General features: G+C 39.7%; 3 protein-coding genes and 1 long non-coding RNA gene across 5 annotated transcripts; 1 reads left to right on the top strand and 3 right to left on the bottom strand.

Moving 5' to 3' along the window:
* Positions 1–34,324: 34,324 nt before the first annotated feature.
* LOC120438999 lies at positions 34,325–44,881 on the bottom strand. Of its 2 annotated transcripts, none has more exons than XR_005612314.1 (3): positions 44,826–44,881; positions 34,529–35,078; positions 34,325–34,455 (listed from the first exon to the last, which is right to left on the bottom strand). It is a non-coding gene; the product is annotated as an uncharacterized LOC120438999 (long non-coding RNA). The 2 variants fall into 2 exon arrangements; XR_005612315.1 differs by lacking the exon at positions 44,826–44,881 and having other exon boundaries at positions 34,529–34,656; positions 34,800–35,954.
* Positions 44,882–50,482: 5,601 nt separating this feature from the next.
* LOC120435658 lies at positions 50,483–54,621 on the bottom strand. Its single transcript, XM_039605468.1, has 7 exons — positions 54,252–54,621; positions 53,331–54,001; positions 53,193–53,238; positions 52,673–52,765; positions 52,205–52,315; positions 51,798–52,074; positions 50,483–50,928 (listed from the first exon to the last, which is right to left on the bottom strand). Exons 1-6 carry the CDS (start codon positions 54,291–54,293, stop codon positions 52,021–52,023), a joined length of 1,017 nt encoding a protein of 338 aa, XP_039461402.1. The 5' UTR covers positions 54,294–54,621; the 3' UTR covers positions 50,483–50,928; positions 51,798–52,020.
* Positions 54,622–64,236: 9,615 nt separating this feature from the next.
* Positions 64,237–67,746, bottom strand: LOC120437677. The gene is made up of 4 exons (XM_039608198.1): positions 66,849–67,746; positions 66,507–66,698; positions 66,166–66,411; positions 64,237–65,636 (listed from the first exon to the last, which is right to left on the bottom strand). The coding sequence occupies exons 1-4, from the start codon at positions 67,087–67,089 to the stop codon at positions 64,594–64,596; spliced, it is 1,722 nt and encodes a 573-aa protein (XP_039464132.1). The 5' UTR covers positions 67,090–67,746; the 3' UTR covers positions 64,237–64,593.
* A 4,830-nt stretch (positions 67,747–72,576) lies between these two features.
* Positions 72,577–107,626, top strand: rell1 (RELT like 1). The gene is made up of 9 exons (XM_031749345.2): positions 72,577–72,609; positions 72,738–72,828; positions 82,678–82,875; positions 86,568–86,639; positions 93,709–93,763; positions 98,505–98,753; positions 100,587–100,719; positions 103,860–103,903; positions 103,985–107,626. The coding sequence occupies exons 2-8, from the start codon at positions 72,804–72,806 to the stop codon at positions 103,893–103,895; spliced, it is 768 nt and encodes a 255-aa protein (XP_031605205.1). The 5' UTR covers positions 72,577–72,609; positions 72,738–72,803; the 3' UTR covers positions 103,896–103,903; positions 103,985–107,626.
* The last annotated feature ends 486 nt before the right edge of the window (positions 107,627–108,112 follow it).

A 108,112-nucleotide genomic window follows, 5' to 3' on the forward strand; every position in this document is an offset into this window, starting at 1 on the left:
TGTTACTGACGGGAATCTACAGCGTCTTGAGCTGAATTAAGACTTCAGAAGTCATTCGTCATGTCGAATGACCAGCGGATAAACTCTCAGGTTGGTAATAAATGTTTTACATGTATAAGAACAAGCGTCATGTTAACAAATGATAGCCATACAGTAACTTTTATGCTTATTGTAGCTGTTAGCTAAAAACGCTAATTTAGCCTAGTTTGCCCTGGATTCAGCTTTGACAAACAAATATGATCGACTGTTTCTAGTAGAATTCCAAAGTTGTCATCTTGTACCCTGTCAGAGCCCTGTATGCTTGCAGAGACCCCTACAGTACGGAAACATGCAAAACAGTGTCCAAACCTTTGTATTTGAGCTTTATTTATGTCTTACACAGCATCCCAACTCTTTAGCTAACTTAATAACTTTAGCTAAAGTGAATAGTTAGTCTAATTCATTAGGGAATCTCTACGCCTTGCCATTGATCCCTCTTGTGCCTTCATCTAGACCAGAGACATTAACTTAACCACTCTCACATGCTCTGTACCTACATCACCTTCCCTGACAGTCGTAGCTTGGCTCATCTGAGGGTGAAATTATAAGAATGTGTTATTTTGCAAAGTGCTCTCTAGGGTTCCTAAATAAAATATGGCATTGAGGTAATTTCTTTTGAATTAATCCCTTCTTCTGAACTATAAGAACCTCTCCTGGTTTTAATGGCACTTTGGACTTCCTTACTTTCTGTTCCACTCCCAATCCCAAACAGATGCTGACAGCTGACACAGTAACATGGAAGAGGGAAAGAAGTTGGAAAGGACTACTACAAATAAACCTAATGCCTAACAATGAAAAATGTAAAATAAGAACAATAAAAATAATAAAGATAAAAGATGAAGGAACAAGTTTTTAGTTTTTTGTTTATTCCAAATGATCATCCAGATGTCTGTGACATGTGATGACAAACACCATAATGGAAGGCCTTTGTCATCACATGCTTCAACTCATCATATATTTTTGCATATGCTGAACAGGCAGTCAGACATGCTGTAACTGTGGGGTAGAAAACTGCATAAACACCATACGGCAGGGGTCTCAAACTCCAGTCCTCGAGGGCCGCTGTCCTGCAACTTTTCCATGTGTCCCTGTTGCAACACACCTAGTAGGTCATTAGCAAGACTATAGAACTTGACTGCATGCTGAGTTGGCAATTCAGCCATTTGATTCATGTTACAGCAGCTCATGAGTGAATGAACATGGTGCAATAAAAGTATTTTTAGAAGTATATGTTTCCAAATACATACATTTACTTAAATTTACTTGAGTAGGTAGGGTTAGGGGTTGCCACCTCAGCATGCAGTCAAGTTCTATACTCTTGCTAATGACCTACTAATTGTATTCAGGTGTGTTGCACCAGGGACACATGGAAAAGTTGCATGACACCGGCCCTCGAGGACTGGAGTTTGAGACCCCTGTCAAACGGAATATGACAGGTGTGGTTGAACTGCATGAAGACTCTGAAGTTTCTCTTCTCTTCTGGCAGGACAGGAATGTGGCCTTGTCCTGTGAGCCACCGTAAGGATGTACTTGGAGTAGAACTGGACCGTCACCGGCCTCAGGCTCTTCACCTTTTCAAAGACAAAGCAGTCATTTAGATAAAATATTAGATATTGTTTACCTGTAAATGCACAAAGTAAATTTAGAAATGTAATTATTGTCAAGAGTGAACAAGCACTGATAGTGTAATCTACAGCTGTGGCCAAACGTTTACAGAATGAGAAGTGTTGTTTGTTTATTTACAAAGTTTGCTGTTTCAGTGATAGTTGTATATCATATCACTTCAAACAGAGGTGATCCAGTAATGCTGCACTAATGAATTAGACTAACTATTCACTTTAGCTAAAGTTATTAAGTTAGCTAAAGAATTGGGATGCTGTGTAAGACATAAATAAAGCTAAAATACAAAGGTTTGGACACTGTTTTGCATGTTTCCCTACTGTAGGGGTCTCTACAAGCATACAGGGCTCTGACAGGGTACAAGATGACAACTTTGGAATTCTACTAGAAACAGTCGATCATATTTGTTTGTCAAAGCTAAATCCAGGGCAAACTACGCTAAATTAGCGTTTTTAGCTTACAGCTACAATAAGCATAAAAGTTACTGTACGGTAGAGCTGGGCGATAGAACGATAACGATATGTATTGCGAAATAACTTTTTCTCGATAGAAAAATTAAACTATTGCGATAGGCCTCATCTCTCTTGCTCTCTTAAAAAAAAAAAAAAAAAGAAGACCAGCCAATCCAAATTAAGTAGCGCAGAGCCGAACCAATCACAGCCGCAGTGTCACGTCACGTGACTTGTTATGTACAGCACAAGTGCAAAGCCGCACATGTGTATTTGTTTGGGAAGCAGCCAGCCGCCGTGCTGCCCGGGTAATGGAGGAAATGAGTGTGCCAACTAGAGAAAAATCAACCGAGAGCGTGAGCGAAGGTTACCGAAGAGAAAACAGATGATGGTTCCAATGCTGGAGAGCTTGTCGAACGGAATGGCCACAGAAGTTCTGTAGTGTGAAGGTATTTCGGCTATTTCAAGTCTGACAAAAAACAGTAGCGCGCACTGTAAATTGTGCCGAAAGCAAGTCTGGAAATACAATAAAGCGGTGCATGCTCAATCTCTGACTGAAAGCGCTAATTCGTCATTCGGCTTTTGTCTAAAGTCACTGTTAAAACTGTTTGAAAAGCTAAGCTATACAACAAGGAGAGATTGAGAATTTCCTTTTAGTTCTCAGTTTATTTGATATTGACAAAAGTTAGTCAATTTTGTCTGTTCTTCTGTAAAACAAACTAAGATTTATTTTTAGAATTAATATTTTGTTTCTAAGTGGAATTGACAATTTAGTAGTCTTTTGTTTGTTCTATTTTGAAACTTAAATGCTTTAGCGGCTGCCTTTTGTGTAGTTTGCAATATTTGCCTTTATTTATCTGAAAAAGTCTCATGTTCCTTAAGTACATCTACCCTGTTGAACTTATTATGGGAAATAAATATTTAAATCAAAACAAGCTGCTGATTATTTCACATTTTACTTGTGAGCAAAGGCACATTTAAATCTTACAAATATAGTTATTTGGCTTATATCGTGATATATATCGTTATCGCCTGAAATGAAAAAAACATATCGTGATATGAAAAAAATCTTATATCGCCCAGCTCTACTGTATGGCTATCATTTGTTAACATGACGCTTGTTCTTATACATGTAATACATGTATTACTAACCTGAGAGTTTATCCGCTGGTCATTCAACATGACGAATGACTTCTGAAATCTTAATTCAGCTCAAGATGCTGTAGATTCCTGTCAGTAACACTTTCGGTCCACTAGTAAAATGTAGTTCTATTAATCTGCGCTTGATTACTCTTAAACCGGAACCGGATGTAAGTCCCAAAAAACTGAATTTTGGAACTGAAATTGAATTGTAGAACTGAAACTGAATGGTGAGAAATGAATCTGAAATTATTCGAGAGCTAAATTTTTAAAGGATAAAATACGGTTTGAAGACCCCTACAGTGAATGAATTCATTTTCAAAATATAAAATTAAATTTCAATTTAATGATGATCATTTTCAAACCAATAAATTGAATTTCAAATTAGGCTAATTCATATACAGTTTTTAAAAGCATTTATTCAAGTTACAATTCAGATACAATCTGAGCAATTCAAATTCGAATTTAACTTATTCAAATTCAGTTTCTGATGGCACAGATTTCTGCCCATACCTCTGACCAAAATTCACCAAACCAGCCGCAAAAGAAGACCACAAATATGCTTCACGTTTGAAAAACATTATTATAAATGCTGACTTAATTTTGTTGTTTTGTGTCGATAACATATATCTACCATGATATAATTAAATTTCCTGAATACCTGCTAGTGATGTGCGAGTCATGAACGAATCGTTTAATACTTGAGAATCACTTTACTGTCTCGTGAATCATGATTCACAATCCCAACTGACTCATTCACTGACTCATCCCTGTTGCTGTTAGCAAACTAATTTCATTAGTAGAAATATATCTAGCTTATAATTAAAATTGTGGAAAAAAACAACAGCCAGTTTCTTAACAAAAACATTTCTGCTCTGGACTGGAAGAAAAAACCAGTAGAAAGCTCACATCAAGACAATAGCTCATCAGTTCACAGTAGCATCACTCTACTACAGGGGTCTCAAACTCGTGGCCCGCGGGCCATTTGCGGCCCACGTCTCCTCTACTTGCGGCCCGCATATTGATGTGAAGAAATTTTTTTTTTTTTAATTATTATACAAAAAATGATTTAATACGACGGCAGAGTGTTACAGGCATGGCCTTTTAAGACTGTAGCCTCATGGGCGGTGTAGTCCTTGCTGCAGGGAGAACATGTGGGACCGCCCCTCCCGCTGTGTGTCTGAGCGTGAGGGAGGGAGAAAAAAGAGAGTCAAAAAGTACGAGGTGCTACCGAGCAGAATGGGAGATGGAAGCATGTAAATATAATAACCACTGCAGCCAAAAAGAGTGCCTGACGAGCCCAGTTGTAAGTAAGCTATTAAGACTCGACTGTACACTGTGTTCGTGTTTTCCTCCAAAACAATAAAGTTCTGCTGGAGCAGCCTTTCAATGCCTCTCTGTCTCTCGCTAGCAAAGTTGACCCAGACAGTAAAGCTCGTTCCTGGCTACGAGCCCGACACGGAACCCAAAGTATTAGCCAGAGGTCTCCTTACCATTGTTCGGAGCCGCGGACCTGGCCGAGGTAACAAGGGAGTGCAAACATGGTTAGGGCTGTGTTAGTTCAGTGAGAGATTTATTTGGAAAGAAAACTATTTTTACTTGCAGTCGAAAACTAATGTGTACGCTTATGCCTGCATTTTTATTTTGTTAAATACAAACAAAACTGTAGCAAAAGTGCTGGAAAGTATCTGGCCAGAAAGAGCTGTTTATTTGGTAGTTCAATGAAACTACTGTACTATACTGCTGAGTGACTGTCTGCTGCTCGTTAAATACATTTCATTGCAATGTTGACTCTGTGCTAACTTGCATATGACAAATGAAACTGAAGCGGAAAGGCTTCAGATAGTTAAGAGTGAGAAAAAAAATTGCGTTCATGTTTGCAATTTTGTCTTGTTACACAATATTTGGAATTGAATAAAACAAACAAAACACTACATTTTAGGAAATATTAGAGGGTGTTTTCGTGTTTGCTTTTTTGTACTACTTGGACACTAAAGTGGCCCTCCAATGTGATGACGGTGCCAGAAGTGGCCCGCGGCTCATTTGAGTTTGAGACCCCTGCTCTACTAACATGCTGAGAGCACATTTTAGTTACTCACCCCCTCCCTTCCTGAGAGCTAATGTCCGGTGCAGAATCGTAGCATGAACGAATCACTCAGTTTCTCCGCAGCCGCGTTTATTCGGGACTAAGGACTCACTCATCCCCTTCCTCCTGGCTCACACAGCTCAAACGAGTCGAACGAATCAACTCACTCCCTCCCTCCCGGCTCACAGCTTCTTCTTCTTGGCTGGTAAACATCGTTAAGGTGTATTACCACACCCTGGCTCAGAGCTCAGTGGACGCTCGCGCTACATACGACTCACTCACCCCTCCCTCCCCGGCTCTCAGCTGCTGAAACTCAGAGCATGTTACCGTGGAAGAGTCGCTCCTTCACCTGAGATGAAGTCTGATAGTCTGCCTGACGCAATCTAACATTCAGTCTACACTTTCTTTGTTTTGCAAAGATAATCCGGTCTTTAAGTCTGATGTCATTAGCCGTGTCTGGGCCCAAACTCTGCTGCAGGTCCCTAAGTCAAACGATGACTGCAGGATCACTGAGAGTTGAAAAACTGTCTAAATTCTTTCATCTGTAATAAAATGATCAGTGTTGCTGCTCTACCAGGTGTAACAATTAAGTTTTGCATCCAGGCATACATGAAAACAGAATTTATTAAATTTAATGGAGTTAGAAGTTAGCTTGGAGTTAGCTCGCTAGTTTACATCTAAATATAATACAGCATGTTCTGACTGAGAGATTTCTGAAACAAATTAACACGTATAGCTTTGCTATCACTACCGACATAAATGAAGACAGGAAAGTAAACAGCAGTGATGTTTGTACGGTTACTAAAGTTGGGCTAGCTGGTATATAACGATGTGCTACGTGATCGCTAGCTACACAGCTATGATTAGCATAATATAAACACTGAAGCTGGAGGATGAATGCTAATTTTTTTCCACTCGATAAAAGTTAATGTGAGGGTTCCCGATGGTTAGGGACAAATGGAATCACATGGCAGGATGCTGTAAACGGACCAAACTTCAGCCAGGAGAATCCATCCACAATACGAGGTTAGTCATTAATATACTGCTGCATGGGTTGGGCTGTAGTTACATCGCAAGGTTTTAAAAACTGAGCTTTAAAATGAATAGCGGTATTAAAAACCGAGAGAGGCCGATAGTGATCACTGACTGTTTTTAAGGGCTTTTTGAGATTAAATAGAACAAGATACAAAGCATTCGAAAATGTTAAAAACACAAAAGCCTTATTAAATGCAGGGTAGTTTGGGCCCAGAAGCAGGATTCATCACATCATCACTTGAAGACCGGATAAGCAGACTAAAGGAAAAAAAAATCTATGAACTCGGTTCCACCACTATATAGTGCCTGACTTGCATTCTGCTGCTGCAATAATGTTAAGTAAAATAATCAGAAATTCGCTATTTCACTAAATTATTTAAATGAGAAAATATATATTTGACACATTTGACGAAAATACTACTAATAATAAAAAAACAGAAAATTCTTCTTTTTTTTTTTTCACGTGTATGGGGCAAGGGGGCGATATTACGGTGTTGTTTGCGGGCAGTGCGACTGGGCATAGCTGGGCATACACTGTGCGATATTTGGCCCATGTTGAGACAATTTTTCAGTCGTGCGACCGTTTTGGGGATCGGCCCGAGTTTCACCTTAATCGTGTATCGTGCAGTATACATGGGGTAACGAGAAGCGATTAACACCTCACGACCAGCTCCTGATCATCAATCGTATGGTCGCAAGAAAATCAAATCTGTTTGTAATCCTGTCGGCCCTCGTGTGGGTGTCAACGCAGCCTCTCACACTGCGCACGCGCAAACAGAAATGGAAGTAGAAAGACGGAGTAGCACGGCAGTGCAGTGTGTGATCTGGCCACAAGCGATGGACCGCACCAACTGTGAAAAGAGTTGGATGGACGCCTTTTTGTGACAAATTACATGGACTTGATTGGGCGATGGCGAGCGTCAACCTTCTTGCGCAACGTGTATATCCCGCCTTAGAACTTTTGATTTGTTTGATTGACGCGAATGCTGTGTTGTCAACATGATTCTGTTGGATCGTACGATTAAAAGATGGGTTCAATAGTGCAAATCGGCCAGTAAATATCACGGCTGCAACGGCAGACGTGTGGGGTTATGAGTGAGGACCCAAGATGCAGGCACTGCTGATGCGAGTGAGCCTTATTACGAAGAGTGACATACAAACAAAGGTGAGGCGAAACAAAAATAAGAAAACCTAAACTGGGAAAGCTAAGAACCAAATAACAAACCTCAACACGAGGGAACGGAGGTAACATGAAGAATGACGAGCAGGGAGAACAGCATGGCGGCGACTCAGGGAAACAACGCAGACGAACCAGCAACATGCAGGAAAAAACACAGGGCCCAAATACACAAATTAGCAATCAGGTAATGAGAAACAGGAGGGAGACACAGCTGGGTTAAATTGGACATAACGAAACACGGGGAAGCAAAACTAGACACACTAACGTAGGACTGGGACTATCAAAATAAAACAGGAAACGAGACAATTCACAAAGACGCAGACTTGACACCAAACTAAAAGGTACACATGGACAAAACCTAAGAACAAGAAATCACAGAGCAAAAAACTAGAGCACTAGAAATACAGAGAAAGAAACCTAAACACTAATAGTGGTAATAATGATGAAAATCAAACCAGAACACAAGTCATTTACAACAAAGAAATTATAGAACAATAATAATAACAACAAATAAAAACACTGGGTCACCGACCCAGGACCGTGACAGTAAAAGCTGGAGTTACAGCCCTGCATCTGTCTATGAAATAAATGTTATACAGATAAAGTTTGATTGTTTGAAAATAGACTGGACTGAGAATTTCATGAAACATGAAATTACATATGATGTTTTCTACATGTTAGGATACCTGGGTCCCTGTGGTTATGGTTTTGATTTATCTATATTATTTGTTTTAGTGTTTCTATTATTTAGTTTTGGTATTTCGAGCTCGCCTATATATTTAATATTTCTGATGTGTAGTTCTTAGTTTTGTTAAGGTGTCTTCCCTGTGTTCTTATGTCTCCTTGTCTCAGTTATGTTTTCATATCTGTTCTTTCCCCATCTTGTCTGTGTGATTAGCGCCAGCTGTGTTTCCCAAGTGTTTCCTCTTTGCCCTGTTCCCCTCCTGTTCTGTCTCTTCCTCTGCTCACTGTCACATTCTCCCTCATTCCCCACTGTGTTTTCTACCAAAAACATACGTTTTTGTTGTACTGAATCAACAATGACAATGAAACTGACCACATCCCACTGTTCATTCAGTGGTGCTATTTACGATCTGAGACTGACAAAGTCACTTGGATGAATGATGAAACTTTCTCCCATTGAAAACACAACCATACCTGGATGATTGAGCATGCATTGAGTTATTATATGTTATAATTTTATTTATTATATATACACACATTTTGTAAAATCTTCTTCTCAAGTAGCCACTGACCAGTGATGGGAATAACGTCACTAAAGACGTTACTCTTTTCAGTAACGAGCAATCTAACTAATTACTATTCCTATCGTTACAACGCCGTTACCGTTACTAACAAGAAAATGTGGCACGGTCGAGTTACTATTTTTCAACAAACAGACGGTTGAAGCTGTGTTCAGCTTACTGCATCTTATATCAGTTGCACGGAAGTAGCTGTCTACATAAGTAATCTGGGCGCTATAGCTTTAAGCAGCTGCGCGCTCTCCCGCGGACGGCAATCACTTTCTGGCAGACAATCACTTTTTGGCAGGCGATCACCTGGAGCTAAGGGGGCAAAACAATCGCATGAGTGCTGCTGTTTGACTGAGGAAGAATAAAGTAGTCGTAATAAGCCAATCACACGACCACTTTAAGATGACAAAGCAACAAGGTGATATATACCAGTTTTTAAATTGTGTTGAGTCATGATAAACAATATATACGCGGCGTTTTTCCTCCATAGTTTCGTCATGTTTAACGTCTAAGGACAGCGATAGCAAGCACTCTCTGCTTATGACCAAAAACAAAAAACAAAAACAGCCCGTTCGTGTTGGTGGAAAAATGTACCATGTCGACCAATCAAAAATGATATGGCAACAAGACATTTGGTTGTTTAGGAAGAGGGGGAAGTTTTAGGAGTGATGGCGAGGGAGAGAGAGAGAAAGAAAGACAGCAGAAAAAGAGAGAACGTGAGTTTTGAGATGTAAATGGTAAATGGCCTGTATTTGTATAGCGCTTTACTTAGTCCCTACACTGTAAAATGTAATTCTAGCTGTTTGTTATTTCAACATATTATTCTATATCAGTTTGACGATAGATGACTGAAGTTGTTGTTATAACATAGAATTACAAGTTAAAACGTCCCAATTACACCAAAAAAGCTAACTTGAAAACTCATGTCCAGCTAAATCAGAAACTTATGTGAACTTGACAATGCGGGTAAGTTGAGCACAGCAGGATTCAAAACTGCCTCACGTGACTGCTACCGAGGTGCATCATGGGGAATTGGCGGTTAACGACATGCTCACTTTACTTGGACGTTTTCTAATCGTCTTCTTTGGAATATGCTTTCAAGGTGAGTAACATTGGTTATAACTATAAGGAAAGAGAGCTACAAAAGTTGGAACATGTTTTGAATTTATGGCATGATGTGTGTTTTTCTTTTTACCGAAATGTTTGCTTTAGCTAATGTAACTTTAGCCGACAAGGTCCAGCTTGTGTGTCATGACCAAACTTGACCTAATAAACTGACACATGGCCTTTTTTATGGGTTTAATGTGGCGCTGAGCAAATCACAAGTATTGTGCCGCTAGCTTTAAGGTTGTGCACTCACCCTGTTGCGATATTAGCAAGCTAACTCAGCTAATTAATAAAGCTTATTTCATATTGTCTCTGTACTTGTAAATTTCTTTCAAGTTCACAGGCTGTTGTATTTTGGTGGAAGTTCATTTTGGCAATATTTCCAATAACTGGCTGGGTTCAAAAAGAACTTTTTGGCAGGACTCCGATGCTTGTTGTCATCTGTTTACCCCTCTGTAATCACTTAAGTTGTTATTAACTGCTGCATGCTAAGCTGCAAGAGTGCACTGAGGACTGAGACAAAATATGGTCTACAAACCAGCATTATATTAGTTTTTATCAGATAGTCCTCCAGTGTGTTTATTTTTTGCTTTAATTCTATTGTGCAGTTATTTGTTACCCTGAAATGCTTTATGCTTAACAACAGCTCACCATTTTAACTTATTTTTGAACTCTTGTGATCAGTATGACTAGATTGTGTGAGTTTCCATACTAAAAGAGCTGCAGTGATAAAATAATTGGCATCAGAGACACTGATTTTTGGCATGGTATACTGCAGAAGTTTTTTTTTTTTTGCATAATTTACCTTTTAATTAAACTGCATTCTCTGTATTGTAACAAAACTAACATTGTTTATATGTCAGAAAATTAGCAAACATGAATAAATGGCGAAAACAATATAATTATAACATATATTTTTATTTTACTTATTTTAGGTCTGTGAAGCCAAACTTGATGCTGGGGATTTATTTTTGTCAGTGGAGTCAAATGGTAAGTTACAATTTGTGCATTTTGTCATACTGGAAACACCTCAGATTATATTGTAATTTAATAGCTCTGTAGAACAAATGATATAAAGATTGTAGTGTCAGGGTACTTCTTAAGAAGTAATATGGCACTATTGATGATCACATGCAGGTGGCATAAACTAAATATTCAGACGTGTTACCAACAAATGATTCATTAACAAAAGCAATGGAGCAGACTGTTTAGGTTCTTGTGGTTGTAATAACATCCATAACTGCAAGTTTGTCATTAATTTATTTTCACAGGTCTAGATGATCACATCTGTCTTTGTCATTTAAATGAGGTGGACTTGCAAACTTTGCGCTCTTTGGGGTAAATTGCTGTCCACTACATATACACAGAATCTGCACAGTATTTCAGATCTAAAAAGGAGTATGTAATGGACTTGCTGGCTTTAATGTAAAAAGCCTGTTGTGTAACTTTAATGAGGCAGTTGGACTAAAACAGTATTGCTCATCAAGGTAAACATCTGAGGAATAAGGAAATTGTTACTTGTCCTTTTACTCAGTGTTCTTTTTTTAATCGCACGCTTACTAAAGTTTTACATCACATAAGTCATTTTCACAATCATTCTACTTTAAAAGATTTCAAGACAGAGCTTATTGTTCTCTGAACTTCCTTGTTTGCTGAACGGCAGGTAAAGTGCATCTTTTGTTTGTTTGCTTTTGTGTGTTTGTGTTTTCTCTAATGGGCCTCAGATGACTGTTTGCTTAAATTTGGGTCTCAAAGAATCTTTTTTAATTCTGCCTGTACTCTCCACCCTCTTCTTCTATTGCTCAGGTTGAAGCAGAATTTGCCCGTCTTACATCTGTTGACCTGAAAGGGTTCCTTTTGCTGTGCTTGACCATTATGGAGAGGTTCGTGGAGCTGTACAAAATCAAGAGCGGCATAGGAGGGCTAACTAGGCTCATAAGATGCTTCGGAGATGATGTAAGTGTTCAACTGCGAAATCTAATCCTTTGTTTAAGTTTTAGGTTATCCAGTTCAACTGATGAACTCATTGAAAGAAAGCTGATAAGTAAAGTCTGTCATCATATTTCACAACTGGACATTTAGTGTGGTAACTTTTACAGAATCTATGTATATTGGTGGTAGGTTGGATATCATATTCTACTTGAATGTCCTGATAAGCCTGATTCAAAATCTCCAATGATAATCATATATTGATGGAATTATGCATCAAAAAGCTGTGAATTTGGAGCTGTCTACATGCTTCATAAACACTGTTTAAAAAGTGTTTTTGTTTTCTTTTTGACTTCTTTGACCAGAGCCCTACACAAAGGAAGAGGACAGAGGACCTCATTTTCTAAAGGAAGATCCTCACACACTTTCAAGACTGTGAAGGTTAGCATTGTTTCTTTTAGTAAATTTAATAATGACAGCACCACAGTGGATTTTAAATGAAACATGTGGCATCTATGAAACAACAGATGCCACATGATAACATGTGTACTTTTTCCTCACCAAATGTATTATTACAAGATCTTTGACACTGGATTTGGTCTGGGTTTCAGAGAAACTAACTGGCAAGCTAGCATTGATATTATTAGTGTCTTGTGTTTATTCATGTCTTCACCAGGGTCTTTGACATTTCGCTGCTGTACTGTTCACTTCAGCTTTACGCTTGATTTCTCACATTGTATATTGTAATGGCAGAGATATTAGGATATTTAAGGGGCTGCAGTGGCTGCTACAGCTGTGGGGGCAATACTTTGGTGAAATGTCCTGGACCCTGGAAAAGAGACTGTGTAGACTGGGTAAGCAATTAAAGGTTACTGGCCGAGAGTCATTGGGCAGCTGGGTAAAGGTGGATGTTGATATTCAGTGCCAATTATGCAACCTGTTCAGCCATGTCTATATGCTCTTTTTCATGCTGTTAATATAGGGGAAAAAATAAACTTTAATCAATAAACTGATTAAAGAAGCATTGTCTATGGAGCCATAATCTGATCCTGTAGTGTAGCTGCAGTTTGCACATTTCATGTATTCTCAGCCAGATTTGGTTTAGAGCACAGCCAATATTTAGCATAAGTAGATTTAAATTCACACACTGGTGATGGCAAGCTACATTGTAGCCACAGCCGCCCTGGGGCGCACTGACAGAGGCGAGGCTGCCGGACACTGGCACCACCGGGCCCTCTGACCACCACCAGTAGGCAACAGGTGAAGTGTCTTGCCCAAGGACACAACGACTGAAACTGTCGGAGCCAGGGCTCGAACCGCAACCTTCCAATTATAAGACGAACTGTCAACTCTTGAGTCACGATTCAGTCATCCACCCATGTATGTGAATGACTGAATGTGTAAAGCACTTTGGAGTCCTTAGGGGACTAGTAAAGCACTATACAAATACAGGCCATTTACCATTTAAATTGAAAATTTTGTTTGAATTCTGCAATTGAAGACATGCTCAGTTATTTATGAACATGGTCTTTGTTTAAAGCAAGAAATGGATTTGTAACATGGGGGTGCATATCTCATTCTGAAAAAACTTTAACTAATAAGTGTTACCCAAAGCCAATCACCATCATCCAAGGCATCAGTATGGCTCTTCTTTGGAAAGACATGAATTGTTAAGCACACGGGATATTGTGTAATTGTAATTGTGTAATTTTTTTTTTTTTTTGTCTTTGAACCCTTTTATAGCCGACAGGTATTGAAGACACGTTTTCTAAGAGGATGAAAGTTGGCATTGCGATGGTGAAAGAAGAAGACATCATCGATGTGTTGGTTGTCCTTGAGGCGGCAGTAATCCTGTCTAATCTGAGGGATGTCTCAAGTGCCATTTCCATGCTGATGGGCCTTCTTTTGCCCTCAACATAGACTATCCAAAGGAACTTAAGGACATCTTTGAAGTCATTCAGAACATCCTAATGAACATTGGTGGAAGGCAGTGCATCTCACTAGTGCATGGTCTAAGAAACAGACTCTGGCAGAAAGCCATGCAGAACTGTAATTGTATGATCCTTAGTGTTAAGGACAGTTTTTATTTTACTGTTTGTTTTTTATTCTTGCAAGTTCTCATTCTCACTTTTGTATGTCACTAAATGACTACACTTTACATTCCAGATTAGACAATTACTCATTTGTTCATGGTTTAAGAAACTTATGTGAACAACAATATAATGGTGGACTTTGCAGATGCTTATCTCATGCAAGTCAGTAGTTTTTCCTTTGTTTTGCAATTGAGCAGACTCAAACTAATGTTTCTGAAATATCCATATTATCAAATGTTTCAGAAGCATGCAGTCATTTTCAGAGATATTGGTTCTGTGGAATTTGTTGCAATTGTAAACGAAGACAAATACAAGAGTTTGATGTCTTAGTTATTATAAACTGATCTTTACTGTCACTTATCAAAGGTTTTGTACTATTTTAATATTTCAAGTTTTATGCTAACAGGTGTGACTGAGCACAATGAAGTTTAAAAATTTTGTAAATGTAAAGAATAACTTTTCTAAAATAGCAAGTGTCCCGTTGATACATTACATTAATGCAGACTTTATGTTGTTACTTCACAAGAATCACTACTGCTCCTAGAGTATTGGTCAGAATTTCATCTTCACCCAAACTGGGCTCAAGACCAAGTTCAAATTTATTGTTTCACAGGAGCAGCCTTTGAGTTTTGATGGATTGTGAGAAAGATGAGCTACGTCACTGATTTTTCTGTTTCTCAGATGACTAAGATGGCACAATAAATGGTGAATGTTGGGTGCTCATGAGTAATTGTCTTGTCATGTTCTTAAAACAAACTTTCTGTATGAAATGATCAGATAGACTTTAATGGAATCTGTGGGGTTTTATTTTTTTTTCTGTAAACAACAGAAAATTAATTTAAAGGAATGTAGATATTTAAACCTGAGATCTAAGATAAACCTAACAGGTAGTTTTGCTGAAATGGATGTTAGAAAGCCAAAAAAAAACAAACAAAACTTAAGATGTTTAATACACATTTTTCTTTACATCCAGTCAATCAACTCTGATAATTAAAATGAAACTGATTTACAAGTTCACTCAGCTACCTTAAGGAGCTCAGTTAATTAATAAACTTAAATCAACTTAGCTAACAAATTATGTTAGTTAAGCTAAAATAGATTCCTAAGTTAAAAGAACTACTAAAGTATTTGAATTAACTAAAAAACCCAAGTCAACTGAACTAGGACAAGAGTTTAAACAATAGATTATTTTAATTTAGCTGAAAGGGTTTTCCCAAGTAAAGATGACAATTAAAGGAGTTGAACTGACTAATAAATCTCAGTCAACTAAACTAAGATGAAAGTTTAGACAACATGTGATTTTTCATTAAGATAACAATTGGTTGTGTTATAAGAACAAACTCTATTTCTTGACTTAACTTAAAATTTTAAGGCAGCCCTTTACCTCATATTTTTAAGTTGAAACAACAAGTTATATTTTACAGTGTAAGGACCCCAAAGCGCTTTACACATCCAATCATCCACCCATTCACACACACGTGATGGCAAGCTACATTGTAGCCACAGTCACTCTGACCACCACCAGTAGGCTACGGGTGAAGCGTCTTGCCCAAGGACACAACGACTGAGACTGTCCAAGGCGGGGCTCGAACCGGCAACCTTCCGATTACAAGGCAAACTCCCAACTCTTGAGCCACGATCTCCCCTACGTGAGAGATTTGTGACGTTTCGCGTGTTTGGAGTGTGTAGTTAATGTGTTGTCTTGTGTAGTTAGTGTGTAGTGTTGTAGATAGTTTGATGTTGTGTGTCAGAACAATGAGGCGACTGCTGTCTCCAGGTAAAAAACAGGAGGTGTGATACACCTGCTGCTGTCAGACCTGCAGGTATCAGGCTGTGATGTTCTCCTTTATAGTGGACAGAAATTATTTTTTTGGAGTGGCACAAATAATTTGTGGCATCTTATTTAATGCAGAACAGCTGATTGTTATGTAAATAGTTTGAAATTGTCACGGCTCGGGGCAGCGGCCGTGTGAGGTGTGGAAGGAGGACTCAAATGCAGCGCTTATTAAGACGTGAGGGTGATTTATTACGAATACCAAACATAAAGTGGAGATGGTAAAACAGAACCAAGGGTGAACTAAACTGGGAGAAACTAAACCAAAGAGCAGCAAACCTGAACATGGAGGGAAGACAGCAGGGAGAGCAGGCAGGGTGACACAGGGGATGAACACAGACGACGCAACGAGGAACTGAGGGAAACACACACTATAAATACACAGAGGGACACTGGGAAATCACACACAGGTGGGAGACACAGCTGGACCTGATTAACCTGACGAGACAGGGGAACACTAACACCAGGGACCAACAGAGGGAGCACAAACCCAGTATCAAAAAACCCAAAACACAAACCATCCCAAAACAGCCCACAAATAATAATGAAAATAATAACAATAAATACACAAACCCAAAATCACTGAGTCGTGGACTCAGGATCATGACAGAAATGGTTATTTAAAAAAAGGTAAATGGCTGTAAATAACTTTGTTGTTTGCAAAACTTGTGCATAGGATTTTAAAATTGACAATTTATATTTGCATTTAAAGTTATGAAGTATGATTCAATAAACATGTTTGTGGTTGTTACAGTAAAAAATATAACTTTTTCTACTCGGACTTTATGTTTTTTGTCTGATTTTAGATCAATTGTGTTAATACAGTATGTCAAAATAAAAACATAACTGTAAATTCAGACACATGAGGTTGTGCTGATAGAAGAATGATACCAAACAAACCAAAGTAAATAGTTTTTAAAGGTGAAATGTAGAGGTAAAGTCAAAAGTAGTCAAAAATGGCCAATTATACTCTGGACCCCAGAGGGTTAAACATTTTTTTAAAAGTAACGCAATAGTTACTTTTCAAGTAATTAATTACTTTTAGAATCTTGTAACTCAGTTACTAACTCGGTTACTTTTTTGAAGAAGTAACTAGTAACTATAATTAATTGCTTTTTTAAAGTAACTTGCCCAACACTGCCAGTGACACAAAAAAAGTTCCGGGAGATGCTTGACTTTGCTGTTGTCTCAGCATCACCACCACCAACACCAATGCCTAAACTCACCTGCATGCCACGTTATTTTGGCAGCAAAGCTTTCTGAAGCTCTGAAGCTTGTGTTGAAAAACGGTTCATTACTCGAAGCATTTCAACACTGGCCTCTCTGGTGACATCTGGTGGCCAAACATATGAAGAGCAGCTTGAATCTACAAAACAAAATGAACTGCTTCATTATGGTTGCCCACTCTACAGAGTGGAGTTCATAATTCTGTCTGATATTGGGCCGCCATTGTATTGCTTTGAACATGTATTTTTTGGGGTAGTGAAAACATTGCCATGTCTATTTGTTTAATAAAAAATTTGGATCACTAAACTTTCCTTGTTTAAACACGTGCCATGGTCTGATCTTTGTTTGCTTGTGACTTCTTAATGTTTGTAAATACAATAGATGAAAAATACATATAATACACATATAATAATGTACAACACATTATGGAGTATGCTTCTGCTGTGAGGTCCTGCCTCCATGTACTTATGCAATTAACCACTGGACAGCTGGAAAGGTATTTTTATAAATAAAATGATATTAGGCCAATTTTCTTACACATATTTTTGACCTGAGGGTAGAATTGATTGTGAACTGGAAAAGGAAAATGCTTATGAACTTGTAAAGTAAAAATATGATGCATTTAAGGTTATCCTGTTTTTATTTAAGAAGAGAATTTGTTCCACTGTGCGATGGCTGAGTCTGTTTCTTTTGTTGGAGATAATTTCTCCTGCCTTAGAGAAAATCCTCTCACATGGAACAGAAGAGGTGCACAGAAACTGGTAGAGATGCAGGTATACGGTCTTCCTGGGTCCCACAGACTATCAGCTAAAAAGAATAAACAAATTAAATTGCTGCACATTTTGTAGAATAACATTTTACGATTATTATATTTTTATATATATTTTTATTACATTAAATTTAAAGTCATTTAATGATATTTATATTATGAAAAGCAGATTTTCGACATTTTAAGTTAACAAAACAAAAGCAAACAACAAGAACACGAAGCTGGCAAACCCACCCGTTTGATCAAAATCAACTCAAAATACTCCCACACACAACGGAACCTCCTCTCTTCCTCCGTATCTCTGAATAGAATGATCAGTGGTTCGCTGTCTCTCACCATCAAAACACTACACAAATCCCGCAAATGTTTCACTTCCTTATAAACCATTAAATCAGGTACCAAAGCAGTTAGGTTCTAAATGAAGCTGCGGACGTCACTGATCACGTGACTCTGGCCAAACGAATCAAGTCTCAACACAGTGCTTCTTTGTTTTTTTTTGACACGCGCTGGAGCGTCAGCGTCAAGCAGGCCATCACTAACAGCAATGCAGCAGTTTCAAGGCGATATTGCAGGAGGTGCCAGGATGCTGCAATCCTGAGGGTGAAAACCCCAATTTATTGTAGGGCTTGTGATGTCCCTTACATTAAAAAAAACCTTTTAAAATGTGGCATGATGAGCATCAATAAATGAAGGTGTAAATATGTAGTGTAGATTTGGTAGCAATAAATGGTAGTGTAAATAGTGTAAATTTCATTTTCGAACAGGAAGCTCAGAAAACCCCTGGGGGCCTAACAGGTTAAAAGTATCAGTACTGGTATTGGATCAATTGGTATTGATATCGGATCAATACCAAAATTTGCAGTATCGCACGCCCTTATTGTTTAGTGCAGCCGTCACTGGGCTCACCTTATTGTAACCACTTTTAGAGATATAAAAATGAATTACAGCACAATAACTACTTGGGCTAGTAATAAGACCCCTGGCTAGAATCAGAAGAAACCAAATTCATAGGGAGCCAAAGTGTTGAGCAGTAACAATGACTCAGACACAAGAATAGCTGTTAAGTAGCGACTCTTGTATTGTTACAATGCATAAGAAAGACTGTCCAATTTGTACAGAAAGAGTATAAAGCAAAATGATAACCCTAATTGTAAAAAATAAAATGAATAGTGTGCCCGCTTAAATGAAATAAAAGCATCTCTTGCGGCCCTTTAAAAAATTACGAGTTGTTTCGGTTACACCCGACCCAACTGAATGTATGTGTGAGTGTGTACAGCCTCATGTATACATCTTAAATCTTATCAAATCTCAAAGTTTCAGTTTTGCTTTTAGTTGTACAACATTCAGTCGTCAAATGTATCAAAAGTGAGAACTAAACATTCAAGTACTAACATATTTCTCTGTTCATGTAAACAGTAATCAAATAATACTTAATGTCACAAGACCAGGGAACTCTCACCACTGTAAGAAGCAAGTTTATGTCATGGTTCTGAGTCTGATGACTCAGTGTTTTGTTTTAATTAATACAGGGAGTGCAGAATTATTAGGCAAGTTGTATTTTTTTGGAATAATTTTATTATTGAACAACAACCATGTTCTCAATGAACCCAAAAGACACATTAATATCAAAGCTGAATGTTTTTGGAAGTAGTTTTTAGTTTTAGCTATTTTAGGGGGATATCTGTGTGTGCAGGTGACTATTACTGTGCATAATTATTAGGCAACTTAACAAAAAACAAATATATACCCATGTCAATTATTTATTTTACCAGTGAAACCAATATAACATCTCCACATTCACAAATATACATTTCTGACATTCAAAACAAAACAAAAACAAATCAGTGACCAATATAGCCACCTTTCTTTGCAAGGACACTCAAAAGCCTGCCATCCATGGATTCTGTCAGTGTTTTGATCTGTTCACCATCAACATTGCGTGCAGCAGCAACCACAGCCTCCCAGACACTGTTCAGAGAGGTGTACTGTTTTCCCTCCTTGTAAATCTCACATTTGATGATGGACCACAGGTTCTCAATGGGGTTCAGATCAGGTGAACAAGGAGGCCATGTCATTAGTTTTTCTTCTTTTATACCCTTTCTTGCCAGCCACGCTGTGGAGTACTTGGACGCGTGTGATGGAGCATTGTCCTGCATGAAAATCGTGTTTTTCTTGAAGGATGCAGACTTCTTCCTGTACCACTGCTTGAAGAAGGTGTCTTCCAGAAACTGGCAGTAGGACTGGGAGTTGAGCTTGACTCCATCCTCGACCGAAAAAGCCCCACAAGCTCATCTTTGATGATACCAGCCCAAACCAGTACTCCACCTCCACCTTGCTGGTGTCTGAGTCGGACTGGAGCTCTCTGCCCTTTACCAATCCAGCCACGGGCCCATCCATCTGGCCCATCAAGACTCACTCTCATTTCATCAGTCCATAAAACCTTAGAAAAATCAGTCTTGAGATATTTCTTGGCCCAGTCTTGACATTTCAGCTTGTGTGTCTTGTTCAGTGGTGGTCGCCTTTCAGCCTTTCTTACCTCGGCCATGTCTCTGAGTATTGCACACCTTGTGCTTTTGGGCACTCCAGTGATGTTGCAGCTCTGAAATATGGCCAAACTGGTGGCAAGTGGCATCTTGGCAGCTGCACGCTTGACTTTTCTCAGTTCATGGGCAGTTATTTTGCGCCTTGGTTTTTCCACACGCTTCTTGCGACCCTCTTGACTATTTTGAATGAAACGCTTGATTGTTCGATGATCACGCTTCAGAAGCTTTGCAATTTTAAGACTGCTGCATCCCTCTGCAAGATATCTCACTATTTTTGACTTTTCTGAGCCTGTCAAGTCCTTCTTTTGACCCATTTTGCCAAAGGAAAGGAAGTTGCCTAATAATTATGCACACCTGATATAGGGTGTTGATGTCATTAGACCACACCCCTTCTCATTACAGAGATGCACATCACCTAATATGCTTAATTGGTAGTAGGCTTTCGAGCCTATACAGCTTGGAGTAAGACAACATGCATGAAGAGGATGATGTGGACAAAATACTCATTTGCCTAATAATTCTGCACTCCCTGTATTATCTTATGTTTCGGTTTAATTCTGGTTATGTCTTCTGCTAAGATTTCTAGTTCTTAGGTTTTGGTTCCCGTGCTCTGTTCTGTATCTAGTCTGTGTCTCTGTGCATCGCGTTTTATTTTGACAGTTCCAGTTCTGCATTCAGTCTCTGTCCCCATGTTTTCTCTGTGCCTGTCCTGGTCCCACGTCTCCTGTCTAGTCATCCCTGTCTCTATGTTCCCTCTGTTTCCAAGTCTGTCATGTCTCTGTGCGAAACCCGTGTCTTTGAGGCTGTGTCTGTAAATTCAGTTGGTGTGTTTCCCGTTTTACTTTGAAGGTCTGTGTCTTATGTTTTGCTTTCCTTGGCTGTATCCCAATTCAGGGTCTGCAGCCTTGGAGGACGCGTCCTTTGCGGTCTACGTGGGCCGCATCCTCGAAGACCGGAAGTGCGAGGCTTGTGAAATGGGATGGTCTGGCCTTCAAATTTGAGTCACCCAGCTGTACATGCCCTTACCACTTCTCCCGATCAGTGAAATGGATGCGGAAAACATACTCGCTACTCTCGTCTGTCTTCTGCTTGAAGAGCTACAACAAATCAGTCGTCACAGACGAGTGATTTTGTTGTGACTAAGACATAACCACATTCAGGTACAGTGAAAAATACATGTATCCATTTTTCCCCCCTTGATATTTTGAAGTGTGTGTTTGAAAACGGTTTACTAGCTTAAAACTCCAATATTTACCACTGTAGACGTGATTTTCATATAGGAGTATTTACTCCGTCATCCTTTACAGTGAACCAGTACATTTTAGTACATTTCCCTCAAGCACAATAATGAAAATAATGTTTTGACACGTAAACTCATTTTTGTAAACAACAAAAACAGCCACATCCATAACCTGACGGTCAGTGCTACAGGAGCAGGAAATTGGCCCCCTCCTTAATCCTGCAGGCGGTTTGTGTACATCAGGGCTGCTTCATTAATACATATGTGGGCTGGCCTGGGTCAGTGCATGACTCCAGGGTGCTCCGCAACAGCCCACTGTACTGGCAGGCCATCTACCCTCTTCCAGGGCATTTCATCCTTGCAGATGGAGGGTACCCATGTCTCCAACACCCACTCCCCCTCATCACTCCCTACAAGAGGCCAGTCCAAGATGTGGGAGCCCAGCGCTTCAACTCTCATCATTCCAGGGCACGCTCTATTATAGAGTGTGCTTTTGGAATGATGAAGACGAGGTTCCATCTTCCTTCAAGCGCTGGAGGTGCACCACACCTTTGTACCACATGTAAGTCAGTAGAATACATAGCCATTGTTTTTTTTGTGGTTTTTTTTTTGTTTTGTTTTGTTTTGTTTTGGGGTTTTTTTGGTTTTTTGTTGTTTTGTTTTTTGCCTGTCCCGTTTGGCTCTTTTGACATCAGAATTATTGTCTAAAGGCGAAGAAAGATGCCCAACGGATTTACTTTACCAAATGGACCATCCCAGCCTTGCCGTAATGGTCTATTTGATTCACCTTTTATTGTTTATTTTATTTTATTTTCACTTGTTAAATACGGGACAGACTTGACTGGGGAAAAGAAAGGGAAAGAAAAACAGCGGGGAAGAGGGACGGGGATAAAGGGCAAAAAACAAAAACCAACAAAATAAGCAGACAAAAAATACATATATCAATCACCTGGATCACCTGTTGAGAAAGAAAAAAGAGAAAACAAGCAGAAGAAAAAAAAAGAGCAACATAATAAACAACATCACGATGATCTATGGGAATGTAACAGTAAATACTAAATATTAAACATTATTGTGCAGCACGTAAGATCAACAGCGCACAATGTGCTTTGAGGTAGGAGCCAAAAAGGGTGTAGTTAGTGTGTGTGATCACCCGTGTGTACACCTGTGAGCATGAGCGCGCTTGTATTTAAAAGGTTCCTTCATGTAATGATCTGCTAGAGGGTGTGGGGAGCCACAGCCCAGTCCTCCAGGGCATGAAGCAGGTATGGAGGAGATCAAGACTCCAGACATCCAGAGGCCCTCAGAACACAAGAGACCAAGGAAGACCAACAGAGGGGCAGCTGCACCATTATCCCAGAAAGAGCTGAGGAGAGTCCCAGACGAGGGGTCACTCAGCAGCTGCGGAGCAGAAGCCAGGGGGGGTTGCAGTGACGTGCCCGTGAGCTCCGCCGGCAGCCAGCTGTGCCAGAGTGACCGAGCCCCAGGCCGAGAGGCCGAGGGCACCCCACCCCCGAAGTGGCCCGAGCGAGCCCCAGGCTCCAGGCCCCGATAAGCAGCCACCAAGGAGTGAGCCGGTGGGTACCCGGACGCCCATCCCCAGACACAAAGAACCACCAACGCACCGATGTCTGAGGGCGTCTGCCACTGGCAGGGGAAGTGGTGGGGGGAGATAGGCCTCCATACCTTGGAGGGCCTGAGATGTCCCTAGAGAGGTGGCGTCTGATACCCAACCTGACATATAGACACAGACATACAGGCACACACAGATACAGACATCCATTCCCACCCTCATGCTCTCATAAGCAATTATTCCACACTCAACCAACGTGGAGACAGACATAAAGAGACACTGTACACACAATCACACTCCCCAAGCGTACTCTAAGCCCCAGGTCTAGGTACCCTTGCCCCCGGAGGGGGAAACTGTACCCAGACCCAGGTGGTGTTACCCTTTTCCCTGGGGTGGAGAGAAGCAGACTGCCCCGGCTCGGCAGCAGCAGGGAGGCCTAGAGTTGGATGTCTCGAGACCGGTCTTGGTCTCGAGACCGTTCTCGAGACCACTTTTACGTGGTCTTGGTCTCGTCTTGGTCTCGACGGACTTTTGTCTTGGTCTTGTCTTGGTCTCGACTGACTTTGGTCTCGGTCTTGGTCTTGGTCTTGCGTTCTTAAATCGACGTAGTGTTCGGGAGATTTGGAGTCAACCATCAGCGGAGCGGGGAGGGCGGGGGGCATACTGGGCTTAAGCCAGGGTCATTTTTTCAGAAGCATGGGGTCTTTTGGAGTGTAATTTGTTAGTTAGATGCCTGACTGACAACTGTATAAAACAAAAACAACACACGAAGCGCAGAGCGCACCGTCAGAAATTCCCCTAATTTTGGTATGATCCGAGCTCAGGCACTAGGCGACTGAGCGCAGCACACATGTAAGCGAGGGGGGAGAAGCTGCTCCCTGCGAGTTTGCTGCAGACAGAGGAGAGCTTAAGTTTGACCAGGTACCAAAGCAAATCATTTGTACTGTACAAATAATGTAAATATGACTGTGTATCACAAAAGATCGATATAAACTGATCAGTTGGTTATGCTTTTGTTGCTCTTGAGTGAATCAACAAATGGATAAATAAAAAGCCGAACGACAATGCTGATTTTTTAGAGAGTCTTAGCTTACATTTCATATTTTCAGTTCTTACCCTCCACGGCTAAACAAACTCTCTAAATGGGTTTCAATTGTGTACTGATGAACACAACAATGGACATAAGGAGCTTCTTTCAAAGAAAAAACTCAGGTAGATGTTATTTTATATATTATGCTTTGTATGTTGTTCAGTATATTTCTATGCAAAACAAGAGGAATTTCAATACACAGCAGTATATTCACAGATGAAACCAGATGTTTACATACACTTTAGGGAGAAAACATAAAAACTTTTTTTTTTACTGTTAAACATCAATTTAGAGTAAACTTGTTTTGTTTTAGATAAATAAATGTTGAAATATCTTTTGAATTAGTTAAATGTCAGAATAAAAAGAGGGAGCTGTCTATTTTAATGACTTTCATCAAATTTAGGAGTACATATACACTAAGTTTATTGTTACTTAATAAGAAAACTCCAGACAATTCCTTTCTGAGCTTAAGAAGCTTCTGATAGGTTAGTAGAGTCCATGTGAGTAAATTGGTGACACACCTGTGGATGCATATAAGGCAAAACACAGAGTCTGTTTCTTTGAAATGGGGAAATCAAGAAATGTCAACCGAAACACCAGGAAAAGAATCGTGGAGCTCCATAAGTGTGGCTCAGTTTTGAATACAAAATACAAAAGTTAACAAATATGTTTTTTATATTTATCAATCTAAAAAAATAAACATTTAGTCTGATTTGATGTTACAATGTTTGTGTTTTTATCTGAAGAGTATGTAAATATCTGGTTTCAACTGTATATTTGATGATGTTGGTGTTTGGCTTGATTGTCAGCACAAAGAGGGAGAGAGAGGAACAGAGAGGGAGAGAGAGGAACAGAGAGGGAGAGAGAGGGAGATGAAGAAAGAGGACAAAACAGAGATGGAACAAGAGCAGGTGAGACACACGTTAGTCAAATGGTTGTTTGCCAAAACTCATCAGAACATGTATCTAGTACATAGTGTAACTTTTTAGATACCATTTGTTACTTTTCAAATTCTATATTTATTAAGTTATGCAGGCTTATGAAGGCTAAATAATTATATAAACTTTTCTGAATCTAAATAGTTTACTTTGGTAGAATTAAAAAATAAGTGTAGTGCAGGTCTATGATGATTTTTAGTGCTACTATCATCTAGTTCTGATTCTGGTTCTGTTTTGGTTAAGTCCTAAGTAGTCCTGATTTTGAACTGTTGTAGTCCTGTTTTAATTCCGGATCAGTTCTGGGTCTGGTTGAATTGGGGTTTAGTCCCTGTGTCTTGATACAGTTTAAGGTGTCCTGCATATGTGATTTTTTTTTTTTTCCTATATGAAGTCATTTTTTTTTTTTGAACAAAACTCAAAACAGAGCCTTATAATCTTTCAGTCATTTCTACCCTCACTTAATTTCCTTTTGCTGCTCAGCTCTCACACAGTGGCTCAGTTATGCTCCAATCCCTCCATGTTGTGGCCAATCACATGCGACGATATAGGATAATATCATTATGTGAAAAACGGAGAGGGTGAGAGACGCGACAGTCAAGTGGAGCGTGCGTCTCTCCTCTCAGTAAGTGAGTGAGACAGTAGACAGCGGTGAGGAGGGCTGTGTGAAAGCAAAAACACATAAATATGCCTGACACCCGTAAACGAAGCAGCATCTGGCTGCAGTTTAAAGACTTTTTTGTCTCGGTCTTGGTCTTGGTCTCGTCTCGACTCGACTTGGTCTCGGTCTTGGTCTCGTCTACTTGGTTTTGGTCTTGGTCTTGTCTTGGTCTCGATACCCTCTGGTATTCGTCTTGTCTTGGTCTCGGATTAAGCGGTCTTGACTACAAGTCTATGGAGGCCCCACATACCAGACCCCAGTCAGACGGCCAACTCCTCCTCCCAGCCCCCCTGCTCCAACAGGCTGCAGAGCCATTGTTTTTTGAATAATCATACTGACATAATGGGAACTGCAGTGTATGTTCATGTATAAACACGTTATTTACAAAACAGAACATCTGTTTCAGGTCATAACAGCATGTGCTATTCTGCACAACATCTGCCTCGGTGCTGGTGACGTTGTGGCCCAGGAGGATGAGCCCAAGGATGACGTGCAAGATCAGGGGGAGACTGGTTTGGAGACAGGTAGTGGTGCTCCCTGGCGGGACCAGCTTTCTGCTGAGGTGTCTGCCCTGGAGGAGGTACCCCTGGACCACGATTATTGTTAACAGGCAGGTATGCTTTTAGTATTGCATTGTTAGAGTGCTAGAATATTACTTGTCATATCTGTATTAACAGGATTGTGTGCACCACTTTGTTCATGAATCTTTCTCCCACCCCATGCATGGAAATGTTGCTGAACTGCAGAGCTCCTTCAGTGACAGACTGCTGCATCCTAGATGCATGAAGGAGCGTTTCCCAGGTCCTTCCTCCCTGCAGCTGTCAGACTGTACAATCAGAACTGCTCCCAACAAACATAGATGTTTACATCAGCACTGTAACTGCAATAAGTTAATTAACCGATTCGCACTACAACCTGGTTTGCCTCTTATCTGTAGTTATTTTTATTTAATTTAATAACTGTACAGTACTAGGCATTTCAATTCAATTGCGCTTTTCAATTTGTTTTTGCGTTAAGTGATTTGTTTTTGCGCTTTTCAATTTGTTTTTGCGCTTTTCAATTTGTTGTGCGTTTTGTGATTTGTTTTTGTGGTTTGCACTTCAGGGCCACCGTACATGTCCTCTCTGATTAATTCCAGGAATTCATCCTCCCTGTCCCTCTTTCTCTTTTCCAGTCTTGGCTCCAGCTGGGCCTCATCCTCCTGCTGTTCCTCATCCTGAACTTGGGTGCCCACTGCTGAACTGGGCCCTGGAGTGTCCTCCTGGATGAAGGCAATTATGACTGGAGGCCTAGTAGAAGGCCTCTGTCCTAACACCTCATCCATGAGGGCAAACCAGGGCCATGTAGCAGCAGTGGTCTTCCCACTCACCCCCTCACCTGACGCGGGATACTTGCATCCTTAAGGCAGAGGAAATCAAAAGTGGCAGTTCACCAAAACAGCAACAGTACAGGTTTACATGAATAAGTTTCCATAATACATATTTCAATACTACTGTACATACTTTGTATCTTTTTCTAGATTGTCCCATTGTTTTTTCGCCTGCAACAGGGTGAAACTGTAAATTTTTTGTTTTCGCTTACAATTTTTTTTTTCAGTTTCAATCCACTTTTTTCAGTTTCAATCTGCTGGCACTGTTTTGGCGTCCGGGGGTGCGCTGGGGGGATTCCGACCCGCATGTATTTGCATACATTAGGCCACTAGTGCTGACCAAGCTGCCATCTTTCTCTCTTCCCGTCTTTCAATGGCTGCTTCAATTTCAGCTTGATCCTCTAAACCGCAGGTAAGTAATCATTTTTTGTCATCTTTCCTTGCTGTCCCACTGGGCTGGACATTAGTTTAGGTTTTTTAGCTACATCTGGTGAGGTTGTGGTAAAATGCTGGTATTAGCCTATTCATCGTAGCAAACTAGCCTGAAGCTAATATTTGCTAAATTTAGGGATACCCATGTCTCTTTAGGAGTTGGAGGCCGGTGTTTTAGGAGCGGATCTCAGGATCTCATCAACAGGCAGTGTTGGGGAGTAACGTAATATATGTACTGGCGTTACGTATTTAAAATACAAAATATGAGTAAATGTATCCGTCACAGTTAATTCCACGCCGGTGGAAACCCAAACAAAACACACAATAAGAGGCTCTAATGCCTGTCTCTCTATCTCACGGCCCATGTGTGAAGAAATATTTTTAAAAATTATTATACAAAAATTATTTAATATGAAGGCAATAGGCAGAGTGTTACAGGCAATGCCCTAAATCAGGGGTCTCAAACTCAAATAAGCCGCAGGCCACTTCTGGCACCGTCATCTCACTGGAGGGCCACTTTAGTGTCCAAGTAGTACAAAAAAGCAAACACGAAAACACCCACTAATATTTCCTAAAATGTGGAGTTTTGTTTGTTTTATTTAATTCCAAATATTGTGTAACAAGACAAAATTGCAAACATGAACGCAATTTTTTTCTCACTCTCAACTATCTGAGGCCTTTCAGATTCATTTTCGTTTGTCATATGCAAGTTAGCACAGGGTCAACATTGCAATGAAATGTATAGGGCTTTGGAGCGTGATGTCACGGGGGTGGGCATGGAAAGGATTTTGGCCCGATCCGCCATTTTGGGGGTCTAAACAAAGCGCAAGCGAAAAGGGAGCGAAGGCTGTGTGGTCCGCTGCAATGTTCGATCGCACGACCGGCAAGAGAATAAGCTTGAAAAGGGTTTGTCTTTTCATTCTTTCCCAACCTGGAAGCAACATGAGGCAGCTCGTGTATCGGATGTTACCAAACGAAGGCGTCTAGCCTGGATAACAGCTGTGCGACGAGCTGATATCCAGTTCTCTAGCATCCCCAGATATCTGTTGGTGTGTTCCAGACATTTTCATTCGGGTAAGTTCTAAATAAGTACTCTTTATAGCCTATTAGTTTTATTTTCGATGCACTCTGAGGTCATAGCAAATTAGAACAAACATCCTACTGAGTGATTTTGCAGAACTACGTTCTATTTATAGAGTTGCTAATTATTTGGCATTATTGCAGCAAACCAGCCTATGAAATGGATGAAACACATCGTGACTGGGTTCCAGCGCTACACAAGGGACCTGCTTCAAACTTACCACCATGCCAATCAGATTACTTCTTCCATGTGAGGGTGAAGATGTGACCCTTCAGGATAAGATGGTGAAGGTTCGCTGCGTTTGGTGAACAGTGTGGTAGTAAAACCAGGGAAAAATGAAACTTGCTCCTGTTAAATATTCTTAAGTCTTGTGCTGTTTAAATAGTGGCATTTTTTTTTTCAAAAGATACAGTAAATAATGTTAGTAGTGGGTGATATCATGTAAACACTGTCATGATTTTGTGTAAACATTTTGTCATTTGTAAACTATAAATGACATTGATTCTACATTGTAACTGATGTGATGTTCTATAAAGTGGTTTTAATTTTTAAAAAAAAAAAAAAAAAAAAAAGAGGCAAAAATTAGTTTGTTTCTTTATTCAACGTTTGAACAGTGGTACTCAGTCAGTACATATTCAGTAAATGCAAATTATTTACATGGCAGTGCACTACAGGCATAAATCTAGACCCCTAGATAAAACATTATGGGTCATTCCCACAACCCACAGCTTTACTGTGTTCCAGCAAAGTATCAACTCCTCCACAGTAGCAGGTGGGATTTTTCTTTTTTGAGGACGGCTCCTTTTACCTTTCAATACGGATGGTCTGTTTATGTTTTGATCAAGAGCCTTTTTTTGGGCAGCTGTAGAGGAGAAGTCTATCTTATGGCCATCCTCTGGCTGTATCTTGGTCATATTACCAGGCAAAACCCAGTATGCAGGTTCATCTGTAACAGTCCTTGTGCCACAGATCTGCACTGTTGCTTCTACATTAAACAGAAGAGCAGCGACATGGGTGCAGATCTCCATGACTCCGGCCACACAGGTGCAGTGGGCGGCTTCAACCTTCCCTGTGATGCTCACAGTGACCCATGGCTGCAATGCTGGTTCATTCAGTCTTTGAGAGTGCAGTACCTGAAACACACACAGACAAAGATAAATGTGTTTTATCTACTTTATCATAAATGTAACAAAGTGTTTAGAAAGTTAGCACATACATGTAATTTTTCATTTCTTTATGTGTCCATCTATAGAACGCTACAGGTTATATTCCAAATCTCCCTGTTCTCTTTCAGAAACCTGCCTGCAGAGAATGAACCTAAAGTATGTAATGCAAGGATGTAATCACTTTCAAGATGGAGAAAGCATAAAGTGACAATTATGAATCACTTAATATGATAAGGAGATTCTGCAGGTCATTAATCAATGTATAAAATTAAAATGTATTTTTAGTGACACAAGATACAAATATTGAAGCAAGATCTATAATTAGAATTATTTATAATAAATATGAATAAATTATTGCAATTTCTTGAACCATAAAGAATAACTAAATCCTTCAGGACAATATCACATCAATGCACTGAACTCACTATGTTATCCCTCTAACAGCCTCCACATGTTCTCACTGTAATTTCCCCTCATGAATGAATTTATGCTGCACTAATCTGAATGTTTGCAGGGAAATCAAACACATTTCACTCGCAGTACTCGAGCTGACTTACCTTTGTTTGAATGACGACTTGTACGCGCTGATTCCACAGATAAGGTACGAAAATATGTCAGGCTACGTCAGTAGCGGTTGGTCTTCAGGGTTTCAACTCCATGGCTGTACTAATCAGCCACAGGAACGTGTGGTCTTAAGCCATATCATTGTTAAGCATCCATCTAGTATTTATAAAACATGAAAATATCATTTTGACAACTTAGTAATATTAATTTACCAGCTAGTGTCACTTAGTTAAAAGGTAATTAGTTGTGATAATTATGAGTTCCACATGTTTACTCTTGAGTTTTACAGTTATTAATAATATTAACTCAGAAAGTTACAAAAATTAGTCACTGGCAAAATTCTTTCAGCTTATTCTTGCTGTGCTAACTTAATGTGAATTTTTGACAGCAAATGATAAACAAAACGGGCCCAGTGGGTTGATTTAATGGCATATAATCAATTTTAATAGAATTTGGGTTATGTTAGCATTAGCACCATTAAGTGACAAATCAACCAGTTAAAAAAAAATATTAAAAATTTAATTTCATTTTTTTATGCTGTCAAGTCCCATATGTCTGTTCAGTAAGTCCTCTAACACTGTCATATGCCAAAAAACGATACCTACCTACCTTAGTTTAATCAAAAACACTCAAAATATGTTGGATGTTTTTTTCTGACTTCCTGGTTGGCAGAGGGGAAGAAGAACCAACTGTTTACATTTACAGTGCCATCTGGAGGATTTTTTCGGCATTACATACCTTAACCAAGTAATAGAGATGGCTTAATTAGTTGGATTGAGGTTAGGCACTCTTCTTATTGAAATACAGTGACTCAACGGCATCTCTGAAGGTGGTCAGGGTGTCTGCGTTGTACCTGATCAACCAGCACCCAAGTTTAAACTCCACAGCTGCAGTTAGCTGTGGAGCTCCTCAGTGAAGAGTCTGAGAGTTAGCAGAGGTTGCAGGATGGAGTTCATGTATCACGTCCACTTCTGGTTAGTAAATTCTTAAACATGAGCACAAAGAGGATGAAGTCAGATTTTCTCCTCCTTGTATATGTTCCTGTTGCTCTTCAAATCACTGACTTTAACCTGATATTTGGCTCAAAACTGGCAGGAACGATTTATCTGTCACGGCTTCTTTTTCAGGTACAGCTTTTAGGGTTAGATTTTAGGCTCAGGAGCTGAAGTGATGAAGCAGCGGAGTCCTTCTTCTGGAAAAGCCCAAAGCACTTTCTCTTCTTTTTCAGGCACCGTTCCTGCAGATCTTTGTTCTGTACTCTGAGGTTGGTCATCTCACTGAAAAGTTCCTCATGCTGCAGCTCCAGTGTGTGGGACCGTTTCTCCAGTTCTTTGGATTGGAACATTGGAAGGATAGTTTATGCTCATTGGATTGGGGTTTGGCTTTTTTAGTGATGGGTTAAACAATACTGAAGTGTCTGTGTGTATCAAAATCTTTAAGAAGATCATTGACTGATGTTGTACAGTAGTGAGGTACCAAATTATGTATATTGGAAAGGGGAACTTTCAACCCATTTGCATTTGTGCTGAGGGGAAGGGGGAGACTGTCTTTGGTGCTGTTTGTGTGTTTACATTTTTGGCACTGTACAATAGAACCACCAAGAAAAAGGACATTTCCCCCAATCTGTGATCATTTTGATCCCATAATGCCAAATAAGGTCAGGGTTTTCCCTTTCCTGTTTCCATTTTTGCTCAGTTGTCTTTGGACTTAATTATGTTCCAATTCCTTCCTGAAGGAATCTTCATTTAAATTATTTATTATTAGTTTTGTTATTACTTAGTTTATTATTAATTGATTATTCATTTTAGTATTTCACATGAATAAACTTAATTTTAACTCATTCAAACCTCTCATCCTTAATACACATATATAAACGCTGCCCTCACATACATGTACACAAGCACTCCCACTGTCACAAGCACTTAAATTTCACGTTTTTCACTTTTACTTTCTTGCAAAAACGATTTTTGTAACTTCTGCATTTGATACTATATTAGTCAATCATATAATTTATGTTAATTTATGTTAAGAATCATTGGAATATAGACACAATATAGCACTTCGTCACCAGCTGGTAATGTGAAGCACTCATCACTCATTTGGTGTCCAAACATCAGAATGAATGAACTTATTCAGTCTCTCCCCATGCTCTTTATCCAGGTTGCCTGCAATGATTTTTTAAATCCTGCAGATGTCGCTCTTGAGCGACACCAACACAGTGTCGACACAGCATGGGGAATGTGCCACACACTCCAGGCGGCGTCATCTACCCGTCACTAGCTGTTACTGTCATGTGGGGAACAACACATGATGAACTGAGTGCACTGACTCATTGTCACCGATATCCAATTCACATTCTGGACCGGTGTGTCCCAATCTTATACAATAAGGCAAATTTGAGTTTTTGAACTCAAAACAGGCTCCTGACCTGCAACACAGAGGAACACATTCAAAGCACATGGCCTATGAATTGCAGACATACATTGCTAATGTATGTCTGCAAATGCTAACTAATCCTTCCTATGTGTTTCAATATGTAGGCAATGATAAATGTGCTGAGTAGTTAAACGGTAAGGTTAAACTAGCAGGCTTTACTTTTCCAACTGTTTTCAGAGGATAACGTTAGCGTTTGTACTCAACAGTAAAACTAAATCTACAACTTGGGCTCTTCCTCCACTGAAATCTAAAGGTGGACGTAAAACATAAATTATCAGATCAGGACTTTTATTACAGCCTTCAGCTGGTTTAGCTAACTAGCACTCACAGCTAACTTCAAAAATAAATCATGTTAAACCTAAAATTACCATCATAAAAATACGTTATAAAAATATCCCCATTTATCTAGTAACCGCAGGAGTAAGCAAAACATAGCAACTTTAAAAGTAGTCACTCTCCAAAAAATAAAAGCAACAAAGCTGTATTGTGATGATTTCATTGTGGCGCTAATATAATCTGAGAAAAAAACATAGTGTTTGAAAATGCCTCTCTAAAGGTGAACCCCCAACAAGTCGGATCACAGACATCGCAGGATCTGGAGCTTTGGATTTTTCACCTCCATGGCTCTGGGAGAGCTGTGATTTTCAGCGTTTTTAGTTAATAGTAGGTGATCCAAATATCAATAGTAATATATGATTAGTATCGATACAAACACTGGTATTGGTATCGGTTTGATGCTAGCACGATAGGACTGATACTTTGTTTTTATCCTTTAAATTCAGCATGGAGCCCATTGAATTGTGACATTACCAATAAGTGTGATGTGTCACATGGCCCTCTTCCTATTGAAAAAACAAAAGTTGTATCCAAGATGGCCGACTTCTAAATGGCCACCATGGTCACCACCCATCTTGAGGAGTTTGCCCCCTCACATATACTAATGTGCCACAAACAGGACTTTAATATCACCAACCATTCCCATTTTATTACGGTGTATCCATATAAATGGCCCACCCTGTATGTATATATATGTATATATATATACTTTTTTGATCACAAAAACAGGGAAAATACCTCCAACATCCTCAAACATTTCACCACTCATCATGTAATTAATTTGCATGAATGTAATGTCTTTGATTTGCTGATTAGAGAGAGTAGTGACTCTCAAAGTGGAGCCAATGAGAATCGATAAGGAAATCAATAAGGAATCAAATTGATAAGTTATATTAATGGAATTGCTAAATTCCTATCAATTCCCTTCCTTAGCCTCAGTGTAGTTTGAACTTCGTCTTGACCATGTTTACATACCTAAATACATTAGGTTGATGCCATGTGACTGGCTGTTGAGACATAATGAACAATAGACAGGTATACCTAATATAGTGGTCTGTGGGTGTACACAGTCTTAAAAATAGTAATATTATTAATAAATAACCTCAGAGACAGTCTCTTTCAGCAAATGATGAAATCTTTTATTTATTCCTTTGGCCCAGTCTTTTTCTTGGCTGGTGTTACCTCAAAGAAGTGGTGTACGTAAAAATAAAAGAAGAAAAAAACGTGTTGCTGCAGATCTGAGTCCAGACTCTGAAGCCTTTATAGTGCTGCAAAGAAAATACAAATAAACTGAGTGTGAGTGTTTTATTTCAAAATTGTGATTTTACCTTTGTATGTCACCTTGAATTTTTGTTGTCCCTGCCTTGATAGTGGGACACAGCTTTGTGTGGAAGAGTCATCTTCAGATGATGAGGACCTCACCATTCCAGTCCCAGAAAATAGCGATTTAGAAATTGTGACACCGCTGCCTGAAAGGTATGTTATTACAATTCTGTTATGGAATATTCTATCCAATGAATGTATGAAAAAGTTTGATTGTTTAAAAACAGATTGGACTGAGAATTTCATTAAACATGAAATTACATATCACGTTTTCTGCATGTTAGGATACCTGGGTCCCTGTGGTTATGGTTTTGATTTATCTATATTCTTTGATTTAGTGTTTCTATTATTTAGTTTTAGTATTTCAAGCTCCCCTATATATTTAGTATTTCTGATGTGTAGTTCTTAGTTTTGTTACGCTGCCACTCAGTTATGTTTTCATGTTTTTTCTTTCCCCGTCTCGTCTGTTTCCTAGGCGTTTCCTCTTTGCCCTGTTCTCCTCTTGTATTTAGTATCGGTCTCTTCCTCTGCTCATTGTCGCGTCCTCCTTCATTCCCCGCTGTGTGTCCTACCAAAAACATAGGTTTTTGTTATAAAATTAAAGCACTCATGTTTGCATAATGACGTTACTGAATCAATAATGACAATGAAACTGACCACATCCCACTGTTCATTTAGTGGTGCTATTTACGACAGTCTTTCAACTGTCGGCAAAGTGGGTGTTCTGAGGTGGAAGAAGTGTGGAAAAACAGGGATGAGGAGGACAGAAATCCCGACCCTTCAAGTTTATGCCAGCAAGGAACTCTTGCCCTGTATTTAATGCCACAACAGCACGGTCTCCTCTGTCGCTGTTCCAGCTATTCTTTAGTGCATCTGCTATCAGTGTCACGGTTCTGGGTCATTCTGACCCAGCATTTTCAGTTTCTTATGTTTTTGGTATTCTTCTGTATTATGATTTATGTTCTGATTCTTTAGCTCTCCTGTGTTGATTATTATTATTATTCTAAGTTCCAGCTTATTCCGGTTTAGATTTTGTTCTTATGCCCTCATGTTTAGTATAGGTTTAGTTCCGTGCTTAGTCTTCTCTGCCCGTGTGTTCCCTCTGCGTAAGTCCGTGTTTCTTAGTTTGTGTCTTTGTGAATTGTTTCCTGTTTTATTTTGAAGGTTTATGTCTTATGTCAGTGTTTCTAGTTTCACTTCCTCTGTCTCGTTACCCCTGATCTCTCCCAGCTGTGTCTCCCTCCTGTTTTCCATTCTCTGATTACGCCTCAGTGTATTTAAACCCCGTGTTTCTGTGTCAGTCTCATGTTGTACCCTAAGATTTTGCCTGTGTGTTCCAGTTAGTGGTTCACGGTTTGGTTTCTGATCATGGCCAGCAATAAAGTTGTGGTTTTTTTTAATTGCAATTCAGGCTACGTCCACACGTACACGGGTATTTTTGAAAACGGAGATTTTCCGTTTTCGTTTTAAAAAATAATCCCGTCCACACGTAAACGCAGAAATGAAGGAAAACGCTGCTAGGAACATGCCAAAGCAACAGGTGGCGATATATTCCTAACCGTGTAGAAATGTTGGCCAATCAGAAATCTAGAAGCCTCGGTAGGAAATAGTAAACAAAGATGGGGCATAGAAGCAGAACCGAGTCGTATGTGTGGAGGGACAGTAACTGTGTGTGTATATGTAAGCATTTAAACACTGCAGAGAGTACAATTAACAGTAACAGTATTGTAGAAATTAATTTCACCGAAACAATAACGTGGCGCACAGTGTGACGTCAAAAAAGGCGCACACCTTTGACGCTGCGTTTTCTCCGTTTTTCTCGTCCACACGTAAATGCAAAAACGGAGTTTTCGAAAATATCCACCCTGGCAGGCGTTTTTAAAAATCTCCGTTTTCAGTGACTGAAAACGCCGTTTACGTTTGGACGAAAGGTGCAAACGCATAGAAAAATCTGCGTTTTCAAAAATACCCGGGTACGTGTGGACGTAGCCTCAGTCTCCTCAAGTCCTGCATTTGGATCCTCATCTCCGCCTGCCCGGACAGAGCCCTGACAATCAGAACAATTATTGAGAACACAAATGCCAAAGCTGCAAAGAAAAAGAGGGCTGACAGCAAGTTTCATTGGACTGCTCTGATGGCGAAGGAATTTTACATCTTCTTTGCAATTCTCATTTACACAGGCCTTGTAAGTGTACACCACAGAGCTGACTACTGAAGAAAAGAATGGCCTTACAACTTTCACTTCCCCCGTGACACTATGCCAAGAAAACATTCTGAAGCCATCTTGTGGTCATTGCACCTCAGCAGCCAAAAAGATGACAAGGACAATGGACAAAAAACAGAAACACCCCAGAGTACGACCGGCTCTCCAAAATAAAGCCACTCTACAACCAGATTGTGACTGCCTGCAAAGCCCATTTCCAGCTATATAAAAAGATTTGCATCAATGAGAGGATGGTGGTGTCTTAGGCTAGGATTTTGATGAAACAGATGACCTATGAAGAAAAAAAAAAAAAAAAAAGGCTGTTGTGGCACCATTAGAATTTAATTTATTTTTATTTAGAAAGAAGGACAATATATATTAATGAACATTTTAACAAATGAAAAGAAACGCGCACAACGAGTTTCCTAAGAAGGCTGAGAGGGGAGATATGCGCTGTTTGGGAAGTGGACTGACACTCGAGAGGTCACAATGTGCTCCACGGTGCACAAGGCCTTCAGCGGAAAGACTGCGCAGCGAAAAGTGAAGGGGGCTGCAGGTCGGACAACAAAGGCTGTACCTGTTCCGGATTGTGTTGTGGACTACAACAAGAACTTGGGTGGTGTTGATTTGTCCGATGCTCTGATTGGTTATTACACTGTCCTCCATAAAACTATGAAATGGTATAAAAGTTTTTTTAATTATTTCTTAGACATTGCTGTCGTTAACAGTTTTCTTTTGCATATGGAGTTATGCAAGAGCTAGGCTAAGGAGACAATGACACAAAAAAGTTCCGGGAGCACCTTGCCAAGGAGATGGCTGACTTTGCTGTTGCCACAGCATCACTATCACCAACACCAATGCCTAAACTCAACAGCATGGCACGTTACTTTGGCAGCAATGCAACAGTTTCAAGGAGATATTGCAGGAGGTGCCAGGATGCTGGCATCTCGAGGGTGAAAACCTCAATTTATTGTAGGTCTTGCGATGTCCCTCTGTCCCTCACATAAAAAAAAGCAACTGTTTTGAAATGTGGCATGATGAGCATCAGTAAATGAAGGTGTAAATATGTAGTGTAGGTTTGACAGCAAATGTAACCCTTTGTAATAGTGTTATTTGAAGTACTCACATATTTCTCTGTTCATGTAAACAGTCATCCAATAATACTTGATATTCGATTATAATTATGGTGAGTAACCATTAACATTTTAGAGGTATCAAGGCCGTGTGCTTAACTTCTCCAACTCTACGAACCTATTCATGACAGAGAACTGCACCAAAAATTACCCCCTAGTTACATTAGACTCACTTGGAAATGAAATTATTTTTAATAATTTGCATACACACCCAGAGACACAGAGGCTTGGAAGGACCTTTGATGAAAATGTCATAAGGCCAGGGAACTCATCACTGTAAAAAGCAAGTTTATGTCATGGTTCTGAGTCTGAGGACTCAGTGTTCTGTTTTAATTAATATTATCTTATGTTTCGGTTTAATTCTGGTTATGTCTTCTGCTAAGATTTTTAGTTCTTAGGTTTTGGTCCCCATGCTCCCTCTGTTCTGTATCTAGCCTGTGTCTCCGTGCCTGTCGTGTGCTTCGTGTTTTATTTTGACAGTGCCTGTTCTGCATTCAGTCCCGAAGTTTGTTTTCGACCAAGTCTTTGACGAGAACGCTACACAAGTCGACATTTTTGGAACACCATATTGGAACCCAAAAGACCTGTTGGAAAACCAAGAGGTAAAAACAGCTTCCTAGAATTTCAGCTAGAAAGATGTGTGGAGTGGATGTAAGGACTGTGATGAAATGCCTGTAAAATGTTTATTTCTGTTAAACTAATGTAAAAACCATCTGTAACCTATTCTAGCTCACTGCCCTGTGAAAACCTAACACCTGTAATTCCAACAAACACAATATGGTTGATTGGTACCGGGGCTTTTACAGACAGTGGACGTCTATGCCTTGAGTTTGAATATCTTGAAAAAGGTCTTTTTGATTTCATGACAGAGAGAGAAATTCAAAGGGCTCAGTTTGAAGGCAATTCCGAGCTGTCACGGAGCAAAAACGGGAGCTGGAAGCATGTAAATATAATAATAACCACTGCAGCCAAGAAGAGTGCCTGACGAGCCCAGCTGTAAGTAAGCTATTAAGACTCAACTGTACACTGTGTTCGTGTTTTCCTCCAGAAAAAATAAGTTCCGTTGGAGCAGCCTTTCAACGCCTCTCTCTGTCTCTGCTAAGCAAAGTTGACCCAGACAACAAAGTAAAGCTAGTTTTCGGCTACCAGCCCGACACGGAACCCACCGTATTAGCCAGAGGTCCTTTTACTACGGTTCGGAGCCGCGGACCTTTAGTAACAGTAATAAATCACAGCAATAGTACATTCATGTAGTTGTAAACAGCATGATAATATATTAAGTAATCCAAAGTATTCAGAATACGTTACTCTCATTGAGTAACGTAACGGAATATGTTACAGAATACATTTTGGGGCATGTATTCAATATTCTGTAATGGAATACATTTTAAAAGTAACCTTCCCAACACTGGGTACTGGACCATGCCTTTGCCAAACTGGACCACCTTGCATGGCTGCACCACCTTAGCCCCTAGTAAGTCAACACTTTTTATTTAGAGTGACTGTCCCAGTGGACACACCTACAACACATTTTACCACAGACCGTAAATATTCATTTAACAGAAACTTAACCAAAAATGCAAAGTCAGCAACTGTGAAAAAACTACGTGACATGAGTGCCTCACTTCATCAAATTTATAATTTATAACTATAATGAAAAACATACATTGTTATTCATATCAGCAGTAATGAGGTCAGTAAAGCTAATACTGAATCAGTGTGTAATGTCACGAACACTGTCAGACTGTATAGGTTTCTCTGGTCTCTTCCTCAAACTTGTCCCTCAGTGCTGCCACCACTGCACGTCATTAAAGTCTGTCTTCCTTTCCAGTAGTTTTTCCTCATCTCTATGCTCTCCCCCCCCACAACCGGTCGCAGTAGATGGTCACCCCTGTAAAAGGGAGTTTTTCCTTTCCATTGTTGCAAAATGCTTGCGGAGGGGGTCACTTGATTGTTGGGGATTTAGTGCCTTCAGCCGACTTTTGTTGTGAATTGGCATCAGAGAAAAAAAATGTAATGAACAATTAAATTTTTTGAATTAAAAATAAAGACATCTACATTAAAAAGCAAACTGTGTTCCTGTCTTTGTAATAGTCAACCAAGTAAAATCATTTAAAATTTGTTCAAGTTTTTTACTGTGTTAGTGGTATTTTATACTCCATACTTAAGTGTACAATGTAACAACCCACCATTAAAACACAATTTTATTATTATTATTATTTTTACATAAACTAAGAAACTTTTACATTAATTGGTGAGTCTTAATTGGCTGTAGCTGTGAATGCGGGTGTAAAAATACTTACTGTTTATAATTATAAACTCAAAACTCAGTGCTTATGCATATGAATAATCAGGGCTATAGTGAAATAAAGGACATTTTTATCAATTTAAATTGCACTCTTCATCCATCCAAATATTGGTCACAATGGCAGGGATTGCACATAACTTCTTTACTACAACTATTACCACCAGAGTGTGGAGTATCCTATACTTGCTAGCCCAATTAGTCTCTAAAATTATAAGAAACATACAACACAACATTTTATGGCATACTGAATATTTTTTCCCGCACTGATAGGCATAGAATGGCCCAGCACATATTCATCTGATTTCAGGAAATAAAATTTTCACTACTTAGAAATGATAACATCAGAACCCATTTCAAAAAATTCCCCAGCGACTTTACACCAGATGCCCTTCCTGACACCACCCTCTCATTTCAAGCTCTAAAGTATGACGACAGCGTGAAGTTTCAGAAGAGTGGGGGAATGAGACTCATGGACGTAGGAAACAGGGGCAGATCTAGAGAAATTTTTTTAGGTGGCATAAGGGTGGCATGGAAATCAAATGTGGGGGGGTAAAATCAAAGCCATGTTTTTATACACGCTGGTGTTACATCCTGCAATATGCATTATATGTGGTTAAAATACACCAAATGCAGTAAGTATACATATTTCATATAAATATAGTCTATAACTTTATGTCATTTAGCCCAGATAATTAAACATTTCAGTTACATAAAAGATGTGAATTTTGATTTTATGTACTGTATAGCCTATATAATAAATAAGTATGTAGCCCAATTAGTATAAAATCCAGAAAGTTACACAACATGGGGCAATTCATTTGCTTCAAACCCAAGAAGTTTCACACTCGTTTTGTTAGAAATAATTAAATTTGTTGCTTAAATTTACACAAAATGCAAGAAATCTGCACTGACAGGAAACATTTTTCACCAAAATATTAAACCTAATTTTTTATGATTTACTGGGTTAAACCTCTGGCGTCCAGGGTATAACTAGCCATTTTTGACTACTTTTGATTTTACCTTTGTATTTCAACTTTAAGATTGTTTTTTGTCCCTGCCTTTTTTGTCATTCTTTTCAGCACAATCTCATATGTCTTAATTTACAGTTTTTTTTTCATTAACATACTGAATTAACACAATTGATCTGAAATCACACAAAAACTGAGCATAAAAACAGCAGCTTGTTGCTGTGGCATCTTATATCGGTCACGTGATTTGGAGGTGTGGCGTGTCCATTGACCCCAGAGGGCTAATAACACTACTTCATTCCATTACCGGTCTTTCACAATTAACCACTTGTGTTGAAATAAAAAAAATGCCCATGGTGTTGATTCAAAATGTGCTCTGGCACAATTATAAGCATTGGTTTCTATAGACAACAACAAATAAAGCCGTTACACGCTGAACCATTTTTAGTTGTGGAGGGGAGGTAATACTATGTAATATATTCAGTTTTAGAGTATGGGGTAAATCTGACACTTTAGAAAAACTAAAAATACATGAAAATCAATGTTACTGCCAATCATTGAACCATTGACCCAGGGTCTATTAAAAATAATAATCATAGACTCTACTATAGCTGTAGTAACACACTTTTTTGGGGGGAGGGGGGCTTTAAAGGGTTGAAAATCAAAAAATATAAATAATATTTGGTGTTTATGTTTATCGTTGTAAAAGACTGAGTCATTTAAAGTGGGAAAAACTTATTACTTTATAATATTTTTACAGCAGTTGTGTTTTAAATTTAAATAACAGAAAAAATATAATAATAAAACCAATAATCATAAAAACTATGAAATATATTTTATGGAATGTTTTTTTATATATAAAACAATGAATTTATGTAAACATATTGGCCGTTACAGGGTTACAATTCCCAAAATTTCAAATACTATTTGATATTTATAGTTCAGGCTGAAGGGGTTTTAAAAGACTGAGTAAAGTGGAAAAACATAGTACGATGTAATATTTTTACAGCGGTTTTGTGGAAACTGTCATTTATTGGTCCTCGGGATCACGAATGCCTTTTTTTTTTTTTTTTAATTTGACGTAACACAAAAAATAAAAATGCATTGAAAATCAGTGTTACTGCCAATCCTTGACCCATCTCAGGGTCTAATAAAATAATAATTATATACTTTACTATATACTAATAGTAGTAGTTTACAAATTTTAATGACATAATTTGGAAAGTTTTTTTTTTTTTTTAAAAGACTGAGTCATTTAAAGTGGAAAAAACTTGTAGGATGTAATATTTTTACAGCAGTTTTGTTGAAACTGCCATTTTTTTGTCCTTGGGATCACAAATGTCAGTTTCATTTAAAATTTGACCCAACAGAAAAAATAAAAATGCATGAAAATCAATGTCGCTGCCAATTCTTGACCCATCTCATAATTATATACTTTACTATAGCAGTTATCACATTTTAAGGAATTTTTTTTTAGGGGGAGGGGGATGAGTTAAAAAAAAACAACATGCCTTTAAAAGGTTAAAAACCCAAAACTATAAATAATATTTAATATTTATAGTTCAGGCTGAAGGGGTTTTACAAGACAGTCATTTAAAGTGAAAAACAATAGTACGATGTAATACTTTTAAAAGCAGTTTTGTGGAAACTGCCATTTTTTTTGTCCTTAGATCACAAATGTTACTTTTAAATTTGAGATAACAGAAAAAATAAAAATGCATGAAAATCAATGTTTCTGCCAATCATTGACCAATCCAGGGCATAATAAAAACCATTAATCATAAAATGTATGAAATGTATTTAATGGAAATTTTTTTAAATAAAAAAAAGCAAGCTATCTAAACATACTAGCCTTTAAAGTGTTAAAAATACATTTTTATATGTAAATTTCGGGCTGAAGTAATTTTAAAAGACTGAATCATTTAAAGTGGAAAAGAATATTACTATATAATATTTTTACAGGAGTAAAAAGAGTCAGGATTTTTAACATTTTTGACCTCTAACGGTGTGTTTTTTAGGCTAACCAGTAATGGCCTTAGTTGGCTAGCTAGGATGAGTAGTTGGCTCTCAGGGAAAGCTGTCTTCGTCAGCTAATCCATGCACATGAATGAATTTACCATGACCAAGGAAATTGCTCTGAGCTTAAACGTAATTCAGACATTGGCTCTGCTGATCTGACTGAACTGAAGGATTTTCAGACATGCAGTTGAAGATGAGGCACTAAAACATTATATATTAATATTATATTAGTTTATATTAGAAACAGCTTAGTCACTAACGTTACCGTTACTGTACTTTAATTATGAGTATTATACTGTAAGAGCAACAGAACTGATTAAATATGTGAAACCTGCAGCATGTTTCTGTCTCTCTTCAAATCTGTAAACACAGTAACAGCAGATTTTTTTAAAAAGCTGTTATTAACAGCTGGTATCCACAAAATAAAAGAAACAGGATTAAAATAGCAAAGTCTAATATTTATGTACTGATACCAACTATGTACATTTAGCAGCTTGAGTTAAAATATATGTTTCATTTTCCACTGATGAATTTATTAGCACTACCTCTGTGTATTTTTTTTACTCAGTTTGTTTCAAATATTCAGGTTAAAAAATCAGTCGGAATCAGTGTTGGGCAAGTTACTTTGAAAAAGTAATTCAATTATAGTTACTAGTTCTTCAAAAAAGTAACTGAGTTAGTAACTGGGTTACAATATTCTAAAAGTAATTAATTACTTGGAAAAGTAACTATTGCGTTACTTAAAAAAAAACAAAGAACGTTTAACCCTCTGGCATCCAGGGTATAATTGGCCATTTTTTTACTACTCTTAATTTTCTCTCCACATTTTACCTTTAAAAACTATTTACTTTGCCTTGTTTGGTATCATTCTTTTTAGCACAACCTCGCGTGCCTGAATTTAGTTATGTTCTCATTTTGTCATACTGTATAACCAGAATTGATCTAAAATCAGACAAAAACCATAAAATCACAGTAGAAAAAGTTATATTTTTACTGTAACAATCATAAACATGTTTAATGAATCATATTTCATAACTTCAAATGCAAACATTAATTGTCAATTTTAAAATCCTATGCACAAGTTTTGCAAACAACAAACTTATTTGCATCCATTTACCTTGAGTTTTTTAAATAACCATTTCAAACTATTTACAGAACAATCAGCTGTTCTTCAATAAGATGCCACACAAATTATTTGTGCCACTCCAAAAACATAATTTCTGTCCACTATAAAGGAGAACATCACAGCCTGATACCTGCAGGTCTGACAGCAGCAGGTGTATCACCTCTGTTTCTACCTGGAGACAGCAGTCGCCTCATTGTTCTAACACACAACACAAAACTATCCACAACACTACACACTAACTACACAAGACGACACATTAACTACACACCCCAAACACGCTAAACGTCACAAATCTCTCACATCTCAAAACTCGCTCTCTCTCTTTTTCTGCTCTCTCTCTCTCGCCGTCACTCCTAAAACTTCCCCTGTTTTGTTTTGTTTTTTGCTCATAAGCAGAGAGTGCTTGCTAGCGCTAACGTGGCGAAACTATTGAGGAAAAAACGCCGCGTATATCTTGTTTATCACGACTCTGGTTTTACGTGGCCTATCGACACAATTTAAAAACTGGTCTATATCACCTTGTTGCTTTGTCTTTAAGTGGTCACATGATTGACTTACCACGACTACTTTATTCTTCCTCAGTCAAACAGCAGCACTCGATTGTTTTGCCCCCTGAGCTTCAGGTGTTGTGCTAGACCAGGGGTGGGCAATTCCAGGCCTCGAGGGCCGGTGTCCTGCAGGTTTTAGAGCTCACCTCGGGTCAACACACCTGAATCACATGATTAGTTCATTACCAGGCCTCTGGAGAACTTCAGGTCATGTTGAGGAGCTAATTTAGCCATTTAAATCAGCTGTGTTGGTTCAAGGACACATCTAAAACCTGCAGGGACACCGGCCCTCGAGGCCTGGAGTTGCCCACCCCTGTGCTAGACAGTGATCGTGATTACCGTCCGCGGGAGCGCGCAGCTGCTTAAAGCTGTAGCGTCCAGATTACTTACAGCTACTTCCGTGCAGCTGACATAAGATGCGGTAAGCTGAACACAGTTTCAACCGCCTGTTTGTTGAAAAATAGTAACGGACCGCGTTTCCTTGTTAGTAACTGTAACGGCGTTGTAACGATAGGAATAGTAATTAGATTACTCGTTACTGAAAAAAGTAACGCCGTTACTTGTAACGCCGTTATTCCCATCACTGGTCGGAATTATTCTTAATGAGGTATTGTTCACAAAGTTACATGTGCAGCTAGGGTTGCAAAATTCCCGGAATTTTTAAAGATGGAAACTTTCCATGGGAATTAACGGGAATTTATGGGAATAAACTGGGAATTTTCAAAATTGAAGGTTGGCTCTTCTTAGGGAACTTAAATATAGTTGAGCAAAGTATATTTTAGCATAATATTGACAAAAACAAACAAATGCAATTCAATTACACTTGAATATCCATGCCATTCCTTAATCACATGTACAGAGCACATGCTTGCGGAGGGGCCGTAGTTACACTCAGCAGCACAGGAACAGAACAGGAGGGAGAGACAGAGAAAGAGAGCCAGGGACAACAACTTCACATTAGAAAGGTATAGTAATCATCCACAACTATTTTCAGTTGCACATGATAAAGGATTCAGAAAGTTTATCCATGCAGGTCCATATAAAAGAGAATATGCATCTTCTTTTTGTTTTCATATTTTAATTTATATTTAATTGTGTTGTGGTTTGCAGTGTTTTGTGTTGTTGCACAAAGGAAAAAGCTGAAAATTTAAATAGTTAAAAGTTGAAATGTGAATAGTTGGTTTTTGTATTACATGATTTGTTTATTACATTTTATGTGGAATAAATAAAAGTATATTTACGGTGGCCCTACAGACAAAGCACGTACAAACTTCAAAACACATACGAACTCTGAAGCACGTACAAACTCCGAAACACGTAAAAACTCCAAAACACGTACAAACTCCGAAGCACGTACAAACTCTGAAGCATGTACAAACTCCGAAGCACGTACAAATTCCAAAACACGTAAAAACTCCATAGCACGTACAAACTCTGAAGCACATACAAACTTCAAAACACATACGAACTCTGAAGGATGTACAAACTCAAACACGTAAAACTCCGGCACGCATAAACTCCGAAGCACGTACAAATTCCAAAACACGTAAAAACTCCATAGCACGTACAAACTCCAAAACACGTAAAAACTCCATAGCACGTACAAACTCCAAAACACGTAAAAACTCCATAGCACGTACAAACTCTGAAGCACATACAAACTTCAAAACACATACGAACTCTGAAGGATGTACAAACTCCGAAACACGTAAAAACTCCGAAGCACATACAAACTCCGAAGCACGTACAAACTCCAAAACACGTAAAAACTCCATAGCACGTACAAACTCCAAAACACGTAAAAACTCAGAAGCACATAAAAACTCAAAACACGTACAAAAGACAACAGAAGTGCTCCAGGATGCTAGGGCGCAGTGTTGAGCTTTTATTACATAGTGGCTACACAAGCCAGCAAGTACCAATGACCGGATTTGGTGTGTGGTAGTAACAGGTAAAAAAACATTTATTTTTTTAAAATTATTTGAATATATATAAATATGTTGTGTATAAATACACAAACCATACACACATGCTTTCAATTGTGTAATTTAAGTGATCTAGGTAGCTCTGTGTGGAAGTTCAGTTCATGCTAGAAATGTGTTTTGGAGTTTGTACATGTTTTGTCTCTAGGGGCCACCGCATATATTTATATATAAACATATATAAATAAACCACTTTTTTACATTAGTAATTAATTTTGTGCATAATTTTATATTAATGTTAATAATAAATTAATTTAAGCAACAAAACAACCTGAAGAGCCGGTTCGGAGCCAAAAGAGCCGGCTCTTTTGAGAGAACCGGCTCTTTCGGTTCAGCTCACTAAAAAGAGCCGGCTCTTTCGGCTCCGAACCGGCTCTTCAGGTTGTTTTGTTGCTTACATCCTATCACTACATTCCAGTTGTTTAGCTAGCCTTACAATTTATATCTGTTTATTATCATATTGCAATTGTATTATTACGATCTCTTGCATTGCATTAGCATTTTTACAAGCTCTTGTTTTATTTTACAGAAAAATGCCACGTGCGCTATCTGATGTGTGGAGACATTTTACACCAGCTAATGTACAAGGGAAATCTGTATATATGTGTAAGTATTGTGATAAGACGTACGTGAAGAATGCCACAAAAATGCAACAGCACATTGCAAAGTGCAAAAAAATTCCTCAAGGCCCAACACATGCAGCAGCCAGGAGTTCCACTCAAGGGAAAATGAATCTGTTTCAGCTGTATCAGAGTCAGATACCCACTCATCAGCTCCTGGTCCCTCTGGCATCAGAGGATTCTTTGATTTTATGGATGACACTAGCCAGAAAAACGCAGATGAGTGTTTTGCTCGTGCAATCTATGCAACTGGCTCACCCCTTATGCTGACATCCAATGTGTACTGGAAGAGATTTTTGAATGTTCTCCGACCAGCATACATTCCCCCAACCAGACATGCATTGTCTACTCATCTACTGGATGAAGAGTTCAGTCGAGTTCAAGCAAAGGTGAAACAGACCATTGACCAAGCTGACTGTATTTCAGTCATCTCTGATGGATGGTCCAATATCAGGGGACAAGGAATTATTAACTACATAATCACCACTCCTCAGCCTGTGTTCTACAAGAGTGTAGACACAAAGGAAAACAGACACACAGGCCAATATATTGCAGATGAGCTCAAAGTGATCATCAATGACCTTGGACCAGATAAGGTTTTTGCACTGGTCACTGACAACGCAGCCAACATCAAGGTTGCCTGGGCAGATGTGGAGGAGACCTACCCTCATATAACTGCTATTGGCTGTGCTGCCCATACACTAAATCTTCTCCTAAAAGACATAATGGCACTAAAAACAATGGACACTCTGAATAAGAGAGCGAAGCAAGTTCTGAAATATGTTAAAGGCAAACAAGTAACTTCCGCTACATTTCTGTCAAAGCAAAAGGAAAAGAACAAGAGTACTACACTGAAGCTTCCCAGCATAACGCGATGGGGTGGTGTTGTTATCATGTTTGACAGCCTTCTGGAAGGAAAGGAGTCTCTGCAAGAGATGGCCATATCCCAGTCTGTAGGCATCGACAGTGACATCAAGAAGGTCATCTTGGATGATGTGTTCTGGGAAAGAGTATCTAGCAGTCAGAAAATCCTCAAACCTATTGCAGCAGCAATAGCGAAGATAGAGGGGATGGTGCCATCTTGTCAGATGTCCAGTGCCTTTTGCAGAACTCAAAGAAGAAATCCAGACAATTCTGCCCACTTCCTACTACTGAAAGCAGAGGAAACGGCTGTGGTCAAGTCATTGGAACAGCGGAGGGAGTTCTGCATGAAGCCAGTGCATGCAGCAGCATACATGCTGGACCTCAAATATTATGACAAGGGCATACTTTCTGGGGAAGAGATCAACAGTGCCTATGCGGTCATTACAGCCATGTCTGACCACCTGGGTCTCGATAAAGGCAAAGTTCTAGGCAGTTTGGCAAAGTATCGAACAAAGCAAGGCCTTTGGAAAGGGGATGGAATATGGCAGTCATGCCAGCACATATCTGCAGCCACCTGGTGGAAGGGACTATGTGAATCTGAGGCCCTTGCACCTGTAGCCTCCATCCTCCTCCAAATCCCACCATCATCAGCCGCCTCCAAGCACAACTGGTCACTGTTTGCGAACACCCACACAAAGGTTCGCAACAGACTCACAAATGTGAGAGTGGAAAAGCTGGTCGGCATTCGGGCAAACCTACGGCTCTTTGAGCCTGACACAGAGCCATCCTCAACAAGGCTGGAAAGTGACACTGAAGAGGAAGACTCAGAGTTGGATGCTGAGGAAGTGGACATGTTGTTGGATGATGATGAGGTCCAGGAAGAGTCTATTGACTGAGCAAAAATGAGAAAAGAGGATTGCTTGAAGGAAGATTTGCATGTTTAATGGGACGTTTTGAAGGATAAGTTTAACCTTTTGAATGGGACTTTGTGGAGATTTTTGGACAGGGGGCATTTTCGAATGAGCGGGGTTAGGGGATGGTAATATATGGAGTTAAATCAGGGCCATTTGTGTAGTTAAAAGAAAAATTTGAAATCGAAAATATGTAAACTGAAAGCAAAAGTCACATTTTTAGAGTGAACTTTGAAAAAGAAAGAGTTGGATTTAAAATAAAATCAAACGTTTTGAATATTTGTATTAACTGAAAACCCAATGGTTCTTTTATCTATAATTCCTCTGAGTAAACTTTATTTAAAAATTTTCAGTAATCTTTTTTTCATTATTATTATTTTTAAAAAATCTATTCAGTCTCAGATTACATTTTTTCAGATTCAGATCTTTTAAATTAATGTACAAAAAAAAATTCTTCAGGTTCGGATTTTTCTCTCAGCTTCAATTTTTTTTTTTTTCACTTTCAGATCTCTATTTTTCAGTTACAGACTTTTGGCCCTGTTTTGGCCTGGTGGGCGTGGCTACACAGAGAGGGGCGGGGAATCATGAGTGACAGCAGACCGCTGCAGGCTCAAGATGGTCCATTTTTCATGTTGCCTTCAGGAAACCTGGGAATGAACATAATTTATCAAACACCTCCTGCACTGTATTATTTGATAATGTTTAGAAAACATGTCATGCATAACTGCTAAAACTCAGTTACTAAAGCTCTTTCAAGCAGTAATGTGTACAAATTACGCCGTAACTGATCAATTATGAGACGTTTTCCCAGCCACTACGTGAGAAGTGGTCATTTCCCATGCTCTCAAAGTAGCGCCGCATTGTATCGGGTGGGGCTGCTGTTAACTTGTCCCTCAGTGAACGATGGCGTCGTCTTCCAACAACACTGCTGGCGCGAACAATCAGGTGAGTGTTTAAGTTTGGAACAATTACACTGCAGTCTGTGAATACTACGAATTTAAGAAGTGGCTATTGTTACGGTTAATTTTTCAGCTATTCTGTTTTTTTATTTTATAACGTTTTTTGCTGAAATGCTAGCTCAACAGAAACGCCTCGCTATCATTTTCGGCTGAAAGGGTTAGGGTTAGGGTTAGTCCTATAGTCAATTCAGAATGGTTCTGCTGGAGGCTTTTCATCTTGGCCAGGAATTTAACAATGTGTAAAGCATAGCATTGTCTATCAGTAGTTTTGAGGTGTAACTCAAAATGCTGCTCCTTCCATTTAATGTTCAGGAAGCACATTTCAAAGTTGGAGATTGACAGCCAGAGTTCTTTAATGAGTGGCATGAAGCACACAAAAACATACAGGTTTACTGTTGAAAAATGTGCCAGAGACAAAAAAAATAGTTTGTAATGTGATGTTTGAGTGTTCACAATATAATTTCCTGGCAGGTTCATTTTACATGTATATCACATCACATCAAATAAAAGTCTGAGCTATTCATGAACCTTCTCTGGGTTGAAAATTCAAAATAAAAATGTTGCCGCCTAGGAACGGTGAGTTAGTACAAAGTTAAGTACATCCAAATAAATGTCTCGGCCATGTGACTGAGAGGGCCTTGTTACATTGACAGTGTCTCTTAGTCTTGCCATGTCCTCCTCAGATAGAGGACATTCAACAGATGGAAGAATTACTCCAGGATTGCTCCCATCCAGCTCACCAATAGAGTTGACATCCAAGTACGCATCCTCGATTTCCTGTGATGATTTTAAAAAAAAGATATTTCAAATGACAATTCAAAAACAGTGTTGGGAAATTCAAGACAAACAGTCAGCTCCATAAATATTGGAACATGGGAATTCTACTTTTGGCTCTATATGCCACGCAGTGGATTTGAAATGAAACTAACACGATTGGCTATAACTGCAGAGGTATTTGAACTGTTTTCATATGTGCCTTCCACTTAAGGGACCAAAAGTAATGGAACAATTGGCTTCTCTGATGTTCCATGGCCAGGGATGTGATATTCTTGTATTTAGTGAAGCAACTCCTGACAAAAACAGCAGGATAAATTTTGAAGTGTTTTGGGCATTATATCTGCTCATATTCAGCCAAATGCTTCGAAACTCATGAGGCAGCACTTGATGGTCCAGATGGACAATCACTTAAAGCATTCTGCAGAAAAAAAACAAATAGTTAAAAGAAGTGGAATGTTATGCAGTGGCCACGTCAATCACTTGACCTGAATCTGACGGAGCAGTGTTTCATTGCTGAAGACAAAATTGAAGGGCAAATGCCTCAATAATAGCTGGAAATGAAGACAGTTGCAGTAGAGGCCTGACAGAGCATCAGCAGGAATGAAGCCCAACATCTGCTGAAGTCTCTGCGATCCAGTTTCAGTTATGATTAATGTTCTGTCTCATTACTTTTGGTAACTTAACAAGTGGGGGGTACACATGCAGACTGTTGTAACTCCTACAACTTTTAACTGATTTGGATGCAAATGCCCTCAACTTAAAGCTGATAGTCTGCAGTGACAGCACACCGTGTTTTTTTCAACATCTCCAAGTGCACTTTTTGAAACTTGATTAAAGAGGGATTGTATAATTTATATTTGTTTTAGTACCTCCACTGTGTCTGGAGTATCAACTGGATTCTGGTGGAGTCCCAGTGTCCACAGTTGTTGTGGGGACAGATTCCTCTCTGTCCTTAGAGGGTGGTTATCCCAACCCTGTCTAAAGACATCCAGATCCCTCTGCAGACGTGGAAGAAATGTATGTTGGGCACAAAACATGTGGACACCATCAGTTGGATCCAGAAGGCCTTCATCCTCGAGGTTGTGAAGGGTTTCATAGTGCACGCTTGAAACAGCCATCCACACATCTCGCCACAAGCGCTCTATTCTGTTCAACATCAAAATATGGCAACGTTTTCAGAATTTTACCCAGAAATTCACTGAATTGAAAAATATATAAGAACATTTTTCTCATTTCTCTTATTTCCATGGGACATTTATACAAATACTACACATACCTTTGGTTGTGAACACTCTTGCCTGACAGAAAGCTTCCTCTTCCACAGCCCCAGATGGTGAACATGCATCTTGCTATTCCAACATTTTCCACCCCTTGATCCCCTCGAACTCTGAAACAAAATTAAACATCAACAGTACAATTTGTTTTAAATCTAAAAAAAACATGTCACTCTTAAAATTTATTGCAGCCTTTGTGTTTTTAATATAATTTTACTTTAGACTGGTTATTAGAAGTTTATTGTTTTGGTCATTCAACAGTGTGCAGCTCTGTATAAGCACACCTTTCAAGAATTCTAAATGTTTGAACCATTTAAACAACTGTATGGGGATGTATAAACAACTGATCATATAGGCTACAGTTTACATATTGCATGTCAAAATAATTACACTGCTAATCAAGGGGGGGGGGGGATCATATTTACACATTTGCACAATCATTGTGAAAATTAATTTTGTGTAGATTTTACCTCAATGGAAAGCCATACTTTTGTACCAGCCTCCAAGAAGAAAGCAAGTGCAGTTGATGCTCTGTTGTTGGCAGCAGCACCCAGGTACATGATCTAGAGATGTAAATATCATTAAGTGGAAACTTGGTCAAGTCAAGTTACTATAATTAAAGATAGAAACATGTTTATCAGGTATTGTAGCTTGGTACATTTATTTTATATTTATAAGTACAAGAAAAAAAAGCAGGCTACATAATTCCCAAGGTAGCAAGCTGCCATGAGATGTAGCAGTACTTGTAATCAACTATTCACCCAAATGCAAAGGGTAAAAAAAAAAATCCTTTTAGCAACTTGAAGAATTAGTTTACCAAGCATTTATAGTCACCAAATACTGACAAACATAAACAGATTAGGAACATTTTGTTCTACAGAAGGATCTCTATATTACAGTATATGGTAAGTTTTATGGTAGACCAAAACACAAGTATTTCACTTTTCAATTAACATCTCATTCAGCTCAATTTTGAAAGTGAAAAATCACCTTTCTTGAGTACCCATCTATCCCTCCGAATATCACCAGGCCAAATCTGTAAAAAGAACAACAAAAAACAACAACTAGGGCATTAACAGGTATAAAACATAATTCAGTATTTAGCAGTATTGTCAGACTTCATCCTACCTTATTAGTTTATGGTTTGTGTCTATATGCATCAAGTAAAGAGGACCTTGCACTGAATATGTCCTTCGGACCACAAATCCCAGCCTTGTCATTCTTGAGAAAATACCAGCAGAGTCCACACGGTGCATCGACGAGTACACTCTCTTCCACTGTACATGGTGGCCCATGGCTTGAAGCATCCCTTTCATCATCCTGTATCCAACATGAGGTGTTCTTGTCTTTATAGATCTTACTAAATTGTCCAGCTCTTCATCACTTGTTGTACCGTAGCACTGCTTTATGGAAATGCCATATTCATGCAAACGACGTTTCACCGTCCTCACAGATATTCCAAGAAGTTTTGCAATTTGGGTGATTGATAAGAACATTTCTGTCAGTATCTGGAGCTGTACAGGCGATACATTGTAATTTGGACGTCCCAGCTTTCCTTCTGACACTGACATCTGAGAGGGGGTTTGTTCATTGACGTCCTCCATACTGAGCACAGTTGACAGCTCTATCAGAGCATTTATAATACTTTGAGGGATCTCAACCTGATCGGACAAAGATCTTAAAAGGACCATCTCATGGTCGATAACAAACTGCAAATAGTCCACATCGAGGGGTTGTCTGTGCATGACCTGGGAAACTTTATGCAGTAGTCGCTGAAGCATCTCTCTTTTTAGCTGCTCCTAAATTAAATACAAAGAATTTTACGTTACTTCACTAACTTTGTTGTTCTCCAAGCTTACAGATCAACTAGGACGTAAGTTTCAGCCGAAAATGATAGCGAGGCGTTTCTGTTGAGCTAGTATTTCAGCAAAAACGTTATAAAATAAAAAAAAAAAAGAATAGCCGAAAAATTAACCGTAACAATAGCCACTTCTTAAATTCGTAGTATTCACAGACTGCAGTGTAATTGTTCCAAACTTAAACACTCACCTGATTGTTCGCGCCAGCAGTGTTGTTGGAAGACGACGCCATCGTTCACTGAGGGACAAGTTAACAGCAGCCCCCACCCGATACAATGCGCGCTACTTTGAGAGCATGGGAAATGACCACTTCTCACGTAGTGGCTGGGAAAACGTCTCATAATTGATCAGTTACGGCGTAATTTGTACACATTACTGCTTGAAAGAGCTTTAGTAACTGAGTTTTAGCAGTTATGCATGACATGTTTTCTAAACATTATCAAATAATACAGTGCAGGAGGTGTTTGATAAATTATGTTCATTCCCAGGTTTCCTGAAGGCAACATGAAAAATGGACCATCTTGAGCCTGCAGCGGTCTGCTGTCACTCATGATTCCCCGCCCCTCTCTCTGTGTAGCCACGCCCACCAGGCCAAAACAGGGCCAAAAGTCTGTAACTGAAAAATAGAGATCTGAAAGTGAAAAAAAAAAAAATTGAAGCTGAGAGAAAAATCCGAACCTGAAGAATTTTTTTTTTGTACATTAATTTAAAAGATCTGAATCTGAAAAATGTAATCTGAGACTGAATAGATTTTTAAAAATAATAATAATGAAAAAAAGATTACTGAAAATTTTTAAATAAAGTTTACTCAGAGAAATTATAGATAAAAGAACCATTGGGTTTTCAGTTAATACAAATATTCAAAACGTTTGATTTTATTTTAAATCCAACTCTTTCTTTTTCAAAGTTCACTCTAAAAATGTGACTTTTGCTTTCAGTTTACATATTTTTGATTTCAAATTTTTCTTTTAACTACACAAATGGCCCTGATTTAACTCCATAGTAATATTGAAATCAACATTTCTGTTTTTATTCATCCATGAAACAAGTTATTGAAACGTGTTCTATTCTACTGTACTTACAAATAAATCCGTTGAAATATCTGTTGAAAACATTTTGCATGGAGGTTTTCTCATGATTTCTGTTTATATTTATGCTTGGAAATAATATATTCCCAGTTAGTTCTCCTAAATTCCCATTAATTTCCATAATTCCCATTATTTCCATGGAAAGTTTCCAATATGGAATATTTCCAAAATTCCCAAGCTTAACTTACCATGGAAATTTACCGGAAACTTTTCGGACATTTACCGGAAATTTTCCGCCCCTTTGCAACCCTATGTGCAGCACTCTGTACAGCAGACATCCAGTGGAATACTATAAAGCATTAACTAGAACAGTTGGGCTACATAAAAAGTGTAGAGGGTGTGTTCAAGCGGGTGTGTGGTCGGGAAAGTCACTCCACCTTAACTCTCCACTGTGCATACTCTTGCTCTGAAAGTGCAACATGGCAGCTTCCACAAGCAGACAATTTTGACTTCATTTTTGTAAATGGGAGGAGATGGAAATGGAGAAGAGGGGCTCAGGGGAAGACATGAAGAGGAAATGACCTGAAAGAAACGCTTAGCGCAATTCCAACTACGCTCTGGCAGTTTGAGGCCTTTGGTGACCGGTCTGAGGTTACTTATTTGGGCAGGTTCAAGAATGACACCTCCTCTGTTAGCTTCTTAGCTCCACTCTGACACTTTGGTCCAACAGGCCGCCCTGTAGCAGGGAGCAGGAGAAAGAAATGCATTAGAGCTGAAATCTTTCACAGATGATTTCACATATCTGTGGAAAGCCGCTCACAGAATGGAGTCTTAAACAAGGTCTTATTTTCAGATATGTGTGCAGGCACTGCCTCACTGAGCCTCCATGCACCAGGACCAGGGACAGGTGAAGGTAGTCCCCTTGCCCAAAGAACTGCACACCACATCTGCAGAATCACATCGTTTCAAACATTACAGACTCACACTGGTCAAGAAATATCAGCAGCATCATGAAAACATTTAAAGTTTACTGTGTTCCTACTTTTTGCAGCTCTTAAACTACCTTTTAACTATCCCACCAAGAAAAAAAAAATTTGTTTGCATTTCTTATTAACTTGAGTGCGTAATGATCACAATCAATAGAACATGTAGTTTTTAAATATTGATCTCTTGCAAATAGTTGACATGTCACTTAATGGTTTATGTATGAACTGTCATGCAAATACAAGTACAGTAGATAATACAGTTGAAAAAAATCAGATAAGTGCTAAATTATAATTACATAGGGTGACCAACCGTCCTCTTTTCCCCGGACATGTCCACTTTTCACGTTCTGTCCGGGGGGATTTTCGAGATTGATAAAAATGTCCGGTTTTTCCTATAGGCCTACAGAGGATCCATGTGTTTGACGTCACCCCCGAGCTGCTGCTTTGTAAGCACTTGTTCTGCGCTCACAGACGGGACAAACAGCGCGCAGCAACACGCCTAATGATGTTTAAAAGATCCCAAAGTGCAACTGCATCTTTTCAGATGAACTGCAAAAGAAATTTCTCTCATACCGGCCCAGTACTGGTTATTGTTCTTATGCAGATTAATCATTATTTCTGTATCATTATTTAATTCCAGAGGCTTTTAAGTTATTTTTTTTGCACTTGTTGACTTGTAAAAGCCTATATGACTTTTTTTATTTCACAATTCATTAACTGCACAGTGAAGGCATCGTTTAAATATGTTAAATATGTTTCTTTAAGCAAATTCTTCATGACTGAGCCAAGTGTCCTCTTTTTTGGAAATCAAAATACAGTCATCCTAAATTACATTAATAACAAAAACTATAGAGGGCATTGGATACAGTTTATTTCTAGTAGTATGCTACTGAACGTTGCTGGTTTTCATTCAATTAAAGGAAATTATTGTATCCAAAAACAAAATATTGCATTTCAATTTTCTTTGTATTTGCATCTAAGTTAAAGTCCAGCATCACAAAATACTCCCATTCCTGCATAGCATTCCTGCTGTGGTGCTGGAGAGCTGAATGATGGTCAAATTCTAGATGCTGGCTTGTTGACTTGGTTCAGACTCTGGGCCACAGCCAGGTGGAACCTTTTAAGAGCCATCGGTTTCTGGTTTAGTGGGGCACAGTCTCTCTTGTAGACTAGACAGGAATTCAAGTGAAGGATGTATCCAAACATCAGAACATTCCATCTCCTTAACTTGGCCGGGGTCTTATACAGATGTAATAGCATGTCAGAAGCTCAATTTCTCCCATATGCACAGTATATGCAGGGATGAGTAACGGGCATGGAATGGTGATCTTTGCTTTGGACTCTTTGCTCCACTGTTTGACAGATAAAAAGACGCATGTACCAACAGGCATTGCTCAGAAGGTTGACACATTTTCTGTCAAACCATTTTACTGCAATCAGACTGTCAGCAGACCTGTAATCACAGGCTCCGCGGCCCCTCTTCATCAGGTCTTTGTCTGCCATCTACGGAGCTCCACAAGTCTGGTCAATGGTCAATGGTCAATGGTAACTTTATTGTCCCTAACGGGAAATTGATTTGCAGTATGTCCATACAAACAAACAAACAGACAACCAACAGATCACATACACTCACCAAAATAATATAAGCCTGATAAAACAACCTAGATTTTTCATCAAAATAAGTGCAATGTGCAATGGCAACAACACTCATGGTTTAGTGTTATTAACTGTGATAATAGCACTAGGTACAAAAGACAGTCTGTGTCTCTTTGTCTTCACTGCAGGCACTTTATAACGACGACCTGATGGAAGCAGTTGAAAATCATTAAAGAGAGGATGATCTGAACACAACAGGACAGAGTTTGCCTTCCTCAGCACCTGCCTGTTATAAAAGTCCACAAGCTGGACCTGAGGCCTCCCTGAAATCTTGCCAGCCACTTTAACCAGGTTGTTAAGTCTGGTCTTATTATTCAGGGACATATTACCGCATTCAGGCAATGATACAGAAAGTTAAAACAGATTCAATAAAACTTTTATAAAAAGAGTCATCATTTCAGATGAAACATTAAAACCTCTCAACCTCCTTAAAAGTACAATCTTTGTTGGACCTTTTTCACTGTAGCAGCAAGATGTGAATCAAAGGACAGAGCCTTATCAAGAACAACCCCCAAATACTTATAACTGTCCACCAGTTCAATGGCTGCACCATTTACCACTGTTAGCGCAGGATGGGGCGATGTCTTCCTGAAGTCAATAACCATGTCCTTGGTTTTAAGGTGTTAATCATTAAGAATGACTGATCACACCACGAAACAAACTCATCCACAACAGGCCCATGGGAATCCTCTTCACCATGAAGGAGGCTTACAATGACTGTGTCATCTGCATATTTAATGAAATGCCTGTTGGCCTGTGTACTGCGACAGTCATTAGTGTACAAAATATACAGTAGAGGAGAGAGACAACAACCTTGTGGTGAGCCAGTAGAAGAGTTCAGCTGTTTGGAAAAACAGCCGTTTACTCTCACACACTGAGATCTGTCAGTTAAAAAGTCTAAATCCAACCAACGAGATTAAAATCAAGTTTAAACTGGTTAAGAAGCTTATCAACTAAAAGATGTGGCTGGATAGTATTAAAAGCTGAAGAAAAATCAATAAATAAGAGCCGAGCATGAGCTTTGGCGCCATCAAGATGGTGATAAAGGTAGTTCAACAGAGTGACCACTGCATCATCCACACCTCTACAAGGCCTGTATGCAAATTGTAGTGGATCTATAAGCTTCTCTACTTGCTGCAGGATCTCCTTCCTGACAAGTTTTTCAAAGGATTTCATCACTAAGGATGTTAAAGCGACAGGCCTAAAATCATTTAATGATGTAGGTTTTGTGGTCTTAGCAACTGGAGAAATAATTGATTTTTCCATACCTCTGGAACCTTCTGTTGCTGAAGAGATAAAAGAAAGATATAATAAAAATACTGCATAATTGCTCAGCGCATGTTCTAAGCACCTGGCCACATATATTATCAGGACCTGGACTTTTATTAATCTTACTCATTTTAAAAGATTTCCACCCTTCTTTCATCAAAGAACAAAGCTGGGGGCCCCTGGTGCTCTCTATTAAGAAATCAAGTGTATTCCTTGGATTATGATTAGCATTAAATCTCAAATAAAATCTATTCAGCTCATTGGCTAACTGAGAGTCTGAACTAAAACCAGGCAGAATGATCTTATTACAGTCACTGTAACAGTGACCAGTCATGTGTTTCATGCCTGCCCAGGCCACCCTTAGGTTATTGCTACCCATCTCCGCCTCTACCTTATCCTTGTATTTTATTTTGGCTTTTTAATTTCTGATCTGATCTCCTTCCTAATTTCTCTAACTTTCAAGATATTCCTTCAGTAAAAGCTTTTTCCTTTCATGAATCAGCCTCATAAGAGCTTTTGAAGACCATGGTTTGTTGTTAGGGAAAAATGCACAACCTTTGAAGGGATAATCATGTCTCTGCAAAAGGAGATATAGCTGCAGACAACGTCAGTGAGTTCATTAATGTCTCTGCATGATTCTATAAACACCGACCAGTCTGTACAGTCAAAGCAGCCCTGCAGGGCTAAAGAGGCATCGTCACTCCAAACCTACAGTCGTACAGTACCAAGGCACCTAACACCCAAGGAAGTGTGCAATTTCTGGACCAAGCAGAAACTTGTCAAGAGCTGCAGTTCTTTTATGGTTTTGCATATGCGTTTTGATCACTTCGGTTCCTTGAGGTAGCTTCTGTTCCTCTTCACTGAGGGCAATATTGAAAAATGTGGATCCCCCTTGATACAGCAGCAAGTCATGGATGATGCCAGTTGAACTTGCTCAGCAGAAAAATTTAAAGCCCCACTTATCCGTTTTTGACAATATAGTGGCAGAGAGTGCCAGCCTAACTGGCTTTAAATGAGATCATGACCTCAAACACACTGTGCTTGAAAGTGGATGGTTTCAGGAGACACCACTTACTAATCAGCCACAGGAACGTGTGGTCTTAAGCCATATCATTGTGAAGCATCCATCTAGTATTTATAAAACATGAAAATATCATTTTGACAACTTAGTATTATTAATTTACCAGCTAGTGTCACTTAGTTAAAAGGTAATTAGTTGGGATAATTATGATTTCCACGTTTACTCTTGATTTTTACAGTAATTACTAATATTAACTCAGAAAGTTACAAAAATTACTTACTGGCAAAATTCTTTGAGCTTATTCTTGCTGTGCTAACTTAATGTAAATTAATGTAAATTATTAACAGCAAATGATAAACAAAAATGGGCCCAGTGGGTTGATTTAATGGCAAATAATCAATTTTATTAGAATTTGGGTAATGTTAGCATTAGCACCATAAAGTGACAAATCAACCAGTTAAAAAAAATATTAAAGATTTAATTTTATTTTTTTGTGCTGTCAAGTCCCATATGTCTGTTTAGTAAGTCCCCTAACACTATCATATGCCAAAAAACGATACCTACCTACCTTAATTTAATCAAAAACACTCAAAATATGTTGGATGTTTTTTTCTGACTTCCTGGTTGGGAGAGGGGAAGAAGAACCAACTGTTTACATTTACAGTGCCATCTGGAGGTTTTTTTCAGCATTACATACCTTAACCAAGTAATTCAGATGGCTTAATTAGTTGGATTGAGGTTAGGCACTCTTCTTATTGAAATATAGTGACTCAAAGGCATCTCTAAAGGTGGTCAGGGTACAGTTTTTGTCCCAACTGTTGTTGTTGAAGTGGCTGATGTTAATTAGAGATGGCACGATACCACTTTTTTATGTCCGATACCGATACCGATATCATAAATTTGGATATCTGCCGATACCGATATGAATCCGATATAGTGTGTTTTTTAATCAATAAAACTGTTTTTTTAATATCTTGCTGCATTTTGTATAAGTTCATACTCAAGTTTAAATAAACAACAACACTAAAGCTATTCTGTTATACCTGTATGTAAAAAATACACTGCACCCAAAATATTTTATAGTTCAGCAACACTGATCAATCTAATAAACTTAAACCTACTCCATCCTCCCTATTCTGGTATTTTAAAGAGTATAGCAGAAATATTAAGCAACCTAACTAATAGGGTTGCAAACTCCCAGCAAAAAAAAATAGGGAACCACCTCCCACCCTCCACCTCATGATGCTTAATCGATGTAATCAACTTTAATTTGAAGCAGGGTGAAAAAAATGCACAGAATTAAATTATTTTCAAGAATAATTAAATAGATTCAACATCTTTCTTCAACAGAATTGCAGAATTCACAGATGGTACCTTCTCAAAGAAAAAAGTACTATAGCTTACTAGGGTATATTAGACTTAACAGTTACTATATATAGTAATGGACTTCTATACATTTTACATCAGATTAAAACTTTGGGTGTAAGATTCAGATAATTATTTATTAAAAGCTAGACATTTTAAATGAGAATAAGAAAGAAAAGTATGTCTTTGTGCCCCCTTTTCCCTGTTCATGCCCTATCGGCCCCCCTGGCTAAACTTTGCTAGATCCGCCCCTGCACAGTTACCAGCCGTCAGCTGCGTAGAAAAGGATCCTGGTGTAGAAAGTAATATTAAATAAATTCTAACAACAGCTTATCAAGCTTAAAGGTGCTGCTGTTGTTCCGCCGCTGGTTTCCTCTTTCTGGTGCAAAGTGGGCCAAAAACAAAGAAGAGAGACGGACTCGCGACAGAAAAGCCGATCAGCTGATCATTAAGCAGTTTCACATTGAAGTAGCCGCAGGAAGGTGAGGGAGAGAGAGAGAGAGGCAGTCGCTCCATATATCGGTTGTTAAGCTTAACATGGGAACGCTTTACAAACATTCAGAGATGAACTTACACACTTGCTTTACTTCTCTCTGGGATAACTTCCTCGGAGATGAAATGCTGATTTGGTAGCCAGGCTACAAATACACACAGCCGCTCTATCACATGAGCATACTGCTCAGACGTGCTACGGTTATGAGCCGAGTTACGCCGTGTTGCAAGTTTTGTGAGGTGTTTTTTTTTTTTATATTTAATGTATCGGATTACATTTTTAATTTCTCACCGATATCCGATCCAGTAATTTACGTCAGTATCGGACCGATACCGATACGCAATATCGGATCGGTCCATCTCTAATGTTAATGTCCCCAAACTGACTGCAAACAGCAGCAGTGAAGAAGAGAGGAAGTTACTTTGTGTTTCCTATCGCTGATCTGCAAACTTGGTGGAAAAAAACAAAACACAGAGCGATGGTGTCTGCGTTGTACCTGATCAACCAGCACCCAAGTTTAAACTCCACAGCTGCAGCTGGCTGTGGAGCTCCTCAGTGAAGAATCTGAGAGTTAGCAGAGGTTGCAGGATGGAGTTCATGTATCACGTCCGCTTCTGGTTAGGACATTCTTAAACATCAGCACAAAGAGGATGAAGTCAGATTTTCTCCTCCTTGTATATGTTCCTGTTGCTCTTCAAATCAGACTTACAGCAAGCTCTGCTAAAAAAGTTCCAGTACGTGCCACGACAAAAAATGTCAAATTTTTATCTGAGCACATGCACCCTTCCTTTCGTGGGAATTATGAAACAAACTATGGTAAAGAAAATGAAGTTAGAGCTTGTCATCAGCTGAAAGAACAGGAAATGAACATTCTTCACATGGGTAGTGTTATCAGCATCCAGGAGCCATGGATCTCTGCTAGTCCTGACGGGGTCATTGACTCAGATGTGCTGCTAGAAATAAAATGTCCTGTGTCGACCCATCCTTCGCTCACTGAGTAGCTTGCCCAGAAATGCAGCGATATCAAACTGGTAGATGGAGAGCTGCAGCTGCAGAAAACTGGCAGCAGAGGCTATTACATGGAAGTGCAGCTTACAATGTTTTTACAGGTCTCAAGGCGTCCACACTTGTGATCTGGACACCTAGTGAGCATGTTTCATTTACAGTGCAATATACTGAAGCATTTGTAAAGGAGCAAGTAAAGCCCTTAAGAAGGTTTTACTTCTCATGTTTCTTACCTCAACTTGTAGAGGAGTATGCAGCAGGACGGTTTCAGTTAAATGAGAGATATTTGAAAATAATAGGCCAGCTTTAATACACATTTGCTCATGTGATAACTATAAATGGGACAGTCAAACACTAACATGCTGGGTTAGGGTTAGAAAGGAAAGAAAGAAAAGCGTCTGGACTCCTTTAAGTGGGTTCAAGACGTTTCACCTCATCTGAGAAACTTCTTCAGTTCTAGGGTCAAATGGTGAGGAGTCCCAGGTTAAACCCTGAGAGGGACAATGGACCCCCTAATGATCCTCTACCTAATCACATGAGCCAAGGTGTGAAAACGGGTGTAGGTCACAATCAGCCAAGGTTTCGGGTGAACCCATTGTGAAACCTAGTCCCACCCTATCATTTGACTTATCAGGTCAAATGGCCCAGGATGTGAGTGGGCGTTAAGACATCTGGGAAGGGATCTCAAAACTGGATTATAGATTGCAGACAATTGTTGTCGTAAACCACCGCCTCTGTTCCACTGGTCGCTCACTGTCCCATCAGTTTTAACAGCTCTTAAATTGACATAAACATTTTTTCACCACCAAATTCAGTTCAGTGATTGAGTAAATGGGTCGTTCACTGGGACATTCAGTGGGTTGTTCAGTAGGTCATAAAACTGGGTCTTTCATTTTTGTCATTCAGTGGCCCATTCAGGGGGTCAGAGGCCAAAGGGGGGGGGGGGGAGAAATCCCATTCATTTCCTATGGTGGTCACTTTTGACCTGGAACACCACAGATGTAATAAAGTTGATTAAACCACTCAAAATTCAATGAAAGAGGTGCTCATCACTTGTATATGTTCAAGTGCATAGTGTGGAGGATGTCATAAGGCCTCGAGGCAATCGGATGTAAAACACAATATTTATGAGTTTTTAAATTTGTAAATCAGTCAGATTTGACCCGAACACGACAGGAAGGAAGTCCAGACGCTTTTCTTTCCAAGCTCCTTAGACTACGATGACCTGGATGACTGAGAACCTTTACAGACACAAAGGAAACATCCAATATGAAATCTGTTTAATATTTCACCACAACTAAACTACATTTTAACATACGGTGGCAAATTAATGACAAACTGACAACATTAACTGTTGCAAATAGTTCTATATTTCAGTAATCTTCCAGGACAATAACAAAATGTCAAAAATGCACAACTAATTATTGCAGTTTTGAGAAAAACATTCGTTTCCACTTGAAGAGCACATTGTGGTTGAATAAAAAAAAAAAGTAATAATTGTTCAGTTGATTGCACTATATGTGTACTGAATCACAAAACCTTTCTTCTACAAAAATATTTACATCGTGCAGAACAGAAGATAAAAAAACGGAGACCTGGAATTATTTACTCTCTCCAAATATGTACATCAAATTTCTACCATAAAATAAAATGACATTGGGTAACGACCTTGATATCCCTGAGTTTACGCTTGTTTACAACATACACAGTTATTCTGTATCACGGATGAGATCCTCTCGTAAGTTGACTAGAGCAGCACATATCCTCAGAATCTTGTCTATTTTTGGAGCCATGCTTATGGGAACAATTTGTGAGAGTATTTTGTAGACTTTCAAATGTCTGATTGCTCGTTCAACATGGATTCTTACATTTGCAATCCGACGCGTGTCTGTTACCTGTTCCTCAGTTAGCTGTCCACGGTTTTTTGTGAAAGAGGGTATTACTAATCCAACTTCTCTCTCAAAGAGCAAGTCTTTTATTGTTAAACCTCCATCTGCCATGACTTCATCACCAGGTTTAAGGTATGTTAATATTCCAGAGTCCATTGTGATAAATTTGTCACTACATTGACTGCCATATGCCGCAGACACAAACATGATTAGACCAGACGGTGCAACGGCAACCAAATATTTGACAGTGTTGTGTGAGTAGTAATGGCTGTACGATTGCCTTCTTGAGCCCAGATTTCTGGGTTTCTGTAAAAGGGTCTCACTGCAGTCTATAATGCATGTAGTATTTGGAAAGGTCTTCCTGAAGGCTGCAGGCATAGTTGCTTGAATAGTTTCTCTTGGCAGCCATGGAATTAATGGCCGGAAAACTTCCTCCAGTTTGTCCAACCAGTGTAAGATGATCTTGCTGGCCATGCTCTGTGATATATGAAACTGGCGGCTTAGGTCACCCATTACACGGTTACTCTTTAATTTCATAAGAGTCATGAGGACTTGATCTCGCACAGGCATTGTAAATTCATTGTTGTCATATCCTTCCAGTGTCGACACAAGAGTGTTAAATGTTTCCAAGGGTATTCCAGTGTACAGCAATGCGTCTGCATCATTTTGAAGAATGAAATATGCGACTTCATCACACTGAGTCATCTTATCCTGCACTTCTTTTCTGGGAGACCTGCTGCAGTATTGGTGATCTTGTTGCGAAGGATCCTCCCACTGTGTGTGGACTGAGTGCAGATGTGGCTCAGGGGGTTGTTCGGAGATGCTGGCCTGGTCTAAGATGACTGAAGGTGCCACTGCGCAGTCTGAATAACACAAAAATATGATCAGATGTGCACTCAAACTGTAAGCATAAGAGAAACTGTCAAGTATTACATTTTTGAGGGAAATTTCTCATTCTACACTCTCTCACACACACATGCAAAATCAGAAACATTTTATGTTGACATTTATAAGTCCCCTGAAAATTTGTCACAATTTTATTAAATGATTGTGATTAGATTTTAGTTTTCATTCTAAAATAGTAAAAAAAAAAAAATCACAAACTTTTACAGCCATTGGGGCTAATCTCTGTAGGACAATTAAATAAAGACATAGTTTTGGCAGCATGCGGCTGGTGTTAATTACTAACCATGGGCCTAAACTTTCTTTAAAATCGAGAGTTAGCTGCTAATAATGTGCTAACATCCAGCCTAAATACATAACACACTTGTTACTGCAACCAGCTAGTGCCGGCACTAACGCCATTCACCATAGGCTATTATTTAGTAAAAATAAAGAATTGCATGATTAAAATGTGAAACGTGGACACACCACATTTACAATTTCACTCACCAGGTAAAGATTCTGTGTCTTTGTTTGTGTTGCTGGAAGCTGTCTGACTCACAGTGGTCTGAGTGAGCTTTCTTCTTTTCTTTGGTGGGGGCTGGTCATAGCCCAGCTGATTTGCTGCTACTACCTCAGCCTCCATCACGTGGTGATTATGGTGTTGGTCTTTTGTCGTGTCCATCTCTGGCAGCTCTTCATCTGCAACTTCTGCGCAGGCCTCACCTTCAGGCTCTGCTGCTTCATTACGAAAGCCTGTGAGATACAATGAGTGCATACATATAAGGCAAATGTTCACCAGAAGTCCAATGAAAAGTGCATGAAGCCTCAAAATGCTATGTGCTGATTACCGGACAGTGAGAGCATTTTTTCTATCTTGGTAGTGGGGAGGTAACGTTTTCCCTCGACCGCTGCTCTTTGTTGCTTTCGTTGCATTCGCCGTCGGTGCCGGTCCAAGCTTGAAGCAGGGATTTCAGAGTGCCCCATGTGTAGCGTTGGAACCCAGTCAGGATTTGTTTCATCCATTTCATAGGCTGGTTTGCCTGCAATAATGCCAAATAATTAGCAACTCTATAAATAGAACGTAGTTCTGCAAAATCACTCATTAGGATGTTTGTTCTAATTTGCTATGACCTCAGAGCGCATCGAAAATAAAACTATTAGGCTATAAAGAGCACTTATTTAGAACTTACCCGAATGAAAATGTCTGGAACACACCAACAGATATCTGGGGATGCTAGAGAACTGGATATCAGCTCGTCGCACAGCTCCTATCCAGGCTAGACGCCTTCTTTTGGTAACATCCGATACCTTATCTCCCTCATGTTGCCTCCAGGTGGGGAAAGAATGAAAAGAGAGCCCATTTCCAAGCTTATTCCCTTGCCGGTCGTGCGATCTAACATTACAGCCGATCACACAGCAATTGCGAACCATAGCTGATGTTATTCGTGTGCTTTCGCTTCTCTCAATTGTTAGCACTTTGTTTGACCTACATAAATGGCGCCTCAACCAAAACTCCTGTTCACACCCCCTCCCGCGACGTCACGCTCCAAAGCCCTATAAAATGAAAGGAACAAACATAGGGGCTGTCTCATACGTACTTGGCGTACTTGCGTTCACGTGTACTCGTGATACGTCATCAGTCGGAGACCAAGTACTGTTCCGAGAACCTGAAAAATTCCCGGATGTGTTCTCGATTCTCTTCGGAGGGTGTTTGAACCCGATCTCATCCTCGAATAGGTAAAGCCGCTAATTACAGCGCAAAGTAACCGATTTTGTTGTTAGCAACAAGTGAACGCGGGCTCTCGCTTTGAGTAACCGGAAGTATTAAACCGAACGGCGGAAGTACTTGCCTGTCGTGGTAGCCTACGTACGCTCTTATAGAAATCTGTGGATTTAAGAAAGCCATTGCCAAAGTGAATAATGCGGAGGCCAATTAAAAATCTGACGGAGCCCACCAAACCTAAAACCTTCTCTCTAATCAGAAAAGTGATCTATTTGAAATTTACTTGATTTACTAGAATTATTTATTCAAAACAAATGTAAATGTTCCCAAAGATACTTATTTCAAACCACAGATTTGACTCACATGTTCTGAATGTGCAGAAAGTTTTGAACATAAGCAGAAACATATCCCAGCTAGTCTATAGGGAAGTATCTCGCCTCCCTTACAGCTGGAAATGGACAGGATGTCATAAAAAGCTCCTGGAGGTGTAACGTGTTGGTGGTCTAATACTTCTGTTTCAAATTGTGCACGTGTATGTATAATCTAACATCTTCAGATTTCATCTTACACCATAATGTACCAGAAATGGAAGTCAGGTTAATAAAAGTGACTTTTCTGCTGCTTTCACAAACCTACTGTATACCCAGACCCTGCCCCTTGGGAGGCACTACAGTTCATTACTAATTAATTAAACGTGATGGGCAGTTTAATACAAAATACAGTTAAAGAGTCAGTTTCCCAAGTGCTGCAACCAGCTGCTTTTTCCAGCTGATCATAATGGGCCTTAAACTATAACTTTTTTGGATTCAGTGCTTTAAATTTGCATGTAAATATGTGTCAGAAATGTGCAATTGACAAAACACTGTGTTATCACACAGAGCAAATATGGATTGTGTTTTATTTCTTGTTAAGAAATGCTGATTGTATTTTTTTTTAATAAAAGAATCTGTAAATGAAGTAATAACTGCATTGGTTCTGTTTATTCTGCTTTTTAGTTAAAGTACCTTTTTCAGTGTTCATTCATTATGGGTAAAGTGCGCCACCTTGTGTACAGTCATTTGCAGTTCTATTTGAACATTGGAAGGATAGTTTATGCTCATTGGATTGGGGTTGGGCTTTTTTAGTGATTGGTTAAACAATACTGAAGTGTCTGTGTGTATCAAAATGTTTAAGAAGATCATTGACTGATGTTGTACAGTAGTGAGGTACCAAATTATGTATATTGGAAAGGGGAACTTTCAACCCATTTGAATTTGTGCTGAGGGGAAGGGGGAGACTGTCTTTGGTGCTGTTTGTGTGTTTACATTTTTGGCACTGTACAATAGAACCACCAAGAAAAAGGACATTTTCCCCAATCTGTGATCATTTTGATCCCATAATGCCAAATAAGGTCAGGGTTTTCCCTTTCCTGTTTCCATTTTTGCTCAGTTGTCTTTGGACTTAATTATGTTCCAATTCCTTCCTGAAGGAATCTTCATTTAAATTATTTATTATTATTTTCGTTATTACTTAGTTTATTATTAATTGATTATTCATTTTAGTATTTCACACGAATAAACTTAATTTTAACTCATTCAAACCTCTCATCCTTAATACACATATATAAACACTGCCCTCACATACATGTACACAAGCACTCCCCCACTGTCACAAGCACTTAAATTTCACGTTTTCACTTTTACTTTCTTGCAAAACGATTTTTGTAACTTCTGCATTTGATACTATATTAGTCAATCATATAATTTATGTTAATTTATGTTAAGAATCATTGGAATATAGACACAATATAGCACTTCGTCACCAGCTGGTAATGTGAAGCACTCATCACTCATTTGGTGTCCAAACATCAGAATGAATAACTTATTCAGTCTCTCCCCATGCTCTTTATCCAGGTTGCCTGCAATGATTTTTTAAATCCTGCAGATGTCGCTCTTGAGCGACACCAACACAGTGTCGACACAGCATGGGGAATGTGCCACACACTCCAGGCGGCGTCATCTACCCGTCACTAGCTGTTACTGTCATGTGGGGAACAACACATGATGAACTGAGTGCACTGACTCATTGTCACCAATATCCAATTCACATTCTGGACCACTGTGTCCCAATCTTATACAATAAGGCAAATTTGAGTTTTTGAACTCAAAACAGGCTCCTGACCTGCAACACAGAGGAACACATTCAAAGCACATGAGTTCTTAGAACGACCCATGGCCTATGAATTGCAGACATACATTGCTAATGTATGTCTGCAAATGCTAACTAATCCTTCCTATGTGTTTCAATATGTAGGCAATGATAAATGTGCTGAGTAGTTAAACGGTAAGGTTAAACTAGCAGGCTTTACTTTTCCAACTGTTTTCAGAGGATAACGTTAGCGTTTGTACTCAACAGTAAAACTAAATCTACAACTTGGGCTCTTCCTCCACTGAAATCTAAAGGTGGACGTAAAACATAAATTATCAGATCAGGACTTTTATTACAGCCTTCAGCTGGTTTAGCTAACTAGCACTCACAGCTAACTTCAAAAAATAAATCATGTTAAACCTAAAATTACCATCATAAAAAATACGTTATAAAAATATCCCCCATTTATCTAGTAACCGCAGGAGTAAGCAAAACATAGCAACTTTAAAAGTAGTCACTCTCCAAAAAAATAAAAGCAACAAAGCTGTATTGTGATGATTTCATTGTGGCGCTAATATAATCTGAGAAAAAAACATAGTGTTTGAAAATGCCTCTCTAAAGGTGAACCCCCAACAAGTCGGATCACAGACATCGCAGGATCTGGAGCTTTGGATTTTTCACCTCCATGGCTCTGGGAGAGCTGTGATTTTCAGCGTTTTTAGTTAATAGTAGGTGATCCAAATATCAATAGTAATATATGATTAGTATCGATACAAACACTGGTATTGGTATCGGTTTGATGCTAGCACGATAGGACTGATACTTTGTTTTTATCCTTTAAATTCAGCATGGAGCCCATTGAATTGTGACATTACCAATAAGTGTGATGTGTCACATGGCCCTCTTCCTATTGAAAAAACCAAAGTTGTATCCAAGATGGCCGACTTCTAAATGGCCACCATCCATCTTGAGGAGTTTGCCCCCTCACATATACTAATGTGCCACAAACAGGACTTTAATATCACCAACCATTCCCATTTTATTACGGTGTATCCATATAAATGGCCCACCCTGTATGTATATATATGTATATATATATACTTTTTTGATCACAAAAACAGGGAAAATACCTCCAACATCCTCAAACATTTCACCACTCATCATGTAATTAATTTGCATGAATGTAATGTCTTTGATTTGCTGATTAGAGAGAGTAGTGACTCTCAAAGTGGAGCCAATGAGAATCGATAAGGAAATCAATAAGGAATCAAATTGATAAGTTATATTAATGGAATTGCTAAATTCCTATCAATTCCCTTCCTTAGCCTCAGTGTAGTTTGAACTTCGTCTTGACCATGTTTACATACCTAAATACATTAGGTTGACTGGCTGTTGAGACATAATGAACAATAGACAGGTATACCTAATATAGTGGTCTGTGGGTGTACACAGTCTTAAAAATAGTAATATTATTAATAAATAACCTCAGAGACAGTCTCTTTCAGCAAATGATGAAATCTTTTATTTATTCCTTTGGCCCAGTCTTTTTCTTGGCTGGTGTTACCTCAAAGAAGTGGTGTACGTAAAAATAAAAGAAGAAAAAAACATGTGTTGCTGCAGATCTGAGTCCAGACTCTGAAGCCTTTATAGTGCTGCAAAGAAAATACAAATAAACTGAGTGTGAGTGTTTTATTTCAAAATTTTACCTTTGTATGTCACCTTGAATTTTTGTTGTCCCTGCCTTGATAGTGGGACACAGCTTTGTGTGGAAGAGTCATCTTCAGATGATGAGGACCTCACCATTCCAGTCCCAGAAAATAGCGATTTAGAAATTGTGACACCGCTGCCTGAAAGGTATGTTATTACAATTCTGTTATGGAATATTCTATCCAATGAATGTATGAAAAAGTTTGATTGTTTAAAAACAGATTGGACTGAGAATTTCATTAAACATGAAATTACATATCACGTTTTCTGCATGTTAGGATACCTGGGTCCCTGTGGTTATGGTTTTGATTTATCTATATTCTTTGATTTAGTGTTTCTATTATTTAGTTTTAGTATTTCAAGCTCCCCTATATATTTAGTATTTCTGATGTGTAGTTCTTAGTTTTGTTACGCTGCCACTCAGTTATGTTTTCATGTTTTTTCTTTCCCCGTCTCGTCTGTGTTTCCTAGGCGTTTCCTCTTTGCCCTGTTCCCCTCTTGTATTTAGTATCGGTCTCTTCCTCTGCTCATCGTCGCATCCTCCCTCATTCCCCGCTGTGTGTCCTACCAAAAACATAGGTTTTTGTTATAAAATTAAAGCACTCATGTTTGCATAATGACGTTACTGAATCAATAAAGAAGGATCCCCCCCCCCCACATACACACAGTGTACTGAGTGTTTTGTTTTATTGCAATCCTTTTTGGGTTGGCACACACTTCTGACTTTATCTTTCTCCCTGCGTTGTGCAAACCTTCTGAAGGAAAACCCTCCCATCCTCACTAAAAGCAGTAGACAGCTTCTCAGTGCCATCACCACCACCTGTTCACTCACCTACCTGGCACCGCCTCTTAAATTCACAGCCACCTCTCCTCTGTAGCTGAGCCAGGGACCACACCTCTGTCACAAATACATTTTGTCAAATGAAAAATTTTTACCTCAAACATGCGCTATGAACATTTTTTGAACATTTTTGTGTTATTTTTGTTTCCCATCTTTTTTTTACTTATAGCCAATAGCACATTTGAACAATAGAAGTTAACCCAAAGTGCTTCAGAGACAGGCACATTTACATTTCAGGTTTTAAAACAAACAAACAAAACAACAACAACAACAAAACCCAGTTTCAAAATACACGAAAAGCTGAAAGGTGTGTTTTGTTGTGTTAACTAATAATTGTGGGAAAAACCACAGTGTTTTTGTGGTCAGTAAATGTGTTTAAAGCTTGCAAATTGATGATGATTCATCTCATAAATCATGACACACTGCTCTCTCCTACATAAGCTATAAAGGTTAAAAATATCAGTAGTTATTGGTATCGGCATTTGAAAAATGTGCAGTCCAGCACGGCACCAGTTTTAGGGGGAAAAGGGCGGCAACGAACGCGGAAGTGTCGGTGAGTGAGCGCTCTCGCTCCAGCTTGACTCGCTCTGTCGGGGCGTATCCGCTCTCTGAGAATCAGGAAACACGTTGATATTCGCTGAAAGTCTTCGCCTTACTTTAATCAGTGTAATCGCTTCGTAGTGCTGACCGTCAGCGGCTGCCTAGAACATCGACACCGACACCAGCCTGCTGGATATCAGCCCAGCAATGAGCAACACGACCGCTTCTAACGGTTGGTTTCTGAGCTTTCTGTCACTTGTTTGGGGATGAAACCGTGTTTCACCGCTGCAGTTCGTGGTATATGGTACATATATTGCAAAAAGACTTCTGTCGTTTTCCATGTCGTGACATTGATGTCAGCTCTCCTGGAAAACGAACTTGTTAAGCCGGCGTATAAAGTTTCAGGAGGATATTGCGCACCTACTACAGATGCGCTGCTATGCAGGGCAGAGGAAAAGGAAAAGCTAGTAGAGTCTCGTCAGAGGCTATGGGAAAACTATTGTTTTTGAATAATCAGACACACCTTTGTTAAGCTTTATTAAGCTATAATGACTTACATGCTGTCCCCTTGTCACAGAAAGACAGTTAAACTTTGGGTTTGAGCGATTTACATATGTTTTTGCAGGTTTGTCGTATTCCAGCATCATTACGGCGCTGTCTCTGGAAGTGTACTCACTGTGTGTCCTGCTGCAGATTTTCCATCACAAAACTAATATTGCTCAAAGCTGACTGAGTAACCTGTAAGGTTAAACTGAGTACTGATAAACTGAGTGTGTAGTTGAATATTTGCTCATCAGATAAGGACTCTTCGAGCTATGTTAATAACGGTTTCACAATGTCAGATAGCGCCTTACTGCTTCCCGTGAGAAAATGTTTATTTCTTTCTTCTTCTGGTTTAGGACAGAAAAGCATGAGCTTTGTGGTTTACTGTAATAATCAGCAGATTAAGAAATATTAACCATAAATGTCAGCTGCTTCTCCAAAAGTGCATCAAGTTTAATTTTATGTCAGAATGTCTGTGCCTAAATGTGTGGATGTTTGAGGGCTGAGATCAACACTGAACTGCCGGACCATCAGTGTGACGCCATCACATCTAAATAATCTGAAGCAATTATTATTGGGCAGCGGTCAGCATTTACTCGGCTTTCACCCTGGGTTTTTGGCTAGCTTAGCGTTAGCATGCTGTCTGTGCAAGGTGCTTGCAAAGAGCTGACGTTGTATTAACAACATAATGCAGCTGTTTCTGTCTTGGATGTTTGCACTATAACATTACTCTGTCGTCCTTTTGTGCAATAAAATATAAACGTTCATATCCACGCTGCAGACTGTGCCCCAATTTTCCTGGAATCAGTAGGCAGGCAAACTTACAATTCCAGTGAATTGAGCTGCTGGGAATTGGCTCTCTATAAGAACTGGTTCTCAGTTCCCATCTCTACCCGTAATATTGGGCAACATAGGAAGACATCTCATTTGGTTAACCAAAGCTGTTTAGAAAAATTGGTAATAGTTTGCTAAACAAAATTTAAAAAATTAGATTGATCAATACCCTTCTACCCGTGGGAAAGTGCAGTGAACATCAGTGTTTGGGTTTGTGCCCATGACTGAGATGGTTACCCACCTTCCAGAAAGTCCAGGTGGGAGCTTTGCAGCAAGCAGGAGTGCTCAGTTAGTAGGTTGCCCCTAGATCAATGTGCAGCTGCTTCTCTGAACTTTATCTGAAGTTGTTAGCGTATACCAAGAATCAGTGCTTTTAAAATGTATCTCTGTTGTTACATGCTTGCCGACTTCACCCCTCTGAAGTTGCCTTGCATAAGTGTGGCGTTGACCGCCTGATTGAAGCTTTGTTCGGGCTTACCCTCACAGCCACAAGGAGGGTTCAGTTACAGTAGACAGGAGAAGTTGTTTTTGTTTTTGTTTTTTTGTTCCACATTATTTATAGTTTCTGACGTTAGATGAAAACACGAAACGGCACAAAACCCTGATACAAATCAGATGTGCAGTTCACTGTCCTCCAACACTGTATGCAGCCATGAAGCTCTGTTATTTACAGTGTCAGAGACTAGATGTGAGTACGAGGAAAACAGCTGATCTGTCTTACATCAACTTTTATGTATAATCTTTAAAATATTGACTGTTTGACTGCAACGGCTTCTGAGCCATTTCCTTAGACAGATAATGAGCTTGGGTTTTTGTTTTTGTCACTTCAGTCTTCATAATCTGATCTGTGCATTTCATTATGCTTACTCTGATACTATTCTAGTTTTTTATGAGGACTGATGGAGATAAATAACTTACAAGCAGTAATTATTGCGCTGCCTGTTGAACGTCAGAGAGTACTGTAGTGTCAGTCTCGCTCATTTAGTTCCAGCCGATGTCTTCATAACCTTTAAAAAGCGGGGCCTATTTCCATTTTTCCATGAGAGGTCTGTGGCTTGAAGAAGGCCAAAGCTTATTCAATTAGACCCACTCATCCAGTCCCTTAGTTTGGAGACAGGAAAACACTCGTATCGCATGTGTTTGTTTATGCGTGTGTGTGAGTGTGCAGTACAAGTGTATGCCTTGGGGTAATTTAAGCTGTCGCCGTGTCTTAATCCTGTCTTAATTACCAGGCAGCATGTAAACTCACTCCAGTTTCAGCTGGACACTCAGGCAGTGACTGGTGTGTGTGAGTCAGAGAGTGGTTCCCAGTTTAGTCGAGCAAACTCCCCCAAAGTGATTCAAAGAAAAGAAAAGTTTGTCTCAAAAGCTAGAAGGAAAAAATGAGACTGGACTTTTTTAGGTTTTTGATGTTTCACCTCTCACCCAAGAGGTTTCTTTATTTCTTTTTTCTTCTTTAATTGAACTTGATAGATTTTATTAATCATTTGCATCATCACATGAGCCAGGGTGTGCAAAAAAAGCGTGGGTAATTGCCACCAGAGGTTTGGAGTGAAACCATTGTGACACCTTGTTCCACCCTATCACGTGACCTATTGAGGTCACCTGAAGTAAAGTGTTAATGAGGGTTGAAGGGCCTGGGAAGGAGCCTCAACGCTGCACTGTAGGAGGACATAGATTGCCTTCTTTACTCCTCTTTCACACCATTGGTCTTCTCTGGCTAAAATGTGAACACTGGCAAACTCGAAAGTGTGACCTTTACCCTCTATGTGCAGGTGTACAGTGCTGAGTACACCTGAGAGTTGAGTGTTGTCCTGTTGAGGTGGCTCTTCTCGCTGTCAGCCACAGAGTTTAAACGACCTCCTAGTGATCTTTTAAATTAAAAGTGACCTATAAGTTGTACTACATACGTAGCTGGTCTCTAGCCACATACATCAGAGAAGATTAGGTTGAACAGCAATGTCCATCTTGGCTACTGTGTTAAAGATGGCGTGGCAACACACACACACACACACACACACACACACAAAAATGTCACCACCTGGATTTAACTAAGCAAATACTTAAAGCCCTTCCACTGGTTTGGAGGTCTAAGTTTGGATAATGTTATGTTGTTATGTGCTTGAAAAATGTGGTCAGCTGACTGCCTCAGTATACTGAATGATCAGGTTTTTCCATCAGCCATATTATTCCAAGATGTAATTGCCGAGATTCATCGGGCTTAAATTGTGAAAGAGTGGCTCAGGGACAATGAGGCAACCCTCCAGTGTATTTATTGTCTCTTAACATGTCAACGAAGAGCGTGCTTCACACCAGAGGGTAGTAAAGCTGGGTAATCTTGAGCCAAAATGATGGAAAGAGTGACTTTTGGTCAGCTAGAAGCTTTTTTTAAACACTTTGGTTTCAAGGAGTTAGGTGAGGAACAAAAAATGCATTTTTTTGTATTGAAGATTGTGAACTGGCAAGGCAAGTTTATTTATATAGCACAATTCAACAACAAGGTGATTCAAAGTGCTTTACAGAGACATTAAAAACAAAAACAAATAAAAAGCATGATTTAAATTTGATTAAAACAAGCAAGCAAACAAACAAACAAACAAACAAACAAACAAACAAACAAAACAGTATATAAAATCAAAACTGGTTGAACTTTTTAAAAGTTCAGACTAAGCAGCTCAAATTGTTAGCCACGTCAGTTGCTCACCTTAAAGCTTGACTCTACCTGGCTGCTTTACATTGTTGAAGTTCATCAATACAAGTTGCCAAATTTGATTATCATCTGTCGCTGTCTGGTTGCCACATCGCAGCTCGTCACTTCCTGTGTGGACAGTCATGCGTTTTCCTGAGTATGTGGAAATGAGAACACAGTGAACAGAACTGCATTGCATTCAGTTATGAGCTGAAAACCTATTTCCAGTAACCTACCCGAGGGATAAATAAAGTTCTATCTCTCTTTAATTTCCTGAACAGTAGCAGTACTGTGCAAAAGTTGTGAGACCCTGTCTTTCTTTATTTTGTGGGGAAAATGGGAAATAGGTTCCACATTTGTTAAAACTTGTACAAACATACATGGAAGTACAGTATATAAGGCAAAAACAGACTTTATACAATTCTAAAAAGGTTGAAAGTCAATATTTGGTTTCACCACCTTTATTCTTCAGCACAGTCTGAACTCTCTGAGGCAGCTTTTTTGTAATTTCTTTAAGTAGTCTTCAGGAATAGTTCTCCAGGTCTTTTGAAGGACATTCAAAGCTCTTCTTTAGATGTTTGCTGCTTTTGGTTCTGCTCTCTGTCAAGATGATCCCACACTGCTTCAGTAATGTTGCGGTCCGGGCTCTGGGGAGGCTAGTCCATGACTAATAGTGTTTAACTGTGTGTTTTCCTATCCAGGTTCTCTGTAGAACTGTTATCTTTGGCATTGTCTTTAGTAGAAATGCATATATATGTACCAATACATCTAAAATTGGTTCTTTGCTAAGTTGTCTCTTATGTGTAGACACAACACTGAGTCATCTGTTGAGTTAAGGTGACCTTTTAATGCTCGAATGATTTACAGGTCAGTGTTAAGTGGTTTAATAAACAAGTGTTCCTCTGAAAATGAAGGATGATGGATTGAAAATGAGTGAAAATGCAGCCAATGTCCAAAGAAAAAGAGTAGGTAACCATGTTTATGGTCTCAGGCAATTAAGTCCATGCATGTCAGTACCTCAGGACCGAAACCTAGTGAGGAAACATTATATATGGTGCCTTTTCCTATTGTATCCATAATATTGTTGACATTTTTATTTACTCCAATAAACGTATCAATTTGAGTGCTATCTGTGGAATTTCCCCCATTGAGAGAGAGGATATTTAAAGGTTAATATACAACATTATGCTCCTTACTCATTGTGTTTTAACGAAATCCTGTGGACTGTCGAATACAATGAATCATCAAACATAGACAAAGTGCAAAGAGGAAGCGATGTGGAGTAAACGTCATTAGATTGAAAGGGCACAGAATCCACAGGAATAAATAGCAACAGAAGTCTGATTATTGCATGTGGTCGCCTGCTGTAAATATTGGCCTGTAGCTGGCATCCAATAGTGTGAATATCCATAAATGGCATGAAAAGTGCTTTAATATTGTGCTTTTTCACAATCTGATATTTGTTGAGGTCTTTAAATACTTGTTTGAATCAATGTATAAAGTAAATACTTGTTAAAAACCCAATGATGACATCAGAAATGGGAGATTTGGATAGAGTTTGATTGGTGCATGCTGATTGCATTGTATTCACAATTAGGGCAGGAGAGAGAACAGGAAGAAGGCGCAGAGAAAATTAAGAGTGCGGCACACTGATGAGATACCAAAACAGATGGAAAGGTGAGAAGAGGTGAGCATCAATAAAAGGCAAGACAAAGGTGACTCGGCAGGAGCTGTGATGGCAGGGTGGGTAAAGTTTAAAAATTAAACTAACATGTCAGCATAAAGTCTAGGATACTCTCGAAGTGCTTCATAGACACAGTTTTAATGTTTTTCTCAAGGTTTAGTCCCTGCTGCTTAACAACAAAGCTGAAGAACCCGAAAAGACATCATTAAAAGTCTCTTTAGACTCTTTCTCTCCTAGCGAGCTTTCTCAACTAACTTCAGTCATTTCTTCCTGTAATCATCCACATGTCTATTAGGCTGTTCAACAAAGTCTTGCTATTAATTAATGCTACAATATTACATACAGTAGAGTTATCTCTATCAGCAGGGTGTGTGCCATAGCCTTTCAAGGTGGCTGTAATTACAGCACTACTTTAAAGTCTGTCATGGATCCACCTGTTTTAGTGGATGTTCGCAAGCCAAACAAGGGTCAACGATCAGATGATATACACTTAACATCTCCATCCGTGTGATGGTGTTGCACACAAAGGGTCAGATTACTAACTGAATGTAGCTGAGTGCTTTAAATCTTGCAGCCGTCTCCGATTCCCTAGCTTACACTTTTTAATGCCCAGTTGCCAAGAAGTGACTCACAGAGTTTCACATTAAATCGAAAAACTAAAATGAAACAAAAAATATCAGCCCATATGAGAGCAGGGCTCAAAGAATGCAGCGACAGCCAGCGTGCTGCTCTTTTGTACAAGTGAACCCAATTTTATGGCCTCTTCTTGGCCTCTCGTGGTGCTCCACATCTGCACCATTAATCATGAAAATTGAATATGTTTTGGTCTGCACAGCTGGTTGGATAAAAAGGAGAAACTTTTAGCTACCAGCTTGGGTTCTTGGAAATGGTTATCGCCGCTTTTCAGGATTTTCTGACTAATATTTTATCAGTAATTTAAAAAAAATAGCTCACAGAACTGCAACTTTAATCAAAAATGAAAAGAAAACGACCTTTTCATTCAAAGAAAATCCAAAAAGTCCAAATGCTTCTTAGAAGTTGTAGCTGGGACCAACCATGTAACCGCCGCCCCGCTGTTGTTGCCGTTTAAATTCATTTTGTTAGTCCACTTCTGTGAAGTGGTCATGTCTCTAGCTTTAGTTTGTAGTTCTCTTCTCCCTCTTTTATAGGAGCTCCACCACAGCACCAGCTGTGGTTACTGAAAAGATGTCTGGCTCCAATTCAGAACCTCCTCAGTGACTCTGTTCAAGCCATTTGCTCGTCTCCAGTCTTATTTTATTTTAATACAGTCATCTAATTGGCCCGTGATTACTTCTGAGTCATTTTAGAGGCGCACAGGACCGTGCAGTTCCAACAGTGTGGTCGTCACTGTTATTGCAAGCTCATAGACATGCAACTTTTGGTAACAGGCTGGTCAGTCAGCAGACAATGATCAGTGTGTTCAGCTTGTGCATCAGGGAACTGGGACAATGGAGGAGCACAAATGTGTGTATGCATCGGGTGCACATAGGCTAGTATTCAGATACATGTCTCCGCGCATGGTGCTGTGCTATAGTTCGAAGCTGTCGTGCAGATTTGATGAGAATCTGATATAATTCTGTCTAAAGCGTTGCCCTCTCTGTCTGCGTCTCTCTATCAGACCCACCCCGAGTCTCTTTGTGCTGTGCACACACAGACCTGAGCAGACAAAAGCTCTCTTGTTTGTAGAGCTGGAATGCCTCATGTGGTACCTCACCTTTGAACTTTGACCTGATCCAGATGTTTGGTTCGAAATGTAATATTTCATAGTATCATCTGATTTATTCACACTTATGCTTTTTTTGTTTTTGTTTTTAAATTCAAACATTTACAGTTTTAGTCATTTTACAGTTTTACAAAAGTTGTGTTCTGAAAATATTGGCATCAGTGGCGTTATTGACGTTTCATATTTCCTCCATGGCTGAAAATGGGGAGTGGAGTAGTTAAGGTAGTGATATTACTTTACTGTAATAGTCATACTGCAGTAGGCCTAGGTTGCTGGGGTTTTCCCATGATGCAGTGAACATTTCTTTTTCACTCTCTGTTGTATTATACACCACTATTGCAATTATTAATTATTAAACTGTGGCTCTGTGTTGCATAGCGTGTCTTTTGTCCTGTTCTTCTCTGTGCTTGCTTCTCCCTCCCATCAACCCCCAACCGGTCGTGGCAGATGGCTGCCCCTTCCTGAGCCTAGTTCTGCCGGAGGTTTCTTCCTGCTTGCTCATAGGGGGTCATGTGACTGCTGTTGTTTCTATCTAATATTGTAGCGTCTTTACCTTTACGATATAATAAAAGCCTTGAGGTGACTGCTGTTGTAAACTGGTGCTATATAAGCTGAATTGAAATGAATTGAAGGGACTTTATTGCACTTGCAACAGCAACGCGAATGGAAGTTAGCTTAAAAGTTATTTTGCTCATGCAGCACGATTAGCGGTGACACCATGGGTGCAGTGGGTGGCTGGTTTGACGAGCATCCCTGCTGTCACAGATCAGTGCAAGCAGTCTTTGTTGACCGTGCAGCGTAAATACAATGAATTATGACTTTTAAGCACTTTTTTCCCATGAGCTTTGAGTGAGCTTTTAAGTTCATTCAGTGGAAGAGTCATCACTTGCTATTATGCGAATACTACAGTAAAAACTTACTTAGATCAGGTAAACATTAACACTGTTTACCTGCTTCAAGTACAGGCCTACCACCACTAAGGTAAATGTTACTGTTCGAGGAAATGTGGTATCTCTGTGTTTTGGATTGTTGTGGTTGGAAAAAACTAGAATATGAACACAAAGCTTTGGTTTTTGATAAGCTATATTCAACGTTTTCACTACTTCTTTATGTATCGTAGACTAAACCACAGGTGGCAAACAGAATGAGGCCCAGCAGTGACTCCAGTCCGAACCACTGGATGGCTTTGGAAAATGTGAAGGAGGGCATACATTTTCAAGTTTTACAGCTTTTCCTACTGATAAAAACTTCCCTCATTGTCATTCATCCTTTAATAAAGTAATTTAGTAATGAATACACAACTAAATGATAGTTAAGTGCCTGTTTTTCACAATCTACTTTAGAAATGTCTGTTTTTTACGAGAAGTCCACAGTTTTGGGTAAAAGGACATTTTTTGTGAAGAACAAAAACTTTCTGTTTTATAATTACTTGAAAATCTGGGCACAGAGCTACCAGAACGTCTTCTTCAATTTTGCACATTTATTTCTTACAATTTAAATGTAAGAAATAAATGTGCAAGGCCTGCTGACAGGTTTACTTGATTTACTGCAGCAATATTTCTTTGTCATGTAGAAAAACTGAGACATACTATTGAAAACGCACTTCTTTTTTTCTTATATGAAGACATCTCAGGGTTTGAATGTGTAGTTAAATGCCTTTAGACTGACAGAAAGGGTAGTAAACTGGTTTGGCCCAGTTGAGATCAAAGTAGGCTGTGTGTGGCCCATGATGAGTTTGACATCCCTGGATGACAGTGGCAAGACCTCCTGAAATTTCTTTTATCTTCAAAATATATTTTTGTTATCGTTTTAATTGAAAGTACAGGATTTGGGGCCCAGAACATGCTTATTGTACCCAGTCCAATAATCTGGACTTTAGACCTCTGGGTGGGCAGGTAGGAGTGGGAGCAGAGGCAGATTGAGCTAAAATGGTGAGATGTTTATGATCCTTGCGTCTGCTTTCTGCTGTAGTCTGTTATGTAAAAACCTGATGATGTAACCCCCCCCCTACGCCCAGGTGGGGTTACATCTGTTATGTTTAACATGCATTAAAGTCAGCTTAAATAAAACATGTGACTGACTGCTATCACAGTTTATGGGACCCTTGTAAAGCTGGCTTACAGCAGCCTTACAGGAGTACCTGCTCTCCTCTCGCGCTCAGAAATAAATCAATAAAAGAAAAAGAAAAACAGTCGAAGACAGAAACTAAAAACCTTGGAAAACATTCCCAGTGTTCTTCACAGCTTAACAATGTTTAGCTCAAACACGTTTTGCCTCTTTTTCTTGCTCTTGTTCCTCTTCCTTTTTTTTTTTTTTAAAGTTTGTGCCTGCTTTTTACACTAAATGGGTGCTCAAAGTTGTTAATACGTCAAGTTCACGTTGCAGCTGATAACATTTTAATCCCATCAGCTGCTCGGCTTGCCCTTCATGTGTTTCTCTCACACCCTCTGTAGAGATCAGGTTGCAGTGAAAGGTGCGGTGAGGACAAGGGTTTTGTTTTTCTGCGCCTTCTTACAAAAATGTATTGAATTACTGCTTTTTTCTTTTTCTTTTTAATTTTTAATTTAAATTGTTTCTCATCCTCTAGCTGGTGACAGTGTTGGAAAGGGCGGCGGGACCAATCCATACTACATCGCCTTTGTGCTGGTGCCTATTCTCTTCCTTCTGGGCCTGCTCGGTGTGGTGATCTGTCATGTGTTGAAAAGGAAGGGCTACCGGTGCACCACAGACCATGATGACGAGGAGGAGTGTAAGGAAGAGGTCAAAGATCCCGAGTTGGGCGGAGGTAAGGTTTCAGAGATTCTGGGAGGTCATTGGAGGTTCTGAGAAATTTGCCAGTATAGTTGGATTTATGTTTTTATTGCGTCTAAGGCTTAAAAATCATCCATCCCCTATATACAATACAAGCCAAAGATTATCCCACAGCCAGGCTCATATTAAAGAGAAAGAAAGAGAAGATAAAAGAGAGCGCAGGGAGACGGGACAAAAACCCAGACTGAGGGAGACACAGGGCAAAATGTAATGACATGTTGCAGTGATGCATAAACACTCTGTCGCAGTTTGAAGAGGTGAGTGGAGGAGTGCCGCTCAGTACGTCACGTGAAGTCCCGCAGCGGGCCGAGCCTGTCGCAGCATAACAAAGGGAGGCTTCTGATTCAGCCCTGACTATCAGTTTTATCAAAGAAGAAAGTTTCAAGCCTAATCTTAAATGTAGAGATTGTGTCTGTCTCCCAAATTCAAAACTGGGACCTGGCTTCACGGGGGATGTGAGTTTTAATAGCAGAACATGACTATGATGCGCAGATCCACGTGTACCCAGCCTTGTCAGTGTTGTCGGTCCTTTAGCTTAGCCACTGCACAACCGAGGAAACAATGAAATCAGTTTTCCCCTTTTGTTTTAAACATCTGACATCTTTTTGGACCTTTTGCTCCATTTCCAGAGAGGCTCAATTATGTGCATTGTTTACCTCAAATCCCTTACTCATCCAACGTCCACGTGATTCGAGGCATTGCGAAAAAATGCATTGCTCGTCATAAATACGATAGTTAACTGTTTCATAATCTAAAGGATTTAAAGTATTTATGATCACGCCTGTCCACATCTGAGTAAATCCACTGTGACAGCAGAGAGGACTTTTTTTTTTTTTTTTTTTTTTGCACGAGTTTCCAAATTAGTCATCAGCCCATGTGAACTTTTCCATTTGACTGTCATGTGGTAATAAGACGTCTAGAAGACAGAAATCACCTTCCTTCTGGTGCTTTCAACCCTAGACTACATTCTTGAATCGAATTACTTCGTGTGTGTTACTTAATGTAGACGCAGGCGGTGGCGTGTGACGTGAATGGGATCTCAAAGCAGTAGCATTTCAAGCTATCCCTGTATAAGAGAAAAGAGATATAACAAACAGACTGAACTTATTCAGTGTTTATGCGTTCAGAAGATGAAATGGACAAACATGAGCTTAGAAATGGTTTTTTTGGAGGTTGGGGTGCATTTTTAGAAGGGCTTTGTCATTTTATTTGGAAGCAGGCCAGCAGGAACCAGGAAAACTTTTAGCATTCCCTTCATCCATTCATGTGGAGTTCAGTGAGGTGAAACGTAATTACCGTGGGATTTGTGTGCGCTTCACTTAGTTTCCCTCCTCCTGCATCTGCCGTGCCTGCTCGTCTGTCTTTCTAGTAATTCTTGAGGGCATATGTGAAATCTCTGCAATCACCCTGGCTCTGTCGCAGGCATGAGAAATGTTATGGAAAGAATAAGCTGTTTACGCTGCGCTGTCCAACTTTCTGTCATCACGCAATGCACCACACGCCAGTGTTTTCCCTTGCATATGATGTCCCTGCCATGCCCATGAATCTTGTTAAACTGTGTTAATTACAACTCGGTTTCCTGCGTCAAGCGTTGGTATTGGAAAAGTACAGGCGTGAAGCGAGTTTCGCTCATTGAGTAAGTGCAAGCTCCCTCCCTGCCGGCAGCACAATAGTCGTAAGTCCATTAGGGTTTTTCCCTGCCATCTATTTGTCTGCGTGTGTTTGTTTCGTCAAAAAGCCCTACCCTGTCGTACGTCAGAGCAAAAACACAACACTGCTTTTGTGTTGCGGCCTCGCTCGGTCAGTCAGTCAAGTGTTTTCTTTTTTCTCTCCTCAATGTGAGGTTTCCTCTTTGCTATCTGCGTTTGTGAAGCGTAGAGCAGGTCCCTGCTCGCAGTCAGCCTCGGCATACCAGAGGATTCCTGCAAATACAATTTACGTTTATCAGTAGTAAAAAAAAAAAAAACTGAGGAAGCAATCAACAGGAAACTCCAGGAAGTGCCTCACAGGGGTGTGTGCTGACCAGTGGATTTGTTCTGCATAGTTGAATAATTACTGCGAATATTATAGAAATCCTTCCTTTTGAGAAATGGCAGGAAGTAACGTCCGGCAGAAGAAGGGTCATGAAACAGTCCTCTGCCGCGTTATTTCAGGGGGAGGGGGCGAGCGAGGGACAGTTTTCTGTGTAGAATACTATAAATTGATGCTTCCTGGCAATAATCACTCAAAAGGAACATTTTAGCTTTGTGTGTGATTGATAAACATCTGCCACAGAAGCGTTATAGTTGTGCTAAAACATATTTCTGATGTCAACAATGGATCAAAGTACGATACAGTATAAAAGCCACAACAAATCACTGTGAATTTTCCCCTTTAGCTGTATGGAGGCTTTTAGTATCAGCTTGGGTTTACTTTGCTGTTTTGAATGCTAGCTTTAGACACAAGGAAATATGAAAACCAGAATTCAGTCCTAAAGAAATACCAGTTTTAGGTTATAGGCAACCTAAATGTGCTCTGAGCTGAGCTATTTTTAGCTCCTTTTCCTTTAAGGCCACCTTCCCCTTTAATCAGACTTTCTTCTTCTTCTTCTTCTTCTTCTTCTTCTTCTTCTTCTTCTTCTTCTTCTTCTTCTTCTTCTTCTTCTTCTTCTTCTTCTTCTTCTTCTTCTTCTTCTTCTTCTTCTTCTTCTTCTTCTTCTTCTTCTTCTTCTTCTTCTTCTTCTTCTTTTTCTTCTTTTTCTTTTTCTTCTTCTTCTCCTTCTCCTCCTCCTCCTAAGAAAGGTATGTTCCTGAGAAGTTAGAGAAATCCACTAACTTCTCTCTGTGCCAACTTGTAAAGCCAAGAATAGAAGAACATGCATGAAGAGAGGACTTTTACTAAAGTCTGCGCTTCTAATTGTCTTTATGCATACTCTATACACAACATTATAGTGTGTAATGTGTATATATATGTAAATCTGTAGGCATATTAAACTCTGAACCCTACAAATGTCTTTACATTTTCCTTCATAAAGAAGAAAAGTTTATGTATCAGACATTATAGTTGATGACTGTATGTTATTACACCTCAGTCAGTAAAGTAAAGGATTGCACTGGTGCTGTGCTTTTACCAGCCTTGATTTGTTTATTGCTGACCACTACTTACCCACGATTTAAATACCAGCTTTTATATGAAAATTTCCTGAAGCGCCGTCCATTTTTATCCTCTGATCCAACTCAAGGATGGCGCCTACCCCAGCTCTCACTACTCACTTACATGGACCCCTTTCTCTTTTCTGCTCGTCTATAACTACTTCGATTGTTTGCTCATACCGAGGCTGCTTGTGGCTAGCTCTGAGCTCTGGCTAGCTTTAGCCACTTTGCCTTTGTTAAAATTCTGTGTGAGGGTGATTTAAGTGTCTGATTAAGATTAGGATTTTCACTTTGGAGATTTTTTCCGTTTTCACTCACGTAGAAAACTTCTAAACAGTGGAAATCAGATGATTTCGGCCTCTAGCCAGTCAATCAGTGCATCTCTGCAGGAGGTTGTAAATATAATTCGGGGTGAGGCTGGATGTTGGGCCCTCAGGAAACACCTTTAGACTTGTATCATGTTTCTGTAGCATCTTACCCTTCAGCTCAATGCCTAATAATGCAGATGTTTCTATTCGTGTGTTTGTTTTTCCAGAGCTCAATGACACCTTCAGTGACTACAATGACACGGTTGGACAGATTGTCCACTACATCATGAAAAATGAAGGTATGTATTCAAGAGTTTGTTTGTTTTTTTACGTAAGAGCACCTGTCATTTCTGGTTGAAGGTGTGAACCTGTGACTTTGGGGAAATGGCCCCTGTTTGTCCTCCTTCCCTGAAACGATCACAGCTGGCATTATTGTTTGGTACATTGTCACACGCTACTCGGGAAGGAAGTCAGTCGTGGATTCTGAGCCGTGTGTGTTTTCTCAGACGAGTCTGGCTCAGAAATGAAGCTTTTAGTGGAAGTTCACATTCAGGACAACGGCAGAAGAATCTGAGGAGACCATTTGTTATGACGTAGGTGTTGTTACGCTTTCGAGTACAAGTCACACGAGTGTTTCATCTGCGATTTCATCCCATTCCTTCCCTTTGCAGGAAGTAAAATTCATGATAAATCACTGCAAAAGCTTTGCAGCATGATATCGTAATCCTTTGTTCAGCCGCCTTTAAACACGGCAGCAGGAGAGACGAGGATCGATGGCAGCATTGTGCGAAACTCAAACCAGCTTGATTTGTGGCATCGTATGTCTTTAGTGACAGTGTGGATTGTTTGCCACAGCACCAATAAACTTCCCATAACTATGAAGCGATGTTGAACTCAAAGAAGGGTAACAGCTGTCTGTGACTTTACCCCCAGTAAGAAAGGACGCTTTCATGTAATAGAAGACGTCCTGTTCCACTTGTTCACCCCCACCAAAGTCAGATATGCACATTTGTTTCCACTGGTCTGTAGAGCTGTTTATCCATCTTGATTATTTAGTTTTGAGTTGCTCTGGTTTTGTAAATACTGGCTGTAGATGTTTGCCTGCTTGTGCATAAAATTAAACGAACTTGCAGGAGCACTTTGCCTTGTTGTGCTCAAGAAAACAGCATCTCTCAAGAAGTCACGACCCCGTTACTCAGGAAAAAAGGAAAGCACAAGGTAGCGTTAGCATTATTTTCTTTCTTTTGGACTGAGCAGTGTTTCCATCCTGTCACAGCTTGAGCCTCGTTTCACAGGTAGATGGACACTTCCTTGTGCACAGTGATATGACTGGTGAAAGACAGCAGTTCCTATATATTTAGTAACCAGGTCATGGCTTCTGCAAGGAGACATTGCTGCAAGAAAGGTGTCATTTAGTTCCATTATGTTCAAGGGAAGACAGCTGATGGCTCCAAAACTTGGCATCTACCACTGATCTATGGATGGCAACTAGCACCACAGGGCAAAGGAAAAATATGTTTTGGGGTTGTTTGGTTTTTTTTCGTGATATTGTCCTTTTAAAAAGTTGCAAAAATGCACATGACTCAGTCTAAAGTTCAGTTTTAGGTCGTTTTTAATCTGGAACTTTTCAAATAAAATATTTTACTTCATAGTTTTTCTATTTTTTTATTTCTCATGCTACAAACAGACCAGCTGAGACATTTATTTGCCGTTGGCCGTGATCGGCATTTTAAGAATTAGGTGTTTAACACAGAAGTGGCACTAACTGTTGCAGCGGAGGAGGACAAAAGGATTTAATCAAGTGTTTTTGCGGAGCCCGGTCTGAGTTCAGGATATATGTCTGTACAGACTAAGAGTCAAAACAGGCTTTTAAATGCTAAGGTAGAGAATTATACTGAGGCAGGAGAGGAAAGAGAGGAAAGAGACGGTTATACTTTGAAGATTATACAGTAAAATTTAGCAGCGTTCTGCACCAGCTGTTAGGACGCTGTGTGTAGTCTAAGAGGCTGGAAAAGTAGCTCTTCACCTCGGTGTTTGGAGGCATGAGGGCAGACAGAGGACTCGGTCTTTGACAGCACTGCTCAAAGTTTCCACCAACACTGTTACCTCACACCACTGTTCAAACGTACTGGTAGCAGGACAGTGCTTAACACATTTATTAGAACACCACTCATCCACCAATCCTACAATATAATTATTGTTGTTGTTGTTCATAACTGATACAGTTATTTACTTGAATTCTTGAGCAGAAAAAATAGTTTTACTGTTTTAATGTTGTGCTTAATTAATTACTGACAAGAACTCCAGTGTGCCGGCTCAAATTTGGTATAAAATGCATATTTGTCTAATGAATAATAATAATATGATTTTTGGTTTTAAAGAAGTTTGTGACAGGTTTCTAAAATATTTCAGTTTTCTTGTTTTTATGACGGGTTGTTCACTAAATGTAAGCTCTGTATAGAGAATTTATAAATACCGTATAGCAGTGGTCCCGGACCGGTACCGGGCCGCGAGTCGTTTGGTACCGGACCGTGAGAGTTGTAGCTCGGGTGTGAAATTTATGGTTTTCGGGATTTTTATCGTTAACTCGGTTTCCCTGGGTCTTTTCCCGTGTTGTAGTTGTCTTATTTTTATATAAATATTTACGTGTCACCAGAGGAGGATGTTACTCTCAATGTTGTTGGCGCTGCTAATAAAGTTATACAATTACACAGTGAATTTGCGTTTATTATTATATTTACAAAATACCACCGTTTCTGTCTTGGTCGTATCATTTTATTTTGCTGGATTTATCCGCGACACCTTAAAGGCCGGTCCGTGAAAATGTTGTCTGACATTAAACCGGTCCGTGGTGCAAAAAAGGTCGGGGACCGCTGGCGTATAGCACCCATCTATAAGACGTTTTATCATATAAGACTTGAAAATGTGCCATGTCACTATTGATTCTTTAAGTGTAATTCAATATTGCACTTTGACCCAATGACACAGAAAGGCTGTATCGTCCCATGTTGGTGACTGGCCGTCATTGTCCTGAGCTGTAAGTTTGCCTTCTTTCAGGAGGCGAGCTCTGGGCTGATTCACAGCTGTTTGTGGAGCAGTCATGCTCGTAGGATTCTGATTATCGTGACTCGCCTACACGCTGTCAGTCTGCTGTAGATTCAGCACGTCATCCTGCTCTCTTTTCATTTATAAATATCTGTTTTACTACGCCTTCTCTCACCCTTCAACATTGCTCAACTGATGGAAACTTGGCCGATGGTTAAGATTAAAAAAAAAAAAATCTCTGCAGCTTTTTTTTTTTTCTCTAATGAAAACAGGAAGTTGTTGTGTCCACTCAACATTTTTGCCAGCAGCAGCCGTTTCAGTCTAAGTAAAGAGAGGAGGAATTGAATGCTATAGCATGCACCGCTCTGATGGCTGATCAGACAAAGGAAAACACTGCCCTCTACTGATCAACCAAAGGAAAAGTCACCACCATGTTTCCAGTGAGTGGGAGGTACTTGAACATGTACAGTGTGGAAAAACTTTACTCAGTATTATTGGTATTCTTGGTCAGATATCATTTAAAAGTCAAATTCTTCATTATTTGAAGTTAATTTCACTTTATATTTTCCATCTGGTTTTCCACGCCCCAGTAGTGGGTCCCACTCCACAGTTTAAGAACCACTCAGCTACACTATTAAGACAAGTAAAAGAAGAGAGGAAAATATGCCTTTCAACTACACTCACAATTCTGAGTTTGAAAGCTAAAGAGTTGCTGAAATGTTTACTGCAGTTTGCTTCAGCACATTTAGGCACAAAACTGCATATAACATTAACATTATGTTTTCAACCTCAAGATTATTTTCTAGGAATGTTTCATAAAGTCTTTCAGGGAACGTTGCCTTGAAGTTGAAATCTTCAAAAGGATCTTCAGGGAATGTTTTGTAAAGGGTTACATAGGGCTGTTCGATATAACGATATATATCGGATGACGATATGAAAACGTCTATCGTTTCATTTTACGCTATCGTTTGTTTCGTGGTGTCGCAAAATAAACTGTTTATGGCAATATTTTTTCATTATTTTGATGGTCACTGTAGTCGCTATATTAATTTCCTAAAGTTCTCTCTTTCTCTTATATTTAATATAACCACACTACGGACGGACAAGCGCTTGTTTGTATGCGTTGTCGTTAGCAACAACGACGGTAAAACCACCGCATGTCTGCTTGTTTATTTTCCACATAAACCTTTCACAATAAAGCTCAAGATCCTGTTGAGACTTTTCAAAATAAACTGAATCACGTGAAAGATGCAGAGTATTTACGGATGAGAAGCAAAAAAGAGCCGTCAGGTGCTAAAAAATAAACCTTAGACTCAAACGTTAGAACAGGCTTTTCCCCGCAGCACGCTGTGTAATAAATACTCACAAAGAAAACGGCGGCCGTTACAACCTATGTCTAAAAATGTATAGTTTCATGCATCAGTTAAAACACTCGACTGGTACGCGACGCCCAGCTGGAAACACTTCACGCAAGTCGAGCTGCCCGAGATTCACAGAATTTACAGAAAATGTTACATTTTTGTGATTTATATCGTTATCGGACGATAGATGTCTTAATATCGGGATATGAGATTTTGGTCATATCGCACAGCCCTAGGGTTACAAAAACGTCTACAAGGATAATTTCCTCAAAATGATCCTTTTTCATCTGAAAGTTTACTTTGTAAAAGACGTGAGGGAACATTATCCATTTCTAAAGTGACCCTTTTTCCAGGTTAGTTTCACTTGGTTTCCAGAGTGGGTGTCATTATTTAGTTAGCAAAAATTAAGCTAAAATTCAGGAGCAGTACACAGTTCACTACTTCCACATGAGTTTAGAGGGCGGCCAACTGCTGCTATGATTAATTTATCATCAGCAAGTGTGAGCACCTTTATAAAAGCAGAGGTTCTGATAGTTTGCGGCTCTGGAGCATTCAGGTGTGTTTAATTATTTGTCAGCACAGTGGCAAGGAGGAAAGATGACAATTTTAAAGAAGCAACTGTTTCTGTCCATCTGAGAAGGGTTTTGAGGGCATTTCCAAACAATTTGATATCCATCAAAGATTATTAACAAATGGAAAACGTTCAGCTGTCAGTCATCCCAGGCGTGGGCGACCCGGTAAATTCACTCTGAGGTCACACCCTCAGAGAAACAAAAACCCAGAAGCTGTATCTGAGACTCTACAGGCCTCAGTTGGCATGTTAAATGTTAAAGTTCATGACAACACAATTACAATTAATTACAATAGAAAAACTGAACAAGGTTACCAGGAGAAAGCCTCTTCTTTCTAAAAAGCACATGGCAACAATGTTTAACTTTGTAAAGCTGCATCTTAACAAACCACAAGACCTAGCTAGCGCTATGTTTGGAGGAAACCAAAATCGACCATATGACCACAAACACCTCATACCAGCTGTGAAGCACGGTGGAGGAGGGGTGATGATTTGGGCTTGTTTTGCAGAGTCGACCATGAACTCCTCTGAATACCAAATTATTCTAGAGTCAAATGTGAGGCCGTCTGTCTGACAGCTCAAGCTTGGCTCAAAGTGGTCATGCACAATGATCCCACAGTAGCAAATCTATAACTGAACGACTGAAAAAGAAAAGGAAGGACTGAAGGACCTTAAGAGAGCTTTGCATGAATAATAGGCCAAACTTCCTCCAGAACGATGTGAGAGGCTGATAAAGTCACACAGAAAACAATTTCATTATGTCCTGATATCTAAAACCTTTGAGCTGGCCGAGGGTTTTTGTTTTTTTGTTTGTTTGTTTTTATTGTAGCTAGCATACTACTATCTTGTTAAACCCTCTTTTTTTTTCTGTTCATGGATGCGGTACGCTTGATTACACATCAAGCCCTCACTGATAAATCTTTGTTTGATTCTGGGAGCTAAAGCTGAACATTTGGACGTTGAAATTATACTAATTATGTCAGATTTACTCCATATAAACACTGTCTGAAAGTTATTTTGTCCCTCAGAACACATTATTAAAGCTGTCAAACTTTACCTTTATAATTCTAGAGGTTCTTTAGAGCGGTGTTTCGGTGTTTCCCAACCTTTTGGAGCCACAGCACATATTTCACATCAGAAAAATCACACAGCACACCATCAAACAGCACACCATTATGGGGCGACCGTGGCTCAGGGGGTTGGGAAGGGCACCTGTAACCGGAAGGTCGCCGGTTCGATCCCCGGCCTCTCTGTCCCGGTCGTTGTGTCCTTGGGCAAGACACTTTACCCTACCGCCTACTGGTGTTGGCCAGAGGGGCCGATGGCGCGATATGGCAGCCTCGCCTCTGTCAGTCTGCCCCAGGGCAGCTGTGGCTACAACCGTAGCTTGCCTCCACCAGTGTGTGTGAATGTGAGCGTGAATGAATAATGTCATTGTAAAGTGCTTTGGGTGCCTTGAAAAGCGCTATATAAGTCCAATGCATTATCATTATTATTATTATTATTATTATTATTATTAAACAAAAACGTCACAAAAAGCATATTGATCATTTTTCCCCGCGCACCCAGGCATAGCGAAATTGGCTCAGTTTGTCCCCAGTATACCTTTTTTTTTTTGCTTTCTTCTGACCACTACTCATGCTAAGGCCTTCTTCTGGCAAAAACAAGTGGATAATGTTTTCGCACTAAAATTAACATCCATTCACTGAGGCTTCCTTCATGACACGAGGAGGAAGTTTGAGGCAGACGTTTGTGCACGCTGATGTGAAATCCTAACATGAAACTCCTACGTCCACCTACATGAGTCATCTGTGTTTGTGTGTGCGCAGCTCATTTTTCACAAACTCTGCAGAGATTTCTTTATCTGTGTACACAGCGGGCTGTTAGTGAAGTCAGCGAATGCATCGAGGCCTGGCCTTGGGGAAATGTGTGTCTGGGAGCAAATTATGTAAATCTACGCCTGAGCTACTTTGTCTGCAAGCAGAGGTCGGGCGCTGTTGATCGTGTGCACTGTGAGAATTTTTCAAACTTTATCTCCAAAGGCTGAATTCTCGACGGTTACGTGGAAGTTTAAAACTTTTCCGAGTCACACTCTGAAGCAACTTTGCTCCAGACAAAAGTTTTCATGGTCTGGCAGATTCCCTCCCACCCAGCCGAGGTTTTCCGTGTACAGTTGTTATGTGTTCAGTGATTGCATGTGATGAGCCGTTTCGCTGTGTTAAAGAGTTAATCTGCTCGAGCCATCTTTCAATAAGCGCTCTGCTTTTGAAGTCACTGGAGCGTACTCCTCACTAATTCCCAACACGACTTTTATCTCCCCCCTCTCTCTCTCCCCTTTTTTCCCTGTCTTTATAAGCGTGTAACTTTCTCTCTCTCTCTCTCCCTCTTTAGCAAACTCTGATGCCCTAAATGCCATGATTCATGAAAACAGCATTGATTCGGATGGGTAAGTGTGATCTCACGCTGTGAAGAACAAATCCATCTGTTATTAAAAAGGCTTTCTGTCTTTGTTGGGCTCATCTTAAATTAATTGGGCAAAGACTGCATATACTAACTGGCTTGACCACCAGATGGCACCATAAGCCTCCTTGAGACTCTATCTGTCTCACACTAATAAGTGAAGTGTCTGAACTGAGAGTATTCAGAGCAGGACAAGAAGAGTCGAGGCAATGAGGCCACAGTTTCCTCCTGATCCTATCCGCATTGGCAGGGTCTTATTAGGGACACGTAGCTGGGGACCATTCCCAAAAAGCCACTGTGCACCACTTCACTGTATTGTGGGATTATTAAAACATACTGACTGGAGCTGCTGACATGTTTCCTTATAAGATTCTTGGCTGTAAAATCAAGTAATTAAAGAGAGTGAAAATATAAGAAACGCTGGAGGCTTAAGAACAGCAGAAGCTTTGGTTGATTAGTCAGTTGAGTCACTTATCACTTGTTAGAAGAATAATGTCCACTGTAGACTTTGAACTTCTGGTCAAATATAGAAATATAGACATGTATAGATCAAATCCACAGTTAATTGTTGGTTAACAAAAACTTGGCCTCAGCAGATGGCTTCCTCTCTCTTAGCATGGGTCTGCTGGAAGTTTCTTCCTCTCAAAGCTAAGTTCTTCTTCCCCACTGTCACCAAGTGCTTGGTCAAAAGGGTTGGGATTTTCTCTATAGTATCGAAGGGACTTGAATAACCAATACAAAGCATCTTGATGTGTTTATTGATGTGAATTGACGGTATATAAATAAAATGATATTCAACTGAATTAAATTAACTGAAAAAATAAGTGAGAGTAACTTTTGAAGTTAGCAAACCTTCTTTGAAGGTCTTTCATATATATAGTGTCTAATCTGTTAAACTGAGTTATTAGCATATCGGCTATATAACTTTCTAGTTAAGCTAAGGGTATTTATACAGTTAAAAATGTGTAATATGTAGCATTATTAAAATTGTTTTATGACAGCTAAACTCATCACCTTAAATGTCTTTTCTATAAAAAGTAGTTTGACAATAAATAGAATAAATATTAGTCCACAATTTTATTGCACATGTACAATGATAATAAAGGGCCATTTTAATCTGTCCTAGCAACTGTAAAACGATGTTACCTTTGTTGGTGGTTCTCCTTGTGTGTAAATTAGACTGCCAAGCAAACTCCAATCTGATTTAAACTTTTGTTTGGCATTAATTTTAGCTTGATATCGCAAATATAGAAATCTAGTTTCCGTTTTAAAAACCTTTAAGCTGTTTTAGGGTCAGTTGAAAATATAAAGACACTTACGTAACATAATGCTAACTAGCTTAAGTTAGCTTAAGTTAGCTAGCTAAAGCCAAAGTCCTTTGAGTCTTGCCACTCAGCAGCGCTATGAAATACCTGAAGTTATTTATTTGGTGGTCATTTTGGAGTATTTTAATGAATTTTACTTATGTAGGTCACCACAGCATAAAAGCTATATCTAAAGAATCAGCAGTCAAAACTTGTTTAGCCATTTGATCTGAGCTGCCTTCATTCAAAATGTTTTTTGTAAGATGTTTTGACCAGAAAATCCAAAGTGGAAAGAGCACTGTTGTGTATGCATTTTCACAGTGTAGATGGTGTTAAAAGATATATTTCTACTACATAATTTTTTTTCCATAGATTATCATAATTCATTGAATAGCAGGTCTCCCTGTTAAATGTGTGTTGCAGCTAACAAAACGCGAAGCTGTTGGCCTGCTAGAAATCACACTATATACAGTATGTGACAAGAATTATTACATTAAATCACTTCTAATAGCTGCTGTTGAGATTAAATGGCATGTTTAGTATACCATGTGAAAACTGGGCAGCTATGAGCTAAAGCAGCTTTAGCTTGCTGCCTGTGGCCAGGATCACCCAGTAGTACAAAACGCGATGGGCCTGAATGCATATGGCGTGTCTCCCACCACCCCAAAAAGAAAAGAGAGAGAGCTATGACATGGTGGAGCGTGGAGGTGACGTAAAGACATTACTGGGAGTTCATAAGAGCTTGTTGTGTAGCTTTAAGTGCAATAAAAGCTGCTGATAGCAGGGAAGCAAGCCACGGCTAAAGCGTTACAACTGGACCCCCCCCAACCAGCAAACACAGGATGATGGGCTTTGGCTAATACTCCTCTATAATCTAGCAGACTTATTTTGGTGAGGTCGCATGCAAGCTTGTAACTTAATGTCTTTACTCCTTGGAGCAATCAGACCTCAAACAGAGAAAATCGGTGCAGGGGAAACGCCGCTCATCGCCCCAATATCCGTCTGTACAGAGCCATGAGCAGAGCAGTGTACATTAACAAGTGTAGTGGTGCTTTGCCTCTAATATAGGGGGAGAAGGAGTTGGGCAGATAGATAGATTGGAGGAGGAGATGCTTGTGACAGTAGGAGTCTAAGTAAATCGAGTTAGTGGAGTATGTTTCCCCCCTCTCTATATCTCTCTCTCCTGCTGTCATCTTTCTCTCTCCGCTTCATATTGTTCTGGGCGGAAAGGAGATAAGAGAGGAAAGATGTTCTCTTTTGTTGGGAGAAAACAGTGTGGATAAATGGTAGCTGTGTTGCATCTGCCAAGGATTAGGTACTGAGGTATTCTGCTGTGTCACACAGAGTGTCCTGTAAAAAATAAATAAATAAAAGGGGAAAAAACAAGAAAAATCTGAATTCACACACAATCCCCAGCATCACTTTCATGTGTCTCACTTCTTCAGTTCTCTCTCCAAATGTTTTCCTTCACATATTTCCACCCCTACTTTGCCTTTCACTTTTTCATTTTGTTCAGATGGCTCTCTGTAGTACTTTCTCCTGCTGTTATGTCCCATATCTGTCTTTCTCTCTCTCGCTCTCTCAGCCAGGATGGGCAGCCTGCCAGTGGATCACTTAGAGATGGCAGAATAGGAGGGGAAGAAAGGATATTGGTGGGGGTAATTTATTGGATACTTGGGGAAGGAGAAGCAGGAGAGAGGGATGGAGAAAAGGCTACAAGGAGGAGAGTGACTGACTGTAGTGTCGCCAGGGCTCACTATCTGCCTCTCCAGATTCAGTGCTTAACTTCCGTTCTCCTGCCATCAGTCCTCCACCACCTCTCGACCGTCCTTTAGTCCCTCTCATCATCTTTCCACAGCAGTCTCTGTTCTCGCCACTTTATCTCCAACATCATGTCTTTTGTTTTTCCGGTGGACCAAAATCACATTTAAACCCTATTATTGGCCAATGACATCTGCAGTGGCTGCATGTTTATGAGCTGTTACATTTCTTGGAATCATTTTTAAAAGGCATTAAAGGCTTTCAATGTCCCAATAACCTGATTTGTTGAGGCTTAAAAGTACATAGCACTCATTAAATTCAATTTAATTTTATTTATATAGCACATATAACAACTCTCGTCTAAAGACCCTTTATTTATCCATCCATCCATTCTCTTTCTCTTGAAACATGAAGAGGTAGAAGCTGAGGCTTTAAGCTTCATCACTGCCTTTGTTACCTGTTGACGATCAGGCTCCTCCTGCTGAGCTGGGGTCTGCATGTGCTCGGCTTTACCATCACTCTGGGTTCTTGGCTAGCTTAGTGTTAGCGTGCTGTCTGTGCAGAGGCTTGCAAAGAGCTGAAGCAGTAGAATGCGGCTGTTCCTGTCCTGGACACAGTTTGCACTTTACCGTCAAGCTCTTGCCATTTGTGCAATAAAAGTTATGCCCATATATCCACTTTGGACCGCTCCACTATTTTCCTCCTCCCGCGCACGAACTGAAACCAGCTGATTATAGCAAGTACACATGTTTGTTTTTTTTCATTTCTATTCGCCAGGCACGGATAATCTTTGTAATAGAAGTCACGACGTAATTGTAACTGTAGCATGATTACTGAATTTAGTATGATAACGCATTAAATTACTGCATTACTCAAATATGTAATATGATTGCAGTAATGCTACCTACACACCCAGCACTGGTACAGACCCCACAATATTAGAAAAAAACCCCTCAACAAAGATGGCCTCCTATGAGCAAGCACTTGGTGACAGTGGGAAGGAAAAACTACTTTTTAAAAGGAAGAAACCTCTAGCAGAACCAGACTCAGGGGAGGGAGGCAGGACAAAAGTCACACTGTGGAAGAGAGCCAGAGATTAATAATAACTAATGATTAAATGCAAAGCAGTGTATGAACACACAGAGTGAATGAAGGAGAAACTCTCAGAGGAGGAAGCTGGCCTCAGTTATTGCCTCTTAGCTCTGAGATGAATACTGTACGAAGGTAGAGACAAACGTCATGTGACCCGACACCCTTCGTGTCGGCGTTGCTTCTATTTGTGGGATCATCTAATTGTTTACTTATCGTGTGTCTGAAACTTCACCTGCAGCCGAACTCGGTGCAGAAAACTGCTTCCATTTTTACTGTAAAGATAATCACTGAGGGTGATTGTTCTCAAAGAGCTTGTCTGGGTAACATAGACTGAAGTCTTTAGCTCGTGTTGGGTTTTTTCCTCTTACTTCACATTTTGGATATTTACAGTTGTTGACCTATAAAAGGTTTCTTGGTTCATTTCTCTTTTTGTTGTTCAGGAGCTGATTTACATTATTTTGTTTGTGCACAATGTTAATATTGTATAATTAATTCACGAAAGCTTTTAAAAAGTGGCAATCTGAAGAAAGAGCTGCGAGAATCACACATTTCTCCTCCTTTATCTTCAAGTCCTCCGCTCACCCCCACCTCCCCCGGCACTCCCACTCCTCCGATGACACCTCTATCGCCGGGGGCGCCCCCGGGAGCGGCAAAGCACACCTGTAACCACCTGCACACCATCGGGGGCCTGGGAGGCAGCAAGAACATCTGCACCCGCTGCAGCCAGAAGAAATGGCCGCTAATGAGGAAGCCGTCTGCCCGCAAAGCAGAGCTGCGGCACAGTCACTGCGTGGAGGTCACGGTCCTGGCTGTAGGCAGGTGTGTGTGTGTGTGTGTGTGTGTGTGTGTGTGTTTGAATCATAACTGAAGGACAAGACTGGGTGTATTGCTGCCTTTTGATGATGTTCCTGCCTTTAAAATGTTCTCAGAATCGCACCACGAGGTGGTTTAATTAGCAGAAGTAAATGAAAAATGACACACTGTTTGCCCCAGAGGGACACCAGGCTTGAGTGCACACAGACACACACACGGCGCTAACAATCAAACATTAACTCTCGAAAATATTCACACTTCATTATAAAGGCACAAGCATCTCATGCACTTTGATACCACACTGGGTGAAGACTGGGAGGTCAGAAACTTGTGGTCAGACTGCTCCACGTGCCACTGTTAACAGCACAGGTCCTCACAAAACTGAGACACGAACATTTAAAATCAGACTTCTAATATCTTATTCAGGATATCACCAGGAGTGTCACGTTGACTAGTCAGTGTTCCTCTAACTCTAAAGCTTTAATTGATGACAGGAGCTATACTTTAATAGTGGCACAAACAAACATATACATCAAGCTGCTTGGAGAAAGCATGTGTGAAGAATATCATCACAGCAACAGACAGTATAAAACATGACCTAGCTTCAGGTTGAAAAAGCCAATCCTAAAGTACCTTAAACCTGCATTCTTTCTTAAAGCCACCAGATGGCGATAGCTGTGGTTCCAAAAAGAGTTCTGGTCCTATAGAAGTGTATAGGAAAAGGAGTGTCTGGCATCATATGCTCATTGGCTAACAACCTTTTATTGAAAAGTTGTTAGCCAATGAATATAATCCTATTTTCTGGCTCTGGTGTTGACCTGAAACTGTCAACTGAACCCAGACCTCGGCTATCTTTCTGATTACAAGTCGCCCCCTGCTGGTCATGAGGGCAAAGAATGCAGCTTTAAGGCACTTCTCCATTGGATTCACCTATGTCCATCTTTCACAATGTCTATGTAGGGAATTTGGACACCCTCATCATCAACCCGATGATCCTGCAGTGTGCAGGAATTTTTCTGGTTCTTCTTGTGTTTGTGTTCAATGTCCAGACTTTTAGTTTCAGTAATTATAAGAAGCATTCACCACAGTGAGAATTAAGTCCTGGCAGTGTACTCCCATCATAAATCTAGTCCCGCTGTGTCCTAGATGCAGTTTAAAGTAAAGAGACCATTTCTCAATCCACCAGTAAGGCCGGGAAAGTGTGCAGCCTCTTCGCCGTCACGCAGCCTTCCTTAATGTCCCGCTGAGAGCTGATTGGGATGCGAAGAGGTTTCTTTTCATTTGCAAACTTAGATGAATGGCGCCGTATGCAGAGGGTCAGCATGACCTGGATACAAATATTCATTTGCTGATTTAATTAAAGCTTTAGAGTGGGCGGATGAGAGAGATGTCATGTTTAGGTGTGTGTGTGTGTGTGTGTGTGTGTGTGTGTGTGTGTGTGTGTGTGTGTGTGTGTGTGTGTGTGTGTGTGTGTGTGTGTGTGTGTGTGTGTGTGTGTGTGTGTGTGTGTGTGTGTGTGTGTGTGTGTGTGTGTGTGTGTGTGTGTGTGTCTCTAAGAATGGCTGATGACCTGAGTTTCTGTCCTGGATCATTCATTAACAGACCATTTTCTGTTTTTAACTTGGTCTTTTTCCATGTAAATATAATATTTATGAAGCGCCACCTAAATTCTCTTTTATTTTTAGGTAAAAATATGATTCTTTATATAAGCTACTGTATATATTTAGTCATTGTCATGTCAGCTGCAGGGGTTTGAGCCAGCTCTGTGAACCTGGACAAGCTCGCTCCTCATTTGGATCTCAGGCCGCACAAACATTCAAACCCTTTTATCGTTCTCAGGTTCCGCGTGACAAAGTGTGAAAAACCAGCCAGGGAGCGGCGAACTCTGCTGATATCAGATTCCAACGGGAGCGTCCCCGCATCGCCCATGGCGGTGGAGCCGAAGAGTCAACCAACATTCAAGTCCCCTCAGGTGTGTGTGAGCTGAAAATGTTACCTGTTTCTGCTTTTGTCTTCCCCGCAGAAGAGCTCCTTGTGTAATCTGGCGTTTCTTATGTATCCATAAATATTTACGTGTGCACATATCTCACATTCCTCTCTTTATAATATGCACTACATTACCAAGAGCATTCAGTCAACCATCCAAATCATTGCATTTAGGTGTTTCAATCACTTCCATGACCACAGGTTTACAAAATCAAGCACCTCGCTGCTTTGGTGTGGGGCTGATTTTCAGCAGTTGGTCTCAGCCCTTTAATGCTTCAGCATACCGAGATATCTTGGACAAACTGTGGGAACAGTTGTTCCAACATCACTGCACACCAGTGCACCAAAGAAAGGTCCATAAAGACATAGATAAGAGAATTTGGTGTGGAAGACCTTGACTGGCCTGCAAAGAGTCCTGACCTCATCCTGATCCAACACCTTTGGGCTGAATTAGAGCAGAGACTGTGAGCCAGGCCTTTTCCTCCAACATCAGTGTCTGACCTCGCAAATGTGCTTCTGGAAGAACAGTAAAAAATTCCCATGAACACTCCTAACCCTTGTGGAAAGCTTTAGAAAATGCCTGAAGGTACTGACCGATCATCAAAGTAACCAAGTCATCAAAACTATACGTGACCTGTCATTTCGACTCTAAACTTTGTGCTTTTAGGTAACAAGTCAGTAAAATGCCTGCAACACTTACAGTAGAAGTCTGCCAACACTCAGGTCCAGATGAAGATTTGACCTCAAATGTAAAAGCGTCTTCTAGTGAGTAAATATAAACGCATGGCACTACAGAGAAATATTACTTCCAGTATTTTCAATAAGAAATATGAAATAGAGTAAAAGCTACATTCATGGACAGTAGTTTTTAGTTTCTGTTCACTGATGCTGTTTATTGTCACCGTCAGAAGGAGTTTGCAGCGACTGTAAGAAAAAATGAATAAACGAGTCTTTAAAAAATTCATCACACAGAGCTGGAGAAAAAAAAGAAGACCAGCCTCCGGCCTGCTGTCTTCTGTTTACATCACAGGAAGTCTGGTTTATGAAATGCTGTGCTCCAGGTGATCGTGAGCAGCATCCGCTCGTCTCTCCTCGATGTCTAATTTAGTGTTTACAGGAACGTGCTGGGAAGCTGCGTCGTCCTGTTGCTGCCGTTAAACAACAGAAATTTCCTCGCAGATAATGTGTTTTCATATTCTTCAAACAAAAACACACAGTAAACAACAAAAAAAAGGTGCTTTCAGGCGCTTTGCAGCAAACTTCAAAGGTCTTTAGAGAAACCGGGTGGGTGGTGCTCCCGTGGGAATTATCTGCTGTGAAATTAGCCATCAAGGTGAATCCTTGATCATCACATTTAATGTTCATTCACGGATGTGAGCATTTCTTCTGCGATGGATGCTAGCTGTAAACAGCTTTTCCTAATCATCACACGACTCTCTGTTTTACATGGGCTGTGTTTTTGTTTTTTGCTTGTTTGCAAAACCAGTGAGCGTGAAAGATGCCGCCGAGTGACATATGACATGGGTGGTAAATACTTTACAGGGTTACCTAGGCAACCAGAGACTGGAATGTCTGCTAGTGACCGACGATCGGCTTCAAAGCGATGTGCCGTCAGCCGGTAGCTTCCTGTGTGGATGCCACTTTGGTCACTCTTAATAATTCATAGTAAGAAGTAAAATTTGGGAAATTTAACAAAACATTCAGGTTGGATTTTTGCCTAATTTGGATTTTTTTAGGTTCAGTCTCCAGCTTTACTTTTACAAGATGAACACTTATAGGGAAGCTCTTATTGCATGAACAGCAACCTGACGAGTTGTTCTCAACTCCAGTAGCATTAAGGTTGGCAGCAGACCATGAGAACTGGACGGGTAACCAGCTCTGACAGGGGGCATTCGGCTCAGTTATTTAAAAAAGAAAGCTGCGTATATGTTCTGTATATTTCCAGCCATATGCGCACAATGCACTCTCTGAGAAATGTTGCCAGAGACACAAAAGTGCAGATATATCAATATCAGTTGCAGAGGCAACGCCAGAGATGAAAAGGAGAGACGATTCTCCTTCTGCATTAGTGGATCAGTGAACTCGCCACACACTGAGTGCACAGTCCTCAACACTTTTTTGTTTTGCAGTCTTTGAGTACGGTCATGCTTTAAAACTGGCTGCACATGCTGATGAATGAGACATGAGGGCTCCTTCACAAAGCACTAAACTAGAAGGCGTCAAACATAAGGCCCCGGGGCCAGAATCGGCCCAGGAAAGACTCCATTCTGTCCCACCGGACGGCTTTGGAAATGTGAAAGAGGGTATAAATTTTTAAAATTTAACCGTGTTTTCATAGATTTGACAGTTTTTCCTGCTGATAAAGGTCATTCACACCACACCAACATAATCCAGTAATAGATAAACAATTAAATGACAGAAAAAAATCTAGTTTTTCTTAATTTTTTGCAATGGGACAAGTAATAACAAATATAATATTCAAATAAAACAGGACATTTTCTGTGAATTAACAACATCGCTGTGTTTTATGATGACAGGACATTGTGAGTAGTGAATTCCCAGAACATTTACTGTAATTTTACAGTGACATTTCTTCACTACAACTGTGAACTGAATAACTTGCACTTTATTTTATGTTAGCTATTATTTTCCCTTGTTTCCCATTTGGTTTCTTGCGGTCAGCGTTGCAGGCAAGCAAAACTGCACTGCAATCAGGCCAAACCTGGGGCAGTTTAAGCTATTTCCTTGACTTTTTTGACTTCAAAAGATGCATTTAATTAATCATTTGACTAATTCTAATTCCTTTTAGGATACACTTAAAAAGGGTGTAGAGTGATTTTACTCTAGTCAAACTTTCTGATGCAGAGTTCCTTAAATTTGTCTTTCACAAGAGTTTCTTTAGTCATAGTAAAAATCCCCGGCAGATCCTGGGTTATTTAATATGAGAGCCTTTGCTTCAGGCTTTAGTACGAGCCCTTCACTGACCTGACATCCTAACCAAATTTGTTTCAGGGTGGAGAGACGTCCAGAGATTTTCAATTTGAAGCCTTAGAGAACATTTAGCATAATTTTATTATTTCATTTATTCAATGTATTGATTAGTCTGTGTATTTTTCTTTCTACCAGGAGCAGACAGACGGCGTGGACCAGGGGAAACGATAGAAAACCAGGTAAAGTGTTGTGTTTGCATCAGCTACACGCGTGTCTTAATTTTTCAGAGCTGTTTACATATTCTTTTATATTCCTTACAGCTATTAAAAAAGGAGAAGAGGAGCAACATCTGGACACTTTTTAAACCCAAATAAGAACTTTGAACATCAGTGCAGGAGGGACAGTTGGATCCGGGAATCGTCCCCCTGTCCTGTCACTCCACAGGGAGTGATGCGCTGCTGCTGCTGGTGGTGGTGGTGATTTTACAAGCAGAGAGGGCTCAGGTGTGTCTGCTTGAAATGGTAGCTGGACAGCAGAGCCTTGCCCACTCGTGTCAAAAATAAAGGAAAAAAAAAAAAGCCGGGCAACTGCTTAATGTAACGATGGAGGCTCGACCAGCGCTGTCCCTCCCAAAAACTACAGTCGTACTCCTCAAAAAGCAGCTGGTCCGTGATGTTTGTGCATTACAGTTTCACGGGGAGGTTTTAAACACGTCATCGCTTGGTTTATTTGTAGAACTAAATCCCAGGAACAGGTAGAGCCAGTCTGTGATCCAGTTCAGGTCATCATTTACCAAACAGGAAAGAGGATATCGTGGCCAGACGCTAAACGGGAACATTAGCAGGCGTGACCAAAGGTTATCACATCCTGTAATCATGTGAACAGGATGATAAACTGTCCTCACAGTGCATGTCAATCTGATCGTCCCTTTTAATAAAGAACTCTGGGTCAAGAGGAAATCTGTTCAAATATTCAGACACGAGCCGCTCGCTGGATGTTTTCTGTTATTTCTGTTCTTTTTTTTTTTTTTTTTTTTTTCCTGTGCAGCGTCCTGCTAATACATTCAACTTAGAAGATATTAGCATACATTTGGAGTCATAATTCTGACTATCTAGCCTGGTGATCACTCCTTTTAGCTCCGTTTTTGGTCTCCACCACCGTGACAGAGAATTAAAATGAAAAAGCCGAGGTCCTTAAAAGCTAAAAGACAAGCTGAAAGCAGCTGATACACATACTGCACTGGTCCCGCTCTAGATTTTGGGGGGTTTTTTTGTCCTATAATGTATTCTTAATAACAAAACTACAGTTTATATCAGTGTTGTGTTATATTAGCGCAGAGAACATGTTGTCTGAAACACATTCTGAGTTAAAACCTTATGTAAACACATTAAAGTAAAAAGGGCGACGCTGTGATGTAGCGAGCCTCAATATGAACTGTTGATTTTTATGAGGCTGTTTGTTTCCTTATCAACTTTGTTCTGCAGCATGCCTTGACTTAATTTATCAAAGCCTTTTTTTTTTTTTTTTTTAAATTTAGCCTGGATTTATCGTATTTTAGCGTGAGCTGCCTTTATTATATTCCATCCTGAGAGCAGATACTGCACAAATGGTTTAATCCATTATGGATTATGTTATCAGCAGGTCCACCAGGATGTAAGCCTTATTTTCTCTTTCTAATGAGATGTGCCTTTCGTTTCTAAGCGTGCTTGTGCTCGCACAGGCGCGCCGAGGCGAAGGTCAGATTGTAGGTGCTGTGATTCAGTCTGTTTACTGTATCAAGAATCGTTTACTGTGCAGAGCAGTGTACCGAGTGAGCTACATCTTGAAGGTCTTATTGTGTATGTAACCTCTTAAAGTGAGTACGTGTGGATGTCTTGGTGCCATGTGCTGATGCAAGATGAGGTGTGTACTCATTTTCACTCTTTATCCTATCATTTTTGTGGCCATGCTAACTTTGCTCTTAACCTTTAAGGAAGTGGGCAAAAAGCCTATAAACACAGCGCATCATGTTGCTTGTGGCCATAATTTCGGCAGGTTTGCTCTGTGGTCCCCCAAACCAGACAAAGACGTCTCTGGAACATTGCACTAACATTGTAGATCAGCATAAATATGATGTTATATCAGCGTTTCATGTGATGCTGTTATGTCATCAAATACAATATTTTAAAAATGTAAATGTAACGCTTTCCCATGGTGATTCTGTAATGGTGATCCTGGTCATGTACTAATCAGATGCTTGGCGGTTCGATCCCCGGCTCTTCTGGTCCGGATGTGAAAGTATCCTTGGACAGGATGCTGAACCCCGCGTTCTCCTGATAATGGGTTAAAAGCACTTAAGCATAGAAAAAAGTGCTTACGTGAAGGTTAAGAGGTGTCACAGGAAGTGCTCGCCACACCAGTTGGTCATGTTCCAGGCTCCTGTTGCCTAGGTAACCCTGTTGTATGTATTTACTAACTTACCTAATGTCAGTCAGCAGTTTCCTGTGCTTTCATTGGTAGTCGCTTCACTCGCTAATGTCCAGGCGGAGAAAAGTTTAACTCAGGACCCGTCTTCGACTTTCAGTGGTCTCTCATCTCCACGTCACTTTAATCACTTCCTGTGTGGACGCCCCTTTAACCAGACTAACGGGAAGATGTTACTAAATTGTTTTTCCCTGTGGTTAAAGCTGTTGTATTGATTGGCTGATTTTTAGCACCTGATGTAGTCCTATAGCAACAATGTTTCAGTTATAGTCTCGATTTTTTTCGTCTTTTCTAAATTGTATAGAAGATGATGCAGGTGGCAGTGACTGACACTATTTACAACAATCACAGCAGCATCTGCAGCTCATGTAGCAGAGCAGCGTGACAGCAGAGTAGAGGTTCAGAGACCAGCGATCGCTCCAGTTAAGTTGTGTGCAGACTGGAAGCAATTAGCGACCAAAGACTGCAGACAGTCAATGAGATTTGGCAACTTCAGGAGAAAGGCAAAATTTCCAGGTGATCGACTGAAACAACTACCAATGAGAATAAAGAATACCTATGACTGACATACTTCCTGGTAGTAAAGACATTAGGGGGTTACCTGGGTAACCATATCCTGAAATTAGTGCTTGTGACCAATGATCAGCTTCAAAGTGATGAGCCGGTTGCGTCCTGTGTGGATGCAGTTTAAGCTTTTTGCTAGTTTCAGAATTTACTGCTGGATTGGCCCCTAAACTAACACTAACTTATTTTTTACTTCCCCTACTGCCCCAAAACTCCAGTATTGGTCTCGCCCAAGTCAAAGGTTTCCCACCTAGTCGGCATCACTGACTGCACCCAGAGTTTAATCATACTTCCCTACGACCCGGGGAGAAGCTGAGCTACTGAAGGATGTGTTAAGTTATTCTTTTTAATGCTTTAACTCAGTTTTTACCCCATAAAGACATTCTATAACCTCCCCTGTTCCTTTAATGACAATGTCTGACACCTCAGTGTGCAACAATAAAGATGTAGTTTGATGACATTTAGAATAGTTGCTGCATAAGCAGAGAACACCCTCGCTATCTTCTGATGAAGATGAACTTCAAAGGTTATTCCTAGAAGATCTTAAACAGAAATACACAGTAAAGGTTGTAACTTTTAACTTTTTCTACCATTACCACGTAACAGCTGATTTATGTGGTGGTTTAAACACATTTTAAAGGGCAATTCCACCAATCGTAGACATTAAAGTTTGTTTGCCTACTTGCGCAAAGTCGTCCCTGATGTTGTCGGTGTGACATCATCTTTCAGTTTTTAGACCGTGACTAAAACTAGAGAGCATAAGTCCCATCCCTCCCCTGAGTGGAGAGCCATGCAGATGTGTCTGTCACCTGTTTCACTTTTTATTTATTTATTTTTTTTAAACATGCATACACTTTTTGTTCTTGATATTATGGGTCTATCTTTTTTTCTCGTTGTACAAAGACAAAAATAAAATCGACTTAACACATTTTAAACCATGAAGTCGCCTCTTTTTGTGTTTTCCTGCACTGTATCGCCGCCGCACTGCAACGATTAAAGCCAGTGTCCGCTGACCTGCAGGCTGACGTCTCCCTCCCCTTCCCTCGTGCGACTGAACCATCCGTCTTCATATCCTATTCTGTCTCATTTCCTTCTTTGCTCACTGCCCCTCTCTCTCTCCCTCTCTCTCTCTTTTTCGGCGCCATAATGAAAAGATGATTTGTCTTATTCATCTCAAGGAGGTAGTCTGTCGACCTCCGGCTCTCTATCATATTATTTCCACATAATGGAGATGAGATGGAGATGGAGGGGTGTTTTGAGCGCTAGACGGAGGATTAACAATGCTCGACTCCTTTTTTTTTTTTTTTTTTTTTTTCTCCTCTTGACCTTCTGAGTCTTATCGGGTTAGGTCGTGCAAAAAAGACACAAAGGATGCCCGAGCTGGTGACCTTAAAAGAAAGGGCACAGGAGAGCTGAGAAAA

Source organism: Oreochromis aureus, linkage group 3 (assembly GCF_013358895.1).
Source record: "Oreochromis aureus strain Israel breed Guangdong linkage group 3, ZZ_aureus, whole genome shotgun sequence".
Classification (NCBI taxonomy): domain Eukaryota; kingdom Metazoa; phylum Chordata; class Actinopteri; order Cichliformes; family Cichlidae; genus Oreochromis; species Oreochromis aureus.

Excerpts from the sequence above, each read along its gene's own strand:
- LOC120435658 (XM_039605468.1), bottom strand. The coding sequence starts at position 54,293 with ATGGCGTCGTCTTCCAACAACACTGCTGGCGCGAACAATCAG. Across the intron at positions 52,766-53,192 it reads TAGATGGGTACTCAAGAAAG|ATCATGTACCTGGGTGCTGC; the intron begins GTGATTTTTCAC and ends TTACATCTCTAG. Across the intron at positions 52,316-52,672 it reads AAGTATGGCTTTCCATTGAG|AGTTCGAGGGGATCAAGGGG; the intron begins GTAAAATCTACA and ends ATTTTGTTTCAG.
- LOC120437677 (XM_039608198.1), bottom strand. The coding sequence starts at position 67,089 with ATGGTTCGCAATTGCTGTGTGATCGGCTGTAATGTTAGATCGCACGAC. Across the intron at positions 66,699-66,848 it reads TTCCAGACATTTTCATTCGG|GCAAACCAGCCTATGAAATG; the intron begins GTAAGTTCTAAA and ends GCATTATTGCAG. Across the intron at positions 66,412-66,506 it reads AAAAATGCTCTCACTGTCCG|GCTTTCGTAATGAAGCAGCA; the intron begins GTAATCAGCACA and ends TGTATCTCACAG.
- rell1 (XM_031749345.2), top strand. The coding sequence starts at position 72,804 with ATGAGCAACACGACCGCTTCTAACG. Across the intron at positions 86,640-93,708 it reads CTACATCATGAAAAATGAAG|CAAACTCTGATGCCCTAAAT; the intron begins GTATGTATTCAA and ends CTCCCTCTTTAG. Across the intron at positions 93,764-98,504 it reads AACAGCATTGATTCGGATGG|TCCTCCGCTCACCCCCACCT; the intron begins GTAAGTGTGATC and ends TTTATCTTCAAG.